Genomic DNA, 144,179 nt, shown 5'->3' with positions numbered 1-144,179 from the left:
CCTCCATTACTTTATATTTAACTTGGGTAGTGAGACAAGTGATACTAGTGGGTTCGGCTTGGTGTCCTCGATTACTCTATATTTAACTTGGGATTATGGCACATTTTACTCGTGGGTTCGGCTTGGTGTCCTCCATTACTCTGTATTTAACTTGGGGAGTATGGCACATGTTAATCGTGGGTTCGCTTGGTGTCCTCCATTACTCTATATTTAACTCTTGAGTATGACAAGAGATACTCATGAGCTCGTCTTGGTATCCTCCATTACTCTATACTTAACTTGGGGAGTATGGCACATGTTACCTCTGGGTTCGGCTTGTTGTCTTCTATTACTCTATATTTAACTCAGGGAGTATGACACGTGATACTAGTGGGTTCGGCTTGGTGTCCTCCATTACACTATTTTTAACTTGGGGAGTATGGCACATGTTACTCGTAGGTTTGGCTTGGTGTCCTCCATTACTCTATATTTAACTCAGGGAGTATGACACATGTTACTCATGGGTTCCGCTTGGTTTCTTCTATTACTCTATATTTAACTCAGGGAGCATGACAAATGATATTCGTGGGTTCGTCTTGGTGTCCTCCATTACTCTATATTCATCTTGGGGAGTATGACAAGTGATACTCGTGGGTTCTGCTTGGTGTCCTCCATTACTCTATATTTAACTTGAGGAATATCACACATGTTACTCATGAGTTCGGCTTGGTGTCCACCATTACTCCATATTTATCTCGGGGAGTATGACAAGTGATACTCGTGGGTTTGACTTGGTGTTTTCCATTACTCTATATTTAAATCAGGGAGCATGACACATGTCACTCAAGGGTGCGGCTTGCTGTCCTCCATTACTCTATATTTAACTCAGGCAGTATGACAAGTGATACTCGTGGGTTCGGCTTGGTGTACTCCATTACTCTATATTTAACTTGGCGAGTATCACACATGATACTCATGGACTCGGCTTGGTGTCCTCCATTACTTTATATTTAACTTGGGGAGTATGGCACATGTTACTCGTGGGTTCGGCTTGGTGTCGTCCATTACTCTATATTTAACTCATGGAGTATGACAAGTGATACTAGTGGGTTTGGCTTGGTGTCCTCCATTACTCTATATTTAACTTGGGGAGTATGGCTCATGTTACTCGTGGGTTCGGTTTGGTGTCCTCTATTACTCTATATTTAACTTGGTGAGTATGGCACATCTTACTCGTTGGTTCGGCTTGGTGTCCTCCATTACTCTATATTTAACTGGGGAAGTATGGCACATTTTACTCATGGGTTCGGCTTGGTGTCCTCCATTACTCTATATTTAACTTGGGCGGTATGGCACATGTTACTCGTGTGTTCGGCTTGTTGGCCTCCATTACTCTATATTTAACTTGGGGAGTATGGCACATGTTACTCTTGGGTTCGGCTTGGTGTCCTCCATTACTCTATAATTAACTTGGGGAGTATGACATATTTTAGTCATGGGTTCCGCATGGTGTCCTCTATTACTCTATATTTAACTCAGGGAGTATGACATATGATATTCGTGGGCTCGGTGTGGTGTCCTCCATTAATCTATATTTAACTCGGGGAGTATGACAAGTGATACTAGTGGGTTCGGCTTGGTGTCATCCATTACTCTATATTTAACTTGGGGAGCATGACAAGTGTTAACGTGGGTTCGGCTTGGTGTCCTCCATTACTCTATATTTAACTTGGGGCGTATGGAACATTTTACTCGTCGGTTCGGCTTGGTGTCCTCCATTACTCTATATTTAACTTGGGGAGTATGGCACATGTTATTTGTGGGTTCGGCTTGGTATCTTCCATTACTCTATATTTAAATCGGGGAGTATGACAAGAGATACCCGTGGGCTCGACTTGGTGTCCTCCATTACTCTATATTTAACTCAGGGAGTATGACACATGTTACTCATGGGTTCCGCTTGGTTTCTTCTATTACTCTATATTTAACTCAGGGAGCATGACAAATGATACTCGTGATTTCGTCTTGGTGTCCTCCATTACTCTATATTCATCTTGGGGAGTATGACAAGTGATACTCGTAGGTTCTGCTTGGTGTCCTCCATTACTCTATATTTAACTTGAGGAGTATCACACATGTTACTCATGAGTTCGGCTTGGTGTCCACCATTACTCCATATTTATCTCGGCGGGTATTACAAGTGATACTCGTGGGTTTGACTTGGTGTCCTGCATTACTCTATATTTAACTTGGGGAGTATGGCACATGTTACTTGTGGGTTCGGCTTGGTATCTTCCATTACTCTATATTTAACTCGGGGAGTATGACAAGAGATACCCGTGGGCTCGACTTGGTGTCCTTCATTACTCTATATTTAACTTAGGGAGTATGGCACATGTTACTCGTGGGTTTGGCTTGGTATCCTCCATTACTCTTTATTTATCTCAGCGAGTATGACACATGTTACTCATGGGTTCCGCTTGGTGTCCTCCATTACACTATATTTATCTCGGGGAGTATGACAAGTGATACTCGTGGGTTCTGCTTGGTGTCCTCCATTAACCTATATTTAAGTCAGGGAGCATGACACATGTTACTCTTGGGTTCGGCTTGGTGTCCTCCATTAGTCTATATTTAACTTGGGGAGTATGACAAGTGATGCTCATGGGTTCGGCTTGGTGTCCACCATTACTCTATATATAGAGTATGACAAGTGATACTAGAGGGTTCGGGTTGGTGTCACCATTACTCTATATTTAACTTGGGGAGTATGGCACATGTTACTCGTGGGTTCGGCTTGTTGTCCTCCATTACTCTATATTTAACTCAGGGAGTATGACAAGAGATACTCAAGGGCTCGGCTTGGTGTCCTCCATTACTCTATACTTAACATGGGGAGTATGGCACATGTTACTCGTGGGTTCGGCTTGTTGTCCTCCATTACTCTATATTTATCTCAGGCAGTATGACAAGTGATACTAGTGGGTTTGGCTTGGTGCCCTCCATTACTCTATATTTAACTTGGGGAGTATTGCACATGTTACTCATGGGTTTGGCTTGGTGTCCTCCATTACTCTATAGTTAACTCAGGGAGTATGACACATGTTACTCATGGGTTCCGCTTGTTGTCTTCTATTACTCTATATTTAATTCGGGGATTATGACAAGTGATACTCGTGGGTTCGGCTCGGTGTCTTCCATTACTCTATATTTAAGTCAGGGAGCATGACACATGTTACTCTTGGGTTCGGCTTGGTGTCCTCCACTACTCTGTATTTAACTCGGGCAGTATGACAAGTGATACTCGTGGGTTCGGCTTGGTGTCCTCCATTACTCTATATTTAACTTGGGGAGTATGGCAGATGTTACTCGTGGCTTCGGCTTGGTGTCCTCTATTACTCTATATTTAACTTGGGGAGTATGGCACATGCTACTCATTGGTTTGGCTTGGTGTCCTCCATTACTCTATATTTAACTAGGGGAGTATTATGGCACATTTTACTCATGGGTTCGGCTTGGTGTCCTCCATTACTCGATATTTAACTTGGGGAGTATGGCAGATGTTACTCGTGGCTTCGGCTTGGTGTCCTCTATTACTCTATATTTAACTTGGGGAGTATCATACTGTCACAACTGCTGGGTTCTGTCGGTTATGGAAGAGGTGGAAACATGGCGGTCGTCAGACCGTGCCGCCACGTTGTGCTCACTAGCGCTGTTTACGTTCTAGTCCTTTCCAACATGGCCGCCGTTGTGTGTACTTCTCTGTTCACGCTCGGCAGTTCGGCGCGTTGCAACTTCTGAATTCCTCTTCGTTGCGTGCGCTCCACAGTTCTCTCGCTTAGCGGAGTTCCGCTCCTATCCTATTTTCCTCCCGTTGTCCTCTCTCTCTCATACCGGTGCTCCTACTTACTCGGGCACGGTTGCTCTCCTCCCTTCTTTTCCTCTCACCTTACTTGTTATAGTTCCTCCCTCTGCCCCCCCCCCCCCCTGCTCTACCTTCATTGCCTCTCCCTTCCGTCAGTCTTGCCGGTATCCTGCATTCCAGCTGGCTTTGGAAATTCCTCTCGTTCCGCACCATCGGATACCAACACTCAAAAGGGGTTTTTGGGCCGTTAGGCTTTTCCCCTTGCCGCACTTGTCTATTGCGGGGGGGAGTCCCCGCGAATTCATTCCCAAAGGGTCGCGGTGGCTTCCTCCCGAGGCAGACCCTATCTACACAAGGAGAGGAGGACTTTTACTCGTCGACCTCGTGGAAGGAAGTTGGACTTCTCGTCTTCATCAGGTGAGGAGGAAGGGGAATTAAAAGACTCTCAGGGTTTGAGTGGGGTGGACCACATCACGGACAACCCTGCTGATACACCCACAACGTCAGACGTTGTTGATAGCTTGCAACGCCCAGATACAGACATGGCAACTCCCCAGCAACTTCAAGAATTGGTTGCGGCGGTACAAAACTTAAACCTGGAAGTTCAAGCACTTCAAACTGCTAATACCGCTCTCCAACAGAGAGTCACCGCCAGAGAACAGCAAGTCACTGATTTACCGCCTTTGCCTCTGGTGTCGGGAAAATTTGACGGATCTGAGAAAAAAGTCAAAGAATTCTTGGAGGCTTGTAATATTCATTTTACATTCAGACAGAACACCTTTTCCTCTGATCATGCCAAAGTGGGGTTTATGATCACTCACATGACTGGGAATGCCCTAGCTTGGGCTACCCCTCTGGTGTCCCGGTCCGACCCAGTATTACAGGACTATGTAGCATTCAAAGATCTTCTCAAGCAGGCATTTCTTCGCACTGAAAGCGCTCACCAGGCTAGTGAAGACCTGTTGGATGTACGTCAGGGTGGTTCTGACCTACTCACTTACATATCCTCCTTCAAAAGACTAGCTGCTGAAGCCGGCTGGCAAGAAGAGGCTCAATATACCATCTTCAGGAGAGGTTTGCGCGAAGAGCTAAAGGACGAGCTCGCTAGAATCCCTCGCCCTGATTCTTTCTCCGATCTCATAAAAGCAGTGGTACGAATAGACTTTCGCTTGTCTGAAAGGAGAAGCGAAAAGAGAAAGAACCGTAACGTCAGTTCCTACCCCGAGACTCACCCATCGACCTCCTCACCTGCCGCTCGTCCATCCACCAGGGAAGAACCTATGCAGATAGGAACAACCAGCTCGCCCTTGACTGCTGAAGAAAAGAAAAGGAGAAGAGAAGGCAACCTGTGTCTATACTGTGGCTCCTCCACTCATCTCTTGAGACACTGCCCAGATGTACCTCCCAGACGTTCGGGAAACGAACGCCCTCGGTAGTTGGTAGGACGGACTACCGAGGGGCTTTTCTCAGTTCCTATGTAACACTTTCCGTTACTTCTGCTCGATCCTCGGAGGACCAACGTCTTATGGTGTTATCCGTCCAGCTTCAGTTCAGAGGAAAGGAAATAGAGACCCTGGCCTTGCTGGATTGTGGAGCAGCCGGTAACTTCCTGGACACTCTATGGGCCGACAAGATAGGCCTTCGTAGGATAGCCAAGAAGGTCGACCAGAAGGTAGAGGGTGTAGATGGTACCCCTCTGTGCTCCGGCCTCATTACCCATACCACAGAGGAAGTACGAGTATCCATTCAACAACACACTGAAGTACTGAACTTCGACATAATCTGAGCAGCTCATTTCCCAGTCATTTTGGGGATTGGATGGCTCCGACGACACAACCCTACCATCGATTGGTCGGCTAATCTCCTAAGTTTTCATTCGGCCTTCTGCCAGGAGAAGTGTCTTCCAGGACCCTTGTTCGAAAGTGTCAAGATGGGGTGTGCCCCAGAGAGGAGCACGATCCACTGTATCCCAAACAGTTTCCAGGAGTACGCCACGGTGTTCCAAGACCAACAACCTATGGAACTTCCTCCTCACAGACCGGAGGACTGTAGGATCGACTTAGTCCCTCAGGCTCTGGTGCCGTTTTGTAGGATGTATCCCCTTTCTTTGTCGGAAAAAGAAGTCCTTAGACGTTACTTAGATGACAACTTAGCCAATGGGCTTATCCGACCGTCCAGATCACCAGCAGGAGCATCTTTATTCTTCATTCCAAAAAGGGACTCCAAAGACCTAAGACCTTGTATCGATTACCGAGGGCTTAACCAACTTACCATCAAGGACCGGTACCCTATGCCCATCATCGCTGAGATCCTAGAGGCCGTCCAAGGTTCGGTAGTGTTTTCCAAACTTGACCTACGGAATTCCTATCATTTGCTCCGCATAAGAACTGGTGACGAATGGAAAACGGCTTTCCGCACTCCCTATGGACTGTTCGAATATCAAGTAATGCCGTTCGGATTGGTCAAAGCTCCCTCAATCTTTCAAAGATTTATGGACCGTATATTTTCGGATCTCTTGGGTCAAAATACTGTTGTCTATTTAGACGATATTCTGGTTTACTCCCGTCAACCCGAAGAACATACCCGTCATGTGAAGGAAGTATTACGCAGGCTGCAACATCATCATTTACTAGTCAAGCCGGAAAAGTGTGCTTTCGCTAAGTCCTCTGTCTCCTATTTGGGCTTCATCTTGTCCAGCGAGGGAATCGCCATGGATCCTAAGAAGGTCGAAGCTATACTGAACTGGCCCTCCCCTTCATCGGTTAAAGAGATCCAAAGGTTTTTGGGTCTGGCCAACTTTTACCGGAAGTTTATTCCCGAATTCTCCCGACTCACCCTGCCCATCACCTCCTTACTGAAGAAAGCCTCCAGGCCATTTCAATGGTCCAGGGAAGCCGAAGAGAGTTTCATCTGCCTGAAAAGAAGGTTCTGTTCAGCCCCTATACTGAGACAGCCGGACCAACTGCTCCCCTTTATTCTTGAGACTGATGCCTCGGCGGGTGCGGTTGGCGCCGTTCTTCTACAAACAAATCAGGGTCGAGAACATCCCATCGCCTATTACTCTAAGACCCTCAACCCTAGCCAACAGAACTACTCCGTGATAGAAAAAGAACTTTTAGCCATGAAACTGGCTTGTCTTGAATGGAGACATCTTCTCCAAGGAAGCTTACACCCGTTCCTGATACGGACTGATCACAAGAACCTACAGATCCTACGCCAACAAGAGTGCTATAACACCAGACAAGCCCGATGGGCACATTTTTTTGCACAATTCCATTTTCTCATAACATACATATATTTTGTACCCAAACCCAGGTTGCGGACGCATTATCTCGCAGAGATGAGGCCTCTCTGGGATACGAGAAAGAACTCATGTTTCCCCATATCAAGATCATTTCCGCTGTATCGTCTTTCCTGGAAAGAGTGAGAGAAAGTTCTCTTTCCCCTGAAGAAACACTCCGGCAAGTGGGGGGGACTCCGGTGGATCTGAGGGATGGTCTGTACTTCTCTCGAGGAAGGCTTATCCTTCCTTCACAGGACCTCAGAATACAAGCTCTCCAGTGGTGCCACGACTCAAGGGTAGCAGGGCATAGAGGTTTACGAGGGACCCTGGAATTACTGCAGAGATCTTTTTACTGGCCCGGTATGCGAGCCGACACTCAGGCATACATCCAGACCTGTCTTATTTGTATGCAAAACAAGCATTCCACACAAAGTCCCCTTGGCCTGCTTCAACAAGACCCGATTCCTCCAGGCCCCTGGAAGCACATATCTACAGATTTCATCGTAGACCTACCTAATTCCCAGGGCTGTACCTGTATTATGGTAACTGTGGACTCCTTCTCGAAGTTGGCTCATTTTTCCCCCCTACCCAGAATACCTTCGGCCTCCCTTATGGCGGAAGTCTTCATGAAAGATATCTTCAGATTACATGGTCTCCCCAAAAAGATCGTGTCTGACCGTGGGAGCCAATACACCTCAAAGTTTTGGACAGCCTTGTGCAGACTGCTGGGTATCGAAAGGGCTCTATCTTCTGGGTTTCACCCACAGACCAACGGACAGACAGAAAGGCTAAACGGTACTCTTGAGCAGTATTTGAGGTGTTTCATCAACCAACAACAGGACAACTGGGTGTCCATCTTACCAACAGCTGAGTTTTCTTATAACAATTCAGTACACAGCGCACTGGGAATCAGCCCTTTCTTTTGTACGTATGGGTACCATCCTAAATCCATAGTGCCTACCTTCTGGACTGAGACTCCCATACCATTCTTGGAACACTCTTTGTCTAGATTAAAGGAAGCCCATAACACCGCCAACCAAAGTCTTCTAAAGGCCAATACCCGTAACAAACTACAAGCAGATAAACACCGGAGACCTGTACCGGAGTGGAAAAGAGGATCTAAAGTCATGCTATCCACTAAGTTTTTACCCCGCTGGGTACGCCCTTCTAAACTATCCCCCCGATTTATTGGTCCCTTCGATGTTCTATTCAGGATCAATCCGGTGGCTTATCGCCTCAAACTGCCTAACAGTCTTAGTCGCATACATCCGACCTTTCATGCCTCTCAATTACGTCCCGTCAAATCAGGGAACAGGAAACAGAATACCCCCAGTCTCCCTACTTTGCCTGCTCCCATCTCTGAAGAATACGAGGTCTCCCATATCCGGGATTCACGTTATCGCAGAGGTCGCCTTGAATATCTTATTCATTGGAAGGGGTATCCTTCCTCGGAAGATACCTGGGAACCTCGGATCCATGTACATGCTCCCCTCTTGCTATGTCAGTTTCACAGATTACATCCCGGCAAGCCGGGGGGAACCCGACTTCGAGGGGGGCATACTGTCACAACCGCTGGGTTCTGGCGGTTATGGAAGAGGTGGAAACATGGCGGTCGTCAGACCGTGCCGCCACGTTGTGCTCACTAGCGCTGTTTACGTTCTAGTCCTTTCCAACATGGCCGCCGTTGTGTGTACTTCTCTGTTCACGCTCGGCAGTTCGGCGCGTTGCAACTTCTGAATTCCTCTTCGTTGCGTGCGCTCCACAGTTCTCTCGCTTAGCGGAGTTCCGCTCCTATCCTATTTTCCTCCCATTGTCCTCTCTCTCTCATACCGGTGCTCCTACTTACTCGGGCACGGTTGCTCTCCTCCCTTCTTTTCCTCTCACCTTACTTGTTATAGTTCCTCCCTCTGGCCTCCCCCCCCCCGCTCTACCTTCATTGCCTCTCCCTTCCGTCAGTCTTGCCGGTATCCTGCAATCCAGCTGGCTTTGGAAATTCCTCTCGTTCCGCACCATCGGATACCAACACTCAAAAGGGGTTTTTGTGCCGTTAGGCTTTTCCCCTTGCCGCACTTGTCTATCGCGCGGGGGAGTCCCCGCGAATTCATTCCCAAAGGGTCGCGGTGGCTTCCTCCCGAGGCAGACCCTATCTACACAAGGAGAGGAGGACTTTTACTCGTCGACCTCGTGGAAGGAAGTTGAACTTCTCGTCTTCATCATGAGAGGAGGAAGGGGAATTAAAAGACTCTCAGGGTTTGAGTGGGGTGGACCACATCACGGACAACCCTGCTGATACACCCACAACGTCAGATGTTGTTGATACATACATGTTACTCATGGACTTGGCTTGGTGTCCTCCATTACTTTATATTTAACTTGGGGAGTGAGACAAGTGATACTAGTGGGTTTAGCTTGGTGTCCTCCATTACTCTATATTTAACTTGGGAGTATGGCACATTTTACAAGTGGGTTCGGCTTCGTGTCCTCCATTACTCTGTATTTAACTTGGGGAGTATGGCACATGTTACTCATGGGTTCGCTTGGTGTCCTCCATTACTCTATATTTAACTCTTGAGTATGACAAGAGATACTCATGGGCTCGTCTTGGTGTCCTCCATTACTCTATACTTAACTTGGGGAGTATGGCACATGTTACTCGTGGGTTCGGCTTGTTGTCCTCTATTACTCTATATTTAACTCAGGGAGTATGACACGTGATACTAGTGGGTTCGGCTTGGTGTCCTCCATTACACTATATTTAACTTGGGGAGTATGGCACATGTTAGTCATGGGTTTGGATTGGTGTCCTCCATTACTCTATATTTAACTCAGGGAGTATGACACATGTTACTCATGGGTTCCGCTTGGTTTCTTCTATTACTCTATTTTTAACTCAGGGAGCATGACAAATGATACTCGTGGGTTCGTCTTGGTGTCCTCCATTACTCTATATTCATCTTGGGGAGTATGACAAGTGATACTCGTGGGTTCTGCTTGGTGTCCTCCATTACTCTATATTTAACTTGAGGAGTATCACACATGTTACTCATGAGTTCGGCTTGGTGTCCACCATTACTCCATATTTATCTCGGGGAGTATGACAAGTGATACTCGTGGGTTTGACTTGGTGTTTTCCATTACTCTATATTTAAGTCAGGGAGCATGACACATGTCACTCTTGGGTGCGGCTTGCTGTCCTCCATTACTCTATATTTAACTCAGCCAGTATGACAAGTGATACTCGTGGGTTTGGCTTGGTGTCCTCCATTACTCTATATTTAACTTGGCGAGTATCACACATGATACTCATGGACTCAGCTTGGTGTCCTCCATTACTCTATATTTAACTTGGGAAGTATGGCACATGTTACTCGTGGGTTCGGCTTGGTGTTGTCCATTACTCTATATTTAACTCATGGAGCATGACAAGTGATACTAGTGGGTTTGGCTTGGTATCCTCCATTACTCTATATTTCACTTGGGGAGTATGGCACATCTTACTCGTTGGTTCAGCTTGGTGTCCTCCATTTCTCTATATTTAACTGGGGAAGTATGGCACATTTTACTCATGGGTTTGGCTTGGTGTCCTCCATTACTCTATATTTAACTTGGGCGGTATGGCACATGTTACTCGTGTGTTCGGCTTGTTGGCCTCCATTACTCTATATTTAACTTGGGGAGTATGACATATTTTAGTCATGGGTTCCGCTTGGTGTCCTCTATTACTCTACATTTAACTCAGGGAGTATGACATATGATATTCGTGGGCTCTGTGTGGTGTCCTCCATTACTCTATATTTAACTTGGGGAGTATGGCACATGTTGCTCGTTGGTTCAGCTTGGTGTCCTCCATTAATCTATATTTAACTCGGGGAGTATGACAAGTGATACTAGTGGGTTCGGCTTGGTGTCATCCATTACTCTATATTTAACTTGGGAGCATGACAAGTGTTAACGTGGGTTCGGCTTGGTGTCCTACATTACTCTATATTTAACTTGGGGCGTATGGAACATTTTACTCATGGGTTCGGCTTGGTGTCCTCCATTACTCTATATTTAACTTGGGGAGTATGGCACATGTTACTTGTGGGTTCGGCTTGGTATCCTCCATTACTCTATATTTAACTCGGGGAGTATGACAAGAGATGCCCGTGGGCTCGACTTGGTGTCCTCCATTACTCTATATTTAACTTGGGGAGTATGGCACATGGTACTCGTGGGTTTGGCTTGGTATCCTCCATTACTCTTTATTTATCTCAGCGAGTATGACACATGTTACTCATGGGTTCCGCTTGGTGTCCTCCATTACACTTTATTTATCTCGGGGAGTATGACAAGTGATACTCGTGGGTTCTGCTTGGTGTCCTCCATTAACCTATATTTAAGTCAGGGAGCATGACACATGTTACTCTTGGGTTCTGCTTGGTGTCCTCCATTAGTCTAAATTTAACTTGGGGAGTATGACAAGTGATGCTCATGGGTTCGGCTTGGTGTCCACCATTACTCTATATATAGAGTATGACAAGTGATACTAGTGGGTTCGGGTTGGTGTCCTCCATTACTCTATATTTAACTTGGGGAGTATGGCACATGTTACTCGTGGGTTCGGCTTGTTGTCCTCCATTACTCTATATTTAACTCAGGGAGTATGACAAGAGATACTCAAGGGCTCGGCTTGGTGTCCTCCATTACTCTATACTTAACTTGGGGAGATTGGCACATGTTACTCGTGGGTTCGGCTTGTTGTCCTCCATTACTCTATATTTATCTCGGGGAGTATGACATGTGATACTAGTGGGTTTGGCTTGGTGTCCTCCATTATTCTATATTTAACTTGGGGAGTATTGCACATGTTACTGGTGGGTTTGGCTTGGTGTCCTCCATTACTCTATAGTTAACTCAGGGAGTATGACACATGTTACTCATGGGTTCCGCTTGGTGTCTTCCATTACTGTATATTTAACTCGGGGAGTATGACAAGTGATTCTCGTGGGTTCGGCTTGGTGTCCTCCAATACTCTATATTTATCTCAGCGAGTATGACAAGTGATACTCGTGGGTTCTGCTTGGTGTCCTCCATTACTCTATATTTAACTTGAGGAGTATCACACATGTTACTGATGAGTTCGGCTTGGTGTCCACCATTACTCCATATTTATCTCGGGGACTATGACCAGTGATACTTGTGGGTTTGGCTTGGTGTCTTCCATTACTCTATATTTAAGTCAGGGAGCATGACACATGTTACTCTTGGGTTCGGTTTGATGTCCTCCACTATTCTATATTTAACTCGGGCGGTATGACTAGTAATACTCGTGGGTTCGGATTGGTGTCCTCCATTACTCTATATTTAACTTGGGGAGTATCACACATGTTACTCATTGACTCAGTTTGGTGTCCTCCATTACTCTATATTTAACTTGTGGAGTATGGCACATGTTACTTGTGGGTTCAGCTTGGTGTCCTCCATTACTCTATATTTAACTCAGGGAGTATGACAAGTGACACTAGTGGGTTTGGCTTTGTGTCCTCTATTACTCTATATTTAACTTGGGGAGTATGGCACATGCTACTCGTTGGTTTGGCTTGGTGTCCTCCATTACTCTATATTTAACTTGGGGAGTATGGCACATGTTACTCGTGGGTTCGACTTGGTGTCCTCCATTACTTTATATTTAACTTAGGGAGCATGGCACATTTTACTCAGGGGTTCGGCTTGGTGTCCTCCATTACTCTATATTTAACTTGGGGAGTATGGCACATGTTACTCGTTTTTTCGGTTTGGTGTCCTCCATTACTCTATAATTAACTTGGGGAGTATGACACATGTTACTTGTGGTTCCGCTTGGTGTCCTCTATTACTCTATATTTAACTCAGGGAGTATGACATGTGATATTCATGGGTTCAGCTTGGTGTCCTCCATTACTCTATATTTATCTCGGGGAGTATGACAAGTGATACTCATGGGTTCGGCTTGGTGTCCTCCATTGCTCTATATTTAACTCTGGGAGTATGGCACATGTTACTGGTGGGTTCAGCTTCGTGTCCTCCATTACTCTATATTTAACTTGGGGAGTATCACACATGCTACTCGTGGGTTTGGCTTGGTGTCCTCCATTACTCTATATTTAACTCAGGGAGTATCACACATGTTACGTGTGAGTTCAGCTTGGTGTCCTCCATTACTCTATATTTAATTTGGGGAGTATCCCACATGTTACTCGTGAGTTCGGCTTGGTGTTCACCATTACTCTATATTTAACTCAGGAGTATGAAAAGTGATACTCATGGGTTCGGCTTGGTGTCCTCCATTACTCTAAATTTAACTCAGGGAGTATGACACATGATAATCGTGAGTTCGGCTTGGTGACCACCATTACTCTATATTTAACTCAGGAGTATGACAAGTGATATTCGTGGGTTCGGCTTGGTGTCCTCCATTACTCTATATTTAACTCACGGAGTATCACACATGCTACTCGTGAGTTCGGCTTGGTGTCCTCCATTACTCTATTTTAGACTCTGGGAGTATGACACATGTTACGCGTTGGTTCTGCTTTGTGTCTTGCATTATTATATATTTAATTCGTGGAGTATGACACATGTTACTCATGCGTTCTGCTTGGTGTCCTCTATGACTCTAGATTTAACTCAGGGAGTATGAGAGGTGATACTCGTGGGTTCGGCTTGGTGTCCTCCATTACCCTATATTTAACTTGGGGAGTATGGCACATTTTAGCCGTGGGTTCGGCTTGGTGTCCTTCATTACTCTATATTTAACTTGGGGATTATCGCTCATGTTACTCGTGAGTTCAGTTTGGTGTCCACCATTACTCTATATTTATCCCGGGGAGTATGACAAGTGATATTCGTGGGTTCGGCTTGGTGTTCTCCATTATTCTATATTTAACTTGGGGAGTATGGTAGATGTTACTCATGGGTTCTGCTTGGTGTCCTCCATTACTCTACATTTAACTTGGGAGTATCACACATGTTACTGGTGGGTTCGGTTTGGTGTCCTCCATTACTCTATATTTATTATATGATATGATATGGAATTTATAACGCACCTATACACAAGCGTTTCAAGGCGTGACGAGGCAAGGGAGGACAGACAACGATCCAGGTGTCATTCAGATCGTGCAAGTGCATGGGAAGGGGGAAGGGAAAAGTGGCGGGGGGAAGGGAGAGGGGAAAGTACAGTACATGGGAAAGTGGAATGAATAAGATAAATAAAACACATAAAACAGCCAGCTGGTGGCAAGTGCAAGGAAGTGCAGACATAAGTGCTGGAGGGGGACTGAAGGGATCCAGAAAAAACGGTCCCCAAGTGCAGGGGTTGCCAGGGAGGAAGTGCAGGTGGGCAGTTAATGCGGACTCAGCCAGAGATCAGAAAAGGGTGGCCAGGTAACCAGTGCAATTTCAGTCAGGAGTTCAGCAAGGGAGGGGAGGAGAGAAAGCAGAAGCAAAGAGGAAGGTTTTGAGGTGTTTCTGGAACCGGAGATGGTTCTCCTCGAGTTTCAGGGAGGCAGGAAGGCTGTTCCAGAGAGAGGCCCCTGCCGAAGAGAATGATCTGCCACCAACTCGTTGCTTGGAGAAGCGACTGACCCTGAGGGAGTTGGAGGCAGATGAGCGAAGAGCTCGAGAAGAAAGATATTTAGGAAGAGAGAGTTGAAGGTATTGCGGCCCCAGACTCCAGAAGGCCTTGTGTACAATGCAGAGGGTTTTGAATTTAATCCTTGCAGCTACTGGGAGCCAGTGCAGAGATTTCAGTCCTGGAGAGATAGGATCCCTGGGCTTGAGGCCAAGGACAAGTCTCGCAGTCCTGTTCTGGATAAGTTGCAGAGGACAGAGAGTGGAGGCAGGAAGATTTAGAGGCTGTTACAGTAGTCCAACTTGGAGAGGACCAGGGCTCTGGAGACAGTGAGCTTCTGGGGGAAGGAGAGGAAAGGAAGAATACCTCTAAGGAGGTGCAGCTGGTAGTGTGACTTCTTAGAGACGTCTGAGATGCGAGGGGAGAAGGAGAGTGCAGAGTCGAAGATGACCCTGAGGTTTTTAGCCTTGCAGGTGGGAGTGGGAGGAGGGCCAAGAGAGGCCGGACAGAGAGCAGCAGCACTTATTAAACAAAGATAAATAGAAAGAACTCCTGTTAGGTTAGCACCTGATGCCAAATGCAATCCATCCCTAAATATTATAACACACTTACAGAGTTTTTTTTTTTACAGAACTTCAACCTCAAAAGGGAAGCACTTACAAATATATAAAACACAGGTGCCAACCTTGAAGCTGTATTTCTGTGAGGTTCCAAGACATCTGAAATTCAAAAATGCAATGTTCAGCCAGTGGTCTGCATCACTGTTCTCATCTGAGGCTGTTCCTGATATTTAACTTGGGAGCATCACACATGTTACGTGTGAGTTCGGCTTGGTGTCCACCATTACTCTATATTTAACTAGGGGAGTATGACAAGTGATACTCGTGGGTTCGGCTTGGTGCCCTCCATTACCTATATTTAACTCAGGCAGTATGACAAGTGATACTCGTGGGTTCGGCTTGGTGTCCTCCATTACTCTATATTTAACTCGGGAGTGTGACAAATGTTACTCAGGGGTTCGGCTTGGCGTCCTCCATTACTCTATATTTAACTGTGGGAGTATGGCAAGTGATACATTGTGGGTTCAGCTTGGTGTTGTTCATTACTTCATATTTAACTCAAGGAGTATGACAAGTGATACTCGTGGGTTCGGCTTGGTGGCCTCCATTACTCTATATTTAACTCCGGGAGTATGACAAGTAATAATCATGGGTTCGGCTTGGTGACCTCCATTACTCTATATTTAACTTGGGGAATATGGCACATGTTACTCGTGAGTTCGGCTTGGTGTCCTCCATTACTCTATATTTAACTCAGGGAGTATGACAAGTGATACTCGTGGGTTCAGTTGGTGCCCTCCATTACTCTATATTTAACTTGCGGAGTATCACACATGTTACTCGTGGGTTCGGCTTGGTGTCCTCCATTACTCTATATTTAACTCAGGGAGTATGACAAGTGATACTCGTGGGTTCAGCTTGGTGTCCTCCATTACTATATATTTAACTTGCGGAGTATCACACATGTTACTCGTGGGTTCGGCTTGGTGTCCACTACTACTCTATATTTAACTGGGGGAGTATGACAAGTGAAACTCGTGGGTTCGACTTGGTGTCCTCCATTACTCTATATTTAAATCAGGGAGTATCACACATGTTACTCGTGAGTTTGGCTTGCTGTCCATCTTTACTCTATATTTAACTCAGGAGTATGACACATGTTACTCGTGGGTTTGGCTTGGTGTCCACCATTACTCTATATTTAACTAAGGGAGTATGACAAGTGATACTTGTGGGTTCGTCTTGGTGCCCTCCATTACTCTATATTTAACTCAGGCAGTATGACAAGTGATACTCGTGGGTTCGGCTTGCTGTCCTCCATTACTCTGTATTTAACTCGGGAGTATGACAAATGTTACTCATGGGTTCAGCTTGGCGTCCTCCATTACTCTACATTTAACTCTGGGAGTATGGCAAGTGATACATCGTGGGTTCAGCTTGGTGTCCTTCATTACTTCCTATTTAACTCAAGGAGTATGACAAGTGATACTCGTGGGTTCGGCTTGGTGTCCTCCATTACTCTATATTTAACTCGGGGAGTATGACACATGTTACTCGTGGGTTCGGCTTGGCCTCCTCCATTACTCTATATTTAACTCCAGGAGTATGACAAGTGATAAATCGTGGATTCGGCTTGGTGTCCACCATTATTCTATATTTAACTCGGGGACTATGACAAGTGATACTCGTGAGTTCGGCTTGGTGTCCAACATTACTCTATATTTAACTTGGGGAGTATGACAAGTAATAATCATGGGTTTGGCTTGGTGACCTCCATTACTCTATATTTAACTCGGGGAGTATCACACATCTTACTCGTGAGTTCGGCTTGGTGTCCTCCATTACCCTATATTTAACTCAGGGAGTATGACAAGTGATACTCGTGGGTTCAGCTTGGTGTCCTCCATTACTCTATATTTAACTCTGGGAGTATGGCAAGTGATACATCGTGGGTTCAGCTTGATGTCCTTCATTACTTCATATTTAACTCAAGGAGTATGACAAGTGATACTCATGGGTTCAGCTTGGTGTCCTCCATTACTCTATATTTGACTCGGGGAGTATCACACATGTTACTCGTGAGTTCGGCTTGGTGTCCTCCATTACACTATATTTAACTCAGGGAGTATGACAAGTGATACTCGTGGGTTCAGCTTGGTGTCCTCCATTACTCTATATTTAACTCTGGGAGTATGGCAAGTGATACATCGTGGGTTCAGCTTGGTGTCCTTCATTACTTCATATTTAACTCCAGGAGTATGACAAGTGATAAATCGTGGGTTTGGCTTGGTGTCCACCATTATTCTATATTTAACTCGGGGACTATGACAAGTGATACTCGTGAGTTCGGCTTGGTGTCCACCATTACTCTATATTTAACTTGGGGACTTTGACAAGTAATAATCATGGGTTCGGCTTGGTGTCCTCCATTACTCTATATTTAACTCAGGAGTATGACAAGTGATACTCATGGGTTCAGCTTGGTGTCTTCCATTACTCTATATTTAACTAAGGGAGTATGACACATGTTACTTGTGGGTTCGGCTTGGTGTCCACCATTACTCTATATTTATCTCTGGGAGTATGACATGTGATACTAGTGGGTTTGGCTTGGTGTCCTCCATTACTCTATATTTAACTTGGGGAGTATTGCACATGTTACTCGTGGGTTTGGCTTGGTGTCCTCCATTACTCTATAGTTAACTCAGGGAGTATGACACATGTTACTCATGGGTTCCGCTTGTTGTCTTCCATTACTGTATATTTAACTCGGGGAGTATGACAAGTGATTCTCGTGGGTTCGGCTTGGTGTCCTCCAATACTCTATATTTAACTTGAGGAGTATCACACATGTTACTCATGAGTTCGGCTTGGTGTCCACCATTACTCCATATTTATCTCGGGGACTATGACAAGTGATACTCGTGGGTTTGGCTTGGTGTCTTCCATTACTCTATATTTAAGTCAGGGAGCATGACACATGTTACTCTTGGGTTCGGTTTGATGTCCTCCACTATTCTATATTTAACTCGGGCAGTAAGACAAGTGATACTCGTGGGTTCGGATTGGTGTCCTCCATTACTCTATATTTAACTTGGGGAGTATCACACATGTTACTCATTGACTCGGCTTGGTGTCCTCCATTACTCTATATTTAACTTGTGGAGTATGGCACATGTTACTTGTGGGTTCAGCTTGGTGTCCTCCATTACTCTATATTTAACTCAGGGAGTATGACAAGTGACACTAGTGGGTTTGGCTTTGTGTCCTCTATTACTCTATATTTAACTTGAGGAGTATGGCACATGTTACTCGTGGGTTCAGCTTGGTGTCCTCTATTACTCTATATTTAACTTGGGGAGTATGGCACATGCTACTCGTTGGTTTGGCTTGGTGTCCTCCATTACTCTATATTTAACTAGGGGAATATGGCACATTTTACTCATGGGTTTGGCTTGGTGTCCTCCATTAGTCTATATTTAACTTGGGGAGTATGGCACATGTTACTCGTGGGTTCGACTTGGTGTCCTCCATTACTCTATATTTAACTTAGCGAGCATGGCACATTTTACTCATGGGTTCGGCTTGGTGTCCTCCATTACTCTATATTTAACTTGGGGAGTATGGCACATGTTACTCGTTGGTTCGGTTTGGTGTCCTCCATTACTCTATAATTAACTTGGGGAGTATGACACATGTTACTTGGGGTTCCACTTGGTGTCCTCTATTACTCTATATTTAACTCAGGGAGTATGACATGTGATATTCATGGGTTCAGCTTGGTGTCCTCCATTACTCTATATTTATCTCGGGGAGTATGACAAGTGATACTCATGGGTTCGGCTTGGTGTCCTCCATTGCTCTATATTTAACTCTGGGAGTATGGCACATGTTACTGGTGGGTTCAGCTTCGTGTCCACCATTACTCTATATTTAACTTGGGGAGTATCACACATGCTACTCGTGGGTTTGGCTTGGTGTCCTCCATTACTCTATATTTAACTCAGGGAGTATCACACATGTTACGTGTGAGTTCAGCTTGGTGTCCTCCATTACTCTATATTTAATTTGGGGAGTATCACACATGTTACTCGTGAGTTCGGCTTGGTGTTCACCATAACTCTATATTTAACTCAGGAGTATGAAAAGTGATACTCATGGGTTCGGCTTGGTGTCCTTCATTACTCTATATTTAACTCAGGAAGTATGACACATGATAATCGTGAGTTCGGCTTGGTGACCACCATTACTCTATATTTAACTCAGGAGTATGACAAGTGATATTCGTGGGTTCGGTTTGGTGTCCTCCATTACTCTATATTTAACTCACGGAGTATCACACATGCTACTCGTGAGTTCGGCTTGGTGTCCTCCATTACTCTATTTTAGACTCTGGGAGTATGACCCATGTTACGCGTTGGTTCTGCTTTGTGTCTTGCATTATTATATATTTAATTCGTGGAGTATGACACATCTTACTCATGCGCTCGGCTTGGTGTCCTCCATTACTCTATATTTAACTTGGGGAGTATGGCACATGTTACTCGTTGGTTCGGTTTGGTGTCCTCCATTACTCTATAATTAACTTGGGGAGTATGACACATGTTACTTGGGGTTCCACTTGGTGTCCTCTATTACTCTATATTTAACTCAGGGAGTATGACATGTGATATTCATGGGTTCAGCTTGGTGTCCTCCATTACTCTATATTTATCTCGGGGAGTATGACAAGTGATACTCATGGGTTCGGCTTGGTGTCCTCCATTGCTCTATATTTAACTAAGGGAGTATGACACATGTTACTTGTGGGTTCGGCTTGGTGTCCACCATTACTCTATATTTAACTAGGGGAGTATGACAAGTGATACTCGTGGGTTCGGCTTGGTGCCCTCCATTACTCTATATTTAACTCAGGCAGTATGACAAGTGATACTCGTGGGTTCGGCTTGGTATCCTCCATTACTCTATATTTAACTCGGGAGTGTGACAAATGTTACTCATGGGTTCGGCTTGGCGTCCTCCATTACTCTATATTTAACTGTGGGAGTATGGCAAGTGATACATTGTGGGTTCAGCTTGGTATCGTTCATTACTTCATATTTAACTCAAGGAGTATGACAAGTGATACTCGTGGGTTCGGCTTGGTGGCCTCCATTACTCTACATTTAACTCGGGCAGTATGACACATGTTACTCGTGGGTTCGGCTTGGCGTCCTCCATTACTCTATATTTAACTCCAGGAGTATGACAAGTGATAAATCGTGGGTTCGGCTTGGTGTCCACCATTATTCTATATTTAACTCGGGGACTATGACAAGTGATACTCGTGAGTTCGGCTTGGTGTCCACCATTACTCTATATTTAACTTGGGGAGTATGACAAGTAATAATCATGGGTTCGGCTTGGTGACCTCCATTACTCTATATTTAACTTGGGGAATATGGCACATGTTACTCGTGAGTTCGGCTTGGTGTCCTCCATTACTCTATATTTAACTCAGGGAGTATGACAAGTGATACTCGTGGGTTCAGTTGGTGCCCTCCATTACTCTATATTAAACTTGCGGAGTATCACACATGTTACTCGTGGGTTCGGCTTGGTGTCCTCCATTACTCTATATTTAACTCAGGGAGTATGACAAGTGATACTCGTGGGTTCAGCTTGGTGTCCTCCATTACTATATATTTAACTTGCAGAGTATCACACATGTTACTCGTGGGTTCGGCTTGGTGTCCACTACTACTCTATATTTAACTGGGGGAGTATGACAAGTGAAACTCGTGGATTCGACTTGGTGTCCTCCATTACTCTATATTTAACTTGGGGAGTATCACACATGTTACTCGTGAGTTTGGCTTTCTGTCCATCTTTACTCTCTATTTAACTCAGGAGTATGACAAGTGATACTCGTGGGTTCAGCTTGGTGTCTTCCATTACTCTATATTTAACTCAGGGAGTATGACACATGTTACTCGTGGGTTTGGCTTGGTGTCCACCATTACTCTATATTTAACTAAGGGAGTATGACAAGTGATACTTGTGGGTTCGGCTTGGTGCCCTCCATTACTCTATATTTAACTCAGGCAGTATGACAAGTGATACTCGTGGGTTCAGCTTGGTGTCCTTCATTACTTCCTATTTAACTCAAGGAGTATGACAAGTGATACTCGTGGGTTTGGCTTGGTGTCCTCCATTACTCTATATTTAACTCGGGGAGTATGACACATGTTACTCGTGGGTTCGGCTTGGCGTCCTCCATTACTCTATATTTAATTCCAGGAGTATGACAAGTGATAAATCGTGGATTCGGCTTGGTGTCCACCATTATTCTATATTCAACTCGGGGACTATGACAAGTGATACTCGTGAGTTCGGCTTGGTGTCCAACATTACTCTATATTTAACTTGGGGAGTATGACAAGTAATAATCATGGGTTTGGCTTGGTGACCTCCATTACTCTATATTTAACTTGGGGAGTATGGCACATGTTACTCGTGGGTTCGGCTGGGTGTCCTCCATTACTCTGTATTTAACTCGGGGAGTATGACAAGTGATACTCGTGGGTTCAGCTTGGTGTCCTCCATTACTCTATAGTTAACTCTGGGAGTATGGCAAGTGATACATCGTGGGTTCAGCTTGATGTCCTTCATTACTTCATATTTAACTCAAGGAGTATGACAAGTGATACTCGTGGGTTCAGCTTGGTGTCCTCCATTACTCTATATTTAACTCGGGGAGTATCACACATGTTACTCGTGAGTTCGGCTTGGTGTCCTCCATTACCCTATATTTAACTCAGGGAGTATGACAAGTGATACTCGTGGGTTCAGCGTGGTGTCCTCCATTACTCTATATTTAACTCTGGGAGTATGACAAGTGATACTCGTGGGTTTGGCTTGGTGTCCTCCATTACTCTATATTTAACTCGGGCAGTATGACACATGTTACTCGTGGGTTCGGCTTGGCGTCCTCCATTACTCTATATTTAACTCCAGAAGTATGACAAGTGATAAATCGTGGATTCGGCTTGGTGTCCACCATTATTCTATATTTAACTCGGGGACTATGACAAGTGATACTCGTGAGTTCGGCTTGGTGTCCAACATTACTCTATATTTAACTTGGGGAGTATGACAAGTAATAATCATGGGTTTGGCTTGGTGACCTCCATTACTCTATATTTAACTTGGGGAGTATGGCACATGTTACTCGTGGGTTCGGCTGGGTGTCCTCCATTACTCTATATTTAACTCGGGGAGTATCACATATGTTACTCGTGAGTTCGGCTTGGTGTCCTCCATTACCCTATATTTAACTCAGGGAGTATGACAAGTGATACTTGTGGGTTCAGCTTGTTGTCCTCCATTACTCTATATTTAACTCTGGGAGTATGGCAAGTGATACATCGTGGGTTCAGCTTGATGTCCTTCATTGCTTCATATTTAACTCAAGGAGTATGACAAGTGATACTCGTGGGTTCAGCTTGGTGTCCTCCATTACTCTATATTTAACTCGGGGAGTATCACACATGTTACTCGTGAGTTCGGCTTGGTGTCCTCCATTACCCTATATTTAACTCAGGGAGTATGACAAGTGATACTCGTGGGTTCAGCTTGGTGTCCTCCATTACCCTAATTTAACTCTGGGAGTATGGCAAGTGATACATCGTGGGTTCAGCTTGGTGTCCTTCATTACTTCATATTTAACTCCAGGAGTATGACAAGTGATAAATTGTGGGTTTGGCTTGGTGTCCACCATTATTCTATATTTAACTCGGGGACTATGACAAGTGATAAATCGTGAATTCGGCTTGGTGTCCACCATTACTCTATATTTAACTTGGGGACTATGACAAGTAATAATCATGGGTTCGGCTTGGTGTCCTCCATTACTCTATATTTAACTCGGGGTGTATCACACATGTTACTCGTGAGCTTGGCTTGGTGTCCACCTTTACTCTATATTTAACTCAGGAGTATGACAAGTGATACTCATGGGTTCAGCTTGGTGTCTTCCATTACTCTATATTTAACTAAGGGAGTATGACACATGTTACTTGTGGGTTCGGCTTGGTGTCCACCATTACTCTATATTTAACTAGGGGAGTATGACAAGTGATACTCGTGGGTTTGGCTTGGTGCCCTCTGTTACTCTATATTTAACTCAGGCAGTATGACAAGTGATACTCGTGGGTTCGGCTTGGTGTCCTCCATTACTCTATATTTAACTCGGGGAGTGTGACAAATCTTACTCATGGGTTCGGCTTGGCGTCCTCCATTACTCTATATTTAACTGTGGGAGTATGGCAAGTGATACATTGTGGGTTCAGCTTGGTGTCCTTCGTTACTTCATATTTAACTCAAGGAGTATGACAAGTGATACTCGTGGGTTCGCCTTGGTATCCTCCATTACTCTATATTTAACTCGGGGAGTATGACACATGTTACTCATGGGTTCGGCTTGGCGTCCTCCATTATTCTATATTTAACTCCAGGAGTATGACAAGTGATAAATCATGGGTTCGGCTTGGTGTCCACCATTATTCTATATTTAACTCGGGGACTATGAAAAGTGATACTCGTGAGTTCGGCTTGGTGTCCACCATTACTCTATATTTAACTTGGGGAGTATGACAAGTAATAATCACGGGTTCGGCTTGGTGACCTCCATTACTCTATATTTAACTTGGGGAGTATGGCACATGTTACTCGTGAGTTCGGCTTGGTGTCCTCCATTACTCTATATTTAACTCAAGGAGTATGACAAGTGTTACTCGTGGGTTCAGCTTGGTGTCCTCCATTACTCTATATTTAACTTGTGGAGTATCACACATGTTACTCGTGGGTTCGGCTTGGTGTCCCCTACTACTCTATATTTAACTCGGGGAGTATGACAAGTGATACTCGTGGGTTCGACTTGGTGTCCTCCATTACTCTATATTTAACTCGGGGAGTATCACACATGTTACTCATGAGTTTGGCTTGCTGTCCACCTTTACTCTATATTTAACTCAGGAGTATGACAAGTGATACTCGTGGGTTCAGCTTGGTGTCTTCCATTACTCTATATTTAACTCAGGGAGTATGACAAGTGATACTCGTGGGTTTGGCTTGGTGCCCTCCATTACTCTATATTTAACTCAGGCAGTATGACAAGTGATACTCGTGGGTTCGGCATCGTGTCCTCCATTACTCTATATTTAACTCGGGGAGTATGACACATGTTACTCGTGGGTTCGGCTTGGTGTTCACCATTACTCTATATTTAACTCCAGGAGTATGACAAGTGATAAATCGTGCGTTTGGCTTGGTGTCCACCATTATTCTATATTTAACTCGGGGACTAAGACAAGTGATACTCGTGAGTTCGGCTTGGTGTCCACCATTACTCTATATTTAACTTGGGGAGTATGACATGTAATAATCATGGGTTTGGCTTGGTGACCTCCATTACTCTTTATTTAACTTGGGGAGTATGGCACATGTTACTCGTGGGTTCGGCTTGGTGTCCTCCATTGCTCTATATTTAACTCGGGGAGTATCACACATGTTACTCGTGATTTCGGCTTGGTGTCCTCCATTACCCTATATTTAACTCAGGGAGTATGACAAGTGATACTCGTGGGTTCAGCTTGGTGTCCTCCATTACTCTATTTTTAACTTGCGGAGTATCACAAATGTTACTCGTGGGTTCGGCTTGGTGTCCTCCATTACTCTATATTTAACTCAGGGAGTATGACAAGTGATACTCGTGGGTTCAGCTTTGTGTCCTCCATTACTCTATATTTAACTTGCGGAGTATCACACATGTTACTCGTGGGTTCAGCTTGGTGTCCACTACTGCTCTATATTTAACTCGGGGAGTATGACAAGTGATACTCGTGGGTTCGACTTGGTGTCCTCCAATACTCTATATTTGACACAGGGCGTATCACACATGATACTCGTGAGTTCGGCTTGGTGTCCTCCATCACTCTATATTTAACTCAGGGAGTATCACACATGTTACTCGTTAGTTTGGCTTGGTGTCCACCACTACTCTATATTTAACTAGGGGAGTATGGCACATGTTACTCGTGGGTTCGGCTTGGTGACCTCTATTACTCTATATTTAACTCGGGGAGTATGGCACATGTTACTCGTGGGTTTGGCTTGGTGTCCTCCATTACTCTATATTTAACTCGGGGAGTATCACACATGTTACTCGTGAGTTCGGCTTGGTGTACTCCATTACTCTATATTTAACCCGGGAGTATCACACATGTTACTCGTGAGTTCGGCTTGGTGTCCTCCATTACTCTATATTTAACTCAGGGAGTATGACAAGTGATACTCGTGGGTTCAGTTGGTGTCCTCCATTACTCTATATTTAACTTGCGGAGCATCACACATGTTACTCATGGGTTCGGCTTGGTGTCCTCCATTAATCTACATTTAACTCAGCGAGTATGACAAGTGTTACACGTGGGTTCAGCTGGGTGTCCTCCATTACTCTATATTTAACTTGCGGAGTATCACACATGTTACTCGTGGGTTCGGCTTGGTGTCCACTACTACTCTATATTTAACTCGGGGAGTATGACAAGTGATACTCGTGGGTTCGACTTGGTGTCCTCCATTACTCTATATTTAACTCGGGGAGTATCATACATGTTACTCATGAGTTTGGCTTGCTGTCCACCTTTACTCTATATTTAACTCAGGAGTATGAGAAGTGATACTCGTGGGTTCAGCTTGGTGTCTTCCATTACTCTATATTTAACTCAGGGAGTATGACACATGTTACTTGTGGGTTCGGCTTGGTGTCCACCATTACTCTATATTTAACTAAGGGAGTATGACAAGTGATATTCGTGGGTTTGGCTTGGTGCCCTCCATTACTCTATATTTTACTCATGCAGTATGACAAGTGATAATCGTGGGTTCGGCTTGGTGTCCTCCATTTCTCTATATTTAACTCGGGAGTATGACAAATGTTACTCATGGGTTCGGCTTGGCGTCCTCCATTACTCTATATTTAACTCTGGGAGTATGGCAAGTGATACATCGTGGGTTCAGCTTGGTGTCCTTCATTACTTCCTATTTAACTCAAGGAGTATGACAAGTGATACTCGTGGGTTCGGCTTGGTGTCCTCCATTACTCTATATTTAACTCGGGGAGTATGACACATGTTACTCGTGGGTTCGGCTTGGCGTCCTCCATTACTCTATATTTAACTCCAGGAGTATGACAAGTGATAAATCGTGGATTCGGCTTGGTGTCCACCATTATTCTATATTTAACTCGGGGACTATGACAAGTGATACTCGTGAGTTCGGCTTGGTGTCCAACATTACACTATATTTAACTTGGGGAGTATGACAAGTAATAATCATGGGTTTGGCTTGGTGACCTCCATTACTCTATATTTAACTTGGGGAGTATGGCACATGTTACTCGTGGGTTCGGCTGGGTGTCCTCCATTACTCTATATTTAACTCGGGGAGTATCACATATGTTACTCGTGAGTTCGGCTTGGTGTCCTCCATTACCCTATATTTAACTCAGGGAGTATGACAAGTGATACTCGTGGGTTCAGCTTGGTGTCCTCCATTACTCTATATTTAACTCTGGGAGTATGGCAAGTGATACATCGTGGGTTCAGCTTGATGTCCTTCATTACTTCATATTTAACTCAAGGAGTATGACAAGTGATACTCGTGGGTTCAGCTTGGTGTCCTCCATTACTCTATATTTAACTCGGGGAGTATCACACATGTTACTCGTGAGTTCGGCTTGGTGTCCTCCATTACCCTATATTTAACTCAGGGAGTATGACAAGTGATACTCGTGGGTTCAGCTTGGTGTCCTCCATTACTCTATATTTAACTCTGGGAGTATGGCAAGTGATACATCGTGGGTTCAGCTTGATGTCCTTCATTACTTCATATTTAACTCAAGGAGTATGACAAGTGATACTCGTGGGTTCAGCTTGGTGTCCTCCATTACTCTATATTTAACTCGGGGAGTATCACATATGTTACTCGTGAGTTCGGCTTGGTGTCCTCCATTACCCTATATTTAACTCAGGGAGTATGACAAGTGATACTCGTGGGTTCAGCTTGGTGTCCTCCATTACTCTATATTTAACTCTGGGAGTATGGCAAGTGATACATTGTGGGTTCAGCTTGATGTCCTTCATTACTTCATATTTAACTCAAGGAGTATGACAAGTGATACTCGTGGGTTCAGCTTGGTGTCCTCCATTACTCTATATTTAACTTGCGGAGCATCACACATGTTACTCATGGGTTCGGCTTGGTGTCCTCCATTACTCTACATTTAACTCAGCGAGTATGACAAGTGTTACACGTGGGTTCAGCTGGGTGTCCTCCATTACTCTATATTTAACTTGCGGAGTATCACACATGTTACTCGTCGGTTCGGCTTGGTGTCCACTACTACTCTATATTTAACTCGGGGAGTATGACAAGTGATACTCGTGGGTTCGACTTGGTGTCCTCCATTACTCTATATTTAACTCGGGGAGTATCATACATGTTACTCATGAGTTTGGCTTGCTGTCCACCTTTACTCTATATTTAACTCAGGAGTATGAGAAGTGATACTCGTGGGTTCAGCTTGGTGTCTTCCATTACTCTATATTTAAGTCAGGGAGTATGACACATGTTACTTGTGGGTTCGGCTTGGTGTCCACCATTACTCTATATTTAACTAAGGGAGTATGACAAGTGATATTCGTGGGTTTGGCTTGGTGCCCTCCATTACTCTATATTTTACTCATGCAGTATGACAAGTGATAATCGTGGGTTCGGCTTGGTGTCCTCCATTTCTCTATATTTAACTCGGGAGTATGACAAATGTTACTCATGGGTTCGGCTTGGCGTCCTCCATTACTCTATATTTAACTCTGGGAGTATGGCAAGTGATACATCGTGGGTTCAGCTTGGTGTCCTTCATTACTTCCTATTTAACTCAAGGAGTATGAAAAGTGATACTCGTGGGTTCGGCTTGGTGTCCACCATTACTCTATATTTAACTCGGGGAGTATGACACATGTTACTCGTGGGTTCGGCTTGGCGTCCTCCATTACTCTATATTTAACTCCAGGAGTATAACAAGTGATAAATCGTGGATTCGGCTTGGTGTCCACCATTATTCTATATTTAACTCGGGGACTATGACAAGTGATACTCGTGAGTTCGGCTTGGTGTCCAACATTACACTATATTTAACTTGGGGAGTATGACAAGTAATAATCATGGGTTTGGCTTGGTGACCTCCATTACTCTATATTTAACTTGGGGAGTATGGCACATGTTACTCGTGGGTTCGGCTGGGTGTCCTCCATTACTCTATATTTAACTCGGGGAGTATCACATATGTTACTCGTGAGTTCGGCTTGGTGTCCTCCATTACCCTATATTTAACTCAGGGAGTATGACAAGTGATACTCGTGGGTTCAGCTTGGTGTCCTCCATTACTCTATATTTAACTCTGGGAGTATGGCAAGTGATACATCGTGGGTTCAGCTTGATGTCCTTCATTACTTCATATTTAACTCAAGGAGTATGACAAGTGATACTCGTGGGTTCAGCTTGGTGTCCTCCATTACTCTATATTTAACTCGGGGAGTATCACACATGTTACTCGTGAGTTCGGCTTGTTGTCCTCCATTACCCTATATTTAACTCAGGGAGTATGACAAGTGATACTCGTGGGTTCAGCTTGGTGTCCTCCATTACTCTATATTTAACTCTGGGAGTATGACAAGTGATACTCGTGGGTTCGGCTTGGTGTCCTCCATTACTCTATATTTAACTCGGGGAGTATGACACATGTTACTCGTGGGTTCGGCTTGGCGTCCTCCCTTACTCTATATTTAACTCCAGGAGTATGACAAGTGATAAATCGTGGATTCGGCTTGGTGTCCACCATTATGCTATATTTAACTCGGAGACTATGACAAGTGATACTCGTGAGTTCGGCTTGGTGTCCAACATTACTCTATATTTAACTTGGGGAGTATGACAAGTAATAATCATGGGTTTGGCTTGGTGACCTCCATTACTCTATATTTAACTTGGAGAGTATGGCACATGTTACTCGTGGGTTCGGCTGGGTGTCCTCCATTACTCTATATTTAACTCGGGGAGTATCACATATGTTACTCGTGAGTTCGGCTTGGTGTCCTCCATTACCCTATATTTAACTCTGGGAGTATGGCAAGTGATACATCGTGGGTTCAGCTTGATGTCCTTCATTACTTCATATTTAACTCAAGGAGTATGACAAGTGATGCTCGTGGGTTCAGCTTGGTGTCCTCCATTACTCTATATTTAACTCGGGGAGTATCACACATGTTACTCGTGAGTTCGGCTTGGTGTCCTCCATTACCCTATATTTAACTCAGGGAGTATGACAAGTGATACTCGTGGGTTCAGCTTGGTGTCCTCCATTACTCTATATTTAACTCTGGGAGTATGGCAAGTGATACATTGTGGGTTCAGCTTGGTGTCCTTCATTACTTCATATTTAACTCCAGGAGTATGACAAGTGATAAATCGTGGGTTTGGCTTGGTGTCCACCATTATTCTATATTTAACTCGGGAACTATGACAAGTGATACTCATGAGTTCGGCTTGGTGTCCACCATTACTCTATATTTAACTTGGGGACTATGACAACTAATAATCATGGGTTCGGCTTGGTGTCCTCCATTACTCTATATTTAACTCGGGGTGTATCACACATGTTACTCGTGAGCTTGGCTTGGTGTCCACCTTTACTCTATATTTAACTCAGGAGTATGACAAGTGATACTCATGGGTTCAGCTTGGTGTCTTCCATTACTCTATATTTAACTAAGGGAGTATGACACATGTTACTTGTGGGTTCGGCTTGGTGTCCACCATTACTCTATATTTAACTAGGGGAGTATGACAAGTGATACTCGTGGGTTTGGCTTGGTGCCCTCTGTTACTCTATATTTAACTCAGGCAGTATGACAAGTGATACTCGTGGGTTCGGCTTGGTGTCCTCCATTACTCTATATTTAACTTGGGGAGTGTGACAAATGTTACTCATGGGTTCGGCTTGGCGTCCTCCATTACTCTATATTTAACTGTGGGAGTATGGCAAGTGATACATTGTGGGTTCAGCTTGGTGTCCTTCGTTACTTCATATTTAACTCAAGGAGTATGACAAGTTACACTTGTGGGTTCACCTTGGTGTCCTCCATTACTCTATATTTAACTCGGGGAGTATGACACATGTTACTCATGGGTTTGGCTTGGCGTCCTCCATTATTCTATATTTAACTCCAGGAGTATGACAAGTGATAAATCATGGGTTCGGCTTGGTGTCCACCATTATTCTATATTTAACTCGGGGACTATGACAAGTGATACTCGTGAGTTCGGCTTGGTGTCCACCATTACTCTATATTTAACTTGGGGAGTATGACAAGTAATAATCATGGGTTCGGCTTGGTGACCTCCATTACTCTATATTTAACTTGGGGAGTATGGCACATGTTACTCGTGAGTTCGGCTTGGTGTCCTCCATTACTCTATATTTAACTCAGGGAGTATGACAAGTGATACTCGTGGGTTCAGTTGGTGTCCTCCATTACTCTATATTTAACTTGCGGAGCATCACACATGTTACTCATGGGTTCGGCTTGGTGTCCTCCATTACTCTATATTTAACTCAAGGAGTATGACAAGTGTTACTCGTGGGTTCAGCTTGGTGTCCTCCATTACTCTATATTTAACTTGTGGAGTATCACACATGTTACTCGTGGGTTCGGCTTGGTGTCCACTACTACTCTATATTTAACTCGGGGAGTATGACAAGTGATACTCGTGGGTTCGACTTGGTGTCCTCCATTACTCTATATTTAACTCGGGGAGTATCACACATGTTACTCATGAGTTTGGCTTGCTGTCCACCTTTACTCTATATTTAACTCAGGAGTATGACAAGTGATACTCGTGGGTTCAGCTTGGTGTCTTCCATTACTCTATATTTAACTCAGGGAGTATGACACATGTTACTTGTGGGTTCGGCTTGGTGTCCACCATTACTCTATATTTAACTAAGGGAGTATGACAAGTGATACTCGTGGGTTTGGCTTGGTGCCCTCCATTACTCTATATTTAACTCAGGCAGTATGACAAGTGATACTCGTGGGTTCGGCATGGTGTCCTCCATTACTCTATATTTAACTCGGGGAGTATGACACATGTTACTCGTGGGTTCGGCTTGGTGTTCACCATTACTCTATATTTAACTCCAGGAGTATGACAAGTGATAAATCGTGGGTTCGGCTTGGTGTCCACCATTATTCTATATTTAACTCGGGGACTAAGACAAGTGATACTCGTGAGTTCGGCTTGGTGTCCACCATTACTCTATATTTAACTTGGGGAGTATGACAAGTAATAATCATGGGTTTGGCTTGGTGACCTCCATTACTCTTTATTTAACTTGGGGAGTATGGCACATGTTACTCGTGGGTTCGGCTTGGTGTCCTCCATTGCTCTATATTTAACTCGGGGAGTATCACACATGTTACTCGTGAGTTCGGCTTGGTGTCCTCCATTACCCTATATTTAACTCAGGGAGTATGACAAGTGATACTCGTGGGTTCGGCTTGGTGTCCTCCATTACTCTATATTTAACTCGGGGAGTGTGACAAATCTTACTCATGGGTTCGGCTTGGCGTCCTCCATTACTCTATATTTAACTGTGGGAGTATGGCAAGTGATACATTGTGGGTTCAGCTTGGTGTCCTTCGTTACTTCATATTTAACTCAAGGAGTATGACAAGTGATACTCGTGGGTTCGCCTTGGTATCCTCCATTACTCTATATTTAACTCGGGGAGTATGACACATGTTACTCATGGGTTCGGCTTGGCGTCCTCCATTATTCTATATTTAACTCCAGGAGTATGACAAGTGATAAATCATGGGTTCGGCTTGGTGTCCACCATTATTCTATATTTAACTCGGGGACTATGAAAAGTGATACTCGTGAGTTCGGCTTGGTGTCCACCATTACTCTATATTTAACTTGGGGAGTATGACAAGTAATAATCACGGGTTCGGCTTGGTGACCTCCATTACTCTATATTTAACTTGGGGAGTATGGCACATGTTACTCGTGAGTTCGGCTTGGTGTCCTCCATTACTCTATATTTAACTCAAGGAGTATGACAAGTGTTACTCGTGGGTTCAGCTTGGTGTCCTCCATTACTCTATATTTAACTTGTGGAGTATCACACATGTTACTCGTGGGTTCGGCTTGGTGTCCCCTACTACTCTATATTTAACTCGGGGAGTATGACAAGTGATACTCGTGGGTTCGACTTGGTGTCCTCCATTACTCTATATTTAACTCGGGGAGTATCACACATGTTACTCATGAGTTTGGCTTGCTGTCCACCTTTACTCTATATTTAACTCAGGAGTATGACAAGTGATACTCGTGGGTTCAGCTTGGTGTCTTCCATTACTCTATATTTAACTCAGGGAGTATGACAAGTGATACTCGTGGGTTTGGCTTGGTGCCCTCCATTACTCTATATTTAACTCAGGCAGTATGACAAGTGATACTCGTGGGTTCGGCATCGTGTCCTCCATTACTCTATATTTAACTCGGGGAGTATGACACATGTTACTCGTGGGTTCGGCTTGGTGTTCACCATTACTCTATATTTAACTCCAGGAGTATGACAAGTGATAAATCGTGCGTTTGGCTTGGTGTCCACCATTATTCTATATTTAACTCGGGGACTAAGACAAGTGATACTCGTGAGTTCGGCTTGGTGTCCACCATTACTCTATATTTAACTTGGGGAGTATGACATGTAATAATCATGGGTTTGGCTTGGTGACCTCCATTACTCTTTATTTAACTTGGGGAGTATGGCACATGTTACTCGTGGGTTCGGCTTGGTGTCCTCCATTGCTCTATATTTAACTCGGGGAGTATCACACATGTTACTCGTGATTTCGGCTTGGTGTCCTCCATTACCCTATATTTAACTCAGGGAGTATGACAAGTGATACTCGTGGGTTCAGCTTGGTGTCCTCCATTACTCTATTTTTAACTTGCGGAGTATCACAAATGTTACTCGTGGGTTCGGCTTGGTGTCCTCCATTACTCTATATTTAACTCAGGGAGTATGACAAGTGATACTCGTGGGTTCAGCTTTGTGTCCTCCATTACTCTATATTTAACTTGCGGAGTATCACACATGTTACTCGTGGGTTCAGCTTGGTGTCCACTACTGCTCTATATTTAACTCGGGGAGTATGACAAGTGATACTCGTGGGTTCGACTTGGTGTCCTCCAATACTCTATATTTGACACAGGGCGTATCACACATGATACTCGTGAGTTCGGCTTGGTGTCCTCCATCACTCTATATTTAACTCAGGGAGTATCACACATGTTACTCGTTAGTTTGGCTTGGTGTCCACCACTACTCTATATTTAACTAGGGGAGTATGGCACATGTTACTCGTGGGTTCGGCTTGGTGACCTCTATTACTCTATATTTAACTCGGGGAGTATGGCACATGTTACTCGTGGGTTTGGCTTGGTGTCCTCCATTACTCTATATTTAACTCGGGGAGTATCACACATGTTACTCGTGAGTTCGGCTTGGTGTACTCCATTACTCTATATTTAACCCGGGAGTATCACACATGTTACTCGTGAGTTCGGCTTGGTGTCCTCCATTACTCTATATTTAACTCAGGGAGTATGACAAGTGATACTCGTGGGTTCAGTTGGTGTCCTCCATTACTCTATATTTAACTTGCGGAGCATCACACATGTTACTCATGGGTTCGGCTTGGTGTCCTCCATTAATCTACATTTAACTCAGCGAGTATGACAAGTGTTACACGTGGGTTCAGCTGGGTGTCCTCCATTACTCTATATTTAACTTGCGGAGTATCACACATGTTACTCGTGGGTTCGGCTTGGTGTCCACTACTACTCTATATTTAACTCGGGGAGTATGACAAGTGATACTCGTGGGTTCGACTTGGTGTCCTCCATTACTCTATATTTAACTCGGGGAGTATCATACATGTTACTCATGAGTTTGGCTTGCTGTCCACCTTTACTCTATATTTAACTCAGGAGTATGAGAAGTGATACTCGTGGGTTCAGCTTGGTGTCTTCCATTACTCTATATTTAACTCAGGGAGTATGACACATGTTACTTGTGGGTTCGGCTTGGTGTCCACCATTACTCTATATTTAACTAAGGGAGTATGACAAGTGATATTCGTGGGTTTGGCTTGGTGCCCTCCATTACTCTATATTTTACTCATGCAGTATGACAAGTGATAATCGTGGGTTCGGCTTGGTGTCCTCCATTTCTCTATATTTAACTCGGGAGTATGACAAATGTTACTCATGGGTTCGGCTTGGCGTCCTCCATTACTCTATATTTAACTCTGGGAGTATGGCAAGTGATACATCGTGGGTTCAGCTTGGTGTCCTTCATTACTTCCTATTTAACTCAAGGAGTATGACAAGTGATACTCGTGGGTTCGGCTTGGTGTCCTCCATTACTCTATATTTAACTCGGGGAGTATGACACATGTTACTCGTGGGTTCGGCTTGGCGTCCTCCATTACTCTATATTTAACTCCAGGAGTATGACAAGTGATAAATCGTGGATTCGGCTTGGTGTCCACCATTATTCTATATTTAACTCGGGGACTATGACAAGTGATACTCGTGAGTTCGGCTTGGTGTCCAACATTACACTATATTTAACTTGGGGAGTATGACAAGTAATAATCATGGGTTTGGCTTGGTGACCTCCATTACTCTATATTTAACTTGGGGAGTATGGCACATGTTACTCGTGGGTTCGGCTGGGTGTCCTCCATTACTCTATATTTAACTCGGGGAGTATCACATATGTTACTCGTGAGTTCGGCTTGGTGTCCTCCATTACCCTATATTTAACTCAGGGAGTATGACAAGTGATACTCGTGGGTTCAGCTTGGTGTCCTCCATTACTCTATATTTAACTCTGGGAGTATGGCAAGTGATACATCGTGGGTTCAGCTTGATGTCCTTCATTACTTCATATTTAACTCAAGGAGTATGACAAGTGATACTCGTGGGTTCAGCTTGGTGTCCTCCATTACTCTATATTTAACTCGGGGAGTATCACACATGTTACTCGTGAGTTCGGCTTGGTGTCCTCCATTACCCTATATTTAACTCAGGGAGTATGACAAGTGATACTCGTGGGTTCAGCTTGGTGTCCTCCATTACTCTATATTTAACTCTGGGAGTATGGCAAGTGATACATCGTGGGTTCAGCTTGATGTCCTTCATTACTTCATATTTAACTCAAGGAGTATGACAAGTGATACTCGTGGGTTCAGCTTGGTGTCCTCCATTACTCTATATTTAACTCGGGGAGTATCACATATGTTACTCGTGAGTTCGGCTTGGTGTCCTCCATTACCCTATATTTAACTCAGGGAGTATGACAAGTGATACTCGTGGGTTCAGCTTGGTGTCCTCCATTACTCTATATTTAACTCTGGGAGTATGGCAAGTGATACATTGTGGGTTCAGCTTGATGTCCTTCATTACTTCATATTTAACTCAAGGAGTATGACAAGTGATACACGTGGGTTCAGCTGGGTGTCCTCCATTACTCTATATTTAACTTGCGGAGTATCACACATGTTACTCGTCGGTTCGGCTTGGTGTCCACTACTACTCTATATTTAACTCGGGGAGTATGACAAGTGATACTCGTGGGTTCGACTTGGTGTCCTCCATTACTCTATATTTAACTCGGGGAGTATCATACATGTTACTCATGAGTTTGGCTTGCTGTCCACCTTTACTCTATATTTAACTCAGGAGTATGAGAAGTGATACTCGTGGGTTCAGCTTGGTGTCTTCCATTACTCTATATTTAAGTCAGGGAGTATGACACATGTTACTTGTGGGTTCGGCTTGGTGTCCACCATTACTCTATATTTAACTAAGGGAGTATGACAAGTGATATTCGTGGGTTTGGCTTGGTGCCCTCCATTACTCTATATTTTACTCATGCAGTATGACAAGTGATAATCGTGGGTTCGGCTTGGTGTCCTCCATTTCTCTATATTTAACTCGGGAGTATGACAAATGTTACTCATGGGTTCGGCTTGGCGTCCTCCATTACTCTATATTTAACTCTGGGAGTATGGCAAGTGATACATCGTGGGTTCAGCTTGGTGTCCTTCATTACTTCCTATTTAACTCAAGGAGTATGAAAAGTGATACTCGTGGGTTCGGCTTGGTGTCCTCCATTACTCTATATTTAACTCGGGGAGTATGACACATGTTACTCGTGGGTTCGGCTTGGCGTCCTCCATTACTCTATATTTAACTCCAGGAGTATAACAAGTGATAAATCGTGGATTCGGCTTGGTGTCCACCATTATTCTATATTTAACTCGGGGACTATGACAAGTGATACTCGTGAGTTCGGCTTGGTGTCCAACATTACACTATATTTAACTTGGGGAGTATGACAAGTAATAATCATGGGTTTGGCTTGGTGACCTCCATTACTCTATATTTAACTTGGGGAGTATGGCACATGTTACTCGTGGGTTCGGCTGGGTGTCCTCCATTACTCTATATTTAACTCGGGGAGTATCACATATGTTACTCGTGAGTTCGGCTTGGTGTCCTCCATTACCCTATATTTAACTCAGGGAGTATGACAAGTGATACTCGTGGGTTCAGCTTGGTGTCCTCCATTACTCTATATTTAACTCTGGGAGTATGGCAAGTGATACATCGTGGGTTCAGCTTGATGTCCTTCATTACTTCATATTTAACTCAAGGAGTATGACAAGTGATACTCGTGGGTTCAGCTTGGTGTCCTCCATTACTCTATATTTAACTCGGGGAGTATCACACATGTTACTCGTGAGTTCGGCTTGTTGTCCTCCATTACCCTATATTTAACTCAGGGAGTATGACAAGTGATACTCGTGGGTTCAGCTTGGTGTCCTCCATTACTCTATATTTAACTCTGGGAGTATGACAAGTGATACTCGTGGGTTCGGCTTGGTGTCCTCCATTACTCTATATTTAACTCGGGGAGTATGACACATGTTACTCGTGGGTTCGGCTTGGCGTCCTCCCTTACTCTATATTTAACTCCAGGAGTATGACAAGTGATAAATCGTGGATTCGGCTTGGTGTCCACCATTATGCTATATTTAACTCGGAGACTATGACAAGTGATACTCGTGAGTTCGGCTTGGTGTCCAACATTACTCTATATTTAACTTGGGGAGTATGACAAGTAATAATCATGGGTTTGGCTTGGTGACCTCCATTACTCTATATTTAACTTGGAGAGTATGGCACATGTTACTCGTGGGTTCGGCTGGGTGTCCTCCATTACTCTATATTTAACTCGGGGAGTATCACATATGTTACTCGTGAGTTCGGCTTGGTGTCCTCCATTACCCTATATTTAACTCTGGGAGTATGGCAAGTGATACATCGTGGGTTCAGCTTGATGTCCTTCATTACTTCATATTTAACTCAAGGAGTATGACAAGTGATGCTCGTGGGTTCAGCTTGGTGTCCTCCATTACTCTATATTTAACTCGGGGAGTATCACACATGTTACTCGTGAGTTCGGCTTGGTGTCCTCCATTACCCTATATTTAACTCAGGGAGTATGACAAGTGATACTCGTGGGTTCAGCTTGGTGTCCTCCATTACTCTATATTTAACTCTGGGAGTATGGCAAGTGATACATTGTGGGTTCAGCTTGGTGTCCTTCATTACTTCATATTTAACTCCAGGAGTATGACAAGTGATAAATCGTGGGTTTGGCTTGGTGTCCACCATTATTCTATATTTAACTCGGGAACTATGACAAGTGATACTCATGAGTTCGGCTTGGTGTCCACCATTACTCTATATTTAACTTGGGGACTATGACAACTAATAATCATGGGTTCGGCTTGGTGTCCTCCATTACTCTATATTTAACTCGGGGTGTATCACACATGTTACTCGTGAGCTTGGCTTGGTGTCCACCTTTACTCTATATTTAACTCAGGAGTATGACAAGTGATACTCATGGGTTCAGCTTGGTGTCTTCCATTACTCTATATTTAACTAAGGGAGTATGACACATGTTACTTGTGGGTTCGGCTTGGTGTCCACCATTACTCTATATTTAACTAGGGGAGTATGACAAGTGATACTCGTGGGTTTGGCTTGGTGCCCTCTGTTACTCTATATTTAACTCAGGCAGTATGACAAGTGATACTCGTGGGTTCGGCTTGGTGTCCTCCATTACTCTATATTTAACTTGGGGAGTGTGACAAATGTTACTCATGGGTTCGGCTTGGCGTCCTCCATTACTCTATATTTAACTGTGGGAGTATGGCAAGTGATACATTGTGGGTTCAGCTTGGTGTCCTTCGTTACTTCATATTTAACTCAAGGAGTATGACAAGTTACACTTGTGGGTTCACCTTGGTGTCCTCCATTACTCTATATTTAACTCGGGGAGTATGACACATGTTACTCATGGGTTTGGCTTGGCGTCCTCCATTATTCTATATTTAACTCCAGGAGTATGACAAGTGATAAATCATGGGTTCGGCTTGGTGTCCACCATTATTCTATATTTAACTCGGGGACTATGACAAGTGATACTCGTGAGTTCGGCTTGGTGTCCACCATTACTCTATATTTAACTTGGGGAGTATGACAAGTAATAATCATGGGTTCGGCTTGGTGACCTCCATTACTCTATATTTAACTTGGGGAGTATGGCACATGTTACTCGTGAGTTCGGCTTGGTGTCCTCCATTACTCTATATTTAACTCAGGGAGTATGACAAGTGATACTCGTGGGTTCAGTTGGTGTCCTCCATTACTCTATATTTAACTTGCGGAGCATCACACATGTTACTCATGGGTTCGGCTTGGTGTCCTCCATTACTCTATATTTAACTCAAGGAGTATGACAAGTGTTACTCGTGGGTTCAGCTTGGTGTCCTCCATTACTCTATATTTAACTTGTGGAGTATCACACATGTTACTCGTGGGTTCGGCTTGGTGTCCACTACTACTCTATATTTAACTCGGGGAGTATGACAAGTGATACTCGTGGGTTCGACTTGGTGTCCTCCATTACTCTATATTTAACTCGGGGAGTATCACACATGTTACTCATGAGTTTGGCTTGCTGTCCACCTTTACTCTATATTTAACTCAGGAGTATGACAAGTGATACTCGTGGGTTCAGCTTGGTGTCTTCCATTACTCTATATTTAACTCAGGGAGTATGACACATGTTACTTGTGGGTTCGGCTTGGTGTCCACCATTACTCTATATTTAACTAAGGGAGTATGACAAGTGATACTCGTGGGTTTGGCTTGGTGCCCTCCATTACTCTATATTTAACTCAGGCAGTATGACAAGTGATACTCGTGGGTTCGGCATGGTGTCCTCCATTACTCTATATTTAACTCGGGGAGTATGACACATGTTACTCGTGGGTTCGGCTTGGTGTTCACCATTACTCTATATTTAACTCCAGGAGTATGACAAGTGATAAATCGTGGGTTCGGCTTGGTGTCCACCATTATTCTATATTTAACTCGGGGACTAAGACAAGTGATACTCGTGAGTTCGGCTTGGTGTCCACCATTACTCTATATTTAACTTGGGGAGTATGACAAGTAATAATCATGGGTTTGGCTTGGTGACCTCCATTACTCTTTATTTAACTTGGGGAGTATGGCACATGTTACTCGTGGGTTCGGCTTGGTGTCCTCCATTGCTCTATATTTAACTCGGGGAGTATCACACATGTTACTCGTGAGTTCGGCTTGGTGTCCTCCATTACCCTATATTTAACTCAGGGAGTATGACAAGTGATACTCGTGGGTTCGGCTTGGTGTCCTCCATTACTCTATATTTAACTCGGGGAGTGTGACAAATCTTACTCATGGGTTCGGCTTGGCGTCCTCCATTACTCTATATTTAACTGTGGGAGTATGGCAAGTGATACATTGTGGGTTCAGCTTGGTGTCCTTCGTTACTTCATATTTAACTCAAGGAGTATGACAAGTGATACTCGTGGGTTCGCCTTGGTATCCTCCATTACTCTATATTTAACTCGGGGAGTATGACACATGTTACTCATGGGTTCGGCTTGGCGTCCTCCATTATTCTATATTTAACTCCAGGAGTATGACAAGTGATAAATCATGGGTTCGGCTTGGTGTCCACCATTATTCTATATTTAACTCGGGGACTATGAAAAGTGATACTCGTGAGTTCGGCTTGGTGTCCACCATTACTCTATATTTAACTTGGGGAGTATGACAAGTAATAATCACGGGTTCGGCTTGGTGACCTCCATTACTCTATATTTAACTTGGGGAGTATGGCACATGTTACTCGTGAGTTCGGCTTGGTGTCCTCCATTACTCTATATTTAACTCAAGGAGTATGACAAGTGTTACTCGTGGGTTCAGCTTGGTGTCCTCCATTACTCTATATTTAACTTGTGGAGTATCACACATGTTACTCGTGGGTTCGGCTTGGTGTCCCCTACTACTCTATATTTAACTCGGGGAGTATGACAAGTGATACTCGTGGGTTCGGCATCGTGTCCTCCATTACTCTATATTTAACTCGGGGAGTATGACACATGTTACTCGTGGGTTCGGCTTGGTGTTCACCATTACTCTATATTTAACTCCAGGAGTATGACAAGTGATAAATCGTGCGTTTGGCTTGGTGTCCACCATTATTCTATATTTAACTCGGGGACTAAGACAAGTGATACTCGTGAGTTCGGCTTGGTGTCCACCATTACTCTATATTTAACTTGGGGAGTATGACAAGTAATAATCACGGGTTCGGCTTGGTGACCTCCATTACTCTATATTTAACTTGGGGAGTATGGCACATGTTACTCGTGAGTTCGGCTTGGTGTCCTCCATTACTCTATATTTAACTCAAGGAGTATGACAAGTGTTACTCGTGGGTTCAGCTTGGTGTCCTCCATTACTCTATATTTAACTTGTGGAGTATCACACATGTTACTCGTGGGTTCGGCTTGGTGTCCCCTACTACTCTATATTTAACTCGGGGAGTATGACAAGTGATACTCGTGGGTTCGGCATCGTGTCCTCCATTACTCTATATTTAACTCGGGGAGTATGACACATGTTACTCGTGGGTTCGGCTTGGTGTTCACCATTACTCTATATTTAACTCCAGGAGTATGACAAGTGATAAATCGTGCGTTTGGCTTGGTGTCCACCATTATTCTATATTTAACTCGGGGACTAAGACAAGTGATACTCGTGAGTTCGGCTTGGTGTCCACCATTACTCTATATTTAACTTGGGGAGTATGACATGTAATAATCATGGGTTTGGCTTGGTGACCTCCATTACTCTTTATTTAACTTGGGGAGTATGGCACATGTTACTCGTGGGTTCGGCTTGGTGTCCTCCATTGCTCTATATTTAACTCGGGGAGTATCACACATGTTACTCGTGATTTCGGCTTGGTGTCCTCCATTACCCTATATTTAACTCAGGGAGTATGACAAGTGATACTCGTGGGTTCAGCTTGGTGTCCTCCATTACTCTATTTTTAACTTGCGGAGTATCACAAATGTTACTCGTGGGTTCGGCTTGGTGTCCTCCATTACTCTATATTTAACTCAGGGAGTATGACAAGTGATACTCGTGGGTTCAGCTTTGTGTCCTCCATTACTCTATATTTAACTTGCGGAGTATCACACATGTTACTCGTGGGTTCAGCTTGGTGTCCACTACTGCTCTATATTTAACTCGGGGAGTATGACAAGTGATACTCGTGGGTTCGACTTGGTGTCCTCCAATACTCTATATTTGACACAGGGCGTATCACACATGATACTCGTGAGTTCGGCTTGGTGTCCTCCATCACTCTATATTTAACTCAGGGAGTATCACACATGTTACTCGTTAGTTTGGCTTGGTGTCCACCACTACTCTATATTTAACTAGGGGAGTATGGCACATGTTACTCGTGGGTTCGGCTTGGTGACCTCTATTACTCTATATTTAACTCGGGGAGTATGGCACATGTTACTCGTGGGTTTGGCTTGGTGTCCTCCATTACTCTATATTTAACTCGGGGAGTATCACACATGTTACTCGTGAGTTCGGCTTGGTGTACTCCATTACTCTATATTTAACCCGGGAGTATCACACATGTTACTCGTGAGTTCGGCTTGGTGTCCTCCATTACTCTATATTTAACTCAGGGAGTATGACAAGTGATACTCGTGGGTTCAGTTGGTGTCCTCCATTACTCTATATTTAACTTGCGGAGCATCACACATGTTACTCATGGGTTCGGCTTGGTGTCCTCCATTAATCTACATTTAACTCAGCGAGTATGACAAGTGTTACACGTGGGTTCAGCTGGGTGTCCTCCATTACTCTATATTTAACTTGCGGAGTATCACACATGTTACTCGTGGGTTCGGCTTGGTGTCCACTACTACTCTATATTTAACTCGGGGAGTATGACAAGTGATACTCGTGGGTTCGACTTGGTGTCCTCCATTACTCTATATTTAACTCGGGGAGTATCATACATGTTACTCATGAGTTTGGCTTGCTGTCCACCTTTACTCTATATTTAACTCAGGAGTATGAGAAGTGATACTCGTGGGTTCAGCTTGGTGTCTTCCATTACTCTATATTTAACTCAGGGAGTATGACACATGTTACTTGTGGGTTCGGCTTGGTGTCCACCATTACTCTATATTTAACTAAGGGAGTATGACAAGTGATATTCGTGGGTTTGGCTTGGTGCCCTCCATTACTCTATATTTTACTCATGCAGTATGACAAGTGATAATCGTGGGTTCGGCTTGGTGTCCTCCATTTCTCTATATTTAACTCGGGAGTATGACAAATGTTACTCATGGGTTCGGCTTGGCGTCCTCCATTACTCTATATTTAACTCTGGGAGTATGGCAAGTGATACATCGTGGGTTCAGCTTGGTGTCCTTCATTACTTCCTATTTAACTCAAGGAGTATGACAAGTGATACTCGTGGGTTCGGCTTGGTGTCCTCCATTACTCTATATTTAACTCGGGGAGTATGACACATGTTACTCGTGGGTTCGGCTTGGCGTCCTCCATTACTCTATATTTAACTCCAGGAGTATGACAAGTGATAAATCGTGGATTCGGCTTGGTGTCCACCATTATTCTATATTTAACTCGGGGACTATGACAAGTGATACTCGTGAGTTCGGCTTGGTGTCCAACATTACACTATATTTAACTTGGGGAGTATGACAAGTAATAATCATGGGTTTGGCTTGGTGACCTCCATTACTCTATATTTAACTTGGGGAGTATGGCACATGTTACTCGTGGGTTCGGCTGGGTGTCCTCCATTACTCTATATTTAACTCGGGGAGTATCACATATGTTACTCGTGAGTTCGGCTTGGTGTCCTCCATTACCCTATATTTAACTCAGGGAGTATGACAAGTGATACTCGTGGGTTCAGCTTGGTGTCCTCCATTACTCTATATTTAACTCTGGGAGTATGGCAAGTGATACATCGTGGGTTCAGCTTGATGTCCTTCATTACTTCATATTTAACTCAAGGAGTATGACAAGTGATACTCGTGGGTTCAGCTTGGTGTCCTCCATTACTCTATATTTAACTCGGGGAGTATCACACATGTTACTCGTGAGTTCGGCTTGGTGTCCTCCATTACCCTATATTTAACTCAGGGAGTATGACAAGTGATACTCGTGGGTTCAGCTTGGTGTCCTCCATTACTCTATATTTAACTCTGGGAGTATGGCAAGTGATACATCGTGGGTTCAGCTTGATGTCCTTCATTACTTCATATTTAACTCAAGGAGTATGACAAGTGATACTCGTGGGTTCAGCTTGGTGTCCTCCATTACTCTATATTTAACTCGGGGAGTATCACATATGTTACTCGTGAGTTCGGCTTGGTGTCCTCCATTACCCTATATTTAACTCAGGGAGTATGACAAGTGATACTCGTGGGTTCAGCTTGGTGTCCTCCATTACTCTATATTTAACTCTGGGAGTATGGCAAGTGATACATTGTGGGTTCAGCTTGATGTCCTTCATTACTTCATATTTAACTCAAGGAGTATGACAAGTGATACACGTGGGTTCAGCTGGGTGTCCTCCATTACTCTATATTTAACTTGCGGAGTATCACACATGTTACTCGTCGGTTCGGCTTGGTGTCCACTACTACTCTATATTTAACTCGGGGAGTATGACAAGTGATACTCGTGGGTTCGACTTGGTGTCCTCCATTACTCTATATTTAACTCGGGGAGTATCATACATGTTACTCATGAGTTTGGCTTGCTGTCCACCTTTACTCTATATTTAACTCAGGAGTATGAGAAGTGATACTCGTGGGTTCAGCTTGGTGTCTTCCATTACTCTATATTTAAGTCAGGGAGTATGACACATGTTACTTGTGGGTTCGGCTTGGTGTCCACCATTACTCTATATTTAACTAAGGGAGTATGACAAGTGATATTCGTGGGTTTGGCTTGGTGCCCTCCATTACTCTATATTTTACTCATGCAGTATGACAAGTGATAATCGTGGGTTCGGCTTGGTGTCCTCCATTTCTCTATATTTAACTCGGGAGTATGACAAATGTTACTCATGGGTTCGGCTTGGCGTCCTCCATTACTCTATATTTAACTCTGGGAGTATGGCAAGTGATACATCGTGGGTTCAGCTTGGTGTCCTTCATTACTTCCTATTTAACTCAAGGAGTATGAAAAGTGATACTCGTGGGTTCGGCTTGGTGTCCTCCATTACTCTATATTTAACTCGGGGAGTATGACACATGTTACTCGTGGGTTCGGCTTGGCGTCCTCCATTACTCTATATTTAACTCCAGGAGTATAACAAGTGATAAATCGTGGATTCGGCTTGGTGTCCACCATTATTCTATATTTAACTCGGGGACTATGACAAGTGATACTCGTGAGTTCGGCTTGGTGTCCAACATTACACTATATTTAACTTGGGGAGTATGACAAGTAATAATCATGGGTTTGGCTTGGTGACCTCCATTACTCTATATTTAACTTGGGGAGTATGGCACATGTTACTCGTGGGTTCGGCTGGGTGTCCTCCATTACTCTATATTTAACTCGGGGAGTATCACATATGTTACTCGTGAGTTCGGCTTGGTGTCCTCCATTACCCTATATTTAACTCAGGGAGTATGACAAGTGATACTCGTGGGTTCAGCTTGGTGTCCTCCATTACTCTATATTTAACTCTGGGAGTATGGCAAGTGATACATCGTGGGTTCAGCTTGATGTCCTTCATTACTTCATATTTAACTCAAGGAGTATGACAAGTGATACTCGTGGGTTCAGCTTGGTGTCCTCCATTACTCTATATTTAACTCGGGGAGTATCACACATGTTACTCGTGAGTTCGGCTTGTTGTCCTCCATTACCCTATATTTAACTCAGGGAGTATGACAAGTGATACTCGTGGGTTCAGCTTGGTGTCCTCCATTACTCTATATTTAACTCTGGGAGTATGACAAGTGATACTCGTGGGTTCGGCTTGGTGTCCTCCATTACTCTATATTTAACTCGGGGAGTATGACACATGTTACTCGTGGGTTCGGCTTGGCGTCCTCCCTTACTCTATATTTAACTCCAGGAGTATGACAAGTGATAAATCGTGGATTCGGCTTGGTGTCCACCATTATGCTATATTTAACTCGGAGACTATGACAAGTGATACTCGTGAGTTCGGCTTGGTGTCCAACATTACTCTATATTTAACTTGGGGAGTATGACAAGTAATAATCATGGGTTTGGCTTGGTGACCTCCATTACTCTATATTTAACTTGGAGAGTATGGCACATGTTACTCGTGGGTTCGGCTGGGTGTCCTCCATTACTCTATATTTAACTCGGGGAGTATCACATATGTTACTCGTGAGTTCGGCTTGGTGTCCTCCATTACCCTATATTTAACTCTGGGAGTATGGCAAGTGATACATCGTGGGTTCAGCTTGATGTCCTTCATTACTTCATATTTAACTCAAGGAGTATGACAAGTGATGCTCGTGGGTTCAGCTTGGTGTCCTCCATTACTCTATATTTAACTCGGGGAGTATCACACATGTTACTCGTGAGTTCGGCTTGGTGTCCTCCATTACCCTATATTTAACTCAGGGAGTATGACAAGTGATACTCGTGGGTTCAGCTTGGTGTCCTCCATTACTCTATATTTAACTCTGGGAGTATGGCAAGTGATACATTGTGGGTTCAGCTTGGTGTCCTTCATTACTTCATATTTAACTCCAGGAGTATGACAAGTGATAAATCGTGGGTTTGGCTTGGTGTCCACCATTATTCTATATTTAACTCGGGAACTATGACAAGTGATACTCATGAGTTCGGCTTGGTGTCCACCATTACTCTATATTTAACTTGGGGACTATGACAACTAATAATCATGGGTTCGGCTTGGTGTCCTCCATTACTCTATATTTAACTCGGGGTGTATCACACATGTTACTCGTGAGCTTGGCTTGGTGTCCACCTTTACTCTATATTTAACTCAGGAGTATGACAAGTGATACTCATGGGTTCAGCTTGGTGTCTTCCATTACTCTATATTTAACTAAGGGAGTATGACACATGTTACTTGTGGGTTCGGCTTGGTGTCCACCATTACTCTATATTTAACTAGGGGAGTATGACAAGTGATACTCGTGGGTTTGGCTTGGTGCCCTCTGTTACTCTATATTTAACTCAGGCAGTATGACAAGTGATACTCGTGGGTTCGGCTTGGTGTCCTCCATTACTCTATATTTAACTTGGGGAGTGTGACAAATGTTACTCATGGGTTCGGCTTGGCGTCCTCCATTACTCTATATTTAACTGTGGGAGTATGGCAAGTGATACATTGTGGGTTCAGCTTGGTGTCCTTCGTTACTTCATATTTAACTCAAGGAGTATGACAAGTTACACTTGTGGGTTCACCTTGGTGTCCTCCATTACTCTATATTTAACTCGGGGAGTATGACACATGTTACTCATGGGTTTGGCTTGGCGTCCTCCATTATTCTATATTTAACTCCAGGAGTATGACAAGTGATAAATCATGGGTTCGGCTTGGTGTCCACCATTATTCTATATTTAACTCGGGGACTATGACAAGTGATACTCGTGAGTTCGGCTTGGTGTCCACCATTACTCTATATTTAACTTGGGGAGTATGACAAGTAATAATCATGGGTTCGGCTTGGTGACCTCCATTACTCTATATTTAACTTGGGGAGTATGGCACATGTTACTCGTGAGTTCGGCTTGGTGTCCTCCATTACTCTATATTTAACTCAGGGAGTATGACAAGTGATACTCGTGGGTTCAGTTGGTGTCCTCCATTACTCTATATTTAACTTGCGGAGCATCACACATGTTACTCATGGGTTCGGCTTGGTGTCCTCCATTACTCTATATTTAACTCAAGGAGTATGACAAGTGTTACTCGTGGGTTCAGCTTGGTGTCCTCCATTACTCTATATTTAACTTGTGGAGTATCACACATGTTACTCGTGGGTTCGGCTTGGTGTCCACTACTACTCTATATTTAACTCGGGGAGTATGACAAGTGATACTCGTGGGTTCGACTTGGTGTCCTCCATTACTCTATATTTAACTCGGGGAGTATCACACATGTTACTCATGAGTTTGGCTTGCTGTCCACCTTTACTCTATATTTAACTCAGGAGTATGACAAGTGATACTCGTGGGTTCAGCTTGGTGTCTTCCATTACTCTATATTTAACTCAGGGAGTATGACACATGTTACTTGTGGGTTCGGCTTGGTGTCCACCATTACTCTATATTTAACTAAGGGAGTATGACAAGTGATACTCGTGGGTTTGGCTTGGTGCCCTCCATTACTCTATATTTAACTCAGGCAGTATGACAAGTGATACTCGTGGGTTCGGCATGGTGTCCTCCATTACTCTATATTTAACTCGGGGAGTATGACACATGTTACTCGTGGGTTCGGCTTGGTGTTCACCATTACTCTATATTTAACTCCAGGAGTATGACAAGTGATAAATCGTGGGTTCGGCTTGGTGTCCACCATTATTCTATATTTAACTCGGGGACTAAGACAAGTGATACTCGTGAGTTCGGCTTGGTGTCCACCATTACTCTATATTTAACTTGGGGAGTATGACAAGTAATAATCATGGGTTTGGCTTGGTGACCTCCATTACTCTTTATTTAACTTGGGGAGTATGGCACATGTTACTCGTGGGTTCGGCTTGGTGTCCTCCATTGCTCTATATTTAACTCGGGGAGTATCACACATGTTACTCGTGAGTTCGGCTTGGTGTCCTCCATTACCCTATATTTAACTCAGGGAGTATGACAAGTGATACTCGTGGGTTCGGCTTGGTGTCCTCCATTACTCTATATTTAACTCGGGGAGTGTGACAAATCTTACTCATGGGTTCGGCTTGGCGTCCTCCATTACTCTATATTTAACTGTGGGAGTATGGCAAGTGATACATTGTGGGTTCAGCTTGGTGTCCTTCGTTACTTCATATTTAACTCAAGGAGTATGACAAGTGATACTCGTGGGTTCGCCTTGGTATCCTCCATTACTCTATATTTAACTCGGGGAGTATGACACATGTTACTCATGGGTTCGGCTTGGCGTCCTCCATTATTCTATATTTAACTCCAGGAGTATGACAAGTGATAAATCATGGGTTCGGCTTGGTGTCCACCATTATTCTATATTTAACTCGGGGACTATGAAAAGTGATACTCGTGAGTTCGGCTTGGTGTCCACCATTACTCTATATTTAACTTGGGGAGTATGACAAGTAATAATCACGGGTTCGGCTTGGTGACCTCCATTACTCTATATTTAACTTGGGGAGTATGGCACATGTTACTCGTGAGTTCGGCTTGGTGTCCTCCATTACTCTATATTTAACTCAAGGAGTATGACAAGTGTTACTCGTGGGTTCAGCTTGGTGTCCTCCATTACTCTATATTTAACTTGTGGAGTATCACACATGTTACTCGTGGGTTCGGCTTGGTGTCCCCTACTACTCTATATTTAACTCGGGGAGTATGACAAGTGATACTCGTGGGTTCGACTTGGTGTCCTCCATTACTCTATATTTAACTCGGGGAGTATCACACATGTTACTCATGAGTTTGGCTTGCTGTCCACCTTTACTCTATATTTAACTCAGGAGTATGACAAGTGATACTCGTGGGTTCAGCTTGGTGTCTTCCATTACTCTATATTTAACTCAGGGAGTATGACAAGTGATACTCGTGGGTTTGGCTTGGTGCCCTCCATTACTCTATATTTAACTCAGGCAGTATGACAAGTGATACTCGTGGGTTCGGCATCGTGTCCTCCATTACTCTATATTTAACTCGGGGAGTATGACACATGTTACTCGTGGGTTCGGCTTGGTGTTCACCATTACTCTATATTTAACTCCAGGAGTATGACAAGTGATAAATCGTGCGTTTGGCTTGGTGTCCACCATTATTCTATATTTAACTCGGGGACTAAGACAAGTGATACTCGTGAGTTCGGCTTGGTGTCCACCATTACTCTATATTTAACTTGGGGAGTATGACATGTAATAATCATGGGTTTGGCTTGGTGACCTCCATTACTCTTTATTTAACTTGGGGAGTATGGCACATGTTACTCGTGGGTTCGGCTTGGTGTCCTCCATTGCTCTATATTTAACTCGGGGAGTATCACACATGTTACTCGTGATTTCGGCTTGGTGTCCTCCATTACCCTATATTTAACTCAGGGAGTATGACAAGTGATACTCGTGGGTTCAGCTTGGTGTCCTCCATTACTCTATTTTTAACTTGCGGAGTATCACAAATGTTACTCGTGGGTTCGGCTTGGTGTCCTCCATTACTCTATATTTAACTCAGGGAGTATGACAAGTGATACTCGTGGGTTCAGCTTTGTGTCCTCCATTACTCTATATTTAACTTGCGGAGTATCACACATGTTACTCGTGGGTTCAGCTTGGTGTCCACTACTGCTCTATATTTAACTCGGGGAGTATGACAAGTGATACTCGTGGGTTCGACTTGGTGTCCTCCAATACTCTATATTTGACACAGGGCGTATCACACATGATACTCGTGAGTTCGGCTTGGTGTCCTCCATCACTCTATATTTAACTCAGGGAGTATCACACATGTTACTCGTTAGTTTGGCTTGGTGTCCACCACTACTCTATATTTAACTAGGGGAGTATGGCACATGTTACTCGTGGGTTCGGCTTGGTGACCTCTATTACTCTATATTTAACTCGGGGAGTATGGCACATGTTACTCGTGGGTTTGGCTTGGTGTCCTCCATTACTCTATATTTAACTCGGGGAGTATCACACATGTTACTCGTGAGTTCGGCTTGGTGTACTCCATTACTCTATATTTAACCCGGGAGTATCACACATGTTACTCGTGAGTTCGGCTTGGTGTCCTCCATTACTCTATATTTAACTCAGGGAGTATGACAAGTTATACTCGTGGGTTCAGTTGGTGTCCTCCATTACTCTATATTTAACTTGCGGAGCATCACACATGTTACTCATGGGTTCGGCTTGGTGTCCTCCATTAATCTACATTTAACTCAGCGAGTATGACAAGTGTTACACGTGGGTTCAGCTGGGTGTCCTCCATTACTCTATATTTAACTTGCGGAGTATCACACATGTTACTCGTGGGTTCGGCTTGGTGTCCACTACTACTCTATATTTAACTCGGGGAGTATGACAAGTGATACTCGTGGGTTCGACTTGGTGTCCTCCATTACTCTATATTTAACTCGGGGAGTATCATACATGTTACTCATGAGTTTGGCTTGCTGTCCACCTTTACTCTATATTTAACTCAGGAGTATGAGAAGTGATACTCGTGGGTTCAGCTTGGTGTCTTCCATTACTCTATATTTAACTCAGGGAGTATGACACATGTTACTTGTGGGTTCGGCTTGGTGTCCACCATTACTCTATATTTAACTAAGGGAGTATGACAAGTGATATTCGTGGGTTTGGCTTGGTGCCCTCCATTACTCTATATTTTACTCATGCAGTATGACAAGTGATAATCGTGGGTTCGGCTTGGTGTCCTCCATTTCTCTATATTTAACTCGGGAGTATGACAAATGTTACTCATGGGTTCGGCTTGGCGTCCTCCATTACTCTATATTTAACTCTGGGAGTATGGCAAGTGATACATCGTGGGTTCAGCTTGGTGTCCTTCATTACTTCCTATTTAACTCAAGGAGTATGACAAGTGATACTCGTGGGTTCGGCTTGGTGTCCTCCATTACTCTATATTTAACTCGGGGAGTATGACACATGTTACTCGTGGGTTCGGCTTGGCGTCCTCCATTACTCTATATTTAACTCCAGGAGTATGACAAGTGATAAATCGTGGATTCGGCTTGGTGTCCACCATTATTCTATATTTAACTCGGGGACTATGACAAGTGATACTCGTGAGTTCGGCTTGGTGTCCAACATTACACTATATTTAACTTGGGGAGTATGACAAGTAATAATCATGGGTTTGGCTTGGTGACCTCCATTACTCTATATTTAACTTGGGGAGTATGGCACATGTTACTCGTGGGTTCGGCTGGGTGTCCTCCATTACTCTATATTTAACTCGGGGAGTATCACATATGTTACTCGTGAGTTCGGCTTGGTGTCCTCCATTACCCTATATTTAACTCAGGGAGTATGACAAGTGATACTCGTGGGTTCAGCTTGGTGTCCTCCATTACTCTATATTTAACTCTGGGAGTATGGCAAGTGATACATCGTGGGTTCAGCTTGATGTCCTTCATTACTTCATATTTAACTCAAGGAGTATGACAAGTGATACTCGTGGGTTCAGCTTGGTGTCCTCCATTACTCTATATTTAACTCGGGGAGTATCACACATGTTACTCGTGAGTTCGGCTTGGTGTCCTCCATTACCCTATATTTAACTCAGGGAGTATGACAAGTGATACTCGTGGGTTCAGCTTGGTGTCCTCCATTACTCTATATTTAACTCTGGGAGTATGGCAAGTGATACATCGTGGGTTCAGCTTGATGTCCTTCATTACTTCATATTTAACTCAAGGAGTATGACAAGTGATACTCGTGGGTTCAGCTTGGTGTCCTCCATTACTCTATATTTAACTCGGGGAGTATCACATATGTTACTCGTGAGTTCGGCTTGGTGTCCTCCATTACCCTATATTTAACTCAGGGAGTATGACAAGTGATACTCGTGGGTTCAGCTTGGTGTCCTCCATTACTCTATATTTAACTCTGGGAGTATGGCAAGTGATACATTGTGGGTTCAGCTTGATGTCCTTCATTACTTCATATTTAACTCAAGGAGTATGACAAGTGATACTCGTGGGTTCAGCTTGGTGTCCTCCATTACTCTATATTTAACTTGCGGAGCATCACACATGTTACTCATGGGTTCGGCTTGGTGTCCTCCATTACTCTACATTTAACTCAGCGAGTATGACAAGTGTTACACGTGGGTTCAGCTGGGTGTCCTCCATTACTCTATATTTAACTTGCGGAGTATCACACATGTTACTCGTCGGTTCGGCTTGGTGTCCACTACTACTCTATATTTAACTCGGGGAGTATGACAAGTGATACTCGTGGGTTCGACTTGGTGTCCTCCATTACTCTATATTTAACTCGGGGAGTATCATACATGTTACTCATGAGTTTGGCTTGCTGTCCACCTTTACTCTATATTTAACTCAGGAGTATGAGAAGTGATACTCGTGGGTTCAGCTTGGTGTCTTCCATTACTCTATATTTAAGTCAGGGAGTATGACACATGTTACTTGTGGGTTCGGCTTGGTGTCCACCATTACTCTATATTTAACTAAGGGAGTATGACAAGTGATATTCGTGGGTTTGGCTTGGTGCCCTCCATTACTCTATATTTTACTCATGCAGTATGACAAGTGATAATCGTGGGTTCGGCTTGGTGTCCTCCATTTCTCTATATTTAACTCGGGAGTATGACAAATGTTACTCATGGGTTCGGCTTGGCGTCCTCCATTACTCTATATTTAACTCTGGGAGTATGGCAAGTGATACATCGTGGGTTCAGCTTGGTGTCCTTCATTACTTCCTATTTAACTCAAGGAGTATGAAAAGTGATACTCGTGGGTTCGGCTTGGTGTCCTCCATTACTCTATATTTAACTCGGGGAGTATGACACATGTTACTCGTGGGTTCGGCTTGGCGTCCTCCATTACTCTATATTTAACTCCAGGAGTATAACAAGTGATAAATCGTGGATTCGGCTTGGTGTCCACCATTATTCTATATTTAACTCGGGGACTATGACAAGTGATACTCGTGAGTTCGGCTTGGTGTCCAACATTACACTATATTTAACTTGGGGAGTATGACAAGTAATAATCATGGGTTTGGCTTGGTGACCTCCATTACTCTATATTTAACTTGGGGAGTATGGCACATGTTACTCGTGGGTTCGGCTGGGTGTCCTCCATTACTCTATATTTAACTCGGGGAGTATCACATATGTTACTCGTGAGTTCGGCTTGGTGTCCTCCATTACCCTATATTTAACTCAGGGAGTATGACAAGTGATACTCGTGGGTTCAGCTTGGTGTCCTCCATTACTCTATATTTAACTCTGGGAGTATGGCAAGTGATACATCGTGGGTTCAGCTTGATGTCCTTCATTACTTCATATTTAACTCAAGGAGTATGACAAGTGATACTCGTGGGTTCAGCTTGGTGTCCTCCATTACTCTATATTTAACTCGGGGAGTATCACACATGTTACTCGTGAGTTCGGCTTGTTGTCCTCCATTACCCTATATTTAACTCAGGGAGTATGACAAGTGATACTCGTGGGTTCAGCTTGGTGTCCTCCATTACTCTATATTTAACTCTGGGAGTATGACAAGTGATACTCGTGGGTTCGGCTTGGTGTCCTCCATTACTCTATATTTAACTCGGGGAGTATGACACATGTTACTCGTGGGTTCGGCTTGGCGTCCTCCCTTACTCTATATTTAACTCCAGGAGTATGACAAGTGATAAATCGTGGATTCGGCTTGGTGTCCACCATTATGCTATATTTAACTCGGAGACTATGACAAGTGATACTCGTGAGTTCGGCTTGGTGTCCAACATTACTCTATATTTAACTTGGGGAGTATGACAAGTAATAATCATGGGTTTGGCTTGGTGACCTCCATTACTCTATATTTAACTTGGAGAGTATGGCACATGTTACTCGTGGGTTCGGCTGGGTGTCCTCCATTACTCTATATTTAACTCGGGGAGTATCACATATGTTACTCGTGAGTTCGGCTTGGTGTCCTCCATTACCCTATATTTAACTCTGGGAGTATGGCAAGTGATACATCGTGGGTTCAGCTTGATGTCCTTCATTACTTCATATTTAACTCAAGGAGTATGACAAGTGATGCTCGTGGGTTCAGCTTGGTGTCCTCCATTACTCTATATTTAACTCGGGGAGTATCACACATGTTACTCGTGAGTTCGGCTTGGTGTCCTCCATTACCCTATATTTAACTCAGGGAGTATGACAAGTGATACTCGTGGGTTCAGCTTGGTGTCCTCCATTACTCTATATTTAACTCTGGGAGTATGGCAAGTGATACATTGTGGGTTCAGCTTGGTGTCCTTCATTACTTCATATTTAACTCCAGGAGTATGACAAGTGATAAATCGTGGGTTTGGCTTGGTGTCCACCATTATTCTATATTTAACTCGGGAACTATGACAAGTGATACTCATGAGTTCGGCTTGGTGTCCACCATTACTCTATATTTAACTTGGGGACTATGACAACTAATAATCATGGGTTCGGCTTGGTGTCCTCCATTACTCTATATTTAACTCGGGGTGTATCACACATGTTACTCGTGAGCTTGGCTTGGTGTCCACCTTTACTCTATATTTAACTCAGGAGTATGACAAGTGATACTCATGGGTTCAGCTTGGTGTCTTCCATTACTCTATATTTAACTAAGGGAGTATGACACATGTTACTTGTGGGTTCGGCTTGGTGTCCACCATTACTCTATATTTAACTAGGGGAGTATGACAAGTGATACTCGTGGGTTTGGCTTGGTGCCCTCTGTTACTCTATATTTAACTCAGGCAGTATGACAAGTGATACTCGTGGGTTCGGCTTGGTGTCCTCCATTACTCTATATTTAACTTGGGGAGTGTGACAAATGTTACTCATGGGTTCGGCTTGGCGTCCTCCATTACTCTATATTTAACTGTGGGAGTATGGCAAGTGATACATTGTGGGTTCAGCTTGGTGTCCTTCGTTACTTCATATTTAACTCAAGGAGTATGACAAGTTACACTTGTGGGTTCACCTTGGTGTCCTCCATTACTCTATATTTAACTCGGGGAGTATGACACATGTTACTCATGGGTTTGGCTTGGCGTCCTCCATTATTCTATATTTAACTCCAGGAGTATGACAAGTGATAAATCATGGGTTCGGCTTGGTGTCCACCATTATTCTATATTTAACTCGGGGACTATGACAAGTGATACTCGTGAGTTCGGCTTGGTGTCCACCATTACTCTATATTTAACTTGGGGAGTATGACAAGTAATAATCATGGGTTCGGCTTGGTGACCTCCATTACTCTATATTTAACTTGGGGAGTATGGCACATGTTACTCGTGAGTTCGGCTTGGTGTCCTCCATTACTCTATATTTAACTCAGGGAGTATGACAAGTGATACTCGTGGGTTCAGTTGGTGTCCTCCATTACTCTATATTTAACTTGCGGAGCATCACACATGTTACTCATGGGTTCGGCTTGGTGTCCTCCATTACTCTATATTTAACTCAAGGAGTATGACAAGTGTTACTCGTGGGTTCAGCTTGGTGTCCTCCATTACTCTATATTTAACTTGTGGAGTATCACACATGTTACTCGTGGGTTCGGCTTGGTGTCCACTACTACTCTATATTTAACTCGGGGAGTATGACAAGTGATACTCGTGGGTTCGACTTGGTGTCCTCCATTACTCTATATTTAACTCGGGGAGTATCACACATGTTACTCATGAGTTTGGCTTGCTGTCCACCTTTACTCTATATTTAACTCAGGAGTATGACAAGTGATACTCGTGGGTTCAGCTTGGTGTCTTCCATTACTCTATATTTAACTCAGGGAGTATGACACATGTTACTTGTGGGTTCGGCTTGGTGTCCACCATTACTCTATATTTAACTAAGGGAGTATGACAAGTGATACTCGTGGGTTTGGCTTGGTGCCCTCCATTACTCTATATTTAACTCAGGCAGTATGACAAGTGATACTCGTGGGTTCGGCATGGTGTCCTCCATTACTCTATATTTAACTCGGGGAGTATGACACATGTTACTCGTGGGTTCGGCTTGGTGTTCACCATTACTCTATATTTAACTCCAGGAGTATGACAAGTGATAAATCGTGGGTTCGGCTTGGTGTCCACCATTATTCTATATTTAACTCGGGGACTAAGACAAGTGATACTCGTGAGTTCGGCTTGGTGTCCACCATTACTCTATATTTAACTTGGGGAGTATGACAAGTAATAATCATGGGTTTGGCTTGGTGACCTCCATTACTCTTTATTTAACTTGGGGAGTATGGCACATGTTACTCGTGGGTTCGGCTTGGTGTCCTCCATTGCTCTATATTTAACTCGGGGAGTATCACACATGTTACTCGTGAGTTCGGCTTGGTGTCCTCCATTACCCTATATTTAACTCAGGGAGTATGACAAGTGATACTCGTGGGTTCAGCTTGGTGTCCTCCATTACTCTATATTTAACTCTGGGAGTATGGCAAGTGATACATCGTGGGTTCAGTTGGTGTCCTCCATTACTCTATATTTAACTCGGGGAGTATCACATATGTTACTCGTGAGTTCGGCTTGGTGTCCTCCATTACCCTATATTTAACTCAGGGAGTATGACAAGTTATACTCGTGGGTTCAGCTTGGTGTCCTCCATTACTCTAAATTTAACTCTGGGAGTATGGCAAGTGATACATTGTGGGTTCAGCTTAATGTCCTTCATTACTTCATATTTAACTCAAGGAGTATGACAAGTGATACTCGTGGGTTCAGCTTGGTGTCCTCCATTACTCTATATTTAACTCGGGGAGTATCACACATGTTACTCGTGAGTTCGGCTTGGTGTCCTCCATTACCCTATATTTAACTCAGGGAGTATGACAAGTGATACTCGTGGGTTCAGCTTGGTGTCCTCCATTACTCTATATTTAACTCTGGGAGTATGACAAGTGATACTCGTGGGTTCGGCTTGGTGTCCTCCATTACTCTATATTTAACTCGGGGAGTATGACACATGTTACTCGTGGGTTCGGCTTGGCGTCCTCCATTACTCTATATTTAACTCCAGGAGTATGACAAGTGATAAATCATGGATTCGGCTTGGTGTCCACCATTATGCTATATTTAACTCGGGGACTATGACAAGTGATACTCGTGAGTTCGGCTTGGTGTCCAACATTACTCTATATTTAACTTGGGGAGTATGACAAGTAATAATAATGGGTTTGGCTTGGTGACCTCCATTACTCTATATTTAACTTGGGGAGTATGGCACATGTTACTCGTGGGTTCGGCTGGGTGTCCTCCATTACTCTATATTTAACTCGGGGAGTATCACATATGTTACTCGTGAGTTCGGCTTGGTGTCCTCCATTACTCTATATTTAACTCTGGGAGTATGGCAAGTGATACATTGTGGGTTCAGCTTGGTGTCCTTCGTTACTTCATATTTAACTCAAGGAGTATGACAAGTGATACTCGTGGGTTCGCCTTGGTGTCCTCCATTACTCTATATTTAACTCGGGGAGTATGACACATGTTACTCATGGGTTCGGCTTGGCGTCCTCCATTATTCTATATTTAACTCCAGGAGTATGACAAGTGATAAATCATGGGTTCGGCTTGGTGTCCACCATTATTCTATATTTAACTCGGGGACTATGACAAGTGATACTCGTGAGTTCGGCTTGGTGTCCACCATTACTCTATATTTAACTTGGGGAGTATGACAAGTAATAATCATGGGTTCGGCTTGGTGACCTCCATTACTCTATATTTAACTTGGGGAGTATGGCACATGTTACTCGTGAGTTCGGCTTGGTGTCCTTCATTACTCTATATTTAACTTGCGGAGCATCACACATGTTACTCCTGGGTTCGGCTTGGTGTCCTCCATTACTCTATATTTAACTCAAGGAGTATGACAAGTGTTACTCGTGGGTTCAGCTTGGTGTCCTCCATTACTCTATATTTAACTTGTGGAGTATCACACATGTTACTCGTGGGTTCGGCTTGGTGTCCACTACTACTCTATATTTAACTCGGGGAGTATGACAAGTGATACTCGTGGGTTCGACTTGGTGTCCTCCATTACTCTATATTTAACTCGGGGAGTATCACACATGTTACTCATGAGTTTGGCTTGCTGTCCACCTTTACTCTATATTTAACTCAGGAGTATGACAAGTGATACTCGTGGGTTCAGCTTGGTGTCTTCCATTACTCTATATTTAACTCAGGGAGTATGGCACATGTTACTTGTGGGTTCGGCTTGGTTTCCACCATTACTCTATATTTAACTAAGGGAGTATGACAAGTGATACTCGTGGGTTTGGCTTGGTGCCCTCCATTACTCTATATTTAACTCAGGCAGTATGACAAGTGATACTCGTGGGTTCGGCATGGTGTCCTCCATTACTCTATATTTAACTCGGGGAGTATGACACATGTTACTCATGGGTTCGGCTTGGTGTTCACCATTACTCTATATTTAACTCCAGGAGTATGACAAGTGATAAATCGTGGGTTCGGCTTGGTGTCCACCATTATTCTATATTTAACTCGGGGACTAAGACAAGTGATACTCGTGAGTTCGGCTTGGTGTCCACCATTACTCTATATTTAACTTGGGGAGTATGACAAGTAATAATCATGGGTTTGGCTTGGTGACCTCCATTACTCTTTATTTAACTTGGGGAGTATGGCACATGTTACTCGTGGGTTCGGCTTGGTGTCCTCCATTGCTCTATATTTAACTCGGGGAGTATCACACATGTTACTCGTGAGTTCGGCTTGGTGTCCTCCATTACCCTATATTTAACTTGGGGAGTATGACAAGTAATAATCATGGGTTTGGCTTGGTGTCCTCCATTACTCTATTTTTAACTTGCGGAGTATCACAAATGTTACTTGTGGGTTCGGCTTGGTGTCCTCCATTACTCTATATTTAACTCAGGGAGTATGACAAGTGATACTCGTGGGTTCAGCTTGGTGTCCTCCATTACTCTATATTTAACTTGGGGAGTATGACAAGTAATAATCATGGGTTTGGCTTGGTGTCCTCCATTACTCTATTTTTAACTTGCGGAGTATCACAAATGTTACTTGTGGGTTCGGCTTGGTGTCCTCCATTACTCTATATTTAACTCAGGGAGTATGACAAGTGATACTCGTGGGTTCAGCTTGGTGTCCTCCATTACTCTATATTTAACTTGCGGAGTATCACACATGTTACTCGTGGGTTCAGCTTGGTGTCCACTACTGCTCTATATTTAACTCGGGGAGTATGACAAGTGATACTCGTGGGTTCGACTTGGTGTCCTCCATTACTCTATATTTGACACAGGGCGTATCACACATGATACTCGTGAGTTCGGCTTGGTGTCCTCCATCACTCTATATTTAACTCAGGGAGTATCACACATGTTACTCGTGAGTTTGGCTTGGTGTCCACCACTACTCTATATTTAACTAGGGGAGTATGGCACATGTTACTCGTGGGTTCGGCTTGGTGACCTCTATTACTCTATATTTAACTTGGGGAGTATGGCACATGTTACTCGTGGGTTTGGCTATGTGTCCTCCATTACTCTATATTTAACTCGGGGAGTATCACAAATGTTACTCATGAGTTCGGCTTGGTGTCCTCCATTACTCTATATTTAACTCGGGAGTATCACACATGTTACTCGTGAGTTCGGCTTGGTGTCCTCCATTACTCTATATTTAACTCAGGGAGTATGACAAGTGATACTCGTGGGTTCAGTTGGTGTCCTCCATTACTCTATATTTAACTTGCGGAGCATCACACATGTTACTCATGGGTTCGGCTTGGTGTCCTCCATTACTCTACATTTAACTCAGCGAGTATGACAAGTGTTACACGTGGGTTCAGCTGGGTGTCCTCCATTACTCTATATTTAACTTGCGGAGTATCACACATGTTACTCGTGGGTTCGGCTTGGTGTCCACTACTACTCTATATTTAACTCGGGGAGTATGACAAGTGATACTCGTGGGTTCGACTTGGTGTCCTCCATTACTCTATATTTAACTCGGGGAGTATCATACATGTTACTCATGAGTTTGGCTTGCTGTCCACCTTTACTCTATATTTAACTCAGGAGCATGAGAAGTGATACTCGTGGGTTCAGCTTGGTGTCTTCCATTACTCTATATTTAACTCAGGGAGTATGACACATGTTACTTGTGGGTTCGGCTTGGTGTCCACCATTACTCTATATTTAACTAAGGGAGTATGACAAGTGATATTCGTGGGTTCGACTTGGTGTCCTCCATTACTCTATATTTAACTCGGGGAGTATCATACATGTTACTCATGAGTTTGGCTTGCTGTCCACCTTTACTCTATATTTAACTCAGGAGTATGAGAAGTGATACTCGTGGGTTCAGCTTGGTGTCCTCCATTACTCTATATTTAACTCGCGGAGTATCACACATGTTACTCGTGAGTTCGGCTTGGTGTCCTCCATTACCCTATATTTAACTCAGGGAGTATGACAAGTGATACTCGTGGGTTCAGCTTGGTGTCCTCCATTACTCTATATTTAACTCTGGGAGTATGGCAAGTGATACATTGTGGGTTCAGCTTGGTGTCCTTCATTACTTCATATTTAACTCCAGGAGTATGACAAGTGATAAATCGTGGGTTTGGCTTGGTGTCCACCATTATTCTATATTTAACTCGGGGACTATGACAAGTGATACTCGTGAGTTCGGCTTGGTGTCCACCATTACTCTATATTTAACTTGGGGACTATGACAAGTAATAATCAGGGTTCGGCTTGGTGTCCTCCATTACTCTATATTTAACTCGGGGTGTATCACACATGTTACTCGTGAGCTTGGCTTGGTGTCCACCTTTACTCTATATTTAACTCAGGAGTATGACAAGTGATACTCATGGGTTCAGCTTGGTGTCTTCCATTACTCTATATTTAACTAAGGGAGTATGACACACGTTACTTGTGGGTTCGGCTTGGTGTCCACCATTACTCTATATTTAACTAGGGGAGTATGACAAGTGATACTCGTGGGTTTGGCTTGGTGCCCTCTGTTACTCTATATTTAACTCAGGCAGTATGACAAGTGATACTCGTGGGTCCGGCTTGGTGTCCTCCATTACTCTATATTTAACTCGGGGAGTGTGACAAATGTTACTCATGGGTTCGGCTTGGCGTCCTCCATTACTCTATATTTAACTGTGGGAGTATGGCAAGTGATACATTGTGGGTTCAGCTTGGTGTCCTTCGTTACTTCATATTTAACTCAAGGAGTATGACAAGTTATACTCGTGGGTTCACCTTGGTGTCCTCCATTACTCTATATTTAACTCGGGGAGTATGACACATGTTACTCATGGGTTCGGCTTGGCGTCCTCCATTATTCTATATTTAACTCCAGGAGTATGACAAGTGATAAATCATGGGTTCGGCTTGGTGTCCACCATTATTCTATATTTAACTCGGGGACTATGACAAGTGATACTCGTGAGTTCGGCTTGGTGTCCACCATTACTCTATATTTAACTTGGGGAGTATGACAAGTAATAATCATGGGTTCGGCTTGGTGACCTCCATTACTCTATATTTAACTTGGGGAGTATGGCACATGTTACTCGTGAGTTCGGCTTGGTGTCCTCCATTACTCTATATTTAACTCAGGGAGTATGACAAGTGATACATCGTGGGTTCAGCTTGATGTCCTTCATTACTTCATATTTAACTCAAGGAGTATGACAAGTGATACTCGTGGGTTCAGCTTGGTGTCCTCGTTTACTCTATATTTAACTGGGGGAGTATCACATATGTTACTCGTGAGTTCGGCTTGGTGTCCTCCATTACCCTATATTTAACTCAGGGAGTATGACAAGTGATACTCGTGGGTTCAGCTTGGTGTCCTCCATTACTCTATATTTAACTCTGGGAGTATGGCAAGTGATACATTGTGGGTTCAGCTTGATGTCCTTCATTACTTCATATTTAACTCAAGGAGTATGACAAGTGATACTCGTGGGTTCAGCTTGGTGTCCTCCATTACTCTATATTTAACTCGGGGAGTATCACACATGTTACTCGTGAGTTCGGCTTGGTGTCCTCCATTACCCTATATTTAACTCAGGGAGTATGACAAGTGATACTCGTGGGTTCAGCTCTGTGTCCTCCATTACTCTATATTTAACTCTGGGAGTATGACAAGTGATACTCGTGGGTTCGGCTTGGTGTCCTCCATTACTCTATATTTAACTCGGGGAGTATGACACATGTTACTCGTGGGTTCGGCTTGGCGTCCTCCATTACTCTATATTTAACTCCAGGAGTATGACAAGTGATAAATTGTGGATTCGGCTTGGTGTCCACCATTATGCTATATTTAACTCGGAGACTATGACAAGTGATACTCGTGAGTTCGGCTTGGTGTCCAACATTACTCTATATTTAACTTGGGGAGTATGACAAGTAATAATCATGGGTTTGGCTTGGTGACCTCCATTACTCTATATTTAACTTGGGGAGTATGGCACATGTTACTCGTGGGTTCGGCTGGGTGTCCTCCATTACTCTATATTTAACTCGGGGAGTATCACATATGTTACTCGTGAGTTCGGCTTGGTGTCCTCCATTACCCTATATTTAACTCAGGGAGTATGACAAGTGATACTCGTGGGTTCAGCTTGGTGTCCTCCATTACTCTATATTTAACTCTGGGAGTATGGCAAGTGATACATCGTGGGTTCAGCTTGATGTCCTTCATTACTTCATATTTAACTCAAGGAGTATGACAAGTGATGCTCGTGGGTTCAGCTTGGTGTCCTCCATTACTCTATATTTAACTCGGGGAGTATCACACATGTTACTCGTGAGTTCGGCTTGGTGTCCTCCATTACCCTATATTTAACTCAGGGAGTATGACAAGTGATACTCGTGGGTTCAGCTTGGTGTCCTCCATTACTCTATATTTAACTCTGGGAGTATGGCAAGTGATACATTGTGGGTTCAGCTTGGTGTCCTTCATTACTTCATATTTAACTCCAGGAGTATGACAAGTGATAAATCGTGGGTTCGGCTTGGTGTCCACCATTATTCTATATTTAACTCGGGGACTAAGACAAGTGATACTCGTGAGTTCGGCTTGGTGTCCACCATTACTCTATATTTAACTTGGGGACTATGACAAGTAATAATCATGGGTTCGGCTTGGTGTCCTCCATTACTCTATATTTAACTCGGGGTGTATCACACATGTTACTCGTGAGCTTGGCTTGGTGTCCACCTTTACTCTATATTTAACTCAGAAGTATGACAAGTGATACTCATGGGTTCAGCTTGGTGTCTTCCATTACTCTATATTTAACTAAGGGAGTATGACACATGTTACTTGTGGGTTCGGCTTGGTGTCCACCATTACTCTATATTTAACTAGGGGAGTATGACAAGTGATACTGGTGGGTTTGGCTTGGTGCCCTCTGTTACTCTATATTTAACTCAGGCAGTATGACAAGTGATACTCGTGGGTTCGGCTTGGTGTCCTCCATTACTCTATATTTAACTCGGGGAGTGTGACAAATGTTACTCATGGGTTCGGCTTGGCATCCTCCATTACTCTATATTTAACTGTGGGAGTATGGCAAGTGATACATTGTGGGTTCAGCTTGGTGTCCTTCGTTACTTCATATTTAACTCAAGGAGTATGACAAGTTATACTCGTGGGTTCACCTTGGTGTCCTCCATTACTCTATATTTAACTCGGGGAGTATGACACATGTTACTCATGGGTTTGGCTTGGCGTCCTCCATTATTCTATATTTAACTCCAGGAGTATGACAAGTGATAAATCATGGGTTCGGCTTGGTGTCCACCATTATTCTATATTTAACTCGGGGACTATGACAAGTGATACTCGTGAGTTCGGCTTGGTGTCCACCATTACTCTATATTTAACTTGGGGAGTATGACAAGTAATAATCATGGGTTCGGCTTGGTGACCTCCATTACTCTATATTTAACTTGGGGAGTATGGCACATGTTACTTGTGAGTTCGGCTTGGTGTCCTCCATTACTCTATATTTAACTCAGGGAGTATGACAAGTGATACTCGTGGGTTCAGTTGGTGTCCTCCATTACTCTATATTTAACTTGCGGAGCATCACACATGTTACTCATGGGTTCGGCTTGGTGTCCTCCATTACTGTATATTTAACTCAAGGAGTATGACAAGTGTTACTCGTGGGTTCAGCTTGGTGTCCTCCATTACTCTATATTTAACTTGTGGAGTATCACACATGTTACTCGTGGGTTCGGCTTGGTGTCCACTACTACTCTATATTTAACTCGGGGAGTATGACAAGTGATACTCGTGGGTTCGACTTGGTGTCCTCCATTACTCTATATTTAACTCGGGGAGTATCACACATGTTACTCATGAGTTTGGCTTGCTGTCCACCTTTACTCTATATTTAACTCAGGAGTATGACAAGTGATACTCGTGGGTTCAGCTTGGTGTCTTCCATTACTCTATATTTAACTCAGGGAGTATGACACATGTTACTTGTGGGTTCGGCTTGGTGTCCACCATTACTCTATATTTAACTAAGGGAGTATGACAAGTGATACTCGTGGGTTTGGCTTGGTGCCCTCCATTACTCTATATTTAACTCAGGCAGTATGACAAGTGATACTCGTGGGTTCGGCATGGTGTCCTCCATTACTCTATATTTAACTCGGGGAGTATGACACATGTTACTCGTGGGTTCGGCTTGGTGTTCACCATTACTCTATATTTAACTCAGGGAGTATGACAAGTGATACTCGTGGGTTCAGTTGGTGTCCTCCATTACTCTATATTTAACTTGCGGAGCATCACACATGTTACTCATGGGTTCGGCTTGGTGTCCTCCATTACTCTATATTTAACTCAAGGAGTATGACAAGTGTTACTCGTGGGTTCAGCTTGGTGTCCTCCATTACTCTATATTTAACTTGTGGAGTATCACACATGTTACTCGTGGGTTCGGCTTGGTGTCCACTACTACTCTATATTTAACTCGGGGAGTATGACAAGTGATACTCGTGGGTTCGACTTGGTGTCCTCCATTACTCTATATTTAACTCGGGGAGTATCACACATGTTACTCATGAGTTTGGCTTGCTGTCCACCTTTACTCTATATTTAACTCAGGAGTATGACAAGTGATACTCGTGGGTTCAGCTTGGTGTCTTCCATTACTCTATATTTAACTCAGGGAGTATGACACATGTTACTTGTGGGTTCGGCTTGGTGTCCACCATTACTCTATATTTAACTAAGGGAGTATGACAAGTGATACTCGTGGGTTTGGCTTGGTGCCCTCCATTACTCTATATTTAACTCAGGCAGTATGACAAGTGATACTCGTGGGTTCGGCATGGTGTCCTCCATTACTCTATATTTAACTCGGGGAGTATGACACATGTTACTCGTGGGTTCGGCTTGGTGTTCACCATTACTCTATATTTAACTCCAGGAGTATGACAAGTGATAAATCGTGGGTTCGGCTTGGTGTCCACCATTATTCTATATTTAACTCGGGGACTAAGACAAGTGATACTCGTGAGTTCGGCTTGGTGTCCACCATTACTCTATATTTAACTTGGGGAGTATGACAAGTAATAATCATGGGTTTGGCTTGGTGACCTCCATTACTCTTTATTTAACTTGGGGAGTATGGCACATGTTACTCGTGGGTTCGGCTTGGTGTCCTCCATTGCTCTATATTTAACTCGGGGAGTATCACACATGTTACTCGTGAGTTCGGCTTGGTGTCCTCCATTACCCTATATTTAACTCAGGGAGTATGACAAGTGATACTCGTGGGTTCAGCTTGGTGTCCTCCATTACTCTATATTTAACTCTGGGAGTATGGCAAGTGATACATCGTGGGTTCAGTTGGTGTCCTCCATTACTCTATATTTAACTCGGGGAGTATCACATATGTTACTCGTGAGTTCGGCTTGGTGTCCTCCATTACCCTATATTTAACTCAGGGAGTATGACAAGTGATACTCGTGGGTTCAGCTTGGTGTCCTCCATTACTCTAAATTTAACTCTGGGAGTATGGCAAGTGATACATTGTGGGTTCAGCTTAATGTCCTTCATTACTTCATATTTAACTCAAGGAGTATGACAAGTGATACTCGTGGGTTCAGCTTGGTGTCCTCCATTACTCTATATTTAACTCGGGGAGTATCACACATGTTACTCGTGAGTTCGGCTTGGTGTCCTCCATTACCCTATATTTAACTCAGGGAGTATGACAAGTGATACTCGTGGGTTCAGCTTGGTGTCCTCCATTACTCTATATTTAACTCTGGGAGTATGACAAGTGATACTCGTGGGTTCGGCTTGGTGTCCTCCATTACTCTATATTTAACTCGGGGAGTATGACACATGTTACTCGTGGGTTCGGCTTGGCGTCCTCCATTACTCTATATTTAACTCCAGGAGTATGACAAGTGATAAATCATGGATTCGGCTTGGTGTCCACCATTATGCTATATTTAACTCGGGGACTATGACAAGTGATACTCGTGAGTTCGGCTTGGTGTCCAACATTACTCTATATTTAACTTGGGGAGTATGACAAGTAATAATAATGGGTTTGGCTTGGTGACCTCCATTACTCTATATTTAACTTGGGGAGTATGGCACATGTTACTCGTGGGTTCGGCTGGGTGTCCTCCATTACTCTATATTTAACTCGGGGAGTATCACATATGTTACTCGTGAGTTCGGCTTGGTGTCCTCCATTACTCTATATTTAACTCTGGGAGTATGGCAAGTGATACATTGTGGGTTCAGCTTGGTGTCCTTCGTTACTTCATATTTAACTCAAGGAGTATGACAAGTGATACTCGTGGGTTCGCCTTGGTGTCCTCCATTACTCTATATTTAACTCGGGGAGTATGACACATGTTACTCATGGGTTCGGCTTGGCGTCCTCCATTATTCTATATTTAACTCCAGGAGTATGACAAGTGATAAATCATGGGTTCGGCTTGGTGTCCACCATTATTCTATATTTAACTCGGGGACTATGACAAGTGATACTCGTGAGTTCGGCTTGGTGTCCACCATTACTCTATATTTAACTTGGGGAGTATGACAAGTAATAATCATGGGTTCGGCTTGGTGACCTCCATTACTCTATATTTAACTTGGGGAGTATGGCACATGTTACTCGTGAGTTCGGCTTGGTGTCCTTCATTACTCTATATTTAACTTGCGGAGCATCACACATGTTACTCCTGGGTTCGGCTTGGTGTCCTCCATTACTCTATATTTAACTCAAGGAGTATGACAAGTGTTACTCGTGGGTTCAGCTTGGTGTCCTCCATTACTCTATATTTAACTTGTGGAGTATCACACATGTTACTCGTGGGTTCGGCTTGGTGTCCACTACTACTCTATATTTAACTCGGGGAGTATGACAAGTGATACTCGTGGGTTCGACTTGGTGTCCTCCATTACTCTATATTTAACTCGGGGAGTATCACACATGTTACTCATGAGTTTGGCTTGCTGTCCACCTTTACTCTATATTTAACTCAGGAGTATGACAAGTGATACTCGTGGGTTCAGCTTGGTGTCTTCCATTACTCTATATTTAACTCAGGGAGTATGGCACATGTTACTTGTGGGTTCGGCTTGGTTTCCACCATTACTCTATATTTAACTAAGGGAGTATGACAAGTGATACTCGTGGGTTTGGCTTGGTGCCCTCCATTACTCTATATTTAACTCAGGCAGTATGACAAGTGATACTCGTGGGTTCGGCATGGTGTCCTCCATTACTCTATATTTAACTCGGGGAGTATGACACATGTTACTCATGGGTTCGGCTTGGTGTTCACCATTACTCTATATTTAACTCCAGGAGTATGACAAGTGATAAATCGTGGGTTCGGCTTGGTGTCCACCATTATTCTATATTTAACTCGGGGACTAAGACAAGTGATACTCGTGAGTTCGGCTTGGTGTCCACCATTACTCTATATTTAACTTGGGGAGTATGACAAGTAATAATCATGGGTTTGGCTTGGTGACCTCCATTACTCTTTATTTAACTTGGGGAGTATGGCACATGTTACTCGTGGGTTCGGCTTGGTGTCCTCCATTGCTCTATATTTAACTCGGGGAGTATCACACATGTTACTCGTGAGTTCGGCTTGGTGTCCTCCATTACCCTATATTTAACTTGGGGAGTATGACAAGTAATAATCATGGGTTTGGCTTGGTGTCCTCCATTACTCTATTTTTAACTTGCGGAGTATCACAAATGTTACTTGTGGGTTCGGCTTGGTGTCCTCCATTACTCTATATTTAACTCAGGGAGTATGACAAGTGATACTCGTGGGTTCAGCTTGGTGTCCTCCATTACTCTATATTTAACTTGGGGAGTATGACAAGTAATAATCATGGGTTTGGCTTGGTGTCCTCCATTACTCTATTTTTAACTTGCGGAGTATCACAAATGTTACTTGTGGGTTCGGCTTGGTGTCCTCCATTACTCTATATTTAACTCAGGGAGTATGACAAGTGATACTCGTGGGTTCAGCTTGGTGTCCTCCATTACTCTATATTTAACTTGCGGAGTATCACACATGTTACTCGTGGGTTCAGCTTGGTGTCCACTACTGCTCTATATTTAACTCGGGGAGTATGACAAGTGATACTCGTGGGTTCGACTTGGTGTCCTCCATTACTCTATATTTGACACAGGGCGTATCACACATGATACTCGTGAGTTCGGCTTGGTGTCCTCCATCACTCTATATTTAACTCAGGGAGTATCACACATGTTACTCGTGAGTTTGGCTTGGTGTCCACCACTACTCTATATTTAACTAGGGGAGTATGGCACATGTTACTCGTGGGTTCGGCTTGGTGACCTCTATTACTCTATATTTAACTTGGGGAGTATGGCACATGTTACTCGTGGGTTTGGCTATGTGTCCTCCATTACTCTATATTTAACTCGGGGAGTATCACAAATGTTACTCATGAGTTCGGCTTGGTGTCCTCCATTACTCTATATTTAACTCGGGAGTATCACACATGTTACTCGTGAGTTCGGCTTGGTGTCCTCCATTACTCTATATTTAACTCAGGGAGTATGACAAGTGATACTCGTGGGTTCAGTTGGTGTCCTCCATTACTCTATATTTAACTTGCGGAGCATCACACATGTTACTCATGGGTTCGGCTTGGTGTCCTCCATTACTCTACATTTAACTCAGCGAGTATGACAAGTGTTACACGTGGGTTCAGCTGGGTGTCCTCCATTACTCTATATTTAACTTGCGGAGTATCACACATGTTACTCGTGGGTTCGGCTTGGTGTCCACTACTACTCTATATTTAACTCGGGGAGTATGACAAGTGATACTCGTGGGTTCGACTTGGTGTCCTCCATTACTCTATATTTAACTCGGGGAGTATCATACATGTTACTCATGAGTTTGGCTTGCTGTCCACCTTTACTCTATATTTAACTCAGGAGCATGAGAAGTGATACTCGTGGGTTCAGCTTGGTGTCTTCCATTACTCTATATTTAACTCAGGGAGTATGACACATGTTACTTGTGGGTTCGGCTTGGTGTCCACCATTACTCTATATTTAACTAAGGGAGTATGACAAGTGATATTCGTGGGTTCGACTTGGTGTCCTCCATTACTCTATATTTAACTCGGGGAGTATCATACATGTTACTCATGAGTTTGGCTTGCTGTCCACCTTTACTCTATATTTAACTCAGGAGTATGAGAAGTGATACTCGTAGGTTCAGCTTGGTGTCCTCCATTACTCTATATTTAACTCGCGGAGTATCACACATGTTACTCGTGAGTTCGGCTTGGTGTCCTCCATTACCCTATATTTAACTCAGGGAGTATGACAAGTGATACTCGTGGGTTCAGCTTGGTGTCCTCCATTACTCTATATTTAACTCTGGGAGTATGGCAAGTGATACATTGTGGGTTCAGCTTGGTGTCCTTCATTACTTCATATTTAACTCCAGGAGTATGACAAGTGATAAATCGTGGGTTTGGCTTGGTGTCCACCATTATTCTATATTTAACTCGGGGACTATGACAAGTGATACTCGTGAGTTCGGCTTGGTGTCCACCATTACTCTATATTTAACTTGGGGACTATGACAAGTAATAATCAGGGTTCGGCTTGGTGTCCTCCATTACTCTATATTTAACTCGGGGTGTATCACACATGTTACTCGTGAGCTTGGCTTGGTGTCCACCTTTACTCTATATTTAACTCAGGAGTATGACAAGTGATACTCATGGGTTCAGCTTGGTGTCTTCCATTACTCTATATTTAACTAAGGGAGTATGACACACGTTACTTGTGGGTTCGGCTTGGTGTCCACCATTACTCTATATTTAACTAGGGGAGTATGACAAGTGATACTCGTGGGTTTGGCTTGGTGCCCTCTGTTACTCTATATTTAACTCAGGCAGTATGACAAGTGATACTCGTGGGTCCGGCTTGGTGTCCTCCATTACTCTATATTTAACTCGGGGAGTGTGACAAATGTTACTCATGGGTTCGGCTTGGCGTCCTCCATTACTCTATATTTAACTGTGGGAGTATGGCAAGTGATACATTGTGGGTTCAGCTTGGTGTCCTTCGTTACTTCATATTTAACTCAAGGAGTATGACAAGTTATACTCGTGGGTTCACCTTGGTGTCCTCCATTACTCTATATTTAACTCGGGGAGTATGACACATGTTACTCATGGGTTCGGCTTGGCGTCCTCCATTATTCTATATTTAACTCCAGGAGTATGACAAGTGATAAATCATGGGTTCGGCTTGGTGTCCACCATTATTCTATATTTAACTCGGGGACTATGACAAGTGATACTCGTGAGTTCGGCTTGGTGTCCACCATTACTCTATATTTAACTTGGGGAGTATGACAAGTAATAATCATGGGTTCGGCTTGGTGACCTCCATTACTCTATATTTAACTTGGGGAGTATGGCACATGTTACTCGTGAGTTCGGCTTGGTGTCCTCCATTACTCTATATTTAACTCAGGGAGTATGACAAGTGATACATCGTGGGTTCAGCTTGATGTCCTTCATTACTTCATATTTAACTCAAGGAGTATGACAAGTGATACTCGTGGGTTCAGCTTGGTGTCCTCGTTTACTCTATATTTAACTGGGGGAGTATCACATATGTTACTCGTGAGTTCGGCTTGGTGTCCTCCATTACCCTATATTTAACTCAGGGAGTATGACAAGTGATACTCGTGGGTTCAGCTTGGTGTCCTCCATTACTCTATATTTAACTCTGGGAGTATGGCAAGTGATACATTGTGGGTTCAGCTTGATGTCCTTCATTACTTCATATTTAACTCAAGGAGTATGACAAGTGATACTCGTGGGTTCAGCTTGGTGTCCTCCATTACTCTATATTTAACTCGGGGAGTATCACACATGTTACTCGTGAGTTCGGCTTGGTGTCCTCCATTACCCTATATTTAACTCAGGGAGTATGACAAGTGATACTCGTGGGTTCAGCTCTGTGTCCTCCATTACTCTATATTTAACTCTGGGAGTATGACAAGTGATACTCGTGGGTTCGGCTTGGTGTCCTCCATTACTCTATATTTAACTCGGGGAGTATGACACATGTTACTCGTGGGTTCGGCTTGGCGTCCTCCATTACTCTATATTTAACTCCAGGAGTATGACAAGTGATAAATTGTGGATTCGGCTTGGTGTCCACCATTATGCTATATTTAACTCGGAGACTATGACAAGTGATACTCGTGAGTTCGGCTTGGTGTCCAACATTACTCTATATTTAACTTGGGGAGTATGACAAGTAATAATCATGGGTTTGGCTTGGTGACCTCCATTACTCTATATTTAACTTGGGGAGTATGGCACATGTTACTCGTGGGTTCGGCTGGGTGTCCTCCATTACTCTATATTTAACTCGGGGAGTATCACATATGTTACTCGTGAGTTCGGCTTGGTGTCCTCCATTACCCTATATTTAACTCAGGGAGTATGACAAGTGATACTCGTGGGTTCAGCTTGGTGTCCTCCATTACTCTATATTTAACTCTGGGAGTATGGCAAGTGATACATCGTGGGTTCAGCTTGATGTCCTTCATTACTTCATATTTAACTCAAGGAGTATGACAAGTGATGCTCGTGGGTTCAGCTTGGTGTCCTCCATTACTCTATATTTAACTCGGGGAGTATCACACATGTTACTCGTGAGTTCGGCTTGGTGTCCTCCATTACCCTATATTTAACTCAGGGAGTATGACAAGTGATACTCGTGGGTTCAGCTTGGTGTCCTCCATTACTCTATATTTAACTCTGGGAGTATGGCAAGTGATACATTGTGGGTTCAGCTTGGTGTCCTTCATTACTTCATATTTAACTCCAGGAGTATGACAAGTGATAAATCGTGGGTTCGGCTTGGTGTCCACCATTATTCTATATTTAACTCGGGGACTAAGACAAGTGATACTCGTGAGTTCGGCTTGGTGTCCACCATTACTCTATATTTAACTTGGGGAGTATGACACATGTTACTCATGAGTTTGGCTTGCTGTCCACCTTTACTCTATATTTAACTCAGGAGTATGACAAGTGATACTCGTGGGTTCAGCTTGGTGTCTTCCATTACTCTATATTTAACTCAGGGAGTATGACAAGTGATACTCGTGGGTTTGGCTTGGTGCCCTCCATTACTCTATATTTAACTCAGGCAGTATGACAAGTGATACTCGTGGGTTCGGCATCGTGTCCTCCATTACTCTATATTTAACTCGGGGAGTATGACACATGTTACTCGTGGGTTCGGCTTGGTGTTCACCATTACTCTATATTTAACTCCAGGAGTATGACAAGTGATAAATCGTGCGTTTGGCTTGGTGTCCACCATTATTCTATATTTAACTCGGGGACTAAGACAAGTGATACTCGTGAGTTCGGCTTGGTGTCCACCATTACTCTATATTTAACTTGGGGAGTATGACATGTAATAATCATGGGTTTGGCTTGGTGACCTCCATTACTCTTTATTTAACTTGGGGAGTATGGCACATGTTACTCGTGGGTTCGGCTTGGTGTCCTCCATTGCTCTATATTTAACTCGGGGAGTATCACACATGTTACTCGTGATTTCGGCTTGGTGTCCTCCATTACCCTATATTTAACTCAGGGAGTATGACAAGTGATACTCGTGGGTTCAGCTTGGTGTCCTCCATTACTCTATTTTTAACTTGCGGAGTATCACAAATGTTACTCGTGGGTTCGGCTTGGTGTCCTCCATTACTCTATATTTAACTCAGGGAGTATGACAAGTGATACTCGTGGGTTCAGCTTTGTGTCCTCCATTACTCTATATTTAACTTGCGGAGTATCACACATGTTACTCGTGGGTTCAGCTTGGTGTCCACTACTGCTCTATATTTAACTCGGGGAGTATGACAAGTGATACTCGTGGGTTCGACTTGGTGTCCTCCAATACTCTATATTTGACACAGGGCGTATCACACATGATACTCGTGAGTTCGGCTTGGTGTCCTCCATCACTCTATATTTAACTCAGGGAGTATCACACATGTTACTCGTTAGTTTGGCTTGGTGTCCACCACTACTCTATATTTAACTAGGGGAGTATGGCACATGTTACTCGTGGGTTCGGCTTGGTGACCTCTATTACTCTATATTTAACTCGGGGAGTATGGCACATGTTACTCGTGGGTTTGGCTTGGTGTCCTCCATTACTCTATATTTAACTCGGGGAGTATCACACATGTTACTCGTGAGTTCGGCTTGGTGTACTCCATTACTCTATATTTAACCCGGGAGTATCACACATGTTACTCGTGAGTTCGGCTTGGTGTCCTCCATTACTCTATATTTAACTCAGGGAGTATGACAAGTGATACTCGTGGGTTCAGTTGGTGTCCTCCATTACTCTATATTTAACTTGCGGAGCATCACACATGTTACTCATGGGTTCGGCTTGGTGTCCTCCATTAATCTACATTTAACTCAGCGAGTATGACAAGTGTTACACGTGGGTTCAGCTGGGTGTCCTCCATTACTCTATATTTAACTTGCGGAGTATCACACATGTTACTCGTGGGTTCGGCTTGGTGTCCACTACTACTCTATATTTAACTCGGGGAGTATGACAAGTGATACTCGTGGGTTCGACTTGGTGTCCTCCATTACTCTATATTTAACTCGGGGAGTATCATACATGTTACTCATGAGTTTGGCTTGCTGTCCACCTTTACTCTATATTTAACTCAGGAGTATGAGAAGTGATACTCGTGGGTTCAGCTTGGTGTCTTCCATTACTCTATATTTAACTCAGGGAGTATGACACATGTTACTTGTGGGTTCGGCTTGGTGTCCACCATTACTCTATATTTAACTAAGGGAGTATGACAAGTGATATTCGTGGGTTTGGCTTGGTGCCCTCCATTACTCTATATTTTACTCATGCAGTATGACAAGTGATAATCGTGGGTTCGGCTTGGTGTCCTCCATTTCTCTATATTTAACTCGGGAGTATGACAAATGTTACTCATGGGTTCGGCTTGGCGTCCTCCATTACTCTATATTTAACTCTGGGAGTATGGCAAGTGATACATCGTGGGTTCAGCTTGGTGTCCTTCATTACTTCCTATTTAACTCAAGGAGTATGACAAGTGATACTCGTGGGTTCGGCTTGGTGTCCTCCATTACTCTATATTTAACTCGGGGAGTATGACACATGTTACTCGTGGGTTCGGCTTGGCGTCCTCCATTACTCTATATTTAACTCCAGGAGTATGACAAGTGATAAATCGTGGATTCGGCTTGGTGTCCACCATTATTCTATATTTAACTCGGGGACTATGACAAGTGATACTCGTGAGTTCGGCTTGGTGTCCAACATTACACTATATTTAACTTGGGGAGTATGACAAGTAATAATCATGGGTTTGGCTTGGTGACCTCCATTACTCTATATTTAACTTGGGGAGTATGGCACATGTTACTCGTGGGTTCGGCTGGGTGTCCTCCATTACTCTATATTTAACTCGGGGAGTATCACATATGTTACTCGTGAGTTCGGCTTGGTGTCCTCCATTACCCTATATTTAACTCAGGGAGTATGACAAGTGATACTCGTGGGTTCAGCTTGGTGTCCTCCATTACTCTATATTTAACTCTGGGAGTATGGCAAGTGATACATCGTGGGTTCAGCTTGATGTCCTTCATTACTTCATATTTAACTCAAGGAGTATGACAAGTGATACTCGTGGGTTCAGCTTGGTGTCCTCCATTACTCTATATTTAACTCGGGGAGTATCACACATGTTACTCGTGAGTTCGGCTTGGTGTCCTCCATTACCCTATATTTAACTCAGGGAGTATGACAAGTGATACTCGTGGGTTCAGCTTGGTGTCCTCCATTACTCTATATTTAACTCTGGGAGTATGGCAAGTGATACATCGTGGGTTCAGCTTGATGTCCTTCATTACTTCATATTTAACTCAAGGAGTATGACAAGTGATACTCGTGGGTTCAGCTTGGTGTCCTCCATTACTCTATATTTAACTCGGGGAGTATCACATATGTTACTCGTGAGTTCGGCTTGGTGTCCTCCATTACCCTATATTTAACTCAGGGAGTATGACAAGTGATACTCGTGGGTTCAGCTTGGTGTCCTCCATTACTCTATATTTAACTCTGGGAGTATGGCAAGTGATACATTGTGGGTTCAGCTTGATGTCCTTCATTACTTCATATTTAACTCAAGGAGTATGACAAGTGATACTCGTGGGTTCAGCTTGGTGTCCTCCATTACTCTATATTTAACTTGCGGAGCATCACACATGTTACTCATGGGTTCGGCTTGGTGTCCTCCATTACTCTACATTTAACTCAGCGAGTATGACAAGTGTTACACGTGGGTTCAGCTGGGTGTCCTCCATTACTCTATATTTAACTTGCGGAGTATCACACATGTTACTCGTCGGTTCGGCTTGGTGTCCACTACTACTCTATATTTAACTCGGGGAGTATGACAAGTGATACTCGTGGGTTCGACTTGGTGTCCTCCATTACTCTATATTTAACTCGGGGAGTATCATACATGTTACTCATGAGTTTGGCTTGCTGTCCACCTTTACTCTATATTTAACTCAGGAGTATGAGAAGTGATACTCGTGGGTTCAGCTTGGTGTCTTCCATTACTCTATATTTAAGTCAGGGAGTATGACACATGTTACTTGTGGGTTCGGCTTGGTGTCCACCATTACTCTATATTTAACTAAGGGAGTATGACAAGTGATATTCGTGGGTTTGGCTTGGTGCCCTCCATTACTCTATATTTTACTCATGCAGTATGACAAGTGATAATCGTGGGTTCGGCTTGGTGTCCTCCATTTCTCTATATTTAACTCGGGAGTATGACAAATGTTACTCATGGGTTCGGCTTGGCGTCCTCCATTACTCTATATTTAACTCTGGGAGTATGGCAAGTGATACATCGTGGGTTCAGCTTGGTGTCCTTCATTACTTCCTATTTAACTCAAGGAGTATGAAAAGTGATACTCGTGGGTTCGGCTTGGTGTCCTCCATTACTCTATATTTAACTCGGGGAGTATGACACATGTTACTCGTGGGTTCGGCTTGGCGTCCTCCATTACTCTATATTTAACTCCAGGAGTATAACAAGTGATAAATCGTGGATTCGGCTTGGTGTCCACCATTATTCTATATTTAACTCGGGGACTATGACAAGTGATACTCGTGAGTTCGGCTTGGTGTCCAACATTACACTATATTTAACTTGGGGAGTATGACAAGTAATAATCATGGGTTTGGCTTGGTGACCTCCATTACTCTATATTTAACTTGGGGAGTATGGCACATGTTACTCGTGGGTTCGGCTGGGTGTCCTCCATTACTCTATATTTAACTCGGGGAGTATCACATATGTTACTCGTGAGTTCGGCTTGGTGTCCTCCATTACCCTATATTTAACTCAGGGAGTATGACAAGTGATACTCGTGGGTTCAGCTTGGTGTCCTCCATTACTCTATATTTAACTCTGGGAGTATGGCAAGTGATACATCGTGGGTTCAGCTTGATGTCCTTCATTACTTCATATTTAACTCAAGGAGTATGACAAGTGATACTCGTGGGTTCAGCTTGGTGTCCTCCATTACTCTATATTTAACTCGGGGAGTATCACACATGTTACTCGTGAGTTCGGCTTGTTGTCCTCCATTACCCTATATTTAACTCAGGGAGTATGACAAGTGATACTCGTGGGTTCAGCTTGGTGTCCTCCATTACTCTATATTTAACTCTGGGAGTATGACAAGTGATACTCGTGGGTTCGGCTTGGTGTCCTCCATTACTCTATATTTAACTCGGGGAGTATGACACATGTTACTCGTGGGTTCGGCTTGGCGTCCTCCCTTACTCTATATTTAACTCCAGGAGTATGACAAGTGATAAATCGTGGATTCGGCTTGGTGTCCACCATTATGCTATATTTAACTCGGAGACTATGACAAGTGATACTCGTGAGTTCGGCTTGGTGTCCAACATTACTCTATATTTAACTTGGGGAGTATGACAAGTAATAATCATGGGTTTGGCTTGGTGACCTCCATTACTCTATATTTAACTTGGAGAGTATGGCACATGTTACTCGTGGGTTCGGCTGGGTGTCCTCCATTACTCTATATTTAACTCGGGGAGTATCACATATGTTACTCGTGAGTTCGGCTTGGTGTCCTCCATTACCCTATATTTAACTCTGGGAGTATGGCAAGTGATACATCGTGGGTTCAGCTTGATGTCCTTCATTACTTCATATTTAACTCAAGGAGTATGACAAGTGATGCTCGTGGGTTCAGCTTGGTGTCCTCCATTACTCTATATTTAACTCGGGGAGTATCACACATGTTACTCGTGAGTTCGGCTTGGTGTCCTCCATTACCCTATATTTAACTCAGGGAGTATGACAAGTGATACTCGTGGGTTCAGCTTGGTGTCCTCCATTACTCTATATTTAACTCTGGGAGTATGGCAAGTGATACATTGTGGGTTCAGCTTGGTGTCCTTCATTACTTCATATTTAACTCCAGGAGTATGACAAGTGATAAATCGTGGGTTTGGCTTGGTGTCCACCATTATTCTATATTTAACTCGGGAACTATGACAAGTGATACTCATGAGTTCGGCTTGGTGTCCACCATTACTCTATATTTAACTTGGGGACTATGACAACTAATAATCATGGGTTCGGCTTGGTGTCCTCCATTACTCTATATTTAACTCGGGGTGTATCACACATGTTACTCGTGAGCTTGGCTTGGTGTCCACCTTTACTCTATATTTAACTCAGGAGTATGACAAGTGATACTCATGGGTTCAGCTTGGTGTCTTCCATTACTCTATATTTAACTAAGGGAGTATGACACATGTTACTTGTGGGTTCGGCTTGGTGTCCACCATTACTCTATATTTAACTAGGGGAGTATGACAAGTGATACTCGTGGGTTTGGCTTGGTGCCCTCTGTTACTCTATATTTAACTCAGGCAGTATGACAAGTGATACTCGTGGGTTCGGCTTGGTGTCCTCCATTACTCTATATTTAACTTGGGGAGTGTGACAAATGTTACTCATGGGTTCGGCTTGGCGTCCTCCATTACTCTATATTTAACTGTGGGAGTATGGCAAGTGATACATTGTGGGTTCAGCTTGGTGTCCTTCGTTACTTCATATTTAACTCAAGGAGTATGACAAGTTACACTTGTGGGTTCACCTTGGTGTCCTCCATTACTCTATATTTAACTCGGGGAGTATGACACATGTTACTCATGGGTTTGGCTTGGCGTCCTCCATTATTCTATATTTAACTCCAGGAGTATGACAAGTGATAAATCATGGGTTCGGCTTGGTGTCCACCATTATTCTATATTTAACTCGGGGACTATGACAAGTGATACTCGTGAGTTCGGCTTGGTGTCCACCATTACTCTATATTTAACTTGGGGAGTATGACAAGTAATAATCATGGGTTCGGCTTGGTGACCTCCATTACTCTATATTTAACTTGGGGAGTATGGCACATGTTACTCGTGAGTTCGGCTTGGTGTCCTCCATTACTCTATATTTAACTCAGGGAGTATGACAAGTGATACTCGTGGGTTCAGTTGGTGTCCTCCATTACTCTATATTTAACTTGCGGAGCATCACACATGTTACTCATGGGTTCGGCTTGGTGTCCTCCATTACTCTATATTTAACTCAAGGAGTATGACAAGTGTTACTCGTGGGTTCAGCTTGGTGTCCTCCATTACTCTATATTTAACTTGTGGAGTATCACACATGTTACTCGTGGGTTCGGCTTGGTGTCCACTACTACTCTATATTTAACTCGGGGAGTATGACAAGTGATACTCGTGGGTTCGACTTGGTGTCCTCCATTACTCTATATTTAACTCGGGGAGTATCACACATGTTACTCATGAGTTTGGCTTGCTGTCCACCTTTACTCTATATTTAACTCAGGAGTATGACAAGTGATACTCGTGGGTTCAGCTTGGTGTCTTCCATTACTCTATATTTAACTCAGGGAGTATGACACATGTTACTTGTGGGTTCGGCTTGGTGTCCACCATTACTCTATATTTAACTAAGGGAGTATGACAAGTGATACTCGTGGGTTTGGCTTGGTGCCCTCCATTACTCTATATTTAACTCAGGCAGTATGACAAGTGATACTCGTGGGTTCGGCATGGTGTCCTCCATTACTCTATATTTAACTCGGGGAGTATGACACATGTTACTCGTGGGTTCGGCTTGGTGTTCACCATTACTCTATATTTAACTCCAGGAGTATGACAAGTGATAAATCGTGGGTTCGGCTTGGTGTCCACCATTATTCTATATTTAACTCGGGGACTAAGACAAGTGATACTCGTGAGTTCGGCTTGGTGTCCACCATTACTCTATATTTAACTTGGGGAGTATGACAAGTAATAATCATGGGTTTGGCTTGGTGACCTCCATTACTCTTTATTTAACTTGGGGAGTATGGCACATGTTACTCGTGGGTTCGGCTTGGTGTCCTCCATTGCTCTATATTTAACTCGGGGAGTATCACACATGTTACTCGTGAGTTCGGCTTGGTGTCCTCCATTACCCTATATTTAACTCAGGGAGTATGACAAGTGATACTCGTGGGTTCAGCTTGGTGTCCTCCATTACTCTATATTTAACTCTGGGAGTATGGCAAGTGATACATCGTGGGTTCAGTTGGTGTCCTCCATTACTCTATATTTAACTCGGGGAGTATCACATATGTTACTCGTGAGTTCGGCTTGGTGTCCTCCATTACCCTATATTTAACTCAGGGAGTATGACAAGTTATACTCGTGGGTTCAGCTTGGTGTCCTCCATTACTCTAAATTTAACTCTGGGAGTATGGCAAGTGATACATTGTGGGTTCAGCTTAATGTCCTTCATTACTTCATATTTAACTCAAGGAGTATGACAAGTGATACTCGTGGGTTCAGCTTGGTGTCCTCCATTACTCTATATTTAACTCGGGGAGTATCACACATGTTACTCGTGAGTTCGGCTTGGTGTCCTCCATTACCCTATATTTAACTCAGGGAGTATGACAAGTGATACTCGTGGGTTCAGCTTGGTGTCCTCCATTACTCTATATTTAACTCTGGGAGTATGACAAGTGATACTCGTGGGTTCGGCTTGGTGTCCTCCATTACTCTATATTTAACTCGGGGAGTATGACACATGTTACTCGTGGGTTCGGCTTGGCGTCCTCCATTACTCTATATTTAACTCCAGGAGTATGACAAGTGATAAATCATGGATTCGGCTTGGTGTCCACCATTATGCTATATTTAACTCGGGGACTATGACAAGTGATACTCGTGAGTTCGGCTTGGTGTCCAACATTACTCTATATTTAACTTGGGGAGTATGACAAGTAATAATAATGGGTTTGGCTTGGTGACCTCCATTACTCTATATTTAACTTGGGGAGTATGGCACATGTTACTCGTGGGTTCGGCTGGGTGTCCTCCATTACTCTATATTTAACTCGGGGAGTATCACATATGTTACTCGTGAGTTCGGCTTGGTGTCCTCCATTACTCTATATTTAACTCTGGGAGTATGGCAAGTGATACATTGTGGGTTCAGCTTGGTGTCCTTCGTTACTTCATATTTAACTCAAGGAGTATGACAAGTGATACTCGTGGGTTCGCCTTGGTGTCCTCCATTACTCTATATTTAACTCGGGGAGTATGACACATGTTACTCATGGGTTCGGCTTGGCGTCCTCCATTATTCTATATTTAACTCCAGGAGTATGACAAGTGATAAATCATGGGTTCGGCTTGGTGTCCACCATTATTCTATATTTAACTCGGGGACTATGACAAGTGATACTCGTGAGTTCGGCTTGGTGTCCACCATTACTCTATATTTAACTTGGGGAGTATGACAAGTAATAATCATGGGTTCGGCTTGGTGACCTCCATTACTCTATATTTAACTTGGGGAGTATGGCACATGTTACTCGTGAGTTCGGCTTGGTGTCCTTCATTACTCTATATTTAACTTGCGGAGCATCACACATGTTACTCCTGGGTTCGGCTTGGTGTCCTCCATTACTCTATATTTAACTCAAGGAGTATGACAAGTGTTACTCGTGGGTTCAGCTTGGTGTCCTCCATTACTCTATATTTAACTTGTGGAGTATCACACATGTTACTCGTGGGTTCGGCTTGGTGTCCACTACTACTCTATATTTAACTCGGGGAGTATGACAAGTGATACTCGTGGGTTCGACTTGGTGTCCTCCATTACTCTATATTTAACTCGGGGAGTATCACACATGTTACTCATGAGTTTGGCTTGCTGTCCACCTTTACTCTATATTTAACTCAGGAGTATGACAAGTGATACTCGTGGGTTCAGCTTGGTGTCTTCCATTACTCTATATTTAACTCAGGGAGTATGGCACATGTTACTTGTGGGTTCGGCTTGGTTTCCACCATTACTCTATATTTAACTAAGGGAGTATGACAAGTGATACTCGTGGGTTTGGCTTGGTGCCCTCCATTACTCTATATTTAACTCAGGCAGTATGACAAGTGATACTCGTGGGTTCGGCATGGTGTCCTCCATTACTCTATATTTAACTCGGGGAGTATGACACATGTTACTCATGGGTTCGGCTTGGTGTTCACCATTACTCTATATTTAACTCCAGGAGTATGACAAGTGATAAATCGTGGGTTCGGCTTGGTGTCCACCATTATTCTATATTTAACTCGGGGACTAAGACAAGTGATACTCGTGAGTTCGGCTTGGTGTCCACCATTACTCTATATTTAACTTGGGGAGTATGACAAGTAATAATCATGGGTTTGGCTTGGTGACCTCCATTACTCTTTATTTAACTTGGGGAGTATGGCACATGTTACTCGTGGGTTCGGCTTGGTGTCCTCCATTGCTCTATATTTAACTCGGGGAGTATCACACATGTTACTCGTGAGTTCGGCTTGGTGTCCTCCATTACCCTATATTTAACTTGGGGAGTATGACAAGTAATAATCATGGGTTTGGCTTGGTGTCCTCCATTACTCTATTTTTAACTTGCGGAGTATCACAAATGTTACTTGTGGGTTCGGCTTGGTGTCCTCCATTACTCTATATTTAACTCAGGGAGTATGACAAGTGATACTCGTGGGTTCAGCTTGGTGTCCTCCATTACTCTATATTTAACTTGGGGAGTATGACAAGTAATAATCATGGGTTTGGCTTGGTGTCCTCCATTACTCTATTTTTAACTTGCGGAGTATCACAAATGTTACTTGTGGGTTCGGCTTGGTGTCCTCCATTACTCTATATTTAACTCAGGGAGTATGACAAGTGATACTCGTGGGTTCAGCTTGGTGTCCTCCATTACTCTATATTTAACTTGCGGAGTATCACACATGTTACTCGTGGGTTCAGCTTGGTGTCCACTACTGCTCTATATTTAACTCGGGGAGTATGACAAGTGATACTCGTGGGTTCGACTTGGTGTCCTCCATTACTCTATATTTGACACAGGGCGTATCACACATGATACTCGTGAGTTCGGCTTGGTGTCCTCCATCACTCTATATTTAACTCAGGGAGTATCACACATGTTACTCGTGAGTTTGGCTTGGTGTCCACCACTACTCTATATTTAACTAGGGGAGTATGGCACATGTTACTCGTGGGTTCGGCTTGGTGACCTCTATTACTCTATATTTAACTTGGGGAGTATGGCACATGTTACTCGTGGGTTTGGCTATGTGTCCTCCATTACTCTATATTTAACTCGGGGAGTATCACAAATGTTACTCATGAGTTCGGCTTGGTGTCCTCCATTACTCTATATTTAACTCGGGAGTATCACACATGTTACTCGTGAGTTCGGCTTGGTGTCCTCCATTACTCTATATTTAACTCAGGGAGTATGACAAGTGATACTCGTGGGTTCAGTTGGTGTCCTCCATTACTCTATATTTAACTTGCGGAGCATCACACATGTTACTCATGGGTTCGGCTTGGTGTCCTCCATTACTCTACATTTAACTCAGCGAGTATGACAAGTGTTACACGTGGGTTCAGCTGGGTGTCCTCCATTACTCTATATTTAACTTGCGGAGTATCACACATGTTACTCGTGGGTTCGGCTTGGTGTCCACTACTACTCTATATTTAACTCGGGGAGTATGACAAGTGATACTCGTGGGTTCGACTTGGTGTCCTCCATTACTCTATATTTAACTCAGGGAGTATCATACATGTTACTCATGAGTTTGGCTTGCTGTCCACCTTTACTCTATATTTAACTCAGGAGCATGAGAAGTGATACTCGTGGGTTCAGCTTGGTGTCTTCCATTACTCTATATTTAACTCAGGGAGTATGACACATGTTACTTGTGGGTTCGGCTTGGTGTCCACCATTACTCTATATTTAACTAAGGGAGTATGACAAGTGATATTCGTGGGTTCGACTTGGTGTCCTCCATTACTCTATATTTAACTCGGGGAGTATCATACATGTTACTCATGAGTTTGGCTTGCTGTCCACCTTTACTCTATATTTAACTCAGGAGTATGAGAAGTGATACTCGTGGGTTCAGCTTGGTGTCCTCCATTACTCTATATTTAACTCGCGGAGTATCACACATGTTACTCGTGAGTTCGGCTTGGTGTCCTCCATTACCCTATATTTAACTCAGGGAGTATGACAAGTGATACTCGTGGGTTCAGCTTGGTGTCCTCCATTACTCTATATTTAACTCTGGGAGTATGGCAAGTGATACATTGTGGGTTCAGCTTGGTGTCCTTCATTACTTCATATTTAACTCCAGGAGTATGACAAGTGATAAATCGTGGGTTTGGCTTGGTGTCCACCATTATTCTATATTTAACTCGGGGACTATGACAAGTGATACTCGTGAGTTCGGCTTGGTGTCCACCATTACTCTATATTTAACTTGGGGACTATGACAAGTAATAATCAGGGTTCGGCTTGGTGTCCTCCATTACTCTATATTTAACTCGGGGTGTATCACACATGTTACTCGTGAGCTTGGCTTGGTGTCCACCTTTACTCTATATTTAACTCAGGAGTATGACAAGTGATACTCATGGGTTCAGCTTGGTGTCTTCCATTACTCTATATTTAACTAAGGGAGTATGACACACGTTACTTGTGGGTTCGGCTTGGTGTCCACCATTACTCTATATTTAACTAGGGGAGTATGACAAGTGATACTCGTGGGTTTGGCTTGGTGCCCTCTGTTACTCTATATTTAACTCAGGCAGTATGACAAGTGATACTCGTGGGTCCGGCTTGGTGTCCTCCATTACTCTATATTTAACTCGGGGAGTGTGACAAATGTTACTCATGGGTTCGGCTTGGCGTCCTCCATTACTCTATATTTAACTGTGGGAGTATGGCAAGTGATACATTGTGGGTTCAGCTTGGTGTCCTTCGTTACTTCATATTTAACTCAAGGAGTATGACAAGTTATACTCGTGGGTTCACCTTGGTGTCCTCCATTACTCTATATTTAACTCGGGGAGTATGACACATGTTACTCATGGGTTCGGCTTGGCGTCCTCCATTATTCTATATTTAACTCCAGGAGTATGACAAGTGATAAATCATGGGTTCGGCTTGGTGTCCACCATTATTCTATATTTAACTCGGGGACTATGACAAGTGATACTCGTGAGTTCGGCTTGGTGTCCTCCATTACTCTATATTTAACTCAGGGAGTATGACAAGTGATACATCGTGGGTTCAGCTTGATGTCCTTCATTACTTCATATTTAACTCAAGGAGTATGACAAGTGATACTCGTGGGTTCAGCTTGGTGTCCTCGTTTACTCTATATTTAACTGGGGGAGTATCACATATGTTACTCGTGAGTTCGGCTTGGTGTCCTCCATTACCCTATATTTAACTCAGGGAGTATGACAAGTGATACTCGTGGGTTCAGCTTGGTGTCCTCCATTACTCTATATTTAACTCTGGGAGTATGGCAAGTGATACATTGTGGGTTCAGCTTGATGTCCTTCATTACTTCATATTTAACTCAAGGAGTATGACAAGTGATACTCGTGGGTTCAGCTTGGTGTCCTCCATTACTCTATATTTAACTCGGGGAGTATCACACATGTTACTCGTGAGTTCGGCTTGGTGTCCTCCATTACCCTATATTTAACTCAGGGAGTATGACAAGTGATACTCGTGGGTTCAGCTCTGTGTCCTCCATTACTCTATATTTAACTCTGGGAGTATGACAAGTGATACTCGTGGGTTCGGCTTGGTGTCCTCCATTACTCTATATTTAACTCGGGGAGTATGACACATGTTACTCGTGGGTTCGGCTTGGCGTCCTCCATTACTCTATATTTAACTCCAGGAGTATGACAAGTGATAAATTGTGGATTCGGCTTGGTGTCCACCATTATGCTATATTTAACTCGGAGACTATGACAAGTGATACTCGTGAGTTCGGCTTGGTGTCCAACATTACTCTATATTTAACTTGGGGAGTATGACAAGTAATAATCATGGGTTTGGCTTGGTGACCTCCATTACTCTATATTTAACTTGGGGAGTATGGCACATGTTACTCGTGGGTTCGGCTGGGTGTCCTCCATTACTCTATATTTAACTCGGGGAGTATCACATATGTTACTCGTGAGTTCGGCTTGGTGTCCTCCATTACCCTATATTTAACTCAGGGAGTATGACAAGTGATACTCGTGGGTTCAGCTTGGTGTCCTCCATTACTCTATATTTAACTCTGGGAGTATGGCAAGTGATACATCGTGGGTTCAGCTTGATGTCCTTCATTACTTCATATTTAACTCAAGGAGTATGACAAGTGATGCTCGTGGGTTCAGCTTGGTGTCCTCCATTACTCTATATTTAACTCGGGGAGTATCACACATGTTACTCGTGAGTTCGGCTTGGTGTCCTCCATTACCCTATATTTAACTCAGGGAGTATGACAAGTGATACTCGTGGGTTCAGCTTGGTGTCCTCCATTACTCTATATTTAACTCTGGGAGTATGGCAAGTGATACATTGTGGGTTCAGCTTGGTGTCCTTCATTACTTCATATTTAACTCCAGGAGTATGACAAGTGATAAATCGTGGGTTCGGCTTGGTGTCCACCATTATTCTATATTTAACTCGGGGACTAAGACAAGTGATACTCGTGAGTTCGGCTTGGTGTCCACCATTACTCTATATTTAACTTGGGGACTATGACAAGTAATAATCATGGGTTCGGCTTGGTGTCCTCCATTACTCTATATTTAACTCGGGGTGTATCACACATGTTACTCGTGAGCTTGGCTTGGTGTCCACCTTTACTCTATATTTAACTCAGAAGTATGACAAGTGATACTCATGGGTTCAGCTTGGTGTCTTCCATTACTCTATATTTAACTAAGGGAGTATGACACATGTTACTTGTGGGTTCGGCTTGGTGTCCACCATTACTCTATATTTAACTAGGGGAGTATGACAAGTGATACTGGTGGGTTTGGCTTGGTGCCCTCTGTTACTCTATATTTAACTCAGGCAGTATGACAAGTGATACTCGTGGGTTCGGCTTGGTGTCCTCCATTACTCTATATTTAACTCGGGGAGTGTGACAAATGTTACTCATGGGTTCGGCTTGGCATCCTCCATTACTCTATATTTAACTGTGGGAGTATGGCAAGTGATACATTGTGGGTTCAGCTTGGTGTCCTTCGTTACTTCATATTTAACTCAAGGAGTATGACAAGTTATACTCGTGGGTTCACCTTGGTGTCCTCCATTACTCTATATTTAACTCGGGGAGTATGACACATGTTACTCATGGGTTTGGCTTGGCGTCCTCCATTATTCTATATTTAACTCCAGGAGTATGACAAGTGATAAATCATGGGTTCGGCTTGGTGTCCACCATTATTCTATATTTAACTCGGGGACTATGACAAGTGATACTCGTGAGTTCGGCTTGGTGTCCACCATTACTCTATATTTAACTTGGGGAGTATGACAAGTAATAATCATGGGTTCGGCTTGGTGACCTCCATTACTCTATATTTAACTTGGGGAGTATGGCACATGTTACTTGTGAGTTCGGCTTGGTGTCCTCCATTACTCTATATTTAACTCAGGGAGTATGACAAGTGATACTCGTGGGTTCAGTTGGTGTCCTCCATTACTCTATATTTAACTTGCGGAGCATCACACATGTTACTCATGGGTTCGGCTTGGTGTCCTCCATTACTGTATATTTAACTCAAGGAGTATGACAAGTGTTACTCGTGGGTTCAGCTTGGTGTCCTCCATTACTCTATATTTAACTTGTGGAGTATCACACATGTTACTCGTGGGTTCGGCTTGGTGTCCACTACTACTCTATATTTAACTCGGGGAGTATGACAAGTGATACTCGTGGGTTCGACTTGGTGTCCTCCATTACTCTATATTTAACTCGGGGAGTATCACACATGTTACTCATGAGTTTGGCTTGCTGTCCACCTTTACTCTATATTTAACTCAGGAGTATGACAAGTGATACTCGTGGGTTCAGCTTGGTGTCTTCCATTACTCTATATTTAACTCAGGGAGTATGACACATGTTACTTGTGGGTTCGGCTTGGTGTCCACCATTACTCTATATTTAACTAAGGGAGTATGACAAGTGATACTCGTGGGTTTGGCTTGGTGCCCTCCATTACTCTATATTTAACTCAGGCAGTATGACAAGTGATACTCGTGGGTTCGGCATGGTGTCCTCCATTACTCTATATTTAACTCGGGGAGTATGACACATGTTACTCGTGGGTTCGGCTTGGTGTTCACCATTACTCTATATTTAACTCAGGGAGTATGACAAGTGATACTCGTGGGTTCAGTTGGTGTCCTCCATTACTCTATATTTAACTTGCGGAGCATCACACATGTTACTCATGGGTTCGGCTTGGTGTCCTCCATTACTCTATATTTAACTCAAGGAGTATGACAAGTGTTACTCGTGGGTTCAGCTTGGTGTCCTCCATTACTCTATATTTAACTTGTGGAGTATCACACATGTTACTCGTGGGTTCGGCTTGGTGTCCACTACTACTCTATATTTAACTCGGGGAGTATGACAAGTGATACTCGTGGGTTCGACTTGGTGTCCTCCATTACTCTATATTTAACTCGGGGAGTATCACACATGTTACTCATGAGTTTGGCTTGCTGTCCACCTTTACTCTATATTTAACTCAGGAGTATGACAAGTGATACTCGTGGGTTCAGCTTGGTGTCTTCCATTACTCTATATTTAACTCAGGGAGTATGACACATGTTACTTGTGGGTTCGGCTTGGTGTCCACCATTACTCTATATTTAACTAAGGGAGTATGACAAGTGATACTCGTGGGTTTGGCTTGGTGCCCTCCATTACTCTATATTTAACTCAGGCAGTATGACAAGTGATACTCGTGGGTTCGGCATGGTGTCCTCCATTACTCTATATTTAACTCGGGGAGTATGACACATGTTACTCGTGGGTTCGGCTTGGTGTTCACCATTACTCTATATTTAACTCCAGGAGTATGACAAGTGATAAATCGTGGGTTCGGCTTGGTGTCCACCATTATTCTATATTTAACTCGGGGACTAAGACAAGTGATACTCGTGAGTTCGGCTTGGTGTCCACCATTACTCTATATTTAACTTGGGGAGTATGACAAGTAATAATCATGGGTTTGGCTTGGTGACCTCCATTACTCTTTATTTAACTTGGGGAGTATGGCACATGTTACTCGTGGGTTCGGCTTGGTGTCCTCCATTGCTCTATATTTAACTCGGGGAGTATCACACATGTTACTCGTGAGTTCGGCTTGGTGTCCTCCATTACCCTATATTTAACTCAGGGAGTATGACAAGTGATACTCGTGGGTTCAGCTTGGTGTCCTCCATTACTCTATATTTAACTCTGGGAGTATGGCAAGTGATACATCGTGGGTTCAGTTGGTGTCCTCCATTACTCTATATTTAACTCGGGGAGTATCACATATGTTACTCGTGAGTTCGGCTTGGTGTCCTCCATTACCCTATATTTAACTCAGGGAGTATGACAAGTGATACTCGTGGGTTCAGCTTGGTGTCCTCCATTACTCTAAATTTAACTCTGGGAGTATGGCAAGTGATACATTGTGGGTTCAGCTTAATGTCCTTCATTACTTCATATTTAACTCAAGGAGTATGACAAGTGATACTCGTGGGTTCAGCTTGGTGTCCTCCATTACTCTATATTTAACTCGGGGAGTATCACACATGTTACTCGTGAGTTCGGCTTGGTGTCCTCCATTACCCTATATTTAACTCAGGGAGTATGACAAGTGATACTCGTGGGTTCAGCTTGGTGTCCTCCATTACTCTATATTTAACTCTGGGAGTATGACAAGTGATACTCGTGGGTTCGGCTTGGTGTCCTCCATTACTCTATATTTAACTCGGGGAGTATGACACATGTTACTCGTGGGTTCGGCTTGGCGTCCTCCATTACTCTATATTTAACTCCAGGAGTATGACAAGTGATAAATCATGGATTCGGCTTGGTGTCCACCATTATGCTATATTTAACTCGGGGACTATGACAAGTGATACTCGTGAGTTCGGCTTGGTGTCCAACATTACTCTATATTTAACTTGGGGAGTATGACAAGTAATAATAATGGGTTTGGCTTGGTGACCTCCATTACTCTATATTTAACTTGGGGAGTATGGCACATGTTACTCGTGGGTTCGGCTGGGTGTCCTCCATTACTCTATATTTAACTCGGGGAGTATCACATATGTTACTCGTGAGTTCGGCTTGGTGTCCTCCATTACTCTATATTTAACTCTGGGAGTATGGCAAGTGATACATTGTGGGTTCAGCTTGGTGTCCTTCGTTACTTCATATTTAACTCAAGGAGTATGACAAGTGATACTCGTGGGTTCGCCTTGGTGTCCTCCATTACTCTATATTTAACTCGGGGAGTATGACACATGTTACTCATGGGTTCGGCTTGGCGTCCTCCATTATTCTATATTTAACTCCAGGAGTATGACAAGTGATAAATCATGGGTTCGGCTTGGTGTCCACCATTATTCTATATTTAACTCGGGGACTATGACAAGTGATACTCGTGAGTTCGGCTTGGTGTCCACCATTACTCTATATTTAACTTGGGGAGTATGACAAGTAATAATCATGGGTTCGGCTTGGTGACCTCCATTACTCTATATTTAACTTGGGGAGTATGGCACATGTTACTCGTGAGTTCGGCTTGGTGTCCTTCATTACTCTATATTTAACTTGCGGAGCATCACACATGTTACTCCTGGGTTCGGCTTGGTGTCCTCCATTACTCTATATTTAACTCAAGGAGTATGACAAGTGTTACTCGTGGGTTCAGCTTGGTGTCCTCCATTACTCTATATTTAACTTGTGGAGTATCACACATGTTACTCGTGGGTTCGGCTTGGTGTCCACTACTACTCTATATTTAACTCGGGGAGTATGACAAGTGATACTCGTGGGTTCGACTTGGTGTCCTCCATTACTCTATATTTAACTCGGGGAGTATCACACATGTTACTCATGAGTTTGGCTTGCTGTCCACCTTTACTCTATATTTAACTCAGGAGTATGACAAGTGATACTCGTGGGTTCAGCTTGGTGTCTTCCATTACTCTATATTTAACTCAGGGAGTATGGCACATGTTACTTGTGGGTTCGGCTTGGTTTCCACCATTACTCTATATTTAACTAAGGGAGTATGACAAGTGATACTCGTGGGTTTGGCTTGGTGCCCTCCATTACTCTATATTTAACTCAGGCAGTATGACAAGTGATACTCGTGGGTTCGGCATGGTGTCCTCCATTACTCTATATTTAACTCGGGGAGTATGACACATGTTACTCATGGGTTCGGCTTGGTGTTCACCATTACTCTATATTTAACTCCAGGAGTATGACAAGTGATAAATCGTGGGTTCGGCTTGGTGTCCACCATTATTCTATATTTAACTCGGGGACTAAGACAAGTGATACTCGTGAGTTCGGCTTGGTGTCCACCATTACTCTATATTTAACTTGGGGAGTATGACAAGTAATAATCATGGGTTTGGCTTGGTGACCTCCATTACTCTTTATTTAACTTGGGGAGTATGGCACATGTTACTCGTGGGTTCGGCTTGGTGTCCTCCATTGCTCTATATTTAACTCGGGGAGTATCACACATGTTACTCGTGAGTTCGGCTTGGTGTCCTCCATTACCCTATATTTAACTTGGGGAGTATGACAAGTAATAATCATGGGTTTGGCTTGGTGTCCTCCATTACTCTATTTTTAACTTGCGGAGTATCACAAATGTTACTTGTGGGTTCGGCTTGGTGTCCTCCATTACTCTATATTTAACTCAGGGAGTATGACAAGTGATACTCGTGGGTTCAGCTTGGTGTCCTCCATTACTCTATATTTAACTTGGGGAGTATGACAAGTAATAATCATGGGTTTGGCTTGGTGTCCTCCATTACTCTATTTTTAACTTGCGGAGTATCACAAATGTTACTTGTGGGTTCGGCTTGGTGTCCTCCATTACTCTATATTTAACTCAGGGAGTATGACAAGTGATACTCGTGGGTTCAGCTTGGTGTCCTCCATTACTCTATATTTAACTTGCGGAGTATCACACATGTTACTCGTGGGTTCAGCTTGGTGTCCACTACTGCTCTATATTTAACTCGGGGAGTATGACAAGTGATACTCGTGGGTTCGACTTGGTGTCCTCCATTACTCTATATTTGACACAGGGCGTATCACACATGATACTCGTGAGTTCGGCTTGGTGTCCTCCATCACTCTATATTTAACTCAGGGAGTATCACACATGTTACTCGTGAGTTTGGCTTGGTGTCCACCACTACTCTATATTTAACTAGGGGAGTATGGCACATGTTACTCGTGGGTTCGGCTTGGTGACCTCTATTACTCTATATTTAACTTGGGGAGTATGGCACATGTTACTCGTGGGTTTGGCTATGTGTCCTCCATTACTCTATATTTAACTCGGGGAGTATCACAAATGTTACTCATGAGTTCGGCTTGGTGTCCTCCATTACTCTATATTTAACTCGGGAGTATCACACATGTTACTCGTGAGTTCGGCTTGGTGTCCTCCATTACTCTATATTTAACTCAGGGAGTATGACAAGTGATACTCGTGGGTTCAGTTGGTGTCCTCCATTACTCTATATTTAACTTGCGGAGCATCACACATGTTACTCATGGGTTCGGCTTGGTGTCCTCCATTACTCTACATTTAACTCAGCGAGTATGACAAGTGTTACACGTGGGTTCAGCTGGGTGTCCTCCATTACTCTATATTTAACTTGCGGAGTATCACACATGTTACTCGTGGGTTCGGCTTGGTGTCCACTACTACTCTATATTTAACTCGGGGAGTATGACAAGTGATACTCGTGGGTTCGACTTGGTGTCCTCCATTACTCTATATTTAACTCGGGGAGTATCATACATGTTACTCATGAGTTTGGCTTGCTGTCCACCTTTACTCTATATTTAACTCAGGAGCATGAGAAGTGATACTCGTGGGTTCAGCTTGGTGTCTTCCATTACTCTATATTTAACTCAGGGAGTATGACACATGTTACTTGTGGGTTCGGCTTGGTGTCCACCATTACTCTATATTTAACTAAGGGAGTATGACAAGTGATATTCGTGGGTTCGACTTGGTGTCCTCCATTACTCTATATTTAACTCGGGGAGTATCATACATGTTACTCATGAGTTTGGCTTGCTGTCCACCTTTACTCTATATTTAACTCAGGAGTATGAGAAGTGATACTCGTGGGTTCAGCTTGGTGTCCTCCATTACTCTATATTTAACTCGCGGAGTATCACACATGTTACTCGTGAGTTCGGCTTGGTGTCCTCCATTACCCTATATTTAACTCAGGGAGTATGACAAGTGATACTCGTGGGTTCAGCTTGGTGTCCTCCATTACTCTATATTTAACTCTGGGAGTATGGCAAGTGATACATTGTGGGTTCAGCTTGGTGTCCTTCATTACTTCATATTTAACTCCAGGAGTATGACAAGTGATAAATCGTGGGTTTGGCTTGGTGTCCACCATTATTCTATATTTAACTCGGGGACTATGACAAGTGATACTCGTGAGTTCGGCTTGGTGTCCACCATTACTCTATATTTAACTTGGGGACTATGACAAGTAATAATCAGGGTTCGGCTTGGTGTCCTCCATTACTCTATATTTAACTCGGGGTGTATCACACATGTTACTCGTGAGCTTGGCTTGGTGTCCACCTTTACTCTATATTTAACTCAGGAGTATGACAAGTGATACTCATGGGTTCAGCTTGGTGTCTTCCATTACTCTATATTTAACTAAGGGAGTATGACACACGTTACTTGTGGGTTCGGCTTGGTGTCCACCATTACTCTATATTTAACTAGGGGAGTATGACAAGTGATACTCGTGGGTTTGGCTTGGTGCCCTCTGTTACTCTATATTTAACTCAGGCAGTATGACAAGTGATACTCGTGGGTCCGGCTTGGTGTCCTCCATTACTCTATATTTAACTCGGGGAGTGTGACAAATGTTACTCATGGGTTCGGCTTGGCGTCCTCCATTACTCTATATTTAACTGTGGGAGTATGGCAAGTGATACATTGTGGGTTCAGCTTGGTGTCCTTCGTTACTTCATATTTAACTCAAGGAGTATGACAAGTTATACTCGTGGGTTCACCTTGGTGTCCTCCATTACTCTATATTTAACTCGGGGAGTATGACACATGTTACTCATGGGTTCGGCTTGGCGTCCTCCATTATTCTATATTTAACTCCAGGAGTATGACAAGTGATAAATCATGGGTTCGGCTTGGTGTCCACCATTATTCTATATTTAACTCGGGGACTATGACAAGTGATACTCGTGAGTTCGGCTTGGTGTCCACCATTACTCTATATTTAACTTGGGGAGTATGACAAGTAATAATCATGGGTTCGGCTTGGTGACCTCCATTACTCTATATTTAACTTGGGGAGTATGGCACATGTTACTCGTGAGTTCGGCTTGGTGTCCTCCATTACTCTATATTTAACTCAGGGAGTATGACAAGTGATACATCGTGGGTTCAGCTTGATGTCCTTCATTACTTCATATTTAACTCAAGGAGTATGACAAGTGATACTCGTGGGTTCAGCTTGGTGTCCTCGTTTACTCTATATTTAACTGGGGGAGTATCACATATGTTACTCGTGAGTTCGGCTTGGTGTCCTCCATTACCCTATATTTAACTCAGGGAGTATGACAAGTGATACTCGTGGGTTCAGCTTGGTGTCCTCCATTACTCTATATTTAACTCTGGGAGTATGGCAAGTGATACATTGTGGGTTCAGCTTGATGTCCTTCATTACTTCATATTTAACTCAAGGAGTATGACAAGTGATACTCGTGGGTTCAGCTTGGTGTCCTCCATTACTCTATATTTAACTCGGGGAGTATCACACATGTTACTCGTGAGTTCGGCTTGGTGTCCTCCATTACCCTATATTTAACTCAGGGAGTATGACAAGTGATACTCGTGGGTTCAGCTCTGTGTCCTCCATTACTCTATATTTAACTCTGGGAGTATGACAAGTGATACTCGTGGGTTCGGCTTGGTGTCCTCCATTACTCTATATTTAACTCGGGGAGTATGACACATGTTACTCGTGGGTTCGGCTTGGCGTCCTCCATTACTCTATATTTAACTCCAGGAGTATGACAAGTGATAAATTGTGGATTCGGCTTGGTGTCCACCATTATGCTATATTTAACTCGGAGACTATGACAAGTGATACTCGTGAGTTCGGCTTGGTGTCCAACATTACTCTATATTTAACTTGGGGAGTATGACAAGTAATAATCATGGGTTTGGCTTGGTGACCTCCATTACTCTATATTTAACTTGGGGAGTATGGCACATGTTACTCGTGGGTTCGGCTGGGTGTCCTCCATTACTCTATATTTAACTCGGGGAGTATCACATATGTTACTCGTGAGTTCGGCTTGGTGTCCTCCATTACCCTATATTTAACTCAGGGAGTATGACAAGTGATACTCGTGGGTTCAGCTTGGTGTCCTCCATTACTCTATATTTAACTCTGGGAGTATGGCAAGTGATACATCGTGGGTTCAGCTTGATGTCCTTCATTACTTCATATTTAACTCAAGGAGTATGACAAGTGATGCTCGTGGGTTCAGCTTGGTGTCCTCCATTACTCTATATTTAACTCGGGGAGTATCACACATGTTACTCGTGAGTTCGGCTTGGTGTCCTCCATTACCCTATATTTAACTCAGGGAGTATGACAAGTGATACTCGTGGGTTCAGCTTGGTGTCCTCCATTACTCTATATTTAACTCTGGGAGTATGGCAAGTGATACATTGTGGGTTCAGCTTGGTGTCCTTCATTACTTCATATTTAACTCCAGGAGTATGACAAGTGATAAATCGTGGGTTCGGCTTGGTGTCCACCATTATTCTATATTTAACTCGGGGACTAAGACAAGTGATACTCGTGAGTTCGGCTTGGTGTCCACCATTACTCTATATTTAACTTGGGGACTATGACAAGTAATAATCATGGGTTCGGCTTGGTGTCCTCCATTACTCTATATTTAACTCGGGGTGTATCACACATGTTACTCGTGAGCTTGGCTTGGTGTCCACCTTTACTCTATATTTAACTCAGAAGTATGACAAGTGATACTCATGGGTTCAGCTTGGTGTCTTCCATTACTCTATATTTAACTAAGGGAGTATGACACATGTTACTTGTGGGTTCGGCTTGGTGTCCACCATTACTCTATATTTAACTAGGGGAGTATGACAAGTGATACTGGTGGGTTTGGCTTGGTGCCCTCTGTTACTCTATATTTAACTCAGGCAGTATGACAAGTGATACTCGTGGGTTCGGCTTGGTGTCCTCCATTACTCTATATTTAACTCGGGGAGTGTGACAAATGTTACTCATGGGTTCGGCTTGGCATCCTCCATTACTCTATATTTAACTGTGGGAGTATGGCAAGTGATACATTGTGGGTTCAGCTTGGTGTCCTTCGTTACTTCATATTTAACTCAAGGAGTATGACAAGTTATACTCGTGGGTTCACCTTGGTGTCCTCCATTACTCTATATTTAACTCGGGGAGTATGACACATGTTACTCATGGGTTTGGCTTGGCGTCCTCCATTATTCTATATTTAACTCCAGGAGTATGACAAGTGATAAATCATGGGTTCGGCTTGGTGTCCACCATTATTCTATATTTAACTCGGGGACTATGACAAGTGATACTCGTGAGTTCGGCTTGGTGTCCACCATTACTCTATATTTAACTTGGGGAGTATGACAAGTAATAATCATGGGTTCGGCTTGGTGACCTCCATTACTCTATATTTAACTTGGGGAGTATGGCACATGTTACTTGTGAGTTCGGCTTGGTGTCCTCCATTACTCTATATTTAACTCAGGGAGTATGACAAGTGATACTCGTGGGTTCAGTTGGTGTCCTCCATTACTCTATATTTAACTTGCGGAGCATCACACATGTTACTCATGGGTTCGGCTTGGTGTCCTCCATTACTGTATATTTAACTCAAGGAGTATGACAAGTGTTACTCGTGGGTTCAGCTTGGTGTCCTCCATTACTCTATATTTAACTTGTGGAGTATCACACATGTTACTCGTGGGTTCGGCTTGGTGTCCACTACTACTCTATATTTAACTCGGGGAGTATGACAAGTGATACTCGTGGGTTCGACTTGGTGTCCTCCATTACTCTATATTTAACTCGGGGAGTATCACACATGTTACTCATGAGTTTGGCTTGCTGTCCACCTTTACTCTATATTTAACTCAGGAGTATGACAAGTGATACTCGTGGGTTCAGCTTGGTGTCTTCCATTACTCTATATTTAACTCAGGGAGTATGACACATGTTACTTGTGGGTTCGGCTTGGTGTCCACCATTACTCTATATTTAACTAAGGGAGTATGACAAGTGATACTCGTGGGTTTGGCTTGGTGCCCTCCATTACTCTATATTTAACTCAGGCAGTATGACAAGTGATACTCGTGGGTTCGGCATGGTGTCCTCCATTACTCTATATTTAACTCGGGGAGTATGACACATGTTACTCGTGGGTTCGGCTTGGTGTTCACCATTACTCTATATTTAACTCCAGGAGTATGACAAGTGATAAATCGTGGGTTCGGCTTGGTGTCCACCATTATTCTATATTTAACTCGGGGACTAAGACAAGTGATACTCGTGAGTTCGGCTTGGTGTCCACCATTACTCTATATTTAACTTGGGGAGTATGACAAGTAATAATCATGGGTTTGGCTTGGTGACCTCCATTACTCTTTATTTAACTTGGGGAGTATGGCACATGTTACTCGTGGGTTCGGCTTGGTGTCCTCCATTGCTCTATATTTAACTCGGGGAGTATCACACATGTTACTCGTGAGTTCGGCTTGGTGTCCTCCATTACCCTATATTTAACTCAGGGAGTATGACAAGTGATACTCGTGGGTTCAGCTTGGTGTCCTCCATTACTCTATATTTAACTCTGGGAGTATGGCAAGTGATACATCGTGGGTTCATCTTGATGTCCTTCATTACTTCATATTTAACTCAAGGAGTATGACAAGTGATACTCGTGGGTTCAGTTGGTGTCCTCCATTACTCTATATTTAACTCGGGGAGTATCACATATGTTACTCGTGAGTTCGGCTTGGTGTCCTCCATTACCCTATATTTAACTCAGGGAGTATGACAAGTGATACTCGTGGGTTCAGCTTGGTGTCCTCCATTACTCTATATTTAACTCTGGGAGTATGGCAAGTGATACATTGTGGGTTCAGCTTAATGTCCTTCATTACTTCATATTTAACTCAAGGTGTATGACAAGTGATACTCGTGGGTTCAGCTTGGTGTCCTCCATTACTCTATATTTAACTCGGGGAGTATCACACATGTTACTCGTGAGTTCGGCTTGGTGTCCTCCATTACCCTATATTTAACTCAGGGAGTATGACAAGTGATACTCGTGGGTTCAGCTTGGTGTCCTCCATTACTCTATATTTAACTCTGGGAGTATGACAAGTGATACTCGTGGGTTCGGCTTGGTGTCCTCCATTACTCTATATTTAACTCGGGGAGTATGACACATGTTACTCGTGGGTTCGGCTTGGCGTCCTCCATTACTCTATATTTAACTCCAGGAGTATGACAAGTGATAAATCGTGGATTCGGCTTGGTGTCCACCATTATGCTATATTTAACTCGGGGACTATGACAAGTGATACTCGTGAGTTCGGCTTGGTGTCCAACATTACTCTATATTTAACTTGGGGAGTATGACAAGTAATAATAATGGGTTTGGCTTGGTGACCTCCATTACTCTATATTTAACTTGGGGAGTATGGCACATGTTACTCGTGGGTTCGGCTGGGTGTCCTCCATTACTCTATATTTAACTCGGGGAGTATCACATATGTTACTCGTGAGTCCGGCTTGGTGTCCTCCATTACTCTATATTTAACTCTGGGAGTATGGCAAGTGATACATCGTGGGTTCAGCTTGATGTCCTTCATTACTTCATATTTAACTCAAGGAGTATGACAAGTGATACTCGTGGGTTCAGCTTGGTGTCCTCCATTACTCTATATTTAACTCGGGGAGTATCACACATGTTACTCGTGAGTTCGGCTTGGTGTCCTCCATTATCCTATATTTAACTCAGGGAGTATGACAAGTGATACTCGTGGGTTCGGCTTGGTGTCCTCCATTACTCTATATTTAACTCTGGGAGTATGGCAAGTGATACATCGTGGGTTCAGCTTGGTGTCCTTCATTATTTCATATTTAACTCCAGGAGTATGACAAGTGATAAATCGTGGGTTTGGCTTGGTGTCCACCATTATTCTATATTTTACTCATGCAGTATGACAAGTGATAATCGTGGGTTCGGCTTGGTGCCCTCCATTACTCTATATTTAACTCAGGGAGTATGACAAGTGATACTCGTGGGTTCAGTTGGTGTCCTCCATTACTCTATATTTAACTTGCGGAGCATCACACATGTTACTCATGGGTTCGGCTTGGTGTCCTCCATTACTCTACATTTAACTCAGCGAGTATGACAAGTGTTACACGTGGGTTCAGCTGGGTGTCCTCCATTACTCTATATTTAACTTGCGGAGTATCACACATGTTACTCGTGGGTTCGGCTTGGTGTCCACTACTACTCTATATTTAACTCGGGGAGTATGACAAGTGATACTCGTGGGTTCGACTTGGTGTCCTCCATTACTCTATATTTAACTCGGGGAGTATCATACATGTTACTCATGAGTTTGGCTTGCTGTCCACCTTTACTCTATATTTAACTCAGGAGTATGAGAAGTGATACTCGTGGGTTCAGCTTTGTGTCTTCCATTACTCTATATTTAACTCAGGGAGTATGACACATGTTACTTGTGGGTTCGGCTTGGTGTCCACCATTACTCTATATTTAACTAAGGGAGTATGACAAGTGATATTCGTGGGTTTGGCTTGGTGCCCTCCATTACTCTATATTTTACTCATGCAGTATGACAAGTGATAATCGTGGGTTCGGCTTGGTGTCCTCCATTTCTCTATATTTAACTCGGGAGTATGACAAATGTTACTCATGGGTTCGGCTTGGCGTCCTCCATTACTCTATATTTAACTCTGGGAGTATGGCAAGTGATACATCGTGGGTTCAGCTTGTCATTACTTCCTATTTAACTCAAGGAGTATGACAAGTGATACTCGTGGGTTCGGCTTGGTGTCCTCCATTACTCTATATTTAACTCGGGGAGTATGACACATGTTACTCGTGGGTTCGGCTTGGCGTCCTCCATTACTCTATATTTAACTCCAGGAGTATGACAAGTGATAAATCGTGGATTCGGCTTGGTGTCCACCATTATTCTATATTTAACTCGGGGACTATGACAAGTGATACTCGTGAGTTCGGCTTGGTGTCCAACATTACACTATATTTAACTTGGGGAGTATGACAAGTAATAATCATGGGTTTGGCTTGGTGACCTCCATTACTCTATATTTAACTCGGGGAGTATCACATATGTTACTCGTGAGTTCGGCTTGGTGTCCTCCATTACCCTATATTTAACTCAGGGAGTATGACAAGTGATACTCGTGGGTTCAGCTTGGTGTCCTCCATTACTCTATATTTAACTCTGGGAGTATGGCAAGTGATACATCGTGGGTTCAGCTTGATGTCCTTCATTACTTCATATTTAACTCAAGGAGTATGACAAGTGATACTCGTGGGTTCAGCTTGGTGTCCTCCATTACTCTATATTTAACTCGGGGAGTATCACACATGTTACTCGTGAGTTCGGCTTGGTGTCCTCCATTACCCTATATTTAACTCAGGGAGTATGACAAGTGATACTCGTGGGTTCAGCTTGGTGTCCTCCATTACTCTATATTTAACTCTGGGAGTATGGCAAGTGATACATCGTGGGTTCAGCTTGATGTCCTTCATTACTTCATATTTAACTCAAGGAGTATGACAAGTGATACTCGTGGGTTCAGCTTGGTGTCCTCCATTACTCTATATTTAACTCGGGGAGTATCACATATGTTACTCGTGAGTTCGGCTTGGTGTCCTCCATTACCCTATATTTAACTCAGGGAGTATGACAAGTGATACTCGTGGGTTCAGCTTGGTGTCCTCCATTACTCTATATTTAACTCTGGGAGTATGGCAAGTGATACATTGTGGGTTCAGCTTGATGTCCTTCATTACTTCATATTTAACTCAAGGAGTATGACAAGTGATACTCGTGGGTTCAGCTTGGTGTCCTCCATTACTCTATATTTAACTTGCGGAGCATCACACATGTTACTCATGGGTTCGGCTTGGTGTCCTCCATTACTCTACATTTAACTCAGCGAGTATGACAAGTGTTACACGTGGGTTCAGCTGGGTGTCCTCCATTACTCTATATTTAACTTGCGGAGTATCACACATGTTACTCGTCGGTTCGGCTTGGTGTCCACTACTACTCTATATTTAACTCGGGGAGTATGACAAGTGATACTCGTGGGTTCGACTTGGTGTCCTCCATTACTCTATATTTAACTCGGGGAGTATCATACATGTTACTCATGAGTTTGGCTTGCTGTCCACCTTTACTCTATATTTAACTCAGGAGTATGAGAAGTGATACTCGTGGGTTCAGCTTGGTGTCTTCCATTACTCTATATTTAAGTCAGGGAGTATGACACATGTTACTTGTGGGTTCGGCTTGGTGTCCACCATTACTCTATATTTAACTAAGGGAGTATGACAAGTGATATTCGTGGGTTTGGCTTGGTGCCCTCCATTACTCTATATTTTACTCATGCAGTATGACAAGTGATAATCGTGGGTTCGGCTTGGTGTCCTCCATTTCTCTATATTTAACTCGGGAGTATGACAAATGTTACTCATGGGTTCGGCTTGGCGTCCTCCATTACTCTATATTTAACTCTGGGAGTATGGCAAGTGATACATCGTGGGTTCAGCTTGGTGTCCTTCATTACTTCCTATTTAACTCAAGGAGTATGAAAAGTGATACTCGTGGGTTCGGCTTGGTGTCCTCCATTACTCTATATTTAACTCGGGGAGTATGACACATGTTACTCGTGGGTTCGGCTTGGCGTCCTCCATTACTCTATATTTAACTCCAGGAGTATGACAAGTGATAAATCGTGGATTCGGCTTGGTGTCCACCATTATTCTATATTTAACTCGGGGACTATGACAAGTGATACTCGTGAGTTCGGCTTGGTGTCCAACATTACACTATATTTAACTTGGGGAGTATGACAAGTAATAATCATGGGTTTGGCTTGGTGACCTCCATTACTCTATATTTAACTTGGGGAGTATGGCACATGTTACTCGTGGGTTCGGCTGGGTGTCCTCCATTACTCTATATTTAACTCGGGGAGTATCACATATGTTACTCGTGAGTTCGGCTTGGTGTCCTCCATTGCCCTATATTTAACTCAGGGAGTATGACAAGTGATACTCGTGGGTTCAGCTTGGTGTCCTCCATTACTCTATATTTAACTCTGGGAGTATGGCAAGTGATACATCGTGGGTTCAGCTTGATGTCCTTCATTACTTCATATTTAACTCAAGGAGTATGACAAGTGATACTCGTGGGTTCAGCTTGGTGTCCTCCATTACTCTATATTTAACTCGGGGAGTATCACACATGTTACTCGTGAGTTCGGCTTGGTGTCCTCCATTACCCTATATTTAACTCAGGGAGTATGACAAGTGATACTCGTGGGTTCAGCTTGGTGTCCTCCATTACTCTATATTTAACTCTGGGAGTATGGCAAGTGATACATCGTGGGTTCAGCTTGATGTCCTTCATTACTTCATATTTAACTCAAGGAGTATGACAAGTGATACTCGTGGGTTCAGCTTGGTGTCCTCCATTACTCTATATTTAACTCGGGGAGTATCACATATGTTACTCGTGAGTTCGGCTTGGTGTCCTCCATTACCCTATATTTAACTCAGGGAGTATGACAAGTGATACTCGTGGGTTCAGCTTGGTGTCCTCCATTACTCTATATTTAACTCTGGGAGTATGGCAAGTGATACATTGTGGGTTCAGCTTGATGTCCTTCATTACTTCATATTTAACTCAAGGAGTATGACAAGTGATACTCGTGGGTTCAGCTTGGTGTCCTCCATTACTCTATATTTAACTCGGGGAGTATCACACATGTTACTCGTGAGTTCGGCTTGTTGTCCTCCATTACCCTATATTTAACTCAGGGAGTATGACAAGTGATACTCGTGGGTTCAGCTTGGTGTCCTCCATTACTCTATATTTAACTCTGGGAGTATGACAAGTGATACTCGTGGGTTCGGCTTGGTGTCCTCCATTACTCTATATTTAACTCGGGGAGTATGACACATGTTACTCGTGGGTTCGGCTTGGCGTCCTCCCTTACTCTATATTTAACTCCAGGAGTATGACAAGTGATAAATCGTGGATTCGGCTTGGTGTCCACCATTATGCTATATTTAACTCGGAGACTATGACAAGTGATACTCGTGAGTTCGGCTTGGTGTCCAACATTACTCTATATTTAACTTGGGGAGTATGACAAGTAATAATCATGGGTTTGGCTTGGTGACCTCCATTACTCTATATTTAACTTGGAGAGTATGGCACATGTTACTCGTGGGTTCGGCTGGGTGTCCTCCATTACTCTATATTTAACTCGGGGAGTATCACATATGTTACTCGTGAGTTCGGCTTGGTGTCCTCCATTACCCTATATTTAACTCTGGGAGTATGGCAAGTGATACATCGTGGGTTCAGCTTGATGTCCTTCATTACTTCATATTTAACTCAAGGAGTATGACAAGTGATGCTCGTGGGTTCAGCTTGGTGTCCTCCATTACTCTATATTTAACTCGGGGAGTATCACACATGTTACTCGTGAGTTCGGCTTGGTGTCCTCCATTACCCTATATTTAACTCAGGGAGTATGACAAGTGATACTCGTGGGTTCAGCTTGGTGTCCTCCATTACTCTATATTTAACTCTGGGAGTATGGCAAGTGATACATTGTGGGTTCAGCTTGGTGTCCTTCATTACTTCATATTTAACTCCAGGAGTATGACAAGTGATAAATCGTGGGTTTGGCTTGGTGTCCACCATTATTCTATATTTAACTCGGGAACTATGACAAGTGATACTCATGAGTTCGGCTTGGTGTCCACCATTACTCTATATTTAACTTGGGGACTATGACAACTAATAATCATGGGTTCGGCTTGGTGTCCTCCATTACTCTATATTTAACTCGGGGTGTATCACACATGTTACTCGTGAGCTTGGCTTGGTGTCCACCTTTACTCTATATTTAACTCAGGAGTATGACAAGTGATACTCATGGGTTCAGCTTGGTGTCTTCCATTACTCTATATTTAACTAAGGGAGTATGACACATGTTACTTGTGGGTTCGGCTTGGTGTCCACCATTACTCTATATTTAACTAGGGGAGTATGACAAGTGATACTCGTGGGTTTGGCTTGGTGCCCTCTGTTACTCTATATTTAACTCAGGCAGTATGACAAGTGATACTCGTGGGTTCGGCTTGGTGTCCTCCATTACTCTATATTTAACTCGGGGAGTGTGACAAATGTTACTCATGGGTTCGGCTTGGCGTCCTCCATTACTCTATATTTAACTGTGGGAGTATGGCAAGTGATACATTGTGGGTTCAGCTTGGTGTCCTTCGTTACTTCATATTTAACTCAAGGAGTATGACAAGTTACACTTGTGGGTTCACCTTGGTGTCCTCCATTACTCTATATTTAACTCGGGGAGTATGACACATGTTACTCATGGGTTTGGCTTGGCGTCCTCCATTATTCTATATTTAACTCCAGGAGTATGACAAGTGATAAATCATGAGTTCGGCTTGGTGTCCACCATTATTCTATATTTAACTCGGGGACTATGACAAGTGATACTCGTGAGTTCGGCTTGGTGTCCACCATTACTCTATATTTAACTTGGGGAGTATGACAAGTAATAATCATGGGTTCGGCTTGGTGACCTCCATTACTCTATATTTAACTTGGGGAGTATGGCACATGTTACTCGTGAGTTCGGCTTGGTGTCCTCCATTACTCTATATTTAACTCAGGGAGTATGACAAGTGATACTCGTGGGTTCAGTTGGTGTCCTCCATTACTCTATATTTAACTTGCGGAGCATCACACATGTTACTCATGGGTTCGGCTTGGTGTCCTCCATTACTCTATATTTAACTCAAGGAGTATGACAAGTGTTACTCGTGGGTTCAGCTTGGTGTCCTCCATTACTCTATATTTAACTTGTGGAGTATCACACATGTTACTCGTGGGTTCGGCTTGGTGTCCACTACTACTCTATATTTAACTCGGGGAGTATGACAAGTGATACTCGTGGGTTCGACTTGGTGTCCTCCATTACTCTATATTTAACTCGGGGAGTATCACACATGTTACTCATGAGTTTGGCTTGCTGTCCACCTTTACTCTATATTTAACTCAGGAGTATGACAAGTGATACTCGTGGGTTCAGCTTGGTGTCTTCCATTACTCTATATTTAACTCAGGGAGTATGACACATGTTACTTGTGGGTTCGGCTTGGTGTCCACCATTACTCTATATTTAACTAAGGGAGTATGACAAGTGATACTCGTGGGTTTGGCTTGGTGCCCTCCATTACTCTATATTTAACTCAGGCAGTATGACAAGTGATACTCGTGGGTTCGGCATGGTGTCCTCCATTACTCTATATTTAACTCGGGGAGTATGACACATGTTACTCGTGGGTTCGGCTTGGTGTTCACCATTACTCTATATTTAACTCCAGGAGTATGACAAGTGATAAATCGTGGGTTCGGCTTGGTGTCCACCATTATTCTATATTTAACTCGGGGACTAAGACAAGTGATACTCGTGAGTTCGGCTTGGTGTCCACCATTACTCTATATTTAACTTGGGGAGTATGACAAGTAATAATCATGGGTTTGGCTTGGTGACCTCCATTACTCTTTATTTAACTTGGGGAGTATGGCACATGTTACTCGTGGGTTCGGCTTGGTGTCCTCCATTGCTCTATATTTAACTCGGGGAGTATCACACATGTTACTCGTGAGTTCGGCTTGGTGTCCTCCATTACCCTATATTTAACTCAGGGAGTATGACAAGTGATACTCGTGGGTTCAGCTTGGTGTCCTCCATTACTCTATATTTAACTCTGGGAGTATGGCAAGTGATACATCGTGGGTTCAGTTGGTGTCCTCCATTACTCTATATTTAACTCGGGGAGTATCACATATGTTACTCGTGAGTTCGGCTTGGTGTCCTCCATTACCCTATATTTAACTCAGGGAGTATGACAAGTGATACTCGTGGGTTCAGCTTGGTGTCCTCCATTACTCTAAATTTAACTCTGGGAGTATGGCAAGTGATACATTGTGGGTTCAGCTTAATGTCCTTCATTACTTCATATTTAACTCAAGGAGTATGACAAGTGATACTCGTGGGTTCAGCTTGGTGTCCTCCATTACTCTATATTTAACTCGGGGAGTATCACACATGTTACTCGTGAGTTCGGCTTGGTGTCCTCCATTACCCTATATTTAACTCAGGGAGTATGACAAGTGATATTCGTGGGTTCAGCTTGGTGTCCTCCATTACTCTATATTTAACTCTGGGAGTATGACAAGTGATACTCGTGGGTTCGGCTTGGTGTCCTCCATTACTCTATATTTAACTCGGGGAGTATGACACATGTTACTCGTGGGTTCGGCTTGGCGTCCTCCATTACTCTATATTTAACTCCAGGAGTATGACAAGTGATAAATCATGGATTCGGCTTGGTGTCCACCATTATGCTATATTTAACTCGGGGACTATGACAAGTGATACTCGTGAGTTCGGCTTGGTGTCCAACATTACTCTATATTTAACTTGGGGAGTATGACAAGTAATAATAATGGGTTTGGCTTGGTGACCTCCATTACTCTATATTTAACTTGGGGAGTATGGCACATGTTACTCGTGGGTTCGGCTGGGTGTCCTCCATTACTCTATATTTAACTCGGGGAGTATCACATATGTTACTCGTGAGTTCGGCTTGGTGTCCTCCATTACTCTATATTTAACTCTGGGAGTATGGCAAGTGATACATTGTGGGTTCAGCTTGGTGTCCTTCGTTACTTCATATTTAACTCAAGGAGTATGACAAGTGATACTCGTGGGTTCGCCTTGGTGTCCTCCATTACTCTATATTTAACTCGGGGAGTATGACACATGTTACTCATGGGTTCGGCTTGGCGTCCTCCATTATTCTATATTTAACTCCAGGAGTATGACAAGTGATAAATCATGGGTTCGGCTTGGTGTCCACCATTATTCTATATTTAACTCGGGGACTATGACAAGTGATACTCGTGAGTTCGGCTTGGTGTCCACCATTACTCTATATTTAACTTGGGGAGTATGACAAGTAATAATCATGGGTTCGGCTTGGTGACCTCCATTACTCTATATTTAACTTGGGGAGTATGGCACATGTTACTCGTGAGTTCGGCTTGGTGTCCTTCATTACTCTATATTTAACTTGCGGAGCATCACACATGTTACTCCTGGGTTCGGCTTGGTGTCCTCCATTACTCTATATTTAACTCAAGGAGTATGACAAGTGTTACTCGTGGGTTCAGCTTGGTGTCCTCCATTACTCTATATTTAACTTGTGGAGTATCACACATGTTACTCGTGGGTTCGGCTTGGTGTCCACTACTACTCTATATTTAACTCGGGGAGTATGACAAGTGATACTCGTGGGTTCGACTTGGTGTCCTCCATTACTCTATATTTAACTCGGGGAGTATCACACATGTTACTCATGAGTTTGGCTTGCTGTCCACCTTTACTCTATATTTAACTCAGGAGTATGACAAGTGATACTCGTGGGTTCAGCTTGGTGTCTTCCATTACTCTATATTTAACTCAGGGAGTATGGCACATGTTACTTGTGGGTTCGGCTTGGTGTCCACCATTACTCTATATTTAACTAAGGGAGTATGACAAGTGATACTCGTGGGTTTGGCTTGGTGCCCTCCATTACTCTATATTTAACTCAGGCAGTATGACAAGTGATACTCGTGGGTTCGGCATGGTGTCCTCCATTACTCTATATTTAACTCGGGGAGTATGACACATGTTACTCATGGGTTCGGCTTGGTGTTCACCATTACTCTATATTTAACTCCAGGAGTATGACAAGTGATAAATCGTGGGTTCGGCTTGGTGTCCACCATTATTCTATATTTAACTCGGGGACTAAGACAAGTGATACTCGTGAGTTCGGCTTGGTGTCCACCATTACTCTATATTTAACTTGGGGAGTATGACAAGTAATAATCATGGGTTTGGCTTGGTGACCTCCATTACTCTTTATTTAACTTGGGGAGTATGGCACATGTTACTCGTGGGTTCGGCTTGGTGTCCTCCATTGCTCTATATTTAACTCGGGGAGTATCACACATGTTACTCGTGAGTTCGGCTTGGTGTCCTCCATTACCCTATATTTAACTTGGGGAGTATGACAAGTAATAATCATGGGTTTGGCTTGGTGTCCTCCATTACTCTATTTTTAACTTGCGGAGTATCACAAATGTTACTTGTGGGTTCGGCTTGGTGTCCTCCATTACTCTATATTTAACTCAGGGAGTATGACAAGTGATACTCGTGGGTTCAGCTTGGTGTCCTCCATTACTCTATATTTAACTTGGGGAGTATGACAAGTAATAATCATGGGTTTGGCTTGGTGTCCTCCATTACTCTATTTTTAACTTGCGGAGTATCACAAATGTTACTTGTGGGTTCGGCTTGGTGTCCTCCATTACTCTATATTTAACTCAGGGAGTATGACAAGTGATACTCGTGGGTTCAGCTTGGTGTCCTCCATTACTCTATATTTAACTTGCGGAGTATCACACATGTTACTCGTGGGTTCAGCTTGGTGTCCACTACTGCTCTATATTTAACTCGGGGAGTATGACAAGTGATACTCGTGGGTTCGACTTGGTGTCCTCCATTACTCTATATTTGACACAGGGCGTATCACACATGATACTCGTGAGTTCGGCTTGGTGTCCTCCATCACTCTATATTTAACTCAGGGAGTATCACACATGTTACTCGTGAGTTTGGCTTGGTGTCCACCACTACTCTATATTTAACTAGGGGAGTATGGCACATGTTACTCGTGGGTTCGGCTTGGTGACCTCTATTACTCTATATTTAACTTGGGGAGTATGGCACATGTTACTCGTGGGTTTGGCTATGTGTCCTCCATTACTCTATATTTAACTCGGGGAGTATCACAAATGTTACTCATGAGTTCGGCTTGGTGTCCTCCATTACTCTATATTTAACTCGGGAGTATCACACATGTTACTCGTGAGTTCGGCTTGGTGTCCTCCATTACTCTATATTTAACTCAGGGAGTATGACAAGTGATACTCGTGGGTTCAGTTGGTGTCCTCCATTACTCTATATTTAACTTGCGGAGCATCACACATGTTACTCATGGGTTCGGCTTGGTGTCCTCCATTACTCTACATTTAACTCAGCGAGTATGACAAGTGTTACACGTGGGTTCAGCTGGGTGTCCTCCATTACTCTATATTTAACTTGCGGAGTATCACACATGTTACTCGTGGGTTCGGCTTGGTGTCCACTACTACTCTATATTTAACTCGGGGAGTATGACAAGTGATACTCGTGGGTTCGACTTGGTGTCCTCCATTACTCTATATTTAACTCGGGGAGTATCATACATGTTACTCATGAGTTTGGCTTGCTGTCCACCTTTACTCTATATTTAACTCAGGAGCATGAGAAGTGATACTCGTGGGTTCAGCTTGGTGTCTTCCATTACTCTATATTTAACTCAGGGAGTATGACACATGTTACTTGTGGGTTCGGCTTGGTGTCCACCATTACTCTATATTTAACTAAGGGAGTATGACAAGTGATATTCGTGGGTTCGACTTGGTGTCCTCCATTACTCTATATTTAACTCGGGGAGTATCATACATGTTACTCATGAGTTTGGCTTGCTGTCCACCTTTACTCTATATTTAACTCAGGAGTATGAGAAGTGATACTCGTGGGTTCAGCTTGGTGTCCTCCATTACTCTATATTTAACTCGCGGAGTATCACACATGTTACTCGTGAGTTCGGCTTGGTGTCCTCCATTACCCTATATTTAACTCAGGGAGTATGACAAGTGATACTCGTGGGTTCAGCTTGGTGTCCTCCATTACTCTATATTTAACTCTGGGAGTATGGCAAGTGATACATTGTGGGTTCAGCTTGGTGTCCTTCATTACTTCATATTTAACTCCAGGAGTATGACAAGTGATAAATCGTGGGTTTGGCTTGGTGTCCACCATTATTCTATATTTAACTCGGGGACTATGACAAGTGATACTCGTGAGTTCGGCTTGGTGTCCACCATTACTCTATATTTAACTTGGGGACTATGACAAGTAATAATCATGGGTTCGGCTTGGTGTCCTCCATTACTCTATATTTAACTCGGGGTGTATCACACATGTTACTCGTGAGCTTGGCTTGGTGTCCACCTTTACTCTATATTTAACTCAGGAGTATGACAAGTGATACTCATGGGTTCAGCTTGGTGTCTTCCATTACTCTATATTTAACTAAGGGAGTATGACACACGTTACTTGTGGGTTCGGCTTGGTGTCCACCATTACTCTATATTTAACTAGGGGAGTATGACAAGTGATACTCGTGGGTTTGGCTTGGTGCCCTCTGTTACTCTATATTTAACTCAGGCAGTATGACAAGTGATACTCGTGGGTCCGGCTTGGTGTCCTCCATTACTCTATATTTAACTCGGGGAGTGTGACAAATGTTACTCATGGGTTCGGCTTGGCGTCCTCCATTACTCTATATTTAACTGTGGGAGTATGGCAAGTGATACATTGTGGGTTCAGCTTGGTGTCCTTCGTTACTTCATATTTAACTCAAGGAGTATGACAAGTTATACTCGTGGGTTCACCTTGGTGTCCTCCATTACTCTATATTTAACTCGGGGAGTATGACACATGTTACTCATGGGTTCGGCTTGGCGTCCTCCATTATTCTATATTTAACTCCAGGAGTATGACAAGTGATAAATCATGGGTTCGGCTTGGTGTCCACCATTATTCTATATTTAACTCGGGGACTATGACAAGTGATACTCGTGAGTTCGGCTTGGTGTCCACCATTACTCTATATTTAACTTGGGGAGTATGACAAGTAATAATCATGGGTTCGGCTTGGTGACCTCCATTACTCTATATTTAACTTGGGGAGTATGGCACATGTTACTCGTGAGTTCGGCTTGGTGTCCTCCATTACTCTATATTTAACTCAGGGAGTATGACAAGTGATACTCGTGGGTTCAGTTGGTGTCCTCCATTACTCTATATTTAACTTGCGGAGCATCACACATGTTACTCATGGGTTCGGCTTGGTGTCCTCCATTACTCTACATTTAACTCAGCGAGTATGACAAGTGTTACACGTGGGTTCAGCTGGGTGTCCTCCATTACTCTATATTTAACTTGCGGAGTATCACACATGTTACTCGTGGGTTCGGCTTGGTGTCCACTACTACTCTATATTTAACTCGGGGAGTATGACAAGTGATACTCGTGGGTTCGACTTGGTGTCCTCCATTACTCTATATTTAACTCGGGGAGTATCATACATGTTACTCATGAGTTTGGCTTGCTGTCCACCTTTACTCTATATTTAACTCAGGAGCATGAGAAGTGATACTCGTGGGTTCAGCTTGGTGTCTTCCATTACTCTATATTTAACTCAGGGAGTATGACACATGTTACTTGTGGGTTCGGCTTGGTGTCCACCATTACTCTATATTTAACTAAGGGAGTATGACAAGTGATATTCGTGGGTTCGACTTGGTGTCCTCCATTACTCTATATTTAACTCGGGGAGTATCGACATGTTACTCATGAGTTTGGCTTGCTGTCCACCTTTACTCTATATTTAACTCAGGAGTATGAGAAGTGATACTCGTGGGTTCAGCTTGGTGTCCTCCATTACTCTATATTTAACTCGCGGAGTATCACACATGTTACTCGTGAGTTCGGCTTGGTGTCCTCCATTACCCTATATTTAACTCAGGGAGTATGACAAGTAATACTCGTGGGTTCAGCTTGGTGTCCTCCATTACTCTATATTTAACTCTGGGAGTATGGCAAGTGATACATTGTGGGTTCAGCTTGGTGTCCTTCATTACTTCATATTTAACTCCAGGAGTATGACAAGTGATAAATCGTGGGTTTGGCTTGGTGTCCACCATTATTCTATATTTAACTCGGGGACTATGACAAGTGATACTCGTGAGTTCGGCTTGGTGTCCACCATTACTCTATATTTAACTTGGGGACTATGACAAGTAATAATCATGGGTTCGGCTTGGTGTCCTCCATTACTCTATATTTAACTCGGGGTGTATCACACATGTTACTCGTGAGCTTGGCTTGGTGTCCACCTTTACTCTATATTTAACTCAGGAGTATGACAAGTGATACTCATGGGTTCAGCTTGGTGTCTTCCATTACTCTATATTTAACTAAGGGAGTATGACACACGTTACTTATGGGTTCGGCTTGGTGTCCACCATTACTCTATATTTAACTAGGGGAGTATGACAAGTGATACTCGTGGGTTTGGCTTGGTGCCCTCTGTTACTCTATATTTAACTCAGGCAGTATGACAAGTGATACTCGTGGGTTCGGCTTGGTGTCCTCCATTACTCTATATTTAACTCGGGGAGTGTGACAAATGTTACTCATGGGTTCGGCTTGGCGTCCTCCATTACTCTATATTTAACTGTGGGAGTATGGCAAGTGATACATTGTGGGTTCAGCTTGGTGTCCTTCGTTACTTCATATTTAACTCAAGGAGTATGACAAGTTATACTCGTGGGTTCACCTTGGTGTCCTCCATTACTCTATATTTAACTCGGGGAGTATGACACATGTTACTCATGGGTTCGGCTTGGCGTCCTCCATTATTCTATATTTAACTCCAGGAGTATGACAAGTGATAAATCATGGGTTCGGCTTGGTGTCCACCATTATTCTATATTTAACTCGGGGACTATGACAAGTGATACTCGTGAGTTCGGCTTGGTGTCCACCATTACTCTATATTTAACTTGGGGAGTATGACAAGTAATAATCATGGGTTTGGCTTGGTGACCTCCATTACTCTATATTTAACTTGGGGAGTATGGCACATGTTACTCGTGAGTTCGGCTTGGTGTCCTCCATTACTCTATATTTAACTCAGGGAGCATGACAAGTGATACATCGTGGGTTCAGCTTGATGTCCTTCATTACTTCATATTTAACTCAAGGAGTATGACAAGTGATACTCGTGGGTTCAGCTTGGTGTCCTCCATTACTCTATATTTAACTGGGGGAGTATCACATATGTTACTCGTGAGTTCGGCTTGGTGTCCTCCATTACCCTATATTTAACTCAGGGAGTATGACAAGTGATACTCGTGGGTTCAGCTTGGTGTCCTCCATTACTCTATATTTAACTCTGGGAGTATGGCAAGTGATACATTGTGGGTTCAGCTTGATGTCCTTCATTACTTCATATTTAACTCAAGGAGTATGACAAGTGATACTCGTGGGTTCAGCTTGGTGTCCTCCATTACTCTATATTTAACTCGGGGAGTATCACACATGTTACTCGTGAGTTCGGCTTGGTGTCCTCCATTACCCTATATTTAACTCAGGGAGTATGACAAGTGATACTCGTGGGTTCAGCTCTGTGTCCTCCATTACTCTATATTTAACTCTGGGAGTATGACAAGTGATACTCGTGGGTTCGGCTTGGTGTCCTCCATTACTCTATATTTAACTCGGGGAGTATGACACATGTTACTCGTGGGTTCGGCTTGGCGTCCTCCATTACTCTATATTTAACTCCAGGAGTATGACAAGTGATAAATTGTGGATTCGGCTTGGTGTCCACCATTATGCTATATTTAACTCGGAGACTATGACAAGTGATACTCGTGAGTTCGGCTTGGTGTCCAACATTACTCTATATTTAACTTGGGGAGTATGACAAGTAATAATCATGGGTTTGGCTTGGTGACCTCCATTACTCTATATTTAACTTGGGGAGTATGGCACATGTTACTCGTGGGTTCGGCTGGGTGTCCTCCATTACTCTATATTTAACTCGGGGAGTATCACATATGTTACTCGTGAGTTCGGCTTGGTGTCCTCCATTACCCTATATTTAACTCAGGGAGTATGACAAGTGATACTCGTGGGTTCAGCTTGGTGTCCTCCATTACTCTATATTTAACTCTGGGAGTATGGCAAGTGATACATCGTGGGTTCAGCTTGATGTCCTTCATTACTTCATATTTAACTCAAGGAGTATGACAAGTGATGCTCGTGGGTTCAGCTTGGTGTCCTCCATTACTCTATATTTAACTCGGGGAGTATCACACATGTTACTCGTGAGTTCGGCTTGGTGTCCTCCATTACCCTATATTTAACTCAGGGAGTATGACAAGTGATACTCGTGGGTTCAGCTTGGTGTCCTCCATTACTCTATATTTAACTCTGGGAGTATGGCAAGTGATACATTGTGGGTTCAGCTTGGTGTCCTTCATTACTTCATATTTAACTCCAGGAGTATGACAAGTGATAAATCGTGGGTTCGGCTTGGTGTCCACCATTATTCTATATTTAACTCGGGGACTAAGACAAGTGATACTCGTGAGTTCGGCTTGGTGTCCACCATTACTCTATATTTAACTTGGGGACTATGACAAGTAATAATCATGGGTTCGGCTTGGTGTCCTCCATTACTCTATATTTAACTCGGGGTGTATCACACATGTTACTCGTGAGCTTGGCTTGGTGTCCACCTTTACTCTATATTTAACTCAGAAGTATGACAAGTGATACTCATGGGTTCAGCTTGGTGTCTTCCATTACTCTATATTTAACTAAGGGAGTATGACACATGTTACTTGTGGGTTCGGCTTGGTGTCCACCATTACTCTATATTTAACTAGGGGAGTATGACAAGTGATACTGGTGGGTTTGGCTTGGTGCCCTCTGTTACTCTATATTTAACTCAGGCAGTATGACAAGTGATACTCGTGGGTTCGGCTTGGTGTCCTCCATTACTCTATATTTAACTCGGGGAGTGTGACAAATGTTACTCATGGGTTCGGCTTGGCATCCTCCATTACTCTATATTTAACTGTGGGAGTATGGCAAGTGATACATTGTGGGTTCAGCTTGGTGTCCTTCGTTACTTCATATTTAACTCAAGGAGTATGACAAGTTATACTCGTGGGTTCACCTTGGTGTCCTCCATTACTCTATATTTAACTCGGGGAGTATGACACATGTTACTCATGGGTTTGGCTTGGCGTCCTCCATTATTCTATATTTAACTCCAGGAGTATGACAAGTGATAAATCATGGGTTCGGCTTGGTGTCCACCATTATTCTATATTTAACTCGGGGACTATGACAAGTGATACTCGTGAGTTCGGCTTGGTGTCCACCATTACTCTATATTTAACTTGGGGAGTATGACAAGTAATAATCATGGGTTCGGCTTGGTGACCTCCATTACTCTATATTTAACTTGGGGAGTATGGCACATGTTACTTGTGAGTTCGGCTTGGTGTCCTCCATTACTCTATATTTAACTCAGGGAGTATGACAAGTGATACTCGTGGGTTCAGTTGGTGTCCTCCATTACTCTATATTTAACTTGCGGAGCATCACACATGTTACTCATGGGTTCGGCTTGGTGTCCTCCATTACTGTATATTTAACTCAAGGAGTATGACAAGTGTTACTCGTGGGTTCAGCTTGGTGTCCTCCATTACTCTATATTTAACTTGTGGAGTATCACACATGTTACTCGTGGGTTCGGCTTGGTGTCCACTACTACTCTATATTTAACTCGGGGAGTATGACAAGTGATACTCGTGGGTTCGACTTGGTGTCCTCCATTACTCTATATTTAACTCGGGGAGTATCACACATGTTACTCATGAGTTTGGCTTGCTGTCCACCTTTACTCTATATTTAACTCAGGAGTATGACAAGTGATACTCGTGGGTTCAGCTTGGTGTCTTCCATTACTCTATATTTAACTCAGGGAGTATGACACATGTTACTTGTGGGTTCGGCTTGGTGTCCACCATTACTCTATATTTAACTAAGGGAGTATGACAAGTGATACTCGTGGGTTTGGCTTGGTGCCCTCCATTACTCTATATTTAACTCAGGCAGTATGACAAGTGATACTCGTGGGTTCGGCATGGTGTCCTCCATTACTCTATATTTAACTCGGGGAGTATGACACATGTTACTCGTGGGTTCGGCTTGGTGTTCACCATTACTCTATATTTAACTCCAGGAGTATGACAAGTGATAAATCGTGGGTTCGGCTTGGTGTCCACCATTATTCTATATTTAACTCGGGGACTAAGACAAGTGATACTCGTGAGTTCGGCTTGGTGTCCACCATTACTCTATATTTAACTTGGGGAGTATGACAAGTAATAATCATGGGTTTGGCTTGGTGACCTCCATTACTCTTTATTTAACTTGGGGAGTATGGCACATGTTACTCGTGGGTTCGGCTTGGTGTCCTCCATTGCTCTATATTTAACTCGGGGAGTATCACACATGTTACTCGTGAGTTCGGCTTGGTGTCCTCCATTACCCTATATTTAACTCAGGGAGTATGACAAGTGATACTCGTGGGTTCAGCTTGGTGTCCTCCATTACTCTATATTTAACTCTGGGAGTATGGCAAGTGATACATCGTGGGTTCAGCTTGATGTCCTTCATTACTTCATATTTAACTCAAGGAGTATGACAAGTGATACTCGTGGGTTCAGTTGGTGTCCTCCATTACTCTATATTTAACTCGGGGAGTATCACATATGTTACTCGTGAGTTCGGCTTGGTGTCCTCCATTACCCTATATTTAACTCAGGGAGTATGACAAGTGATACTCGTGGGTTCAGCTTGGTGTCCTCCATTACTCTATATTTAACTCTGGGAGTATGGCAAGTGATACATTGTGGGTTCAGCTTAATGTCCTTCATTACTTCATATTTAACTCAAGGTGTATGACAAGTGATACTCGTGGGTTCAGCTTGGTGTCCTCCATTACTCTATATTTAACTCGGGGAGTATCACACATGTTACTCGTGAGTTCGGCTTGGTGTCCTCCATTACCCTATATTTAACTCAGGGAGTATGACAAGTGATACTCGTGGGTTCAGCTTGGTGTCCTCCATTACTCTATATTTAACTCTGGGAGTATGACAAGTGATACTCGTGGGTTCGGCTTGGTGTCCTCCATTACTCTATATTTAACTCGGGGAGTATGACACATGTTACTCGTGGGTTCGGCTTGGCGTCCTCCATTACTCTATATTTAACTCCAGGAGTATGACAAGTGATAAATCGTGGATTCGGCTTGGTGTCCACCATTATGCTATATTTAACTCGGGGACTATGACAAGTGATACTTGTGAGTTCGGCTTGGTGTCCAACATTACTCTATATTTAACTTGGGGAGTATGACAAGTAATAATAATGGGTTTGGCTTGGTGACCTCCATTACTCTATATTTAACTTGGGGAGTATGGCACATGTTACTCGTGGGTTCGGCTGGGTGTCCTCCATTACTCTATATTTAACTCGGGGAGTATCACATATGTTACTCGTGAGTCCGGCTTGGTGTCCTCCATTACTCTATATTTAACTCTGGGAGTATGGCAAGTGATACATCGTGGGTTCAGCTTGATGTCCTTCATTACTTCATATTTAACTCAAGGAGTATGACAAGTGATACTCGTGGGTTCAGCTTGGTGTCCTCCATTACTCTATATTTAACTCGGGGAGTATCACACATGTTACTCGTGAGTTCGGTTTGGTGTCCTCCATTATCCTATATTTAACTCAGGGAGTATGACAAGTGATACTCGTGGGTTCAGCTTGGTGTCCTCCATTACTCTATATTTAACTCTGGGAGTATGGCAAGTGATACATCGTGGGTTCAGCTTGGTGTCCTTCATTATTTCATATTTAACTCCAGGAGTATGACAAGTGATAAATCGTGGGTTTGGCTTGGTGTCCACCATTATTCTATATTTAACTCGAGGACTATGACAAGTGATACTCGTGAGTTCGGCTTGGTGTCCACCATTACTCTATATTTAACTTGGGGACTATGACAAGTAATAATCATGGGTTCGGCTTGGTGTCCTCCATTACTCTATATTTAACTCGGGGTGTATCACACATGTTACTCGTGAGCTTGGCTTGGTGTCCACCTTTACTCTATATTTAACTCAGGAGTATGACAAGTGATACTCATGGGTTCAGCTTGGTGTCTTCCATTACTCTATATTTAACTAAGGGAGTATGACACATGTTACTTGTGGGTTCGACTTGGTGTCCACCATTACTCTATATTTAACTAGGGGAGTATGACAAGTGATACTCGTGGGTTTGGCTTGGTGCCCTCTGTTACTCTATATTTAACTCAGGCAGAATGACAAGTGATACTCGTGGGTTCGGCTTGGTGTCCTCCATTACTCTATATTTAACTCGGGGAGTGTGACAAATGTTACTCATGGGTTCGGCTTGGCGTCCTGCATTACTCTATATTTAACTGTGGGAGTATGGCAAGTGATACATTGTGGGTTCAGCTTGGTGTCCTTCGTTACTTCATATTTAACTCAAGGAGTATGACAAGTGATACTCGTGGGTTCGCCTTGGTGTCCTCCATTACTCTATATTTAACTCGGGGAGTATGACACATGTTACTCATGGGTTCGGCTTGGCGTCCTCCATTATTCTATATTTAACTCCAGGAGTATGACAAGTGATAAATCATGGGTTCGGCTTGGTGTCCACCATTATTCTATATTTAACTCGGGGACTATGACAAGTGATACTCGTGAGTTCGGCTTGGTGTCCACCATTACTCTATAATTAACTTGGGGAGTATGACAAGTAATAATCATGGGTTCGGCTTGGTGACCTCCATTACTCTATATTTAACTTGGGGAGTATGGCACATGTTACTCGTGAGTTCGGCTTGGTGTCCTTCATTACTCTATATTTAACTCAGGGAGTATGGCAAGTGATACTCGTGGGTTCCGTTGGTGTCCTCCATTACTCTATATTTAACTTGCGGAGCATCACACATGTTACTCATGGGTTCGGCTTGGTATCCTCCATTACTCTATATTTAACTCAAGGAGTATGACAAGTGTTACTCGTGGGTTCAGCTTGGTGTCCTCCATTACTCTATATTTAACTTGTGGAGTATCACACATGTTACTCGTGGGTTCGGCTTGGTGTCCACTACTACTCTATATTTAACTCGGGGAGTATGACAAGTGATACTCGTGGGTTCGACTTGGTGTCCTCCATTACTCTATATTTAACTCGGGGAGTATCACACATGTTACTCATGAGTTTGGCTTGCTGTCCACCTTTACTCTATATTTAACTCAGGAGTATGACAAGTGATACTCGTGGGTTCAGCTTGGTGTCTTCCATTACTCTATATTTAACTCAGGGAGTATGGCACATGTTACTTGTGGGTTCGGCTTGGTGTCCACCATTACTCTATATTTAACTAAGGGAGTATGACAAGTGATACTCGTGGGTTTGGCTTGGTGCCCTCCATTACTCTATATTTAACTCAGGCAGTATGACAAGTGATACTCGTGGGTTCGGCATGGTGTCCTCCATTACTCTATATTTAACTCGGGGAGTATGACACATGTTACTCGTGGGTTCGGCTTGGTGTTCACCATTACTCTATATTTAACTCCAGGAGTATGACAAGTGATAAATCGTGGGTTCGGCTTGGTGTCCACCATTATTCTATATTTAACTCGGGGACTAAGACAAGTGATACTCGTGAGTTCGGCTTGGTGTCCACCATTACTCTATATTTAACTTGGGGAGTATGACAAGTAATAATCATGGGTTTGGCTTGGTGACCTCCATTACTCTTTATTTAACTTGGGGAGTATGGCACATGTTACTCGTGGGTTTGGCTTGGTGTCCTCCATTGCTCTATATTTAACTCGGGGAGTATCACACATGTTACTCGTGAGTTCGGCTTTGGTGTCCTCCATTACCCTATATTTAACTCAGGGAGTATGACAAGTGATACTTGTGGGTTCAGCTTGGTGTCCTCCATTACTCTATTTTTAACTTGCGGAGTATCACAAATGTTACTCGTGGGTTCGGCTTGGTGTCCTCCATTACTCTATATTTAACTCAGGGAGTATGACAAGTGATACTCGTGGGTTCAGCTTGGTGTCCTCCATTACTCTATATTTAACTTGCGGAGTATCACACATGTTACTCGTGGGTTCAGCTTGGTGTCCACTACTGCTCTATATTTAACTCGGGGAGTATGACAAGTGATACTCGTGGGTTCGACTTGGTGTCCTCCATTACTCTATATTTGACACAGGGCGTATCACACATGATACTCGTGAGTTCGGCTTGGTGTCCTCCATCACTCTATATTTAAATCAGGGAGTATCACACATGTTACTCGTGAGTTTGGCTTGGTGTCCACCACTACTCTATATTTAACTAGGGGAGTATGGCACATGTTACTCGTGGGTTCGGCTTGGTGACCTCTATTACTCTATATTTAACTTGGGGAGTATGGCACATGTTACTCGTGGGTTTGGCTTGGTGTCCTCCATTACTCTATATTTAACTCGGGGAGTATCACAAATGTTACTCATGAGTTCGGCTTGGTGTCCTCCATTACTCTATATTTAACTCGGGAGTATCACACATGTTACTCGTGAGTTCGGCTTGGTGTCCTCCATTACTCTATATTTAACTCAGGGAGTATGACAAGTGATACTCGTGGGTTCAGTTGGTGTCCTCCATTACTCTATATTTAACTTGCGGTGCATCACACATGTTACTCATGGGTTCGGCTTGGTGTCCTCCATTACTCTACATTTAACTCAGCGAGTATGACAAGTGTTACACGTGGGTTCAGCTGGGTGTCCTCCATTACTCTATATTTAACTCAGGGAGTATGACAAGTGATACTCGTGGGTTCAGTTGGTGTCCTCCATTACTCTATATTTAACTTGCGGAGTATCACACATGTTACTCGTGGGTTCGGCTTGGTGTCCACTACTACTCTATATTTAACTCGGGGAGTATGACAAGTGATACTCGTGGGTTCGACTTGGTGTCCTCCATTACTCTATATTTAACTCGGGGAGTATCATACATGTTACTCATGAGTTTGGCTTGCTGTCCACCTTTACTCTATATTTAACTCAGGAGTATGAGAAGTGATACTCGTGGGTTCAGCTTGGTGTCTTCCATTACTCTATATTTAACTCAGGGAGTATGACACATGTTACTTGTGGGTTCGGCTTGGTGTCCACCATTACTCTATATTTAACTAAGGGAGTATGACAAGTGATATTCGTGGGTTCGACTTGGTGTCCTCCATTACTCTATATTTAACTCGGGGAGTATCATACATGTTACTCATGAGTTTGGCTTGCTGTCCACCTTTACTCTATATTTAACTCAGGAGTATGAGAAGTGATACTCGTGGGTTCAGCTTGGTGTCCTCCATTACTCTATATTTAACTCGGGGAGTATCACACATGTTACTCGTGAGTTCGGCTTGGTGTCCTCCATTACCCTATATTTAACTCAGGGAGTATGACAAGTGATACTCGTGGGTTCAGCTTGGTGTCCTCCATTACTCTATATTTAACTCTGGGAGTATGGCAAGTGATACATTGTGGGTTCAGCTTGGTGTCCTTCATTACTTCATATTTAACTCCAGGAGTATGACAAGTGATAAATCGTGGGTTTGGCTTGGTGTCCACCATTATTCTATATTTAACTCGGGGACTATGACAAGTGATACTCGTGAGTTCGGCTTGGTGTCCACCATTACTCTATATTTAACTTGGGGACTGTGACAAGTAATAATCATGGGTTCGGCTTGGTGTCCTCCATTACTCTATATTTAACTCGGGGTGTATCACACATGTTACTCGTGAGCTTGGCTTGGTGTCCACCTTTACTCTATATTTAACTCAGGAGTATGACAAGTGATACTCATGGGTTCAGCTTGGTGTCTTCCATTACTCTATATTTAACTAAGGGAGTATGACACATGTTACTTGTGGGTTCGGCTTGGTGTCCACCATCACTCTATATTTAACTAGGGGAGTATGACAAGTGATACTCGTGGGTTTGGCTTGGTGCCCTCTGTTACTCTATATTTAACTCAGGCAGTATGACAAGTGATACTAGTGGGTTCGGCTTGGTGTCCTCCATTACTCTATATTTAACTCGGGGAGTGTGACAAATGTTACTCATGGGTTCGGCTTGGCGTCCTCCATTACTCTATATTTAACTGTGGGAGTATGGCAAGTGATACATTGTGGGTTCAGCTTGGTGTCCTTCATTACTTCATATTTAACTCAAGGAGTATGACAAGTTATACTCGTGGGTTCACCTTGGTGTCCTCCATTACTCTATATTTAACTCGGGGAGTATGACACATGTTATTCATGGGTTCGGCTTGGCGTTCTCCATTATTCTATATTTAACTCCAGGAGTATGACAAGTGATACTCGTGAGTTCGGCTTGGTGTCCACCATTACTCTATATTTAACTTGGGGAGTATGACAAGTAATAATCATGGGTTCGGCTTGGTGACCTCCATTACTCTATATTTAACTTGGGGAGTATGGCACATGTTACTCGTGAGTTCGGCTTGGTGTCCTCCATTACTCTATATTTAACTCAGGGAGTATGACAAGTGATACTCGTGGGTTCAGTTGGTGTCCTCCATTACTCTATATTTAACTTGCGGAGCATCACACATGTTACTCATGGGTTCGGCTTGGTGTCCTCCATTACTCTATATTTAACTCAAGGAGTATGACAAGTGTTACTCGTGGGTTCAGCTTGGTGTCCTCCATTACTCTATATTTAACTTGTGGAGTATCACACATGTTACTCGTGGGTTCGGCTTGGTGTCCACTACTACTCTATATTTAACTCGGGGAGTATGACAAGTGTTACTCGTGGGTTCCGTTGGTGTCCTCCATTACTCTATATTTAACTCGGGGAGTATCACACATGTTACTCATGAGTTTGGCTTGCTGTCCATCTTTACTCTATATTTAACTCAGGAGTATGACAAGTGATACTCGTGGGTTCAGCTTGGTGTCTTCCATTACTCTATATTTAACTCAGGGAGTATGACACATGTTATTTGTGGGTTCGGCTTGGTGTCCACCATTACTCTATATTTAACTAAGGGAGTATGACAAGTGATACTCGTGGGTTTGGCTTGGTACCCTCCATTACTCTATATTTAACTCAGGCAGTATGACAAGTGATACTCGTGGGTTCGGCATGGTGTCCTCCATTACTCTATATTTAACTGGGGGAGTATGACACATGTTACTCGTGGGTTCGGCTTGGTGTCCTCCATTGCTCTATATTTAACTCCAGGAGTATGACAAGTGATAAATCGTGGGTTCGGCTTGGTGTCCACCATTATTCTATATTTAACTCTGGGACTAAGACAAGTGATACTCGTGAGTTCGGCTTGGTGTCCACCATTACTCTATATTTAACTTGGGGAGTATGACAAGTAATAATCATGGGTTTGGCTTGGTGACCTCCATTACTCTTTATTTAACTTGGGGAGTATGGCACATGTTACTCGTGGGTTCGGCTTGGTGTCCTCCATTGCTCTATATTTAACTCGGGGAGTATCACACATGTTACTCGTGAGTTCGGCTTGGTGTCCTCCATTACCCTATATTTAACTCAGGGAGTATGACAAGTGATACTCGTGGGTTCAGCTTGGTGTCCTCCATTACTCTATATTTAACTCTGGGAGTATGGCAAGTGATACATCGTGGGTTCAGCTTGATGTCCTTCATTACTTCATATTTAACTCAAGGAGTATGACAAGTGATACTCGTGGGTTCAGTTGGTGTCCTCCATTACTCTATATTTAACTCGGGGAGTATCACATATGTTACTCGTGAGTTCGGCTTGGTGTCCTCCATTACCCTATATTTAACTCAGGGAGTATGACAAGTGATACTCGTGGGTTCAGCTTGGTGTCCTCCATTACTCTATATTTAACTCTGGGAGCATGGCAAGTGATACATTGTGGGTTCAACTTAATGTCCTTCATTACTTCATATTTAACTCAAGGAGTATGACAAGTGATACTCGTGGGTTCAGCTTGGTGTCCTCCATTACTCTATAATTAACTCGGGGAGTATCACACATGTTACTCGTGAGTTCGGCTTGGTGTCCTCCATTACCCTATATTTAACTCAGGGAGTATGACAAGTGATACTCGTGGGTTCAGCTTGGTGTCCTCCATTACTCTATATTTAACTCTGGGAGTATGACAAGTGATACTCGTGGGTTCGGCTTGGTGTCCTCCATTACTCTATATTTAACTCGGGGAGTATGACACATGTTACTCGTGGGTTCGGCTTGGCGTCCTTCATTACTCTATATTTAACTCCAGGAGTATGACAAGTGATAAATCGTGGATTCGGCTTGGTGTCCACCATTATGCTATATTTAACTCGGGGACTATGACAAGTGATACTCGTGAGTTCGGCTTGGTGTCCAACATTACTCTATATTTAACTTGGGGAGTATGGCACATGTTACTCGTGGGTTCGGCTGGGTGTCCTCCATTACTCTATATTTAACTCGGGGAGTATCACATATGTTACTCGTGAGTTCGGCTTGGTGTCCTCCATTACCCTATATTTAACTCAGGGAGTATGACAAGTGATACTCGTGGGTTCAGCTTGGTGTCCTCCATTACTCTATATTTAACTCTGGGAGTATGGCAAGTGATACATCGTGGGTTCAGCTTGATGTCCTTCATTACTTCATATTTAACTCAAGGAGTATGACAAGTGAAACTCGTGGGTTCAGCTTGGTGTCCTCCATTACTCTATATTTAACTCGGGGAGTATCACACATGTTACTCGTGAGTTCGGCTTGGTGTCCTCCATTATCCTATATTTAACTCAGGGAGTATGACAAGTGATACTCGTGGGTTCAGCTTGGGGTCCTCCATTACTCTATATTTAACTCTGGGAGTATGGCAAGTGATATATCGTGGGTTCAGCTTGGTGTCCTTCATTACTTCATATTTAACTCCAGGAGTATGACAAGTGATAAATCGTGGGTTTGGCTTGGTGTCCACCATTATTCTATATTTAACTCAAGGACTATGACAAGTGATACTCGTGAGTTCGGCTTGGTGTCCACCATTACTCTATATTTAACTTGGGGACTATGACAAGTAATAATCATGGGTTCGGCTTGGTGTCCTCCATTACTCTATATTTAACTCGGGGTGTATCACACATGTTACTCGTGAGCTTGGCTTGGTGTCCACCTTTACTCTATATTTAACTCAGGAGTATGACAAGTGATACTCATGGGTTCAGCTTGGTGTCTTCCATTACTCTATATTTAACTAAGGGAGTATGACACATGTTACTTGTGGGTTCGGCTTGGTGTCCACCATTACTCTATATTTAACTAGGGGATTATGACAAGTGATACTCGTGGGTTTGGCTTGGTGCCCTCTGTTACTCTATATGTAACTCAGGCAGTATGACAAGTGATACTCGTGGGTTCGGCTTGGTGTCCTCCATTACTCTATATTTAACTTGGGGAGTGTGACAAATGTTACTCATGGGTTCGGCTTGGCGTCCTGCATTACTCTATATTTAACTGTGGGAGTATGGCAAGTGATACATTGTGGGTTCAGCTTGGTGTCCTTCGTTACTTCATATTTAACTCAAGGAGTATGACAAGTGATACTCGTGGGTTCGCCTTGGTGTCCTCCATTACTCTATATTTAACTCGGAGAGTATGACACATGTTACTCATGGGTTTGGCTTGGCGTCCTCCATTATTCTATATTTAACTCCAGGAGTATGACAAGTGATAAATCATGGGTTCGGCTTGGTGTCCACCATTATTCTATATTTAACTCGGGGACTATGACAAGTGATACTCGTGAGTTCGGCTTGGTGTCCACCATTACTCTATATTTAACTTGGGGAGTATGACAAGTAATAATCATGGGTTCGGCTTGGTGACCTCCATTACTCTATATTTAACTTGGGGAGTATGGCACATGTTACTCGTGAGTTCGGCTTGGTGTCCTTCATTACTCTATATTTAACTCAGGGAGTATGACAAGTGATACTCGTGGGTTCCGTTGGTGTCCTCCATTACTCTATATTTAACTTGCGGAGCATCACACATGTTACTCATGGGTTCGGCTTGGTGTCCTCCATTACTCTATATTTAACTCAAGGAGTATGACAAGTGTTACTCGTGGGTTCAGCTTGGTGTCCTCCATTACTCTATATTTAACTTGTGGAGTATCACACATGTTACTCGTGGGTTCGGCTTGGTGTCCACTACTACTCTATATTTAACTCGGGGAGTATGACAAGTGATACTCGTGGGTTCGACTTGGTGTCCTCCATTACTCTATATTTAACTCGGGGAGTATCACACATGTTACTCATGAGTTTGGCTTGCTGTCCACCTTTACTCTATATTTAACTCAGGAGTATGACAAGTGATACTCGTGGGTTCAGCTTGGTGTCTTCCATTACTCTATATTTAACTCAGGGAGTATGGCACATGTTACTTGTGGGTTCGGCTTGGTGTCCACCATTACTCTATATTTAACTAAGGGAGTATGACAAGTGATACTCATGGGTTTGACTTGGTGCCCTCCATTACTCTATATTTAACTCAGGCAGTATGACAAGTGATACATCGTGGGTTCAGCTTGATGTCCTTCATTACTTCATATTTAACTCAAGGAGTATGACAAGTGATACTCGTGGGTTCAGTTGGTGTCCTCCATTACTCTATATTTAACTCGGGGAGTATCACATATGTTACTCGTGAGTTCGGCTTGGTGTCCTCCATTACCCTATATTTAACTCAGGGAGTATGACAAGTGATACTCGTGGGTTCAGCTTGGTGTCCTCCATTACTCTATATTTAACTCTGGGAGTATGGCAAGTGATACATTGTGGGTTCAGCTTAATGTCCTTCATTACTTCATATTTAACTCAAGGTGTATGACAAGTGATACTCGTGGGTTCAGCTTGGTGTCCTCCATTACTCTATATTTAACTCGGGGAGTATCACACATGTTACTCGTGAGTTCGGCTTGGTGTCCTCCATTACCCTATATTTAACTCAGGGAGTATGACAAGTGATACTCGTGGGTTCAGCTTGGTGTCCTCCATTACTCTATATTTAACTCTGGGAGTATGACAAGTGATACTCGTGGGTTCGGCTTGGTGTCCTCCATTACTCTATATTTAACTCAGGGAGTATGACACATGTTACTCGTGGGTTCGGCTTGGCGTCCTCCATTACTCCATATTTAACTCCAGGAGTATGACAAGTGATAAATCGTGGATTCGGCTTGGTGTCCACCATTATGCTATATTTAACTCGGAGACTATGACAAGTGATACTCGTGAGTTCGGCTTGGTGTCCAACATTACTCTATATTTAACTTGGGGAGTATGACAAGTAATAATAATGGGTTTGGCTTGGTGACCTCCATTACTCTATATTTAACTTGGGGAGTATGGCACATGTTACTCGTGGGTTCGGCTGGGTGTCCTCCATTACTCTATATTTAACTCGGGGAGTATCACATATGTTACTCGTGAGTCCGGCTTGGTGTCCTCCATTACTCTATATTTAACTCTGGGAGTATGGCAAGTGATACATCGTGGGTTCAGCTTGATGTCCTTCATTACTTCATATTTAACTCAAGGAGTATGACAAGTGATACTCGTGGGTTCAGCTTGGTGTCCTCCATTACTCTATATTTAACTCGGGGAGTATCACACATGTTACTCGTGAGTTCGGCTTGGTGTCCTCCATTATCCTATATTTAACTCAGGGAGTATGACAAGTGATACTCGTGGGTTCAGCTTGGTGTCCTCCATTACTCTATATTTAACTCTGGGAGTATGGCAAGTGATACATCGTGGGTTCAGCTTGGTGTCCTTCATTATTTCATATTTAACTCCAGGAGTATGACAAGTGATAAATCGTGGGTTTGGCTTGGTGTCCACCATTATTCTATATTTAACTCGAGGACTATGACAAGTGATACTCGTGAGTTCGGCTTGGTGTCCACCATTACTCTATATTTAACTTGGGGACTATGACAAGTAATAATCATGGGTTCGGCTTGGTGTCCTCCATTACTCTATATTTAACTCGGGGTGTATCACACATGTTACTCGTGAGCTTGGCTTGGTGTCCACCTTTACTCTATATTTAACTCAGGAGTATGACAAGTGATACTCATGGGTTCAGCTTGGTGTCTTCCATTACTCTATATTTAACTAAGGGAGTATGACACATGTTACTTGTGGGTTCGACTTGGTGTCCACCATTACTCTATATTTAACTAGGGGAGTATGACAAGTGATACTCGTGGGTTTGGCTTGGTGCCCTCTGTTACTCTATATTTAACTCAGGCAGTATGACAAGTGATACTCGTGGGTTCGGCTTGGTGTCCTCCATTACTCTATATTTAACTCGGGGAGTGTGACAAATGTTACTCATGGGTTCGGCTTGGCGTCCTGCATTACTCTATATTTAACTGTGGGAGTATGGCAAGTGATACATTGTGGGTTCAGCTTGGTGTCCTTCGTTACTTCATATTTAACTCAAGGAGTATGACAAGTGATACTCGTGGGTTCGCCTTGGTGTCCTCCATTACTCTATATTTAACTCGGGGAGTATGACACATGTTACTCATGGGTTCGGCTTGGCGTCCTCCATTATTCTATATTTAACTCCAGGAGTATGACAAGTGATAAATCATGGGTTCGGCTTGGTGTCCACCATTATTCTATATTTAACTCGGGGACTATGACAAGTGATACTCGTGAGTTCGGCTTGGTGTCCACCATTACTCTATAATTAACTTGGGGAGTATGACAAGTAATAATCATGGGTTCGGCTTGGTGACCTCCATTACTCTATATTTAACTTGGGGAGTATGGCACATGTTACTCGTGAGTTCGGCTTGGTGTCCTTCATTACTCTATATTTAACTCAGGGAGTATGGCAAGTGATACATTGTGGGTTCAGCTTGGTGTCCTTCATTACTTCATATTTAACTCCAGGAGTATGACAAGTGATAAATCGTGGGTTCGGCTTGGTGTCCACCATTATTCTATATTTAACTCTGGGACTAAGACAAGTGATACTCGTGAGTTCGGCTTGGTGTCCACCATTACTCTATATTTAACTTGGGGAGTATGACAAGTAATAATCATGGGTTTGGCTTGGTGACCTCCATTACTCTTTATTTAACTTGGGGAGTATGGCACATGTTACTCGTGGGTTCGGCTTGGTGTCCTCCATTGCTCTATATTTAACTCGGGGAGTATCACACATGTTACTCGTGAGTTCGGCTTGGTGTCCTCCATTACCCTATATTTAACTCAGGGAGTATGACAAGTGATACTCGTGGGTTCAGCTTGGTGTCCTCCATTACTCTATATTTAACTCTGGGAGTATGGCAAGTGATACATCGTGGGTTGAGCTTGATGTCCTTCATTACTTCATATTTAACTCAAGGAGTATGACAAGTGATACTCGTGGGTTCAGTTGGTGTCCTCCATTACTCTATATTTAACTCGGGGAGTATCACATATGTTACTCGTGAGTTCGGCTTGGTGTCCTCCATTACCCTATATTTAACTCAGGGAGTATGACAAGTGATACTCGTGGGTTCAGCTTGGTGTCCTCCATTACTCTATATTTAACTCTGGGAGCATGGCAAGTGATACATTGTGGGTTCAACTTAATGTCCTTCATTACTTCATATTTAACTCAAGGAGTATGACAAGTGATACTCGTGGGTTCAGCTTGGTGTCCTCCATTACTCTATAATTAACTCGGGGAGTATCACACATGTTACTCGTGAGTTCGGCTTGGTGTCCTCCATTACCCTATATTTAACTCAGGGAGTATGACAAGTGATACTCGTGGGTTCAGCTTGGTGTCCTCCATTACTCTATATTTAACTCTGGGAGTATGACAAGTGATACTCGTGGGTTCGGCTTGGTGTCCTCCATTACTCTATATTTAACTCGGGGAGTATGACACATGTTACTCGTGGGTTCGGCTTGGCGTCCTTCATTACTCTATATTTAACTCCAGGAGTATGACAAGTGATAAATCGTGGATTCGGCTTGGTGTCCACCATTATGCTATATTTAACTCGGGGACTATGACAAGTGATACTCGTGAGTTCGGCTTGGTGTCCAACATTACTCTATATTTAACTTGGGGAGTATGGCACATGTTACTCGTGGGTTCGGCTGGGTGTCCTCCATTACTCTATATTTAACTCGGGGAGTATCACATATGTTACTCGTGAGTTCGGCTTGGTGTCCTCCATTACCCTATATTTAACTCAGGGAGTATGACAAGTGATACTCGTGGGTTCAGCTTGGTGTCCTCCATTACTCTATATTTAACTCTGGGAGTATGGCAAGTGATACATCGTGGGTTCAGCTTGATGTCCTTCATTACTTCATATTTAACTCAAGGAGTATGACAAGTGAAACTCGTGGGTTCAGCTTGGTGTCCTCCATTACTCTATATTTAACTCGGGGAGTATCACACATGTTACTCGTGAGTTCGGCTTGGTGTCCTCCATTATCCTATATTTAACTCAGGGAGTATGACAAGTGATACTCGTGGGTTCAGCTTGGGGTCCTCCATTACTCTATATTTAACTCTGGGAGTATGGCAAGTGATATATCGTGGGTTCAGCTTGGTGTCCTTCATTACTTCATATTTAACTCCAGGAGTATGACAAGTGATAAATCGTGGGTTTGGCTTGGTGTCCACCATTATTCTATATTTAACTCAAGGACTATGACAAGTGATACTCGTGAGTTCGGCTTGGTGTCCACCATTACTCTATATTTAACTTGGGGACTATGACAAGTAATAATCATGGGTTCGGCTTGGTGTCCTCCATTACTCTATATTTAACTCGGGGTGTATCACACATGTTACTCGTGAGCTTGGCTTGGTGTCCACCTTTACTCTATATTTAACTCAGGAGTATGACAAGTGATACTCATGGGTTCAGCTTGGTGTCTTCCATTACTCTATATTTAACTAAGGGAGTATGACACATGTTACTTGTGGGTTCGGCTTGGTGTCCACCATTACTCTATATTTAACTAGGGGATTATGACAAGTGATACTCGTGGGTTTGGCTTGGTGCCCTCTGTTACTCTATATGTAACTCAGGCAGTATGACAAGTGATACTCGTGGGTTCGGCTTGGTGTCCTCCATTACTCTATATTTAACTTGGGGAGTGTGACAAATGTTACTCATGGGTTCGGCTTGGCGTCCTGCATTACTCTATATTTAACTGTGGGAGTATGGCAAGTGATACATTGTGGGTTCAGCTTGGTGTCCTTCGTTACTTCATATTTAACTCAAGGAGTATGACAAGTGATACTCGTGGGTTCGCCTTGGTGTCCTCCATTACTCTATATTTAACTCGGAGAGTATGACACATGTTACTCATGGGTTTGGCTTGGCGTCCTCCATTATTCTATATTTAACTCCAGGAGTATGACAAGTGATAAATCATGGGTTCGGCTTGGTGTCCACCATTATTCTATATTTAACTCGGGGACTATGACAAGTGATACTCGTGAGTTCGGCTTGGTGTCCACCATTACTCTATATTTAACTTGGGGAGTATGACAAGTAATAATCATGGGTTCGGCTTGGTGACCTCCATTACTCTATATTTAACTTGGGGAGTATGGCACATGTTACTCGTGAGTTCGGCTTGGTGTCCTTCATTACTCTATATTTAACTCAGGGAGTATGACAAGTGATACTCGTGGGTTCCGTTGGTGTCCTCCATTACTCTATATTTAACTTGCGGAGCATCACACATATTACTCATGGGTTCGGCTTGGTGTCCTCCATTACTCTATATTTAACTCAAGGAGTATGACAAGTGTTACTCGTGGGTTCAGCTTGGTGTCCTCCATTACTCTATATTTAACTTGTGGAGTATCACACATGTTACTCGTGGGTTCGGCTTGGTGTCCACTACTACTCTATATTTAACTCGGGGAGTATGACAAGTGATACTCGTGGGTTCGACTTGGTGTCCTCCATTACTCTATATTTAACTCGGGGAGTATCACACATGTTACTCATGAGTTTGGCTTGCTGTCCACCTTTACTCTATATTTAACTCAGGAGTATGACAAGTGATACTCGTGGGTTCAGCTTGGTGTCTTCCATTACTCTATATTTAACTCAGGGAGTATGGCACATGTTACTTGTGGGTTCGGCTTGGTGTCCACCATTACTCTATATTTAACTAAGGGAGTATGACAAGTGATACTCATGGGTTTGACTTGGTGCCCTCCATTACTCTATATTTAACTCAGGCAGTATGACAAGTGATACATCGTGGGTTCAGCTTGATGTCCTTCATTACTTCATATTTAACTCAAGGAGTATGACAAGTGATACTCGTGGGTTCAGTTGGTGTCCTCCATTACTCTATATTTAACTCGGGGAGTATCACATATGTTACTCGTGAGTTCGGCTTGGTGTCCTCCATTACCCTATATTTAACTCAGGGAGTATGACAAGTGATACTCGTGGGTTCAGCTTGGTGTCCTCCATTACTCTATATTTAACTCTGGGAGTATGGCAAGTGATACATTGTGGGTTCAGCTTAATGTCCTTCATTACTTCATATTTAACTCAAGGTGTATGACAAGTGATACTCGTGGGTTCAGCTTGGTGTCCTCCATTACTCTATATTTAACTCGGGGAGTATCACACATGTTACTCGTGAGTTCGGCTTGGTGTCCTCCATTACCCTATATTTAACTCAGGGAGTATGACAAGTGATACTCGTGGGTTCAGCTTGGTGTCCTCCATTACTCTATATTTAACTCTGGGAGTATGACAAGTGATACTCGTGGGTTCGGCTTGGTGTCCTCCATTACTCTATATTTAACTCAGGGAGTATGACACATGTTACTCGTGGGTTCGGCTTGGCGTCCTCCATTACTCCATATTTAACTCCAGGAGTATGACAAGTGATAAATCGTGGATTCGGCTTGGTGTCCACCATTATGCTATATTTAACTCGGGGACTATGACAAGTGATACTCGTGAGTTCGGCTTGGTGTCCAACATTACTCTATATTTAACTTGGGGAGTATGACAAGTAATAATAATGGGTTTGGCTTGGTGACCTCCATTACTCTATATTTAACTTGGGGAGTATGGCACATGTTACTCGTGGGTTCGGCTGGGTGTCCTCCATTACTCTATATTTAACTCGGGGAGTATCACATATGTTACTCGTGAGTCCGGCTTGGTGTCCTCCATTACTCTATATTTAACTCTGGGAGTATGGCAAGTGATACATCGTGGGTTCAGCTTGATGTCCTTCATTACTTCATATTTAACTCAAGGAGTATGACAAGTGATACTCGTGGGTTCAGCTTGGTGTCCTCCATTACTCTATATTTAACTCGGGGAGTATCACACATGTTACTCGTGAGTTCGGCTTGGTGTCCTCCATTATCCTATATTTAACTCAGGGAGTATGACAAGTGATACTCGTGGGTTCAGCTTGGTGTCCTCCATTACTCTATATTTAACTCTGGGAGTATGGCAAGTGATACATCGTGGGTTCAGCTTGGTGTCCTTCATTATTTCATATTGAACTCCAGGAGTATGACAAGTGATAAATCGTGGGTTTGGCTTGGTGTCCACCATTATTCTATATTTAACTCGAGGACTATGACAAGTGATACTCGTGAGTTCGGCTTGGTGTCCACCATTACTCTATATTTAACTTGGGGACTATGACAAGTAATAATCATGGGTTCGGCTTGGTGTCCTCCATTACTCTATATTTAACTCGGGGTGTATCACACATGTTACTCGTGAGCTTGGCTTGGTGTCCACCTTTACTCTATATTTAACTCAGGAGTATGACAAGTGATACTCATGGGTTCAGCTTGGTGTCTTCCATTACTATATATTTAACTAAGGGAGTATGACACATGTTACTTGTGGGTTCGACTTGGTGTCCACCATTACTCTATATTTAACTAGGGGAGTATGACAAGTGATACTCGTGGGTTTGGCTTGGTGCCCTCTGTTACTCTATATTTAACTCAGGCAGTATGACAAGTGATACTCGTGGGTTCGGCTTGGTGTCCTCCATTACTCTATATTTAACTCGGGGAGTGTGACAAATGTTACTCATGGGTTCGGCTTGGCGTCCTGCATTACTCTATATTTAACTGTGGGAGTATGGCAAGTGATACATTGTGGGTTCAGCTTGGTGTCCTTCGTTACTTCATATTTAACTCAAGGAGTATGACAAGTGATACTCGTGGGTTCGCCTTGGTGTCCTCCATTACTCTATATTTAACTCGGGGAGTATGACACATGTTACTCATGGGTTCGGCTTGGCGTCCTCCATTATTCTATATTTAACTCCAGGAGTATGACAAGTGATAAATCATGGGTTCGGCTTGGTGTCCACCATTATTCTATATTTAACTCGGGGACTATGACAAGTGATACTCGTGAGTTCGGCTTGGTGTCCACCATTACTCTATAATTAACTTGGGGAGTATGACAAGTAATAATCATGGGTTCGGCTTGGTGACCTCCATTACTCTATATTTAACTTGGGGAGTATGGCACATGTTACTCGTGAGTTCGGCTTGGTGTCCTTCATTACTCTATATTTAACTCAGGGAGTATGGCAAGTGATACTCGTGGGTTCCGTTGGTGTCCTCCATTACTCTATATTTAACTTGCGGAGCATCACACATGTTACTCATGGGTTCGGCTTGGTATCCTCCATTACTCTATATTTAACTCAAGGAGTATGACAAGTGTTACTCGTGGGTTCAGCTTGGTGTCCTCCATTACTCTATATTTAACTTGTGGAGTATCACACATGTTACTCGTGGGTTCGGCTTGGTGTCCACTACTACTCTATATTTAACTCGGGGAGTATGACAAGTGATACTCGTGGGTTCGACTTGGTGTCCTCCATTACTCTATATTTAACTCGGGGAGTATCACACATGTTACTCATGAGTTTGGCTTGCTGTCCACCTTTACTCTATATTTAACTCAGGAGTATGACAAGTGATACTCGTGGGTTCAGCTTGGTGTCTTCCATTACTCTATATTTAACTCAGGGAGTATGGCACATGTTACTTGTGGGTTCGGCTTGGTGTCCACCATTACTCTATATTTAACTAAGGGAGTATGACAAGTGATACTCGTGGGTTTGGCTTGGTGCCCTCCATTACTCTATATTTAACTCAGGCAGTATGACAAGTGATACTCGTGGGTTCGGCATGGTGTCCTCCATTACTCTATATTTAACTCGGGGAGTATGACACATGTTACTCGTGGGTTCGGCTTGGTGTTCACCATTACTCTATATTTAACTCCAGGAGTATGACAAGTGATAAATCGTGGGTTCGGCTTGGTGTCCACCATTATTCTATATTTAACTCGGGGACTAAGACAAGTGATACTCGTGAGTTCGGCTTGGTGTCCACCATTACTCTATATTTAACTTGGGGAGTATGACAAGTAATAATCATGGGTTTGGCTTGGTGACCTCCATTACTCTTTATTTAACTTGGGGAGTATGGCACATGTTACTCGTGGGTTTGGCTTGGTGTCCTCCATTGCTCTATATTTAACTCGGGGAGTATCACACATGTTACTCGTGAGTTCGGCTTTGGTGTCCTCCATTACCCTATATTTAACTCAGGGAGTATGACAAGTGATACTCGTGGGTTCAGCTTGGTGTCCTCCATTACTCTATTTTTAACTTGCGGAGTATCACAAATGTTACTCGTGGGTTCGGCTTGGTGTCCTCCATTACTCTATATTTAACTCAGGGAGTATGACAAGTGATACTCGTGGGTTCAGCTTGGTGTCCTCCATTACTCTATATTTAACTTGCGGAGTATCACACATGTTACTCGTGGGTTCAGCTTGGTGTCCACTACTGCTCTATATTTAACTCGGGGAGTATGACAAGTGATACTCGTGGGTTCGACTTGGTGTCCTCCATTACTCTATATTTGACACAGGGCGTATCACACATGATACTCGTGAGTTCGGCTTGGTGTCCTCCATCACTCTATATTTAAATCAGGGAGTATCACACATGTTACTCGTGAGTTTGGCTTGGTGTCCACCACTACTCTATATTTAACTAGGGGAGTATGGCACATGTTACTCGTGGGTTCGGCTTGGTGACCTCTATTACTCTATATTTAACTTGGGGAGTATGGCACATGTTACTCGTGGGTTTGGCTTGGTGTCCTCCATTACTCTATATTTAACTCGGGGAGTATCACAAATGTTACTCATGAGTTCGGCTTGGTGTCCTCCATTACTCTATATTTAACTCGGGAGTATCACACATGTTACTCGTGAGTTCGGCTTGGTGTCCTCCATTACTCTATATTTAACTCAGGGAGTATGACAAGTGATACTCGTGGGTTCAGTTGGTGTCCTCCATTACTCTATATTTAACTTGCGGTGCATCACACATGTTACTCATGGGTTCGGCTTGGTGTCCTCCATTACTCTACATTTAACTCAGCGAGTATGACAAGTGTTACACGTGGGTTCAGCTGGGTGTCCTCCATTACTCTATATTTAACTCAGGGAGTATGACAAGTGATACTCGTGGGTTCAGTTGGTGTCCTCCATTACTCTATATTTAACTTGCGGAGTATCACACATGTTACTCGTGGGTTCGGCTTGGTGTCCACTACTACTCTATATTTAACTCGGGGAGTATGACAAGTGATACTCGTGGGTTCGACTTGGTGTCCTCCATTACTCTATATTTAACTCGGGGAGTATCATACATGTTACTCATGAGTTTGGCTTGCTGTCCACCTTTACTCTATATTTAACTCAGGAGTATGAGAAGTGATACTCGTGGGTTCAGCTTGGTGTCTTCCATTACTCTATATTTAACTCAGGGAGTATGACACATGTTACTTGTGGGTTCGGCTTGGTGTCCACCATTACTCTATATTTAACTAAGGGAGTATGACAAGTGATATTCGTGGGTTCGACTTGGTGTCCTCCATTACTCTATATTTAACTCGGGGAGTATCATACATGTTACTCATGAGTTTGGCTTGCTGTCCACCTTTACTCTATATTTAACTCAGGAGTATGAGAAGTGATACTCGTGGGTTCAGCTTGGTGTCCTCCATTACTCTATATTTAACTCGGGGAGTATCACACATGTTACTCGTGAGTTCGGCTTGGTGTCCTCCATTACCCTATATTTAACTCAGGGAGTATGACAAGTGATACTCGTGGGTTCAGCTTGGTGTCCTCCATTACTCTATATTTAACTCTGGGAGTATGGCAAGTGATACATTGTGGGTTCAGCTTGGTGTCCTTCATTACTTCATATTTAACTCCAGGAGTATGACAAGTGATAAATCGTGGGTTTGGCTTGGTGTCCACCATTATTCTATATTTAACTCGGGGACTATGACAAGTGATACTCGTGAGTTCGGCTTGGTGTCCACCATTACTCTATATTTAACTTGGGGACTGTGACAAGTAATAATCATGGGTTCGGCTTGGTGTCCTCCATTACTCTATATTTAACTCGGGGTGTATCACACATGTTACTCGTGAGCTTGGCTTGGTGTCCACCTTTACTCTATATTTAACTCAGGAGTATGACAAGTGATACTCATGGGTTCAGCTTGGTGTCTTCCATTACTCTATATTTAACTAAGGGAGTATGACACATGTTACTTGTGGGTTCGACTTGGTGTCCACCATTACTCTATATTTAACTAGGGGAGTATGACAAGTGATACTCGTGGGTTTGGCTTGGTGCCCTCTGTTACTCTATATTTAACTCAGGCAGTATGACAAGTGATACTCGTGGGTTCGGCTTGGTGTCCTCCATTACTCTATATTTAACTCGGGGAGTGTGACAAATGTTACTCATGGGTTCGGCTTGGCGTCCTGCATTACTCTATATTTAACTGTGGGAGTATGGCAAGTGATACATTGTGGGTTCAGCTTGGTGTCCTTCGTTACTTCATATTTAACTCAAGGAGTATGACAAGTGATACTCGTGGGTTCGCCTTGGTGTCCTCCATTACTCTATATTTAACTCGGGGAGTATGACACATGTTACTCATGGGTTCGGCTTGGCGTCCTCCATTATTCTATATTTAACTCCAGGAGTATGACAAGTGATAAATCATGGGTTCGGCTTGGTGTCCACCATTATTCTATATTTAACTCGGGGACTATGACAAGTGATACTCGTGAGTTCGGCTTGGTGTCCACCATTACTCTATAATTAACTTGGGGAGTATGACAAGTAATAATCATGGGTTCGGCTTGGTGACCTCCATTACTCTATATTTAACTTGGGGAGTATGGCACATGTTACTCGTGAGTTCGGCTTGGTGTCCTTCATTACTCTATATTTAACTCAGGGAGTATGGCAAGTGATACATTGTGGGTTCAGCTTGGTGTCCTTCATTACTTCATATTTAACTCCAGGAGTATGACAAGTGATAAATCGTGGGTTCGGCTTGGTGTCCACCATTATTCTATATTTAACTCTGGGACTAAGACAAGTGATACTCGTGAGTTCGGCTTGGTGTCCACCATTACTCTATATTTAACTTGGGGAGTATGACAAGTAATAATCATGGGTTTGGCTTGGTGACCTCCATTACTCTTTATTTAACTTGGGGAGTATGGCACATGTTACTCGTGGGTTCGGCTTGGTGTCCTCCATTGCTCTATATTTAACTCGGGGAGTATCACACATGTTACTCGTGAGTTCGGCTTGGTGTCCTCCATTACCCTATATTTAACTCAGGGAGTATGACAAGTGATACTCGTGGGTTCAGCTTGGTGTCCTCCATTACTCTATATTTAACTCTGGGAGTATGGCAAGTGATACATCGTGGGTTGAGCTTGATGTCCTTCATTACTTCATATTTAACTCAAGGAGTATGACAAGTGATACTCGTGGGTTCAGTTGGTGTCCTCCATTACTCTATATTTAACTCGGGGAGTATCACATATGTTACTCGTGAGTTCGGCTTGGTGTCCTCCATTACCCTATATTTAACTCAGGGAGTATGACAAGTGATACTCGTGGGTTCAGCTTGGTGTCCTCCATTACTCTATATTTAACTCTGGGAGCATGGCAAGTGATACATTGTGGGTTCAACTTAATGTCCTTCATTACTTCATATTTAACTCAAGGAGTATGACAAGTGATACTCGTGGGTTCAGCTTGGTGTCCTCCATTACTCTATAATTAACTCGGGGAGTATCACACATGTTACTCGTGAGTTCGGCTTGGTGTCCTCCATTACCCTATATTTAACTCAGGGAGTATGACAAGTGATACTCGTGGGTTCAGCTTGGTGTCCTCCATTACTCTATATTTAACTCTGGGAGTATGACAAGTGATACTCGTGGGTTCGGCTTGGTGTCCTCCATTACTCTATATTTAACTCGGGGAGTATGACACATGTTACTCGTGGGTTCGGCTTGGCGTCCTTCATTACTCTATATTTAACTCCAGGAGTATGACAAGTGATAAATCGTGGATTCGGCTTGGTGTCCACCATTATGCTATATTTAACTCGGGGACTATGACAAGTGATACTCGTGAGTTCGGCTTGGTGTCCAACATTACTCTATATTTAACTTGGGGAGTATGGCACATGTTACTCGTGGGTTCGGCTGGGTGTCCTCCATTACTCTATATTTAACTCGGGGAGTATCACATATGTTACTCGTGAGTTCGGCTTGGTGTCCTCCATTACCCTATATTTAACTCAGGGAGTATGACAAGTGATACTCGTGGGTTCAGCTTGGTGTCCTCCATTACTCTATATTTAACTCTGGGAGTATGGCAAGTGATACATCGTGGGTTCAGCTTGATGTCCTTCATTACTTCATATTTAACTCAAGGAGTATGACAAGTGAAACTCGTGGGTTCAGCTTGGTGTCCTCCATTACTCTATATTTAACTCGGGGAGTATCACACATGTTACTCGTGAGTTCGGCTTGGTGTCCTCCATTATCCTATATTTAACTCAGGGAGTATGACAAGTGATACTCGTGGGTTCAGCTTGGGGTCCTCCATTACTCTATATTTAACTCTGGGAGTATGGCAAGTGATATATCGTGGGTTCAGCTTGGTGTCCTTCATTACTTCATATTTAACTCCAGGAGTATGACAAGTGATAAATTGTGGGTTTGGCTTGGTGTCCACCATTATTCTATATTTAACTCAAGGACTATGACAAGTGATACTCGTGAGTTCGGCTTGGTGTCCACCATTACTCTATATTTAACTTGGGGACTATGACAAGTAATAATCATGGGTTCGGCTTGGTGTCCTCCATTACTCTATATTTAACTCGGGGTGTATCACACATGTTACTCGTGAGCTTGGCTTGGTGTCCACCTTTACTCTATATTTAACTCAGGAGTATGACAAGTGATACTCATGGGTTCAGCTTGGTGTCTTCCATTACTCTATATTTAACTAAGGGAGTATGACACATGTTACTTGTGGGTTCGGCTTGGTGTCCACCATTACTCTATATTTAACTAGGGGATTATGACAAGTGATACTCGTGGGTTTGGCTTGGTGCCCTCTGTTACTCTATATGTAACTCAGGCAGTATGACAAGTGATACTCGTGGGTTCGGCTTGGTGTCCTCCATTACTCTATATTTAACTTGGGGAGTGTGACAAATGTTACTCATGGGTTCGGCTTGGCGTCCTGCATTACTCTATATTTAACTGTGGGAGTATGGCAAGTGATACATTGTGGGTTCAGCTTGGTGTCCTTCGTTACTTCATATTTAACTCAAGGAGTATGACAAGTGATACTCGTGGGTTCGCCTTGGTGTCCTCCATTACTCTATATTTAACTCGGAGAGTATGACACATGTTACTCATGGGTTTGGCTTGGCGTCCTCCATTATTCTATATTTAACTCCAGGAGTATGACAAGTGATAAATCATGGGTTCGGCTTGGTGTCCACCATTATTCTATATTTAACTCGGGGACTATGACAAGTGATACTCGTGAGTTCGGCTTGGTGTCCACCATTACTCTATATTTAACTTGGGGAGTATGACAAGTAATAATCATGGGTTCGGCTTGGTGACCTCCATTACTCTATATTTAACTTGGGGAGTATGGCACATGTTACTCGTGAGTTCGGCTTGGTGTCCTTCATTACTCTATATTTAACTCAGGGAGTATGACAAGTGATACTCGTGGGTTCCGTTGGTGTCCTCCATTACTCTATATTTAACTTGCGGAGCATCACACATGTTACTCATGGGTTCGGCTTGGTGTCCTCCATTACTCTATATTTAACTCAAGGAGTATGACAAGTGTTACTCGTGGGTTCAGCTTGGTGTCCTCCATTACTCTATATTTAACTTGTGGAGTATCACACATGTTACTCGTGGGTTCGGCTTGGTGTCCACTACTACTCTATATTTAACTCGGGGAGTATGACAAGTGATACTCGTGGGTTCGACTTGGTGTCCTCCATTACTCTATATTTAACTCGGGGAGTATCACACATGTTACTCATGAGTTTGGCTTGCTGTCCACCTTTACTCTATATTTAACTCAGGAGTATGACAAGTGATACTCGTGGGTTCAGCTTGGTGTCTTCCATTACTCTATATTTAACTCAGGGAGTATGGCACATGTTACTTGTGGGTTCGGCTTGGTGTCCACCATTACTCTATATTTAACTAAGGGAGTATGACAAGTGATACTCATGGGTTTGACTTGGTGCCCTCCATTACTCTATATTTAACTCAGGCAGTATGACAAGTGATACATCGTGGGTTCAGCTTGATGTCCTTCATTACTTCATATTTAACTCAAGGAGTATGACAAGTGATACTCGTGGGTTCAGTTGGTGTCCTCCATTACTCTATATTTAACTCGGGGAGTATCACATATGTTACTCGTGAGTTCGGCTTGGTGTCCTCCATTACCCTATATTTAACTCAGGGAGTATGACAAGTGATACTCGTGGGTTCAGCTTGGTGTCCTCCATTACTCTATATTTAACTCTGGGAGTATGGCAAGTGATACATTGTGGGTTCAGCTTAATGTCCTTCATTACTTCATATTTAACTCAAGGTGTATGACAAGTGATACTCGTGGGTTCAGCTTGGTGTCCTCCATTACTCTATATTTAACTCGGGGAGTATCACACATGTTACTCGTGAGTTCGGCTTGGTGTCCTCCATTACCCTATATTTAACTCAGGGAGTATGACAAGTGATACTCGTGGGTTCAGCTTGGTGTCCTCCATTACTCTATATTTAACTCTGGGAGTATGACAAGTGATACTCGTGGGTTCGGCTTGGTGTCCTCCATTACTCTATATTTAACTCAGGGAGTATGACACATGTTACTCGTGGGTTCGGCTTGGCGTCCTCCATTACTCCATATTTAACTCCAGGAGTATGACAAGTGATAAATCGTGGATTCGGCTTGGTGTCCACCAT

Source organism: Ambystoma mexicanum, chromosome 13 (assembly GCF_040938575.1).
Source record: "Ambystoma mexicanum isolate Mex_15411 chromosome 13, UKY_AmexF1_1, whole genome shotgun sequence".
NCBI classification, from domain to species: Eukaryota; Metazoa; Chordata; class Amphibia; order Caudata; family Ambystomatidae; genus Ambystoma; species Ambystoma mexicanum.
This window is presented reverse-complemented; position numbering follows the sequence as displayed.